Source organism: Podarcis bocagei (genome assembly GCF_964188305.1).
Source record: "Podarcis bocagei genome assembly, chromosome: W".
Taxonomy (NCBI): Eukaryota; Metazoa; Chordata; class Lepidosauria; order Squamata; family Lacertidae; genus Podarcis; species Podarcis bocagei.
Window position 1 is genome coordinate 15,462,026 of NC_138131.1, and position 144,179 is coordinate 15,606,204.

The following is a 144,179-nucleotide window of genomic DNA, read 5'->3' on the forward strand; positions in this document are numbered from 1 at the left end:
TGGTTCATTGTTGGTTTACTGCTGGTGCTGCAGTTTCGCAAAGTAGGCAGCAATGATTTTATTGGGTGGCTGAGGGGGAGAGAGAAACCGAGACAAAAGACTTATGAGTCCAGGAATGCATTGGAGGAAGCAACATAGCAAAATCAATATACATGTTATAATAATGGCATATTGAAAGAGATTACGAAGCCAATTCAGGTTTGGCAACCAGCCACTGAGCCACTGGGTGAATGAGTCCCACAGGCCAGAAAGTCCAACGTCCTGTTTAATGTGGTGTGTAAGATTTTGCAAATGAGAGATTTGCTTTTGGGTGGCTTTGGAATTATCAGTAATATTAAAACAACACATGTCGTCCACTTGTTCACAGCCGTAATGATGAAGCGTCAATAGATAATCGATAGCAGCGCGGTTCTGCAGAAGACCATGCTGGAGTTCACTCTGCTCTTTATTTAGAAGATGAAGCGCTTGAGAAGTAAAATTCAGGGCTTTTGCTGCAGAACAAGCTAAAGAGTTAATGTTCCTACTATTGCGTACAGCCAATCCAGGGACTCCTAGGAGAGAAACAGCTAAAGAGATATATTCAGACCTACTGGGAAGAGAAATTGAATCGTCACAATCGTTAGTCAATGCAATAGAGCGGCGATATCGAGAGCGGGTCAAATGATGTTTTTTGGGTAATACGATGGACAAACTGCTTAAGCAGCAGGGTGTGCCATGGCTGATGTTTGCTGGAATGTAATTAAATGTATAGCCAGGACACGTCCAGAACCACCCAGCAGGTAGTTCTTTGTATTTATATACATAAGAAATATTGACATAATTAGAGCACTGGAAATTATCCTTGCCCATTTCCACACAGTTGGATTTTGTGCAATTGTCCATACGGGCACAGGTGACATTAAAAGAAGCCACGTATGGGGTCAACAAATCAATGGCCAAAGGTGGGCGTCGGCGCACTTGGTTACCCCAGTTGTGGTAACCGGAATAACCAAGGGTGAGGAGAGAATCGTTTTGGGGCAGGGATGGGAAAAACCAGGTATCATTTTGTATGTCAAAAGGGTCATGGCAAACAGGGATAAGGCAGGAGCCAAGGATTTCACCTATTGATACCTGTTGGGTTAGGCAAAAGGAATAAATATTGAGGGTCTTTGCAAAAGATTCCCACACATTTGTTGGTGTGGAGTTACCGCTATTAAGAGCGGAAGCAGAAAGAGGCAAAAACAAAACGCTGAAAATGAGCACTAAAGCAAGTAGCTTTCCCCCCATTATGGGCCATTGTTCTATCCATACCCGGGTGGTTGATTTCCAGTGGAGGGGGAGTGCAAGCTTACTCATTTAATTGAATGGTAGCTTGTAACTGTTGTAGTAAGTCTCTGCCCCACAGATTGAGATGGATTTTTAACACACAGGGCTGGATATATGCAATGGTTTCAGAGCTATCAGGCAGAGAAACAGGCAGCCACTGTACGCTTTGGGAAGAGGTTTGAGGTCCACCTACACCCCAAACTGCAGAGGCAGACTCAAGGGGCCACGTGGGGTCCCAGCAACTACTGGAAATTACAGAAATGTCCGTGCCTGTGTCAATCAAGCCTTCCAGAACCTTGCCATTTATCTTGTACTTACGAAGAAGTTTCTGATGACCAATCCGCTGGATTACAGCTAACAGCTGTGGAGAAAAAGGAGAGAGCTCGTGCAAATTACTATCAATAATAGAAACAGTAGGGTGAGAAGGGAGCACCACCAAATGCGCCCAGGACTCACCCTTCTTTAACTGCATGGGCATGTGGCTCCAAAGTTGAACCATTATTGTGCCCACATAGTCAGGATCCAGAACTCCTGGAATAACCTGGATTCCTTCTTTTGCCGCAGAAAATTTGGGTAAAATTAAACCTGCGACTTTAGGAGGTAGTGGGCCCGCCAATTGGGTGGGCATAAGCACAATTTCACCAGGTAAAACAGTGTCTTTGGTTTCTTGATTAATTAAGTTGATGGTAAAATCAGAGCGTGTATCCTTTGAGATGGTTTTAATAGTGGAGACTAACGGCGGAGGGCTCCCTATTTGTCTGGGCCCCTAAGGAGTTTCCCGAACTCCTGCACTGATTTGCCCAATGGTAGCCTTTACCGCACTTCGGGCATTTCTTGGAAGGCTTAGCCTTATTGGCATCACCATTCCTGTTTGCACCCCCGCCAGGGGCTCTGCATTGTTTAGCAAAATGACCTGGGCGCTTGCAGTTGAAGCAGTTCCCAGTGGGCTTGTTGCCAGCCTGGATGGCACCAGCAAGCAAGGACATCGCATGACTCTGGTTTCCAACATCTGCACGGGCTTGAATCATATCGGCCAGGTCATATTTAGGGCGATGTATGATCGACTGCAAAGCCCTTTTGCAGTCAGTACTTGCATTTTCGAAAGCCATTTTTTTCATCAATTCATTTTGAGCTGTAGCGTCATCAATCTGCCTAGTGACTGATTCTTTCAATCTATCTATAAATTGATGGTAGGGCTCCGAATGTTGTTGCTTAACAAAGGAGCTAAGTGGTTGTCCTGAGACAGGGACTTTGCGAAAGGCACGTTGCACACAGGTCGCGGTGCGACTAAAATGTAAAGGTGTTAATTGCGCTTGGGCTGGTATATTACCATACGGACCAGCACCAAAGAGTTGGTTGGCTGAATGCTGTGGATCAGCCAGGGCTACTGCGCAATGCTTAAATTCACTTTCAAAAACTACATACCAAGCCAGGGATAACAGCATGCGCATCAGATCTTTCCAATCTTGAGGTAGGATTGTATAACCAGTTGCTATTCCCTCCAGCATTCCTGTCACATAAGTGGATTTTAGGCCGGAATCAGTAATGGCTTTCCTTAATTCTCTCAGAATAGAATAAGGAAGCGTCTCATACATAATTTGTTGTTGCGCAGTGCCAGGGTTAGTATAAGAAATAGGGAAAGCAGACGGCAGTTCCCCGGCCCACCCTGCCTCCTCCTCCAAGGAAAGAATTCCTTCCTGTCTAGCTTGAAAAAGTGCAGCACGCACGGCTCCTGTAGGAGCAGGCGAAGGAGGGAGGGTAGGGGGGATGTGGGGATGTGGGCTGAGGCGAAGGGGGGGGGGTTAGAGAAGAAGAGTTTGGATTTGATATCCCGCTTTATCACTACCCGAAGGAGTCTCAAAGCGGCTAACATTCTCCTTTCCCTTCCTCCCCCACAACAAACACTCTGTGAGGTGAGTGAGGCTGAGAGACTTCCGAGAAGTGTGACTAGCCCAAGGTCACCCAGCAGCTGCATGTGGAGGAGCGGAGACACGAACCCGGTTCCCCAGGTTACGAGTCCACCGCTCTTAACCACTACACCACACAGAAAGTTGCGATGGAGGCAAAAGCTTTGGGTAAGGAGGTAGATTGTCTGTTGCGGCTAAAAGGGCAGGTGGCAGGGCAGTTGGTGGGGAATTGTCTGGTGCGGGTGCCGACGGAGACGCCTGGGTACCTAATCTAGCGACGGCATCCGCACACTTCTGCCAAGTGAGCAGACAATGAATGCCAAGTCTCCATCCCCAAGGACCCTATTTCTGGGTACCAGGGGCACTCGCAAGCAATATGACATAACAATCGTTCAATTTCTTTCAAGGAAATATGCACACCTGCTACTCTCTGTCTGACTAAATGAAACAGTTCTTTAGCATGCTCTTTTTGGGACTTTGTAAGCTCCCCCCCCCCCATACTCACGGTGTAGCGTGCTGAGACTTTTCCAGTCGAGTGAAGTATGAGGCTGCGTAAAGGGATCTGGCACGTCGAGGGTCACCAGATGTTGGGTTGAAATGAACGACAGACGAGTAGGTAGGTGTCATACGGGAGGCGTCTCTCGAGCAAGGCTTGGAGACTCCCTTTTATTGGATATTATACAGCGTTTGCCACGTGTGTGCTTGTTGCTGATTGTTTAACATAAGTACAAAGCAAGGGTTCCATATAAGACATTAATTATTCATTCTTCATTTCATTTTATTGCATTAGCCGTGTGGCCATAGCATGATATACATTGAAATAACAACATAAAATGGGGGTGGGGAGGTAAAGGTAGATATCATCCTCGGCGATTACTTAAAGAAAGAAAAAAAAAACTGCTGAGGCTGGAGGAGGACCATTAAAGGGTCCTTCAGCTCCTCAGATATGTCCTAACTCGATTGTCCTTGTGCAATAAGGCTACTTGGAACTTCGTTCGGTTGTGCGGCGTATCGACTGCAGCTGTGATGTTAAGGAAGAAGTTAGTGCCGCTTTCCTCTTCATCACACTAAGCAGGAAGTTAGCTGTCATCTCGGTAATCCAACAATCAGAATCCTGCAAAAGGAGGGACACTATCCAAGGCTGGATTGGGAGATGAAGCTTATTCATGAGGGGAGTTAAAAACCGAGATCTTTCAACTGTCCAGTTGGGACAGAAGAGCATTACATGTTCCATTGTCTCCAGGGTCGTGTCATTACAGGTGCATGTTCTATTTGCGATTGGGAACTCTGGAATAATGACCCGACAGAACTGCTGTAGGAAAACAGTTGAGACGGGCACAGGTAAAGGCCCTACGCTTAGCCTCCGAGGAAATTGTGAAGCAGTATAGAGGGATCCCTTCAGGGGGTGGAATAGCTAGGGCTAGGCCTGAACACGGTCCTCTTGCATAGGAGGCTGTGTTAGAGAAGTCAAGTTGCTGTAGTTTCTTTTTGATTAGAGGTAGGGCCGCCGGGCTGATACACTCTAAGTTAAGAACAGTTTTACAATTCAAATTGAGAAGAGAGCGGAATTTGAGGTTAATTGTAGTTTTCCAAGGGGAATTATGAATGTCTCTTAGGATCAGATTGGAAAAAACCACCTCTAATTCGAGCATCCGATGCTAATAGGTGGAAGCAGTAGGAAATGGCTCAACTCCATGCTCTTTTAACAATTGAGGGCTGGGCGAACTCGAGTCGTAGGGCTGCACCTGAGACACATCTTGGGACGCCGGAAAGAGATCTCAGAAACATATGACGAGGGCGATCCAAGTTACCTGATATTGCTGTAGTCCATACTTCGCATCCATATAATAATTTAGGGACAACTTTGGCATTAAATATTTGAATTGCTGCTGGAAGATGTTTGCTGCCCTTCTGGTGGTAAAATCGGACTATGGCGTTAGAGGTCGTAGTTGCAGCGAGAAAGGCAGATTGTAGATGGGTGGTCCAGGACAGATTATAAGTGAATATTATGCCTAGATATTTAAAGGCTTTTACCTTTTCTAAGTAGCCACCTGTGATCTTAAGCGGCTCCAACTTGAGTTTGCGGGAACGAGTGAAGTGGAGGACTTTCGATTTTTTATAATTAATGTTAAGAGCTTCCGCCTTACAATAGGCGATAAATGCATTAACTGCATTTGCTAGGTCCGCAGCTGTTCTGGATAAGATGACGGCATCATCAGCATAGAAAAGGGAAGCAACGGAGTGGCCTGCTAAGTGAGGAGGATACTTAGATGCTAGCTTCAAAGTGGAAATTGCATCGTGAAGATAGAGATTAAACAATAAAGGGGCCAAGAGACAACCTTGTCGGATGCCCTTGGCCGTTGGAAATGGAGTAGTGAGGGAGCCGTTGGGACCGCTTCGGATGCGGGCTGTGGTGTTTGAATAAAGGGAAATAATTAGGGAGAGGAGGTGCGGATCACTTCCCAGATGGGCAAGTTTGGACCATAATCTCTGCCTAGGACATTAATCATAGACAGGTTAAAGGTTGGGAAAAGGAACGCGGAGTTTACACAGGCATGGTTTCGGACTGCCCGTACCAGAGTGGTACGAAAAGGAATGTACAAGGAGGGGTAAGTACAGATTGATATGGTGTGAACTCAAGGTGAACAGAACGTACCAGGGTGATGAGGGAATGTCTTAGCATCAGCACGGTTTGTGCAGCATGAGCAGAACAAAGCTTAGAAGCAAGACTTCCCATCATGCCACAGTTATGTGCAGAAGCAATGCTTCCCATCATGCCATGGTCATGTGCAAAAACAATGCTTTCCTTCAACACCCGTTTTGGGTGGCCTGGCTATCTTAATTATGGGAAAATAAAGACGCATAGGAGTTTTTCAAATCATATAATAAGAAATGCTATATATAAGGTATGGGGGAAATACAAAAGATATTTGGAACAGAAAACCCCAAGATGGAACTCTCCACTAGAAGCAATCGCTGTTAAAAAAAGCAACAACATCAAAGAGAACTGGATAACGTATAACACAATATTAAGGGGGGGAGGAGGAGGGTCAACTAATATTGATAAGTTATGAGAAAATAAAAGATCACTTTTCTACTTGGCTAGATTACTTCCAGGTGAATAAAGTGTTCAGACAGGATAAGCAGATAGGTTTTGAAAAGGAGCCTTCAAGATTTGAAAGAGAACTACTGAATAGTAAAACCAAAATAATCGCAAAAATGTATAGACTTCTTTTAGACTACGAAGTAATGGATGAGGAGGTTAAGGCTTCAATCATAAAGTGGGCCCAAGATGTGGGCCATCCAATTATGCTAAAAGATGGGGGAAACTGATGGAATGTAAATTTCAAATTTACAGCCAGCTATAATATAAGAGAGAACATGATGAAAATGGCTCATAGGTGGTACCTCACTCCTTCCAGATGATCAAGAATGGATAAAAATTTGGCGAATGCTTGTTGGAGATGTGGAGGAAATAACGGTGACATGAGCCACATGTGGTGGATGTGTGAAAAGATTAAGATGTTTGGGGGGGGGGGATATACGATGAATTTAAAAAAAATGATGGGGATAACTTTTACAAAAAAACGGAGGCATTTCTATGAAGTATTTTAGATAAAGAGATCCCAAAAAATCTAAGAGAGGTATTCTTGTATGCAACCGCAGCAGCTCGTATACTTGTGGCCAAGGGATGGAAAGATCACGAGGCTCCAAAAATAACAGATTCGCGGACTTTCGGGTTAGTGCGCTTGGCTAATGGCGGATTGCCTCCGAGCTCCGGAGGGAATCGGCTTTGTGGAAGACGGGTCATGCCGCCGGGGCGACGCGGGGACTCTCAGAATCCACAGGCGCGGAAGCCTGTGGACGTGGTGACTCGGTGGGCACCATTCGCGCCCTCCCCGACCCACGAAGAAGCCTTTTTAAAGGCTTCGGAGCGGGCGACGGAGAGTGGCGTGGTGCTGTGAGTAGACCGCTTCTTCTACAGAGTGAAGCTGCGAGCCATGGCCGGAGAGCGCTGACTTCTTCCTTTGAACAATTGGACTGCAAAAGTAACAACCCGTTGAGGAGAGATAAAGAGTTTGACAGCTGTCAAACGAGCTGTCAAAATTAGAAAAATTTGCCTTCTGTTATTTCTGCTTGTTATTTCTGATACATTTGACTTTAAGTCATTGAAAATAAAGAAAAAATAAAAACAAAGTAACTAGACAAATTGGGAAATTTGTGGAAGGGAAATTGGGTCGACCTTAGAAAAGTATGTAAAGGATGTGTATTTTGGTTTAATTGAGGTTTACAAGTCAAATTTGGTTAATTAAGAAGAATTAAGTAAAATATTAATAAGATAAAAGTTAGAGATAAGAACTTGCTGAGTTAACTATTGAAGTGGGGATGCAGGAGGGGGAGGTGTGGGGAAGTCAGGGAAAGTGGTTAAGAAATTAGGGAATTGAAATTACATGTGTTTGTCTTTGTGTTTGTATGTCTGTGTTGTGTATTGTCTGTGTTTGTGTACATTGTGAAAATACAATAATTTTTTTTAAAAAAAACAACAAACAAAAATAACAGATTGGCAAATCAAATTACAGGAATTGGTGGAGACGGCTCAATTGACTAGCAAACTCAGAGGAATCTCAAAGCAAAAATTTGCAGAAAAATGCGATGGTTATACAAGATATGTTCAAAAATACAATAATAGTTTTGACTCCGTGCTAGCATTCGAGTGATAAAGGAACTAAAAGGAGGTGGACAACAATTAAGGATTTATTATGCTTTCAGAGTGTATTGGAAAATTTATATAGAAAGGATTATTGTTTTGTGTACATTCCATTGTAAGAATGGAAACAGGGCCAGAGCCACAGCCACAGCCTGAGTCTGAAACAGTCCTTGATAGAGTGCCAGAGCCAGAGCGAGACCCTGAATCAGTGCCAGAACCAAGCCCTCATTCAGAACCAGAGCCTGATAAAGAGCCAGAACCGGAACCAGAGCAACAGCCACAGCCTGAGTCTGAAACAGCCTTTGATAGAGAGCCAGAACCAGAGAATCAGAATCAGAATCAGAGTCAGAACCAGATCTTCGGTAAAGACGTGGTCTGGTCTTAGCGCAACTGCTCCTCCCACCTGCGATAACAGAGAGTGGGTGTTCCAATACGGAGCGAAGCCGCATGTCATGGCCGGAGAGCGCTGACTTCTTTCTTTGAACATTTGGACTTTAAAAGTAACAACCCGTGAGTAGTACAGAAATTGGAACTAAAAATCGTTTTTTCTGAATTTGGCACGATCGGGGGAGGTGCTAAAAGGAAGTCCGTCTCCCCTTCCTGTAGATAAATTAAAGCAAGAATTGATAACTAAGGTTGAGAGAACATCCTTCTCTTTACGGGATAAAAGCTATTAATTCCACGACTTGGCAATATAAGTAACTTTGCTGGAGGATAAGAACTGATTTTAAGAGCTGAAGTGCAACCCCCCGGGACCCGGGAGTGATCCGCGAGAGAGCCTGCTGAGGAGACATAAAGAGTTTGACAGCTGTCAAATTAGCTGTCAAAGTTGGAAAAGGAAAAAAAAATGGTTTCTGCTATCTTTGCTGGTTATTTTTGTTACAATTTGACTTTAAACTGTTGAAAATAAAGAAGAATAGAAACAAATTAACTTGAATGTTGGATTGGAGGTGGAAGGAATATTAAGTAACTAGAATCCCTCTAGAGGGGGTTCTGAGACATTACAATGGCTGCAGGTGGAAAAATACAGGCTGAGCTGGATAGAATGTTTTTTTCTCTTGGGAAAGTTACAAGGTCAGAGTGAAGCTTTGGCTACAAATGCTACAACTTTGAATTTAAAAGTAAACAAACTTGTTGAATGTGTCAAGGACTTGACTCAAGAAACCTATGCAGCTGAACAAGAAGAGATATGTGCTGTTTCAGAGGAGTGGGAAGGAGGAGCTGAAATGCCGCAGACGACAAAGGAGAGCCAGAGGCCTGCTAAGATAGATGCTAAGAAAAACAAGATTTGGATTATGAGAGCTTGGTTTGAATTAGAGAATGAAGAATGGAGGGATCTCCCTATGGGGAGATCTGAAGACCTATGGATTACAAATCTGATCAAGGCGAAAGTTGGAGCTTTGGGGACATTTGGGACATTTGGACTTAAAAGCAACAAGAAACAAGATTTGGGCTCCACTTTTGAACATGGAGGTCTGGTTGGAAGAAACATAGACCCTATAGGGACAGAGCTTCTCCGAGACCTGATGTCTAATATAAAGGACTACCAAAAAAACCGGCAGAGAGGGACTGAGAGAGATTTGAGGGCCTCGGACGTGAGATATCCAGGCTGATAGTTCATGGACTGATGGACATTTATTGGGGATCGAAACCGGGAAAGGGGGGGTGAGAGATTTAGAATCCAAAGGGTGAATAATTATATGTTGTTTTTCTGTTATTTTGTATTGCAATTAATATAAAAAATGGGAAATTCGTGGAAGGGAATTTGGATCGACCTTAGAAAAGGGTGTAAAGAATGAGTATTGTTGTTTAAATTGAGGTCTATAAGTTAAAATTGGTTAATTAAGATGAATTAAGTATAATAATAATAAGGTAAAAGTTGGGGACAAGAACTTGCTGAGCTAATTATTGGAATTGCAATACAAGAAGGTGAGGTGTGGGGAAGTCAGGGAAAGATGTTAAGAAAATAAGGATTTGAAACTATACTTGTTATTTGTGTTGTGTTTGTTTGTGTTTTTGTGTTTGTTTAAAACTTTAATAAAAATGTATTTTTTTAAAAAAATAAGAAGTATCATGAACAACATCTTAAAAGACGGAACCATGCCGGATTCTGGGAAATACAGCCTTATTGCATGAATTCCAAAACAGGGAACGGACAATCTACTTATTAACAACTATAGGCCTATCACACTTCTAAAGAACGGTTATAAATTATATGCAAATATTTTAGCCGAAAGATCAAAAAAAGGCTTCCAGATGATGATGATACACAATGACCAAGCTGGCTTTTTGCCCGGGAGGCACATTTATAGCAACACTAGAAACATTATAAACTTATCAGTGTATTTAGACTTAAGAATAGAAAAGAAGGCAGTCTTAATGGCTATAGATGCAGAAAAAGCTTTCGACAGGGTATCCTGGAAATTTATGAAAGGTCTATTACACCATGTGGATTTTGGTATACAGTATATAAAAGGGATTGAAGCAATATAATCAAAACAAAAAGCTAAAATCATAATCAATGGAAATTTATCACAGGAGTGTGAAATCAGTAAAGGGGTCAGACAAGGTCGCCCACTATCCCCCTTAATTTTCATATTAACATTGGAAGATTTATGTAAACAAATTAGGGAAGAAAAAGAAATAAAAGGGGTTATGCTGGGAAATAGAAGTTACAAAATGAGGGCATTTGCTGACGATTTAATTATAACTACGGAGCAACCAAAACAGAGTTTAAGAAAGGCGTTGGAAATAATATATGGCTACGGTAAAGTTGCGGGGTTCAAAATGAATTTAAACAAGACAAAACTATTAGTTAAAAATATGTCGCCAGATGAAAAAGCAGAATTAGAACAAATAATACACATTAAAATCTACCCCAAAATCAAGTATTTAGGATTATGGATAACACCAAAGAATATTAACTTATATGAAGATAATTATACCCATTGTTGGAAAGATATCAAAAGACAGTTGGAGACATGGACAAGGTTAAATTTATCATTCCTGGGCCGCATTTCGGTAATTAAAATGATAGTTTTACCGAAGCTACTCTTTCTATTCCAAACGATTCCAATTACAGGAAAGACCAGCAGTATCAACAAGTGGCAAAAAGAAATGTCTAAATTTTTGTGGAAGGGTAAAAGACCAAGAGTAAAGCACAAGATATTAATAGATACTGTAGAAAGAGGTGGCTACGGGTTACCGGATTTGAAGCTATATTACGAAGCCTCATGTCTTCTCTGGTTGAAAGATTGGTATTTATTAAAAAATTGGGATATTTTAGATCTAGAAGGTCATGACACCCTGTTGGGTTGAAATGAACAACAGACGAGTAGGTAGGTGTCATACGGGAGGCGTCTCTCGAGCAAGCCTCAGAGACTCCCTTTTATTGGATATTATACAGCGTTTCCCACGTGTGTGCTTGTTGCTGATTGGTTAACATAAGTACAAAGCAAGGGTTGTATATAAGACATTAATTATTGCGTATAAGACATTAATCATAGACAGGTTAAAGGTTGGGAAAAGGAACGCAGAGTTTACACAGGTATGGTTTCGGACTGCCCGTACCAGAGTGGTACGAAAAGGAATGTACAAGGAGGGGTAAGTACAGATTGATATTGTAATGGGAATTGGGGTTGCTCGTGCGTAAAGGATGCTGAAGTTCTAGGCAACGTTGCCTGGCTAAACCTTTCCCTGGCTGGACACCTCCACCTCCCAGAACCCCCCTCACCTCCGTCCCGTTCCTTTGGCCTAAATTCCTCCCTTCCCTCTGACGGCGATGCGGGAAATCCCCTGAAGGAGCTACCCCCATCCTCTGAAGATTCAAACATAGCTCTCCACCTGCTGCTATCTCTTCGTACCGGATCACCCTCCCAGTCCGATTCCTCACCCTCAGATTCCTCTCCTTCCTCCTTGTCGGAGGCCGGAAACCCCACAAACTCTTCTTCCTCATCTGTAGTGCCAAATTGCTCCTCCCAGAACCTCGCTACCGGTTTGGGCTTCCTTGGGAACCTGCTGTGAAACTCCCCCCTGAGATCCTCATCCCTGATGATCTCCGCAGGAACCCACGTGTTTTCCGACTCAGGTTCCCCCTCCCAAGCCACCAAATACTCCACTTCCCCTCCTCTCAATCTTGAATCAAGTATTTCCGTGGCTTGACTGCTGAGTTCCCTCTCCTCTATGCGTGGGTGAGTGGGGACCTCTCTCTCTCGCCCCGGAAATTCCAGCCCCTCCCTGTACAGAGAGTGTAGGGACCTATGGAACACCGGGTGTAGTTTCATACTGGTCGGCAACTTGAGCCGAAAGGCCACTGGATTGACCTGCTGCGTTACCTCAAAAGGTCCCAGCTGCCTGGGCCGCAATTTCTTGCACCCTCCCTTGAAAGGCAACCCCTGGGTTGACAACCACACCCGGTCCCCCACCCATATGGTTTCTCCTTCCCTGCGGTGCTTGTCTGCATGCCTCTTATACACTTCCTTGGCCCTTTCCAAGTTCATTTTAAGTTGTTGGTGTAAGGCTTCCATTTCTTCCATAAACTGCTGCGCTGCTGGCACACTCCACCTCTCCTCCCCACCCCCTGGGAAAGCCCTGGGATGACACCCGTAATTGGCCATGAACGGGCTCATCCCCGTGGACACGTGTTCCGCGTTATTGTACGCAAATTCTGCCAGCCCCAGTTTATCCACCCAGTCGTTCTGCCTCTCGCTGACATAGCAGCGTAGATATTGTTGGAGTATACTGTTCGCTCTTTCCGCTTGTCCGTTGGTCTCTGGGTGTCTGGCCGTCGAGAAGCTCACCTCGACTTCCAGCAAGAACCGGGAATTTCACCTCGACTTCCTCCAGAACCGGGAAGTAAATTGCTTCCCTCGGTCGGACAAAACCCTCAAGGGGGCGCCATGCAGTCTGAAGATGTGATCCACAAACAGCCTGGCAGTTTTCTCTGCCGTCACCGCATGCGAGCAAGCGATAAAATGGCGCATTTTTGTTAACAGGTCTACAACCACCATGACAGCTGTTTTCCCTCTCGATTTGGGCAAATCTGTCATAAAATCTATGGACACCACCTCCCATGGTTTTCCCGGTGTGGGTAAAGGTTCCAGTAGTCCCGCGGGCGCCGCCCTCTTCCCCTTTGCTCGCTGGCAGCAGTCACACCCTCGTACGTACTCCCGTACATCTTCCCTCACCCTTGGCCACCAGAACTGCCTGGTGACCAGCAACATGGTCTTGTGTTGACCGAAATGCCCCGCCGTCGGGTTATCATGGAGTTGTTTGAGTACCCTTCTCCTCAAGTTATCCCCTGGTACATATAGTGCTCCCCTGTAATATAGTACCCCATCTTTCTCCTCAAACCCCCCATGGTTTTCCCCCGTGCCTCTGAGTTCCCGGATTTTCGTTTGGGCGAACTCATCGTCCCTCGTCAGTCCTACTAGTTCTCGTGTCTCAACTAACACTCCCCCCCACACTCATCGGTTCTCGGGAATCACATGTCGTGCTTCTGGAGGTCCTTCTCCTTCCAGATACTCTGGCTTCCGGGAGAGGGCGTCTGCTCTGACGTTTTCCTCTCCCGGCACGTATCGAATCTCGAAGAAAAACTTGGAGAATTCTTGAGCCCACCGCACCTGTCGTTGGTTGAGTACTCGTGCAGTCCTCCAGTACTCTAGGTTCTTATGGTCCGTGCACACCTGGATCTTATGCTGCGCCTGTTAGGATATTTCCGTTCCACCTTAAAAGGGAGCAGGCTTTGTGAATAACAGAGTCTGCGCATGTCCTGTTCACAGGATGTTTATGTTCTGCTGTTCCTTTCGTTTTCGCAGTCGGTCGAAGACACTGACTCAGAACGGTCATGCTTTTCTTTGTTCTGTTCAACGCTAAATAAAGTCTGTAAAATATGCTCTTCTGTGGTGCAAGCTTTCTGCCTGTGTTTACTGCTGATAAACAGTGTGCACGAGCCCCGGAATGCAGCCTATCTATCTCTGAGGCTTCGTGTCACTAACTGCTGGATCTGCCTGACTACGGGAGATCGATGGACGTCCGGCAGCCCACTTGGGGCTATGATGGACTATATCTCCCTGGCAGTTTCCCAACAACAAGGTTTCGGGCCCAGATTCCCAGCACCTACAGGAGAGTAAAGCTGCAACAGACTGCGTTTAAGAGGTACGGGTGGAAAGCGAAAGAAAGGGATGCTTTTCTGTTTACCTCGGCAGGAGCCTTTGAACTCCGGAAGGCTTAATTGGCCTGGGAGCTGCGCCAAAGAGGCTTCGTGATTAATGGCTGCCAAGATAAGGAATCTCTGAAGTTATAAAGGCTCACGGCTCAAGCAAAAGCTGGAAATTGAGTTTTTCCAAGCTTATGAGGCAAATGATGAGTGTCCTAAGTTACATGGGCAGAATTATGAAACCTGGGCAAAATGGTGTGAAAGTTTGCTGCGTCAGTTTGGGGTGTGGCATACCATATCTGAGCCCCCTCCGGTTCCTCTGACAGAGAAATGGAAAGGCCAAAATTTGAAGGCGATAGACGTAATAGTCTTATCCGTATATCTTGAGGAAATTAAGATGCTTGCTGGCAACACCACTGCACATGGGATGTGGAATGCTTTGAAAGCTGCTCACCAGCCAGTCATCCCAGCCCAGAGTTTGACTGCATCGGAGGTCCTAGCTGTTTCCCAGAATGCGAGTGAATGCAGGGATGCTGAGGGCACCGGTTGCAAGCTGCAGGGGGAGCTGACCGTTACGTCATCCCAGACAGCATTCCAGCCTCCAGGGGGAGCCAAGGAGTCGGCAGCTGAGAGCTCTGTTTCTCGTGAGAACCAAGGTCATCGCCTTTGCAGAGGCCGGAAAGGCAAAGGTAAACAGAGGCAGACGCAGACGTCTGCAGATGGCCCGAAGCAGAGGGAGGGTGAAGAGCCCGCGCCAGGGAAAAACAAAGCGTTGTTTGCTGGCACTGCTTCACCAAAGGCTAAAGGCACGTCTGCTGGCCAGGAGCAGGGGGGCAAGCTGCAAAAGCCCACGCCGCTGGAAAACAAGGGTTTGCTTGCTGTAAAGACTGCTCCAACAGCCAAAGGCAGGTTTATTGTCGATTCAGGTGCGAGCCGCCACATCACGAAGGATCGCCACCTGTTTATCTCCTTCAAGCCTCAAGAAGGTGAGATCCACCTGGCTGATGGAAGGACGTTGCAAATTGCAGGAGAAGGGACTGTGAAACTTGCAAGTCTGCACACTACCATCAGTAATGTACTTTTTGTTCCAGGAGCTGCAAGCAACTTGCTCAGTGTTCCACAGCTTACTGGGCGTGGTTTTCAGATTTCCTTCAAGAGGAGCGTCTGTGTCATCAGTAAAGGCAAAGAGGACTATTTGCATGCAAAGTTTATGGATGGTTTGTTCCATATAACTTATGACGACACTGCTGTTGTATCTAATGCTGATTCTTGTTGTGTTGCACAAACTAACAAAGTTCTTCATGCAGGTTGCATTCACGATGCGCATCGAAGGTTTTGTCACCTCTCTTGGAAGGCACTGGCCAAGATGCCAGAGGTGGTTGAGGGTTTGAACATCAAACCCTGTAAGTTTCACATGAAATGTGTATCTTGTGCAGAGAACAAGGTGAAGGTTGCTCCAAAAGGCAAGGAGTCTAGCAGGCAAGCTTCCAAACCCTACCAGCTAGTGCATGCGGACCCGGTTGGGCCACTTGCGCCCTCTTTAGGAGGAGCAAGGTACTTCATGGTTCTGATTGATTCTTTTTCCAGGTACATTCATGTGTTTTTTGCTCGAACAGAAATCGCAAGCGTTTCCGAAGTTTAAGGCATTCTGTGCTTGGTTGGAGAATGTGCACGGTAAACGTATTGCCTGTTTGTTTACCGATCGGGGCGGGGAGTTTACTTCTCAGCAGTTTGAAGCTTTCCTGACATGTCAACGCCCAGATCACCATAGATGAATGGGCTTGCGGAGCGGGCAAATCAGACATTGCTGCAAGGAATGAAAACCTTGTTGCATGATGCCAATCTCCCTGATAAGTTTTGGGGGGAAGCTCTGGGGGATTTGGTTTACACCTTTAATCGCAGATTGTCATCACCCATTGGCTGTACCCCCTATGAGAAGATGTTTGGCAAGAAACCCAACATCAAACACATGAAAATCTTTGGTTCTGACATGTGGGTACACTCCCCACAAACCAACAAGCTTGGGAAGCGTGGGGCACATGGTTTGTTCATGGGGTACGAAAAAGGTGCATACAGGGCATGGATGACTAACTCTAAGTCCATTAAGTTCACAAGGAGTGTTGAGTACAATCCTAAGTGGGGGGAAAATGTGGGAATTTTCCAGAGTTACCCAGAGGAGGATGAAGGTGATGTCAAGCAAGCAGCTAAAGCTGAGGAAGGTGCTGAAGATGATGATGATGAGGATGATGATGATCAGAGTTCGGATTCCAGTTCAGTGGGCGGCGCTGCTGCTGCTGGTGTCAGTGACAGTGATGACACAGCAGACTACAAGAGCGCAAAGGCCTCAGTCAGACCATCTGATGCGTCTGACAATGAACTGGAAGAACCACTGTTCACCATTGGTCATTTTTCTCCTAAGAAAGAGGAGATGAGTCCAGAAGACTTGCGTCTAGTACGTAGGTCTGAAAGGGCGACCAAGGGCAGACCTCCCAAGAGGTATGCTGATGAGTTTGCTAAGATAGCAACTGCTGTTCTTAGTAGCTCAGAGAAGGTGTGGGAACCTTCAAGCTTCAAAGAGGTTCAGGAGTTAACCTCTAAAGATGCTGAGCCTTGGCTTAATGCCATGAAGGCTGAAGTTGATTCCTTGAACAGGAACCAAACTTGGGAACTGGTACCGGTAGTCCCAGGAATGAGACTGGTTGGCAGCAAATGGGTCTTCAAGGCCAAGACAGACCAGAATGGCAAGGTAGTCAGACACAAAGCCAGATTGGTTGCCAGAGGTTTTTCACAGGTACCAGGACAGGATTACCACGAGACCTACTCACCCACAGTCAAATATGAGAGCATTCGGCTGATGCTCAAGATCGCTGCGGAGGAGAAACTGCATGTTTCCCATCATGACATTAATACAGCTTTTTTGTACGGGATTTTGAACGAAGAGCTGTTCATGCTTCCACCTGATGGGGTGCAAATACAGAAGGGAATGGTCTGTAAACTGCGGAAATCCTTATATGGTCTCAAGCAGAGTGCCAGGTGTTGGAACACAAAACTCACTGAGACATTGCTTTCTCTAGGTTTTCACCAGGGCAAAGCTGATCCATGTGTGTTTGTCAAGGAGGAGGGGCAAAACAAACTGTATTGTTTATGTTTTGTTGATGATCTTCTGATGTTTTGGAAGAATCAGGCTTTTTATCAAAGCACCCTAGCTCAGCTGAAGGAGCACTTTGACATGAAGGATCTTGGTGAGGTATCCAACTATCTTTCTCTGCAGGTGGAGAAGGACCAAGCAGGTAATTTTCTGGTACACCAAACACAGAAAATTGCTGATGTGTTAACCAGGTTGAATTTGGTTGATGCAAACCCAGCAGACACACCGATGGTGACAGGTTACCGGGTAGACAGTACTGCTGAAGCGTTTTCTGACACAACGCTGTACAGATGCATTCTAGGCAAGCTGAATTTCATTGCCAGATGTTCAAGACCTGACATAGCTGTAAGCTGTAATCTTCTTAGCAGACATGCCAACAATCCTACGGTTCAGGATTGGAAAGCTCTGAAGCGCATAGCCCGCTATTTGAAAGGGACTATGCACTACAGACTGAGGTTCACCAGTCAAAAGACTGGAGGTCTTGAAATCTTTGCAGATGCAAGTTTTGGAAGTGACACCACGGATGGGACAAGCACTTCTGGAGTATGCTACATGTACAACCACTGCCTGTTTGACTGGTTGTGCAAGAAGCAGACAACAGTGAGCCTAAGTTCCTGTGAAGCAGAACTCAATGCTCTGTCATTTTCACTCATGGATTGTGAATGGTTGATGCAACTGTTTAAGGACATCAGAGTGTCTGTGAAATGTCCTGTACAAGTGTATCAAGACAATAGATCGTGTTTGGCTTTGCTGAACTCAGAGAGTTGCAAGCAAAGAACCAAGTACTTGCAGATTAAGCTACATCGTGCAAGGGAGTGTATTCAGAAAGGACTTATTCAGGTGTCCTACATGCCAGGAAATGAAATTCCTGCTGATCTGTTGTCTAAGGTTGTTAACAGAGAACAACTTAAGGTTTATGTACAAAGGTTGCAATTGGGTTGAACCACAGGTACTACAGGTTACACGGAAAGGGGGAGGATGTTAGGATATTTCCGTTCCACCTTAAAAGGGAGCAGGCTTTGTGAATAACAGAGTCTGCGCATGTCCTGTTCACAGAATGTTTATGTTCTGCTGTTCCTTTCGTTTTCGCAGTCGGTCGAAGACACTGACTCAGAACGGTCATGCTTTTCTTTGTTCTGTTCAACGCTAAATAAAGTCTGTAAAATATGCTCTTCTGCGGTGCAAGCTTTCTGCCTGTGTTTACTGCTGATAAACAGTGTGCACGAGCCCCGGAATGCAGCCTATCTATCTCTGAGGCTTCGTGTCGCTAACTGCTGGATCTGCCTGACTACGGGAGATCGATGGACGTCCGGCAGCCGGCTTGGGGCTATGATGGACTATATCTCCCTGGCAGTTTCCCAACAGCGCCCATAATTAACAAATGTCTCCAGCGCCTAAAGGCTTCATAAATAGCCAGCAGTTCTCGACCATACACTGTGTAGTTTTGCTCAGACTTGCTCAGCTTCCTCGAGAAGAATGCGCACGGCCTCCAGCTGGACTTGTCTCCCGGCTGAAGAAGCACCGCCCCTACTGCTCTGTCTGACGCGTCTGTCTCCAACCTCATTGGCTTTTGCAGATCCACGTGCAAGAACTGCTCTTCCAAAGCAAACGCCTTTTTTAGCCTTTCGAAAGATTGCTGTGCCTCTTCTGTCCAGATGAACTTCCTTTTGCTACTGAGACAATCGGTGATGGGTGCGGTTAAGTGGGCGAAGTTCTTGATGAACTTCCGATAGAAGTTCGCAAACCCCAGGAACCTCTGCAAGTCCTTCCAGGTCTTGGGGGCCTTCCATTCCAGCACCCCCTGCACCTTGCTTGGGTCCATAGCTAGGCCCTTGTCCGACAACCTGTATCCCAGGAACTCGACCTCTCGTGCGTGGAATTGGCACTTCTCCAATTTGACCCACAACTGGTGTTCCTGTAGCCTCTTTAGCACTTCCTGAATGTCCCGAACGTGTTGCTTCTCGTTGTCCGAATGGATTAACACGTCATCTAGAAAGGCCACGCAATTCTTGTATAGCAAGGATCCCAACACATGGTGCATGAAAGATTGAAAACAGGCGGAGCCTGATTGTAATCCAAAGGGCATAACGAGGTACTCAAAGGCTCCCAGAGGGGTGAACATGGTGGTTTTCCATTCATCCCCTTCCCTCATCCTAATCAAATTGTACGCCCCCTGAAGGTCCAGCTTGGTAAAGATCTTTCCCTTCCTCACCCGGGTTAAAATATCGTCAATCCTGGGCATTGGGAAGGTCACGGGTTCCGATACAAGGTTCAAGGACCTGAAATCTACGACCAATCTGGGCTGTTTAGTGTCCTTTTTGTCCACAAAGAACACCGGACTGCCTCCCACCGCCCTTGATTCCCTTATGAAGCCTCTTTTCAGGTTCTTGTCAATAAACTCCCACAACTCCTGCATCTCCTTGTCCGACATGGCGTACAATTTACCCACTGGCAGCTGAGCTCCTGGTAGTAGGTTGATTTGACAGTCGAAGGGCCTATGGGGGGGGTAGTTTATCCGCTTCCTTCTCGCTGAAAACATCCTGCAGGTCAGCGTATGGTGGTGGTACCTTCCCCTTTTCTCCCACTGCCATTCCTGCTACCTGGGCCATGGCTACCCTCGGGACTTCCCCACCGTGACAGTGTTCCAAACAGTGAGCTGACCCAAAGGTCACTGTCCGCTGGTGCCATGCCACCACTGGATCATGTAGCGCCAACCAGCTCATTCCCAGGATGACTGATGGTCCTGCCAGTCTGGCTACATGAAAGGCAAGGGTTTCTGTGTGTCTGGAGACCCTCATTCTCATGGGGGGAGTCTGGTGCGTCACTTCCCCTCCCAGGAGTTCCCTGCCATCAATGGTCGTTACTTGTAAGGGGCACTCTAGCGGCAGGAGGTGTAACTGGTGCTCCAGCGCGAAATCCTTGCTGAAAAAATTACAGGAACTGCCTGAGTCCAGCAGTGCCTTAACCTTGATTGGGTGCCCATTAGGGAGTTCTAGCACCACCTCTATGGCTATGGCTGCTTGGGGGGGTGGTCTGGCTTGGGCACTTTTACTGGTTGCTTGCCTGGCTGCTGTGCCCGCTGATCGGCAGCCAAGCGTTGGCGTTTCCCTGCTCCTTAGCGCCCTCCTCCTCACAGTCAGCAGCCCCCACCATTCCTTGCCATGCCTTCCTTTGAGGGCAGACCCTGGCAAAATGCCCTGGCTGTAGGCAGAGGAAACACTTCTTGGCTGTTTTTTCCTCTTTCCCCTCCTTCTTTCGTCCTTCGTTGGAGTTTGAAACCCCCCGCGCTCGTGCCCCCCCAATCTCCATTGGTTCCTCAGGCTGAGAAAGTGGCTCTGGTATTTCAGGAATGCGGTTGTCATGCCAACGCTCTCCTCTCCACTCCCGTCTCTCTTGCGCACGCGCTTCTTGCCGTACTCCAATCGCAAGCACAGCCTTAGTCAGCTGATCCATCGACTGAGGGCGGGGCGCGCGGGAAAGTTCGTCTTTCACTGAGGGGGATAAGCCTTCCTCAAACAGCATTTGCACTGGTTCCGAGCTCAGTTCCCACCCCAGTTTATGGATAAGCATCGCAAAACGCGACCAGTACTCTCTAACTGTCTGGCCCCCTTGTTTGCACGCCATTAGTTCCCTGCGTGTCACACTCTGCTCCACTCCACTTGCGAACATGGCGTCCATGTTTTTCAAAGATCCTTTAGGGCAGCATTCTGCATCGCCATTAATGGCCGGATCCATTCCCTAGCAGCGTCCTGAAGATGCCCGATGACGTAAGCAACTCTCCCCTCATCATCAGCAAAGTCATCATACTGCAGTTCCAGCGCGTACTGTACCTCCGTCCTTAATGCATTATAGTCTCGTGGGTTCCCCCCAAACTTGTGCAGTAGTCCCGGTACCTTCTTTGCGATGGGGGTGGGCCTTCCCCGGGCATCCTGAGTCCTCCATTCATCTAGCCGCGCCTCTAACACAGCAAGCTGCTTTTCCAAATCTCGGTTTCTCTCCTCCAGATTTGGCGCTGCCGCTGCTCCCTCTCCGGCGCCTGCTCCTCCGGTTTGACTCATGATGCTGCCTGTCCTGTTGTGGTGCGCGAGCAACGTCAGGGACTGACTGATTGCTGTAATGGGAATTGGGGTTGCTCGTGCGTAAAGGATGCTGAAGTTCTAGGCAACGTTGCCTGGCTAAACCTTTCCCTGGCTGGACAGCCCTTCCTCCGTGGCTGTGTCAGTCGCTGGCAGAATCCGTCAGTGGCCGTTTCCTGAATTTCTTCCAACATAAAAATTCCTTGACGCCCAATCTCCGCCTAGCCTCCCTGCGCGGAAGTTTTCTGCGCAAAGTAGGCGTAGCCAGCGGAGGTCCTGGACTCTCCCCGCTGGTCTCTGTGGAAGAGTGTGGGAGCCCTCTCTCCGAAGTCCTTCCCTGGTCCCCTTCCTCCCCGGTGTCACGCTGATAACCTTCCCCAGAGGGAGTGTTCTCTCTCCCTCTGCTGGTCCCTTCTCCTGCATGGTCGGGGAGCCTTACCTCCACTCTTGGCTCCGATGGCAGTTCCCTGACAGATATGGTGTGAACTCAAGGTGAACAGAACGTACCAGGGTAATGAGGGAATGTCTTAGCATCAGCACAGTTTGAGCAGCATGAGCAGAACAAAGCTTAGAAGCTAGACTTCCCATCATGCCACTGTTATGTGCAGAAGCAATGCTTCCCATCATGCCATGGTCATGTGCAAAAGCAATGCTTTCCTTCATCTCCCCCTTTCTTTTCTTATTTGCGAGGTGTTCTGGGTGAATAAGACAAAAATACTTCGGGATACGTGGTATGCCAGCGCATGCCCGAAATAAGTTCGCCACATCTCCCCTAATGTTTACTGCTGGTGCTGCAATTTCGCAAAGTAGGCAGCAATGATTTTATTGGGTGGCTGAGGGGGAGAGAGAAACCGAGACAAAAGACTTATGAGTCCAGGAATGCATTGGAGGAAGCAACATAGCAAAATCAATATACATATTATAATAATGGCATATTGAAAGAGATTACGAAGCCAATTCAGGTTTGGCAACCAGCCAGTGAGCCACTGGGTGAATGAGTCCCACAGGCCAGAAAGTCCAACGTCCTGTTTAATGTGGTGTGTAAGATTTTGCAAATGAAGAATGTTCGTTTTTTGAGACTTCCGGTTTGGGATCGCAAGCAGCAGGGAGCGTGGAGAAGCCGCTGAGAGCTTCTCCGAGCTTTACGGGGGCTTGGGGGCATCGCAAAGGCACTGCGACCACCAAAATCTCAAGGGGGGTACCCTTGAGGGATAAGCTATCCAGCAGCGTTGGAATGGCTCCGAAGTTTTTTCGGGTTTTTTTTTTAAAGGCTCGAGAACGACGGGACTGAGAAACGTGAATGGTAAGCTCTGCGGACCCCGTGTAGCAATGCCTCTAGCTCCTACTGGAAAAGCGACAAACCTCCGTAACTTTAAGAACAGAACTCTTTGTGTTTTTGGAGTAATTCTGTGTAAAAAGTTTTGGATTAAACACTAAGGGAGCTCTGGATGAGAAAAGATTTGATTGAGGAGCCCGACCTGTTTTTCAGAGTGAAAATGGCGCAGGATAATTAGTTGTAGAAGTGAAGAAAGGAAGCGGCTATTCACCCGCTGTAGAAAACAGAAAAGTGAAAGTCCTCAGCTATTTTTTAAGCGAGGCAAAGGGAACTAAAATAATATTGAAACAACTGAACAGACCTCTAGAAACTTTGTATTCCTTTTGGGGGAAGACATTAAAAATAAGAGAACAGAGTGGTTACAAAGAAACAAATATTCTTTTTAAACGCCAATATTGAAACATTAGGGGGAAAGAGGGAGAGGGAAGAAAGGACGAAAACAGAATAATGGCTTTAAAACAAAATAAACTTGGACATTAACCCACTCCCTCCTCCTCTTAAAAAAACCTTAGATTTTTTGTCTTTCTCCTTATCCTTGAATTGTTTGGAACTCTTCATGAACTGAACATACAGGGATACAGACTAATTTTTATTTGAATACCTACTTCTGCCTTTTGCATGACTGGACTTAAATTTGAATATCTCAGACTCTTAAAGGTTTGGAAATTTGGAATGGACTATTGAAGGACACATCTCTACTCATTTCTACCTATTTGTTGGATTGGATTTGATGCTTGGTTTTTCAGACCTCTGATTCTTTTATAAGTATAGCCCAATATTGGATTAAGCCAGCAAGTGGCTGAAGAAAAAAGAAGCTAGAAGTCAAGTAAATAATTTATCTCCCCCTTTTTTCACTACCTGGGGAGACCTGACTGTGTGGAGCATATCGTACTGTACATTAGGGATTAGACTTACTTCTTATTTTCCTGTTTATTCATATTTTCTTCCTCTACGAACTGCCTCGAGGTTCCCCGCTCCTTTCCTTGACCACAAAGATTTGGTTACTGAGACCAACCCTTAAACATGGATGCATCCTCCTGGTGAAATGGTGGAGTCGGTCTAAGTTGAATAAGTGGCCGAAGGTTAAACAGAAAGAAGGAAAGGGAGCCTTTAGATAAAACAAAATTTAGAAATATGTTAAATTGAAGCTGCTGCCTTTAATGTCAGTTTGGTGCTCTGTTTGTTGTTATATTTTTTCCTCTTCCTCTTTTTTTCAATTTTTTCCTCATTACAAAGGTATCCTTGTAAAACTGATAGATTATTATGGATCTTCCTATAGGGCCCTTATCGTTACACAACTAATAAGCCTTTAATAAGTCTATTATTGCAATAATTTGGAATAACTGGCATTAGCTGTGAAGTTATGTTAGAATCTATTTAGATTTGGAATCGATAGATTGTAAGTTTATCAACTGGGTCTTTAATTTTGGAAATTAACTGTTATCTGGGAACATATTGTTTGATAATTAATTAGACTGGGATTAGATTGTGCGCCCTCTAGGGGAGAGAACAAATATTACAAGGGATTTAATTAAACAATTAGAGGAGGATAAAATGTCGGGGGGAAATGGAAAAAAGATAGGAGGAACACCATCGGAAAGGAAAACATCTCGACAAGAAGAGATTAAGGATTTAGACATTTTGTGGCTAAAAATAAAAGAGGAGTTCAAACAGAGTGAAATACATATGGAGAAAAAACTAGGAGAGATGCATGAGATGATAGATAAGAAAATAGAGGGAGCAGTAGGAGAATTGTCAAGCAAAATCAAAGACTTGACAGCCCGGTCAAAGACTTTAGAAGAAACAAATAAAAAAATTCAAAAAGAAATGAAAGAACAGAGAAGGGAGACAGATAGGATAAAGGATGAGATAGGAGAACTTAACAGAACCCAAGATCAGACTTTGGATAATTTGGCATTGATTGAAATGAAACAAAAACAGTTAAATTTGAAATTTAGAGGAGTAGGAGAAGAAATAAATGAAAACATTAAAGAAAAAATGATCAAAGAATTAGCGAAGTGGTTAGAACTGAAAGAAGAAGAGGTGGCATATACGATGGAAAACGCGTTTAGAATAAAAACAAAGAACAAACAATCAAAACCAAAAAAAGTGTTAGGAGATTGTTTAGTCATTTTAAATTCAATAGAGATGAAAAATATGATATTAAAAACAAGCTACCAAAAGAGATTAATTATTGATGGCAGACCAATCATCATCTTTAAAGAGATACCAACTAGATTTCTGCGCAGAAGGGAAGGTTACAAACAGTTGGCAAGTGTCCTAAAAAAGAATAATATACAATATAGGTGGGAGTTCCCGGAAGGGATCTCCTTTTTTTATAAAGATAAAAGATTCAGGATTGCAGAGATTCAAAAGGTGAAGAAATTTCTGCGTAGATATGAGAGAGACTTAGGAAGAGTAGAGGAGAGACAAGAAGGGAAAAGTGAAGACCTAGAGGAGAAAAGAAAGAGAAATAAATTAACAAAAAATAAAGAAGATATAGCTAGAGAAGGAGAAGTAGAGGAAGAGGAAGAGGAAGAGAAGAAGAAGAGGAAGTGAACGGAGAAAACAAAACCACTCGAATTTAAATTATTAGCTGTTGATAAACGGGAAAACAGTCAGTATAATGAACTTGAAAGTTTTGTCGTGGAATGTGAATGGTCTGAATGAAAAAACTAAAAGGAATAAAATAGTAAATGTGTTGAAAAGAAAGAACTTAGATCTAATCTGTCTACAGGAGACACACGTAACTAAAAAGCACAAACATATTTTGATACACAAAAAATTGGGGGCTGAATTTACAAATTGTATAGCGGAAAAGAAAAGAGGGGTAGTGATATATGTGAAAGAAAAATGGAAACCCCAAATGATTTGTAAAGATGATGAAGGAAGGATTTTGGGAGTACAAATCAATTTCCAGGGGGGGGGGGAAATATAATGTGATAAATATATACGCCCCAAATCTGAACAAATCAGAATTCTTTAAAAAACTAGACCAAATTTTATTAGGGTTAGAATGTAACAAGACGATACTACTAGGAGACTTTAATGGAGTACCGAATCCAGAATTAGATAGGCAATCAGAAAGGGGGAAAAATACTCAAGGGAAACTGCCAGGATCCTTTAATAATTTGAAAGAATGCCTAGATATAATAGACATTTGGAGATACAAACATGCTTTAGAGAAACAATTCACCTTTTTCTCAGACCCACATAAGAGTTGGGGTAGAATTGATCAAATTTGGGTCTCGAGGGAGCTTTAATTGAGAACCATAAAGTGTGAAATTCAACCTAGAACTCTCTCGGATCATAATTCGGTAGTTCTGGAACTAAAAGGCAAACCACAAGGCGGGTTCAGATGGAGATTAAACGAATATTTACTGGAAAATGATGAAGTGATTGAAAAAGCTAAAACTACTTTAAAAGATTATTTTGACCTGAACCTTAATACAGAAACAGGTATGGACATAGTCTGGGACGCCAGTAAGGCGGTCCTAAGAGGGTTTTTTATCCAACAAAACAGTTACAGGAGGAAGGTAAGAGAACAGAAGAAGGAGGAAATTCTAACACAGCTAAGAGAGTGTGAGAAAAAATTAACAATAAATCCAAAAGATGAACAAAACATTCAAATAATAAAAATGCTGCAATCTCAATATTCAATGTTAACAAGCCAAGAAATTGAGTGGAAAATAAAAATAATGAGACAAAAATATTTTGAGTCAGCTAATAAAACGGGTAAATTATTAGCCTGGCAACTGCGAAAAAGACAGAAACAGAACGTGATAAATAAAATAAAAGTAGATGAGCATTTGATAGAAGATCCAAAAAAAATTAAGGAGAATTTCCTCAAATTCTATGAGAGGCTGTATAAAAAAGAAAAAGAAGAAATAACCCAAATAGAAAAATATTTAGAAGACTACAGCGGGAGGACCATAACAGAGGAAGAAAGAACTCAATTAAATAACCCCATAAAAGTAGAAGAGATCCAAAATGCGATAAAGAAGATGAGAATAGGGAAAGCCCCAGGACCAGATGGACTGTCAACTAAATACTAGAAAGTACTAGAAAGCCAACTAACGCCAGTGCTATGCGACATTATGAATAACATCTTAAGAGGAGGAAGGATACCAGAGACATGGAAAGAGGCTTACATCACGATGATCCCTAAACCTGATACGGATAAGTTGAACATTAAAAATTATAGACCAATATCACTTTTAAATAACGACTACAAAATCTTTGCGGAGGTGATGGCAAGTAGACTCAAAAAATGTTTGGTAAACATAATACATAAGGATCAAGCAGGATTTCTTCCAAATAGATTTCTTAAAGATAACGTAAGGCATACCATAAACATCATTGAGTACTTGGAGTGCAAGAGTGAGATACCCGCAGCGCTAATTTTTATAGACGCTGAAAAGGCATTTGACAACGTTTCTTGGAAGTTCCTTCTGAAGAGTATGGAGAAAGCAGGGCTAAGGGGCGAGTTTATGGACGGAATAAAAGCAATATATTCGAATCAATCTGCAAAATTGATTATAAATAATAACCTAACAAATTCCTTTAAAATTGAAAAAGGAACAAGACAGGGATGTCCTTTATCCCCGCTGTTATTTATCATGGCATTAGAGATAATCACGAATAAAATAAGAGTAACATCAGAGATCCGAGGGATCAAAATAGGAACAAAAGAATTTAAACTCAAAGCGTATGCGGATGATTTAATGTTATCTCTGGAAAACCCGCAGAAAAGCGTTGGCGTAGCTTTAGAGATGTTAGAAGAATTCGGAAAACTATCTGGATTTAAACTGAACAAATTAAAGACAAAAATGTTGACCAAAAATATGAGAAAAGAGGAAAGTGAAAGATTGGAGGTGCAGCATGGCATTAAGGTGGCAAAAAAATAAGATATCTGGGAATCTGGTTAACCACAAAAAATATAAACCTAATCCAGGATAATTACTTTGCAACATGGAAGGAGATTAAGAAAGACCTAGAAATGTGGAACAGAGTGAAGCTCTCGTGGAGGGGAAGAATGGCGGCGATAAAAATGAACTTACTTCCAAAAATGCTGTTCCTGTTTCAAAACATCCCAGTGATTAGAGGTTCTAAAATATTTACGGAATGGCAAAGAACCCTTTCGAAATTTATATGGCAGGGCAAAAGACCAAGAATTAGTTTTAAAATCCTTACGGACCGGAAAGAAAGAGGGGGCTTCTCGGTACCTGATTTAAAACTATATTATGAGGCTGCTAGCCTTTGCTGGATTAAAGATTGGATTAATCTAAAAAATACCGATTTGTTGGACCTAGAGGGTTTCGACAACAGGTTCGGCTGGCATGCCTATTTATGGCAAAATAAAGGAAAGGTACATAAAGGTTTCTCAAATCATATTATAAGAGGGCCCCTTTACGAGGTGTGGGAGAGGAATAAAAAACTCCTAGAATGGAAAACACCCTGGTGGTTATCGACAATGGACATTCTATTAATAAAAAAAATAAATATGGAGGGAGAAAGGTTAACTTATGAAGACCTATTAATAAGATCAGAAAGCGGTTGGAAGTTGAGAACTTATGAGGAGTTGAAAGATAAATTAACTAGCTGGATGCAATTCCATCAAATAAATGCAGTATGGATGGAGGATAAAAAAATAGGGACGAAAAGAAATCCAAGTTCCAGATAGAGATAATTGAAGGAAAATCCAAATTATTATCCAAAATGTATAACATATTATTAGAGTGGGATACCAAAGATGAAGAAATAAAGGGGGTAATGACAAGGTGGGCAATGGATCTGGGATATAATATAGAGTATGATAAATGGCTGAAAATATGGACTTGTGGAATGAAATTTACGGCATGTGTAACACTCAGGGAAAATTTAGAAAAGATGATGTATAGGTGGTACATCACACCAGCAAAGCTAAGGAAAATGTATAAAACAGGAAATAAGAACTGCTGGAAGTGTAAAACTAAAGAGGGCAATTTTTTCCACATGTGGTGGACATGCGACAAAATGAAGAAATATTGGGAAGATATCTATAATGAGTTAAAAAAAATATTTAAATACACATTCCCTAAAAGACCAGAAGCATTCCTACTAGGAATAATCGGGGACGAAATTAAAAAAGAAGGTAAGACACTATTTCAGTACGCTACAACCGCCGCCAGATTATTAATCGCCCAAAATTGGAAAAACCGAAATACCCCTTCAATTAGAGACTGGCAAACAAAATTATTTGAATTTGTTGAACTTGCGAAATTGACACAAAAAATCAGAAACCAAAAAAATACAAAGTTTATTGACGATGGAACAAATTTATGATATATATCGAAGGGAATTATGGGAACATAAAAACTATAGCAGGTTTGATATAAATCCTACGATGTGCAAATCATTAACATTTACTAGCTGCAGGGAAAACAAACTATGTATATTAAGAAGCCTGAAAACGGGAGGGATGGAAGTCGCTAGGGCATAGAAGAATGATCTAAGCTTTTAAAGATATAATGAGATAAATGTGAAAAGATTTAACTGTAACGGTAACGGGTAACACCTTTATGTTATGTTTAGATGTTGGTTATTTTCTTTTATTTTTTGTAATTGTTGATTAGTTTTCTTTTTTTCTGGATATCTACATGAAACTTAATAAAAAGAGATTTTTTTATTAAAAAAAGATTTTGCAAATGAGAGATTTGCTTTTGGATGGCTTTGGAATTACCGTATTTTTCGCTCCATAGGACGCACTTTTTCCCCTCCAAAAATGAAGGGAAAATGTGTGTGCGTCCTATGGAGCGAATGCAGGATCCTCGGCTTCGCCGCGAGGCGCCTGACCTGGAAGCCGGAGGAGGAACAGAAGGGACTCCTTCTGTTCCTTCTCCAGCTTCGCTGAAGGGCGCCAAGCCTTCTCCCTCTCTGCGCAGCACCTCTCCTGTGAAGGAGAGGCGCTGCGCAGAGAGAGAGAGAAGGCGCAGAGCCCCTTGAGCGGCGCGCCTGCCATGCGAAGCCGGAGGAGGAACAGAAGGGACTCCTTCTGTTCCTCCTCCCGCTTCGCAGCGACGCGCCTGTCCAGCGAAGCCCGAGGAGGAACAGAAGGGTCTCCTTCTATTCCTTCTCCAGCTTCGCTGATGGGCGCTGCGCCTTCTCCCTCTCTGCACAGCGCCTCTCCTGTGAAGGAGAGGCGCTGAGCAGAGAGAGAGAGAGAGAGAAGGCGCAGCGCCCTTGAGCGGCGCGCCTGTCATGCGAAGCCGGAGGAGGAACAGAAGGGTCTCCTGTTCCTTCTCCCGCTTCGCAGCGACGCGCCTTTCCAGCGAAGCCGGAGGAGGAACAGAAGGGTCTCCTTCTATTCCTTCTCCAGCTTCGCTGAAGGGTGCTACGCCTTCTCCCTCTCTGCGCAGCACCTCTCCTGTGAAGGAGAGGTGCTGCGCAGAGAGGGAGAAGGCGCAGCGCCCCTTGAGCGGCGCGCCTGTCCAGCAAAGCCCGAGGAGGAACAGAAGGGTCTCCTTCTGTTCCTTCTCCAGCTTCGCTGATGGGCGCTGTGCCTTCTCCCTCTCTGCGCAGCGCCTCTCCTTCACAGGAGAGGTGCTGCGCAGAGAGAGAGAGAGAGAGAGAGAGAGAGAGAGAGAGAGAGAGAGCACAGCGCCCCTTCGGCGACGCGCCTGTCATGCGAAGCCGGAGGAGGAACAGAAGGGTCTCCTTCTGTTCCTTCTCCCGCTTTGCAGTGACGCGCCTTTCCAGCGAAGCCCGAGGAGGAACAGAAGGGTCTCCTTCTGTTCCTTCTCCAGCTTCGCTGATGGGCGCTGTGCCTTCTCCCTCTCTGCGCAGCGCCTCTCCTGTGAAGGAGAGGCGCTGAGCAGAGAGAGAGAGAGAGAAGGCGCAGCGCCCTTCAGCCGCGCGCCTGTCATGCGAAGCCGGAGGGGACACAGAAGGGTCTCCTGTTCCTTCTCCCGCTTCGCAGCGACACGCCTTTCCAGCGAAGCCGGAGGAGGAACAGAAGGGTCTCCTGTTCCTTCTCCCGCTTCGCAGCGACGCGCCTTTCCAGCGAAGCCGGAGGAGGAACAGAAGGGTCTCCTTCTATTCCTTCTCCAGCTTCGCTGAAGGGTGCTACGCCTTCTCCCTCTCTGCGCAGCGTCTCTCCTGTGAAGGAGAGGTGCTGCGCAGAGAGGGAGAAGGCGCAGCGCCCCTTGAGCGGCGCGCCTGTCCAGCGAAGCCCGAGGAGGAACAGAAGGGTCTCCTTCTGTTCCTCCTCCCGCTTCGCAGTGACGCGCCTTTCCAGCGAAGCCCGAGGAGGAACAGAAGGGTCTCCTTCTGTTCCATCTCCCGCTTCGCAGTGACGCGCCTTTCCAGCGAAGCCCGAGGAGGAACAGAAGGGTCTCCTTCTGTTCCTTCTCCAGCTTCGCTGATGGGCGCTGTGCCTTCTCCCTCTCTGCGCAGCGCCTCTCCTGTGAAGGAGAGGCACTGAGCAGAGAGAGAGAGAGAGAAGGCACAGCGCCCTTCAGCCGCGCGCCTGTCATGCGAAGCCAGAGGGGACACAGAAGGGTCTCCTGTTCCTTCTCCCGCTTCGCAGCGACGCGCCTTTCCAGCGAAGCCGGAGGAGGAACAGAAGGGTCTCCTTCTATTCCTTCTCCAGCTTCGCTGAAGGGTGCTACGCCTTCTCCCTCTCTGCGCAGCGCCTCTCCTGTGAAGGAGAGGTGCTGCGCAGAGAGGGAGAAGGCGCAGCGCCCCTTGAGCGGCGCGCCTGTCCAGCGAAGCCCGAGGAGGAACAGAAGGGTCTCCTTCTGTTCCTCCTCCCGCTTCGCAGTGACGCGCCTTTCCAGCGAAGCCGGAGGAGGAACAGAAGGGTCTCCTTCTGTTCCTTCTCCAGCTTCGCTGATGGGCGCTGTGCCTTCTCCCTCTCTGTGCAGCGCCTCTCCTTCACAGGAGAGGCGCTGCGCAGAGAGAGAGAGAGAGAGAGAGAGAGAGAGAGAGAGAGAGAGAGAGAAGGCACAGCGCCCCTTCGGCGACGCGCCTGTCATGCGAAGCCGGAGGAGGAACAGAAGGGTCTCCTTCTGTTCCTTCTCCCGCTTCGCAGTGACGCGCCTTTCCAGCGAAGCCCGAGGAGGAGTCTCCTTCTGTTCCTTCTCCAGCTTCGCTGATGGGCGCTGTGCCTTCTCCCTCTCTGCGCAGCGCCTCTCCTGTGAAGGAGAGGCGCTGAGCAGAGAGAGAGAGAGAGAAGGCGCAGCGCCCCTTGAGCAACGCGCCTATCAAGCGAAGCCGGAGGGGACACAGAAGGATCTCCTTCTGTTCCTTCTCCAGCTTCGCTGAAGGGCGCTGCGCCTTCTCCCTCTCTGCGCAGAGAGAGAAGGCGCAGCGCCCCTTCAGCGACGCGCCTGTCCTGGCTTCTGCTTTAGCCCTGCGCAGCCTCTTCGGGCAGGGGGAACCTTCATCCCGCTGCCCTGAAGAGGCTTGGCGCGGTTATCCCAGAAGCCAGAACAGCCACAAGGTATCCCAGAAGCCAGATCCCTCTTGCTGTTCTGGCTTCTGGGGTTCAGAATAAGTTTTTCTTGTTTTCCGCCTCCCAAAACTAGGTGCGCCCTATGGTCCGGTGCGCCCTATGGAGCGAAAAATACGGTATCAGTAATATTAAAACAACACATGTCGTCCACTTGTTCACAGCCGTAATGATGAAGCATCAATAGATAATCGATAGCAGCGAGGTTCTGCAGAAGACCATGCTGGAGTTCACTCTGAGAAGTAAAATTCAGGGCTTTTGCTGCAGAACAAGCTAAAGAGTTAATGTTCCTACTATTGCGTACAGCCAATCCAGGGACTCCTAGGAGAGAAACAGCTAAAGAGATATATTCAGACCTACTGGGAAGAGAAATTGAATCATCACAATCGTTAGTCAATGCAATAGAGCGGCGATATCGAGAGCGGGTCAAATGATGCTTTTTGGGTAATACGATGGACAAACGGCTTAAGCAGCAGGGTGTGCCATGGCTGATGTTTGCTGGAATGTAATTAAATGTATAGCCAGGACATGTCCAGAACAAGGCAGCAGGTAGTTCTTTGTATTTATATACATAAGAAATATTGACATAATTAGAGCAGTGGAAATTATCCTTGCCCATTTCCACACAGTTGGATTTTGTGCAATTGACCATACGGGCACAGGTGACATTAAAAGAAGCCACGTATGGGGTCAACAAATCAATGGCCAAAGGTGGGTATGGCTGCAATATATTCCGAACAAAAAGCTAAGCTGATTGTAAATAATGTTGTGACTGAGGAACTTAAGATAGAAAAAGGAACTCGGCAGGGGTGCCCAATTTCCCCATTACTTTTCATTTCGGTTCTGGAGGTGTTGCTGAATATGATAAGAAATGACCAGCAGGTCAAAGGTGTGCAGGTCGGAGCTAAACATTACAAGTTAAGAGCGTATGCAGATGACCTAGTATTGACTTTGCAAGAGCCAAACACTAGTACGAAAAGGGTTTTAGAAATAATTCAACAATTTGGCCAGGTGGCTGGATTTAAGTTGAATAAGCAAAAAACTAAAGTCTTAGGGAAAAACCTAACAGATATGGAAAAGGAGAAGTTTCAGGAGGAAACAGGTTTGACAGTGGTTAAGAAAGTCAAATACCTAGGGGTTTATTTAACACCTAAGAATGTCAATTTGTATAAGGACAATTATGAAAAATGTTGGTCAGAGATTAAAAAAGATCTAGAAATATGGTCAAATCTGAAACTGTCAATGTTAGGCCGAATTGCAGTAATTAAAATGAATGTATTGCCTAGAATGTTATTTTTGTTTCAGACCTTGCAGATTCTTGACAAGATGGAATGTTTTAAGAGGTGGCACAAAGACATTTCGAAATTTGTCTGGCAGGGCAAAAAGCCCCGAATTAAATTCAAAATACTGACTGACGCTAAAGAAAGAGGGGGTTTTGCCCTGCCGGACCTAAAATTGTACTATGAGGCAGCAGCTTTTTGCTGGCTGAAAGAATGGATGCTCCTCGAGAACACGGACATCTTGGATCTGGAAGGCTTCAATAATGCTTTTGGTTGGCATGCATATCTTTGGTATGACAAGGTTAACAGTACCTTTAAAAATCACATTGTTAGAAAAGCATTATTTAATGTTTGGATAAGATACAAAGACCTATTGGAAAATAAAACCCCTAGATGGGTGTCACCAGTGGAGGCTAAAGCAGTGAAGAAACTCAATATGGAGGTCGGATGGCCGAAGTATTGGGAAATTTTAGAACAGGATGGAGACAAGTTTAAACTACAAAGTCAGGAGAAATTGAAGCACAAAGTAGAAAATTGGTTTCAATACCGCCAAATAATGGAATTTTTTAAACAGGATAGGAAAATCGGTTTCCAAGTGGAGAAATCAAAACTAGAGACCGAATTGCTAGAACCCAATACTAAGAATTTATCTAGAATGTATAACTTGCTGTTGAAATGGAACACACAGGATGAAACAGTTAAATCTGCTATGATTAAGTGGGCGCAGGATGTTGGACACAACATTATGTCAGATGACTGGGAATGGTTATGGAACACCGGTATCAAATTTACGGCATGTAATGCCTTAAAGGAAAACATTATGAAAATGGTATACAGGTGGTACATGACCCCAGTCAAGCTGGCAAAAATCTACCATTTGCCCGATAATAAATGTTGGAAATGTAAAGAGACTGAAGGTACTTTTTATCACCATTGGTGGACATGCCCGAAGATAAGGGCCTTCTGGGAAATGATCTATAATGAAATGAAAAAGGTACTTAAATGTACATTTTCTAAAAAACCAGAGGCCTTTCTCTTGGGCATTGTCGGCCAATTGGTGACAAAGAAAGATAGAAATTTCTTTATGTATGCCACAACAGCAGCAAGAATACTCATCGCAAAGTATTGGAAGACACAAGATTTACCTACTCTGGAAGAATGGCAGATGAAAGTGATGGACTATATGACACTGGCTGAGATGACAGGCAGAATCCGTGACCAACGCAAAGAGATGGTGGAAGAAGAATGGAAAAAATTTAAAAGCTATCTTAAGGACTACTATAAACTCAACGAATGTTAAAATGTTGTGGTTGCTAGAAGTAACAGGGTACAGGGATACAAGGTTAGACAATAAAGGAGGACTAAGACGACAGAGATTAGAAAGTAACAACTGGGAGTTGCTAGTTCAAATATGGACACTGGGATGCAGAGAGGGGGGGTATGGGGAAGTCCAAGAAAAGAGGTTTATGAAAATATCTTTGAAATTATTTTGTATGTTTGTTTTGTTTTGTGTTTGTTTGTTTTTCTTAAAAATGTTGTAAAACCAATAAAAATTTATTAAAAAAAAAAAAAAAAAAAGAAATATTGACATAATTAGAGCAGTGGAAATTATCCTTGCCCATTTCCACACAGTTGGATTTTGTGCAATTGACCATACGGGCACAGGTGACATTAAAAGAAGCCACGTATGGGGTCAACAAATCAATGGCCAAAGGTGGGCGTCGGTGCACTTGGTTACCCCAGTTGTGGTAACCGGAATAACCAAGGGTGCGGAGAGAATCGTTTTGGGGTAGGGATGAGAAAAACCAGGTATCATTTTGTATGTCAAAAGGGTCATGGCAAACAGGGATAAGGCAGGAGCCAAGAATTTCACGTATTGATACCTGTTGGGTTAGGCAAAAGGAAGAAATATTGAGGGTCTTTGCAAAAGATTCCCACACATTTGTTGGTGTGGAGTTACCACTATTAAAAGCGGAAGCAGAAAGAGGCAAAAACAAAACGCTGAAAATGAGCACTAAAGCAAGTAGCTTTCCCCCCGTTATGGGCCATTGTTCTACCCATACCGGGGTGGTTGATTTCCAGTGGAGGGGGAGTGCAAGCTTACTCATTTAATTGAATGGTAGCTTGTAATTGTTGTAGTAAGTCTCTGCCCCACAGATTGAGGTGGATTTTTAACACACAGGGCTGGATATATGCAATGGTTTCAGAGCTATCAGGCAGAGAAACAGGCAGCCACTGTACGCTTTGAGAAGAGGTTTGAGGTCCACCTACACCCCAAACTGCAGAGGCAGACTCAAGGGGCCACGTGGGGTCCCAGCAACTACTGGAAATGACAGAAATGTCCACGCCTGTGTCAATCAAGCCTTCCAGAACCTTGCCATTTATCTTGTACTTACGAAGAAGTTTCTGGTGACCAATCCGCTGGATTACAGCTAACAGCTGTGGAGAAAAAGGAGAGAGCTCGTGCAAATTACTATCAATAATAGAAACAGTAGGGTGAGAAGGGAGCACCACCAAATGCGGCCAGGACTCACCCTTCTTTAACTGCATGGGCATGTGGCTCCAAAGTTGAACCATTATTGTGCCCACGTAGTCAGGATCCAGAACTCCTGGAATAACCTGGATTCCTTCTTTTGCCGCAGAAAATTTGGGTAAAATTAAAACTGCGACTTTAGGAGGTAGTGGGCCCGCCAATTGGGTGGGCATAAGCACAATTTCACCAGGTAAAACAGTGTCTTTGGTTTCTTGATTAATTAAGTCGATGGTAAAATCAGAGCGTGTATCCTTTGAGATGGTTTTAATAGTGGAGACTAACGGCGGAGGGCTCCCTATTTGTCCTGGCCCGGGGGTGGGGCCCCTAAGGAGTTTCCCGAACTCCTGCACTGATTTGCCCAATGATAGCCTTTACCGCACTTCAGGCATTTCTTGGAAGGCTTAGCCTTATTGGCATCACCATTCCTGTTTGCACCCCCGCCAGGGGCTCTGCATTGTTTAGCAAAATGACCTGGGCGCTTGCAGTTGAAGCAGTTCCCAGTGGGCTTGTTGCCAGCCTGGATGGCACCGGCAAGCAAGGACATTGCATGACTCTGGCTTCCAACATCTGCACGGGCTTGAATCATATCGGCCAGGTCATATTTAGGGCGATGTATGATCGACTGCAAAGCCTTTTTGCAGTCAGTACTTGCATTTTCGAAAGCCATTTTTTTCATCAATTCATTTTGAGCTGTAGCGTCATCAATCTGCCTAGTGACGGATTCTTTCAATCTATCTATAAATTGATGGTAGGGCTCCGAATGTTGTTGCTTAACAAAGGAGCTAAGTGGTTGTCCTGAGACAGGGACTTTGCGAAAGGCGCGTTGCACACGGGTCGCGGTGCGACTAAAATGTAAAGGTGTTAATTGCGCTTGGGCTGGTATATCATCATACGGACCATCACCAAAGAGTTGGTTGGCTGAATGCTGTGGATCAGCCAGGACTACTGCGCAATGCTTAAATTCACTTTCAAAAACTACATACTGAGCCGGGGATAACAGCATGTGCATCAGATCTTTCCAATCTTGAGGTAGCATTGTATAACCAGTTGCTATTCCCTCCAGCATTCCTGTCACATAAGTGGATTTTAAGCCGGAATCAGGAATGGCTTTCCTTAATTCTCTCAGAATAGAATAAGGAAGCGTCTCATACATAATTTGTTGTTGCGCAGTGCCAGGGTTAGTATAAGAAATAGGGAAAGCAGACGGCAGTTCCCCGGCCCACCCCGCCTCCTCCTCCAAGGAAAGAATTCCTTCCTGTCTAGCTTGAAAAAGTGCAGCACGCACAGCTCCTGTAGGAGCAGGAGAAGGAGGGAGGGTAGGGGGGATGTGGGGGATGTGGGCTGAGGCGAAGGGGGGGTTAGAGAAAGTTGCGATGGAGGCAAAAGCTTTGGGTAAGGAGGTAGAATGTCTGTTGCGGCTAAAAGGGCAGGTGACAGGGCAGTTGGTGGGGAATTGTCTGGTGCGGGTGCCGACGGAGACGCCTGGGGACCTAATCTAGCGACGGCATCCGCACACTTCTGCCAAGAGAGCAGACAATGAATGCCAAGTCTCCATCCCCAAGGACCCTATTTCTGGGTACCAGGGGCACTCACAAGCAATATGACATAACAATCGTTCAATTTCTTTCAAGGAAATATGCACACCTGCTACTCTCTGTCTGACTAAATGAAACAGTTCTTTAGCATGCTCTTTTTGGGACTTTGTAAGCTCCCCCCCCCCCCCACATACTCACGGTGTAGCGTGCTGAGACTTTTCCAGTCGAGTGAAGTATGAGGCTGCGTAAAGGGATCTGGCACGTCGAGGGTCACCAGATGTTGGGTTGAAATGAACGACAGACGAGTAGGTAGGTGTCATACGGGAGGCGTCTCTCGAGCAAGCCTCGGAGACTCCCTTTTATTGGATATTATACAGCGTTTGCCACGTGTGTGCTTGTTGCTGATTGGTTAACATAAGTACAAAGCAAGGGTTCCATATAAAATATTAATTTTTGCATATAAGACATTAATCATAGACAGGTTAAAGGTTGGGAAAAGGAACGCGGAGTTTACACAGGCATGGTTTCGAACTGCCCGTACCAGAGTGGTACGAAAAGGAATGTACAAGGAGGGGTAAGTACAGATTGATATGGTGTGAACTCAAGGTGAACAGAACGTACCAGGGTGATGAGGGAATGTCTTAGCATCAGCACGGTTTGTGCAGCATGAGCAGAACAAAGCTTAGAAGCAAGACTTCCCATCATGCCACAGTTATGTGCAGAAGCAATGCTTCCCATCATGCCATGGTCATGTGCTTTCCTTCAACACCCGTTTTGGGTGGCATGGCTATCTTAATTATGGGAAAATAAAGACGCATAGGAGTTTTTCAAATCATATAATAAGAAATGCTATATATAAGGTATGGGGAAAATACAAAAGATATTTGGAATAGAAAACCCCAAGATGGAACTCTCCACTAGAAGCAACCGCTGTTAAAAAAAGCAACAACATCAAAGAGAACTGGATAACGTATAACACAATATTAAGGGGGGAGGAGGAGGTTCAACTAATATTGATAAGTTATGAAAAAATAAAAGATCACTTTTCTACTTGGCTAGATTACTTCCAGGTGAATGAAGTGTTCAGACAGGATAAGCAGATCGGTTTTGAAAAGGAGCCTTCAAGATTTGAAAGAGAACTACTGAATAGTAAAACCAAAATAATCACAAAAATGTATAGACTTCTTTTAGACTACAAAGTAATGGATGAGGAGGTTAAGGCTTCAATGATAAAGTGGGCCCAAGATTTGGGCCATCCAATTATGCTAAAAGATGGGAAAAACTGATGGGATGTAAATTTGAAATTTACAGTCAGCTATAATATAAGAGAGAACATGATGAAAATGGCTCATAGGTGGTACGTCACTCCTTCCAGATGATCAAGAATGTATAAAAAATTGGCGAATGCTTGTTGGAGATGTGGAGGAAATAATGGTGACATGAGCCACATGTGGTGGACGTGTGAAAAGATTAAGATTTTTTTTTCGGGGGGAGAAAATATGATGAATTAAAAAAGATGATGGAGAACAGAGGCATAATCCCCGCCCCAACTAAACATTTGTCCCACCCCAGAAAGAAAATAACAACAACAACAACAACAACAACAACAACAACAACAACAAACCACCGTTTGAGGTGCAACAGAGACACAGCCAGAGACAGAGCAAGACCCTGAAGCAGTGCCATAACCAAGCCCTCATTCAGAACCAGAGCCTGAAAAAGAGCCACAGCCCAAACCAGAGCAACAGCCACAGCCACAGCCTAGAGCCACAGACTGAGTCTGCAACAGTACTTGATACAGTGCCGGAGCCTGAAACAGAGACACAGCCTCAAACAGAGCCTGAGCCTGAAACAGAGGCAGAGCCACAGCCACAGCCTGAGTCTGAAACAGTCCTTGATAGAGTGCCAGAGCCAGAGCCAGAGCGAAACCCTGAATCAGAGTCAGAGGGAGAACATGAATCAGAGCCAGAGCCAGAGCTGAATGAAAGCCAGAGCCAGAGCAGAGCCAGAAATAGGGCTTGATACAGGGCCGGAGCGCAAAACATAGCTGCAGCCACAGCCTAGAGCCACAGCCTGAGTCTGCAACAGTACTTGATACAGTGCCGGAGCTGGAGCCAGAGCCAGAGACACAGCCAGAGCCAGAACAAAACCCTAATTCAGAACCAGAGCCTGAAAGAGAGCCAGACCCTGAAACATAGCTGGGTCAGAGGCAGAGGAAGAGCCATCATGAGACCCTGAATCAGAGTCAGAACCGGATCTTCATTCAGAACCAGACCCTGAAAGAGAGCCAGAGCCACAGACAGAGCCACAGACGGAGCCTAGAGCCACAGCCGAGATCCACAGCCTGAGTCTGAAATAGTGCTTGATAGAGTGCTGGATCCTGAAACAGAGACACTGTCTGAAACTGAGCCTGATGCTTAAACGTAGCCAGGGGCTAAAGGGAAGTCTTCTTTCTGCACATAACTGTTAATCTCTTTCTACACAAAACTGCTCCATTTTGGGGAAGTTTTGCTCCTCTTTTCTCTTGCTTTCTGAGAAGTTCTGCTTGTAGGCTTTTCCCTGCTTTTGCACACATTGTACGAACCTGCTCTTCACGCCTAGCTGACCACATTCACAGAACTTGATTATTACATTGTCTCATGCTATGATCAATCATTAAGTAACAGACATCCCAAGCTCATGGAAAACAAACTGTACCTGCTCTCCATGCCTAGCTGACCGCATATACAGAACCCGATTGTTATATTGTTTGTGCCAATTAATCCCTAGTTACAATTCAATTAGGAGGCTTCACGCCTGTCTAGTTCTAGCTCAGATTCTCAGCCTCTCCCCATCAATGATAAATGATCACATGTAATCCCCACCTTTCAGATGTAATTCCCGCCTTAGTACTTATGTTAACCAATCACAAGTTTCTGTGTGTATGTATCAACCAATCAACCACAGGCCCACCTGTGGCAATGCTTGCAATATTCAATAAAATAGGCTCTCAGGGTCCGCCCTGACAGACGCCTAGCTACACCTGCCTCTCTCGTCTCCCATGATTTTTCATTTCTACATCTGGTGACCCCGACGTGCCAGATCCCTTGCGCAGCCGAAGCAGTCAGCCAGCCTCATACTTCACTCGACTGGAGAAGTCTTAGCCGGCTACACCGTGAGTATGGGGGGGGAGCTTACAAAGTCCCAGAAAGTGCATGCTACTGAACTGCTTCATTTAGTCAGACAGAGAGGTGCAGGTGCTCATGTTTCTTTAAAGGAAATTGAACGTTTGTTATGTGAGATTGCATTCCAATGCCCCTGGTACCCTGAGGCAGGTTCCTTGGGGGTAGAGACCTGGCAAAAGATTGGAAAGACCTTTTTTGCAGAGCCCAGGGCTCCTATCCACTGTCTGCTAACTTGGCAGAAGTGTGCAGATGCCGTGGCAAAATTTGGACCTCAGGCGTCCCAGGCGTCTCCCTCGGCCCCTGCATCTCTGTCTGTTGGAGACAACCCCCCTCCTTATCCTAAGCTTTTGCCTCCTGCACAATCCTGCCAATCCCTCCCTCCTTTGCCTGCTTCCAACCCATCCACCCCCCCTTCCACCCCTCCTGCATCTGCTCATACAGGAGCTATTCCTCAGCCCACACCCATTCCCCCTTCCCTCCCTCCTGCATCTGCTCATACAGGAGCTATGAACCAGCCCACCCCCATCCCCCCTTCCCTCCCTCCTGTGTTTCCTTTGCATGCATCCGCTTCTTCAGAAGCTGTGTCTCAGCCAACATCCACTTCCCCCCCTCTTTCTTCCCCCCCACTTTCTTCCCTCCCTCCTTCCACCCCTCCCTTGCCTGCCTCAGCTCCTGCCTGTTTCACGGGAGCTGTCCATGTAGCACTTTCTCAGGCAAGGCAGAAAGGGCTCCTATCCTTAGAGGAAGAGTCTGAATGGGCTGGGGTGTTGCCATCTGCTTTCCCTATTTCTTATGCAAACCCAGGCACAGCACAACAACAGGTGCTATATGAAACCCTTTCTTATTCTGTAATGCGAGAATTAAGAAGGGCCATTGTTGATTCTGGTCTCAAATCCACCTATGTAACAGGAATGCGTGCTGATATGATAAAAGCATGTGCGGATGTTGGAAGCCAGAGTCATGCGATGTCCTTGCTTGCCGGTGCCATCCAGGCTGGCAATAAGCCAACTGGTAACCGTTCAACTGCAATCGCCCAGGTCATTTTGCTAAACAATGCAGAGCCCCTGGCAGGGGTGCAAACAGGAATGGTGATGCCAATAAGGCTAAGCCTTCCAAGAAATGCCCAAAGTGTGGTAAAGGCTATCATTGGGCAAATCAGTGCAGGAGTTCGGGAAACTCCTTAGGGGCCCCACTCCCGGGCCAGGACAAATAGGGAGGCCCCCCCCCGCCGTTAGTCTCCACTATTAAAACCATCTCAAAGGATACACGCTCTGATTTTACCATCGACTTAATTAATCAAAAAACCAAAGACACTGTTTTACCGGGTGAAATTGTGCTTATGACCACCCAATTACCTCCTAAAGTCGCAGGCTTAATTTTACCCAAATTTTCTGCGGCCAAAGGAGGAATCCAGGTTATTCCTGGTGTTCTGGATCCTTTATCCCACTCTTGATATCGCCGCTCTGTGAAATTGACTAACGATTGTGATGCTTTTGTCTCCTTTTTCAGTAGGTCTGAATATATCTCTTTAGTTGTTTCTCTCTTAGGAGTCCCTGGATTGGCTGTACAGAATCGTATGAACATTAATTCTTTAGCGTGTTCTGCAAGAAGAAGCCCTGAATTTTACTCCACACGCTTCTCACCTTTTGAATAAAGAACAGAGTGAATTTCACTATGGACTTTTACAAATCGTTCTGCTATCACTATTTGCTGATGCTTCATCATTATGGCTGTGAAAAAGTGGACAACATGTGCTGTTTTAATATTACTGATAATTCCAAAGCCATTCAAAGCCAAATCTCTCATTTGCAAAATCTTACACACCACATTACACAAGACGTTGGTTTTTCTGGCCTAATCTCTTTCAATATGCCCTTGTCATTATATGCATCTTAATTTTGTTATGTTGCTTCCTTCAATGCGTTCCTGGCCTCATAAGCCTTTTCTCTCGGCTTCTCTCTCCCCCTCAACCACCTAATAAACTTCTCGCCGCCTACTTTGCGAAATGGCAACACCAACAGTAAACCTAAGGTGAGATGTGGATGGGCTTATTTTGGGCATGCGTTGGCAAACCACGTATCCCGAAGTATTCTTGTCCCATCGATCCTGGACGGATTTATTTTGGGCATGCGTTGGCAAACCACGTATCCCGAAATATTTTTGTCCCATCGACCCTGGCGAACTTATTTTGGGCATTTGTTGGCACACCACTAATCCTGAAATATTTTTGCCTTATTTACCCAGAATGCCTTGCAAACAAGAAAAGAAAGGGGGAGATAAAGGGAAGTCTTCTTTCTGCACATAACTGTTAATCTCTTTCTACACAAAACTGCTCCATTTTGGGGAAGTTTTGCTCCTCTTTTCTCTTGCTTTCTGAGAAGTTCTGCTTGTAGGCTTTTCCCTGCTTTTGCACACATTGTACAAACCTGCTCTTCACGCCTAGCTGACCACATTCACAGAACTTGATTATTACATTGTCTCATGCTATGATCAATCATTAAGTAACAGACATCCCAAGCTCATGGAAAACAAACTGTACCTGCTCTCCATGCCTAGCTGACCGCATATACAGAACCCGATTGTTATATTGTTTGTGCCAATTAATCCCTAGTTACAATTCAATTAGGAGGCTTCACGCCTGTCTAGTTCTAGCTCAGATTCTCAGCCTCTCCCCATCAATGATAAATGATCACATGTAATCCCCACCTTTCAGATGCAATTCCCGCCTTAGTACTTATGTTAACCAATCACAAGTTTCTGTGTGTATGTATCAACCAATCAACCACAGGCCCACCTGTGGCAATGCTTGCAATATTCAATAAAATAGGCTCTCAGGGTCCGCCCTGACAGACGCCTAGCTACACCTGCCTCTCTCGTCTCCCATGATTTTTCATTTCTACAAGGGGCAGACGGAGAGGCAGAGCCTGATACAGTGCTTGATACAGCATAGGAGCCTGAAGCAGAGACACAGCCAGATCCAGAGACACAGCCAGAGCCAGAACAAAACCCTAATTCAGAACCAGAGCCTGAAAGAGAGCCAGAGCCAGAAACAGTGTTTGATAGAGTGCCAGAGACTGAAACAGAGGCAGAGGCAGATACAGGGCTTGAAACAGCGTCGGAGCCTGAAACAGAGAAACAGCGTGAAACAGAGACAAAGGTTTAGACACAGGCCGAGCCTGAAATAGAGCTAGAATAAGTGCTAGAGCCAAAGACTGAGACAAAGCCTAATAAAGAGCAGAAGCCTGAGCCTGAGCCTGAAACAGTGCTTGATACAGTGCCAGAGCCTGAAACAGAACCAGAGCCACAGCTACAGCCATAGTGCCACAGCCTGAGCCTGAAACGGTGTTTGATACAGCGCCGGAGCCTGAAACATAGACACAGCCTGAAACAGAACCTGAGCCTGGTTATTACCATGGCAATTAAAGAAGAGAGAGGCAGAAAGGCTTATAAATAGAGTTAAGTGCAAAGGCAAAATAATAAACAACCCTAAAGAAATAGAGAAACGATTTCTCGAATTCTTTAGAGAAATCTATAAGGAAGGAAATGAAACAACAGAACAAGTTAAAGAACATTTAGAACAGAACTGTCTTCCAAAACTTACTAAAGAACAAAAAGAACTGTTGAATGCCCCTATTATATCGTACGAAATTCAAAGAGCAATTAAGGAAGCAAAGATTGGAAAGCCAGCAGGGCCAGACGGCCTACCGGCAATATATTATAAAAAAATGGAGGACTTACTGTCTGACCCATTAAGAAGTATCATGAACAGAGACTTCCGGGTTAGCGCGAAAGGCTAATGGCGGATTCCCTCTGAGCTCCGGAGGGAATCTGCTCTGTAGAAGACGGGTCTTGCAGCTGCGGCGACGCGGGGACCCTCAGAAACCACAGGCGCTGAAGCCTGTGGACTTGGGGTCTCGTCGGGCATCATTTGCGCCCCCCGACCCGCGAAGAAGCCTTTTTAAAGGCTTCGGAGCGGGGGACAGAGAGTGGTGCGTTGCTGAGAGTAGACCGCTTCTTCTATGGAACAAAGCCGCATGCCATGGCCGGAGAGCGCTGACTTCTTTCTTTGAACATTTGGACTTTAAAAGTAACAACCCGTGAGTAGTACAGAAATTGGAACTAAAAATCGTTTTTTCTGAATTTGGCACGATCGGGGGAGGTGCTAAAAGGAAGTCCGTCTCCCCTTCCTGTAGATAAATTAAAGCAAGAATTGATAACTAAGGTTGAGAGAACATCCTTCTCTTTACAGGATAAAAGCTATTAATTCCACGACTTGGCAATATAAGTAACTTTGCTGGAGGATAAGAACTGATTTTAAGAGCTGAAGTGCAACCCCCCGGGACCCGGGAGTGATCCGCGAGAGAGCCTGCTGAGGAGACATAAAGAGTTTGACAGCTGTCAAATTAGCTGTCAAAGTTGGAAAACGAAAAAAAAATTGGTTTCTGCTATCTTTGCTGGTTATTTTTGTTACAATTTGACTTTAAACTGTTGAAAATAAAGAAGAATAGAAACAAATTAACTTGAATGTTGGATTGGAGGTGGAAGGAATATTAAGTAACTAGAATCCCTCTAGAGGGGGTTCTGAGACATTACAATGACTGCAGGTGGAAAAATACAGGCTGAGCTGGATAGAATGTTTTTTCTCTTGGGAAAGTTACAAGGTCAGAGTGAAGCTTTGGCTACAAATGCTACAACTTTGAATTTAAAAGTAAACAAACTTGTTGAATGTGTCAAGGACTTGACTCAAGAAACCTATGCAGCTGAACAAGAAGAGATATGTGTTGTTTCAGAGGAGTGGGAAGGAGGAGCTGAAATGCCGCAGACGACAAAGGAGAGCCAGAGGCCTGCTAAGATAGATGCTAAGAAAAACAAGATTTGCATTATGAGAGCTTGGTTTGAATTAGAGAATGAAGAATGGAGGGATCTCCCTATGGGGAGATCTGAAGACCTATGGATTACAAATCTGATCAAGGCGAAAGTTGGAGCTTTGGGGACATTTGGGACATTTGGACTTAAAAGCAAAAAGAAACAAGATTTGGGCTCCACTTTTGAACATGGAGGTCTGGTTGGAAGAAACATAGACCCTATAGGGACAGAGCTTCTCCGAGACCTGATGTCTAATATAAAGGACTACCAAAAAAACCAGCAGAGAGGGACTGAGAGAGATTTGAGGGCCTCGGACATGAGATCTCCAGGCTGATAGTTGATGGACTGATGGACATTTTTTGGGGATCGAAACCGGGAAAGGGGGGGTGAGAGATTTAGAATCCAAAGGGTGTGTTATGTACTGAGTTGAATAGGATCCAAACTGCAGCAGTCTGATTGGTCCTAGAACAATAGGCTCCAAATTGCAGCAGTCTGATTGGTCCTAGAACAATAGGATTCAGAATGCAGCAGTCTGGACTTCCGGAGGCGACGCGAAACAGCAATGGCGGTCCTCTTCGGTCTCTGAAGAGGGGCTCCGCAGAAAAGGGTCGTCTGCTGCGGCACAGCGACGACCCACAAAGAAAAACCACGGGCAGAGTGAGCTCGTGGCCGTGGGACTCGGCGGGCACCTGGAGCGACCCCCAAAACGAAGAAGGGACCCCGTAAGGGGCTCCGGAAGCGTGGAGGGGAAGCGGTGCTGTGAGTTCATCGCTCTTCCTGCGGGAGTGAAGCCGCGCGGCTGCTGCTGATGAGCGCCGACCTTTCTTCCTGAAACATCAGGCTCCAAACTACTTACTCGTGAGTAAGGACTATTATTTTCGGGACTAAAACTCTAAATTTGGCTGAAAGCGGGGGACGAGAAACAGGAAGTCCGTCTCCCGGCAGTGCTTAAAGATCAAAGGCAAAGAAACTGACAAGCTGGAAGCAGTTTTAAAAGGATTATAAATTTGGGACTGTCGTGCGCTGGAGGAATTGGCTTACAAAAGGGTAAAGACAAGAATCTTTTCTTATATTCTATTGGATTTTAATGGGGACTTCCCTTCCCTTTATGGATTATAAAGAATTAAGACACCAAACATCGGACTGACAGGAGAAAAAGAGAACTGTCATTGCGGAAACTTTATTTATAATAGAAACAGTTACAGTTGAGTGTTATTGGAAGATACAATTAAAGAAATTGTAACTGGCACCTTTTAGGAGAGACTTTGTGGCAATTTGGGAAGTGCTCTGTAAGTTAAAAAAGTTCGAAGGACTATTGGTAAACTATTTGGGACTGCAGGGACTTTAATGGTGGATAAACTTCTTTCCTTATTACTTGAACTGTAACAACACTCCCCCTAGTGGAGTTTTGGATCTACAATTGCCTGGGAACAAACTTTATTTTGACTCTCTGCTGTTCTGTTATTTACATTTGGGAACTGTCTTTCCCATGGGATAATATACAATTTGACCTTGACTCATAGACAGGAGTGGAATGAGTGGCCAACCGAAAACAAGAGCTGCAAAAACGAAAGCAAGGCAAGCCCACCTTCTGCAAACAACTTTGACTACTCAGTCATGTAGATCATCTGTCCCAGCTGTTTTGGGAGTACAAGAAAAGGGAGCTGAACAGTCAACAACAGAGGGTATGGCTGAAGGAGAATCTAATTCCTTCTTAAAAGAAATGCTAGAACAATTTGCAATCTTGAATAAGAAGGTGGATGACCAATCAGCAAAAATTGACCTAGCCACATCCTCTATTACAAAACTGTCCGAACAAGTTGCACAACATTCACAAGCAATTGGGAACCTTAAGGAAGCAACTGAGGAGAATCGGAAACTGGCTGAGGCAGCCAATTTAAAGGCAGAGCAAGCAAATCAGAAAGTTGAGGCCATAAAAGGAGAGGTAAGGCCACTCCAGAAGCACATCAGTGACCAGCAGGCCTACCTGTCTATGGTGGAATTGAGAAATCGGGAAAATAATTTGAGACTTAGAGCTATTCCAGAGCTTGAGAAGGAAGATCTGATTGGCTTCTTCACAGCAGAATTTTCTAAGTTCTGGGATATAGAAGCAGACAAGGACTTTAAAATAACAACTGCGTTTAGATTGGGAAGAATCGCAAGGAGGGACAGGCCCAGAGACTGTTTGATTATTCTGAGATCTAAACAGGAGAGAGACAAAATATTAGACCTCCATTTTAAGAAATCACTTGATATTCAAGGCAAAAGAGCAGAAATTTACAGAGATATTCCAAAACAACATTTGGACCTTAGAACCGCATATACTGATTTAGCAAGACTATTGAGAGGCAACGCGATTCCTTACAGGTGGGAGTTTCCTCAAGGCCTATCCTTTAACTACAAAGGAAAGAAAGTTAAAATTAAAACAACAGAAGATAACAAGAAGTTCCTGCACGACTACGGAGAGGACTTGCAGAAGGGATCAGCAATTCCTTGGCCACCGTCACAGCCTGGTATAGTACCAACTCCTACACCTTCGGATCCAGACGAAAAGAAGGACACCCCATAAAGAGAAACAACAGATTGATTCAGGATGTCTCTGCAGCTGTATAGTTGGAATATTCATGGAGCAAATTCCCCGGAAAAAAGAAGAAGGATCTTTCATATTTTGAAAAAAGAACATTTGGACATTATTTGTTTGCAGGAAACACATGTGACTAGACTCCACAGGAAAGTGTTAATCAACAAAAGACTAGGCCAAGAATTCATTTCATCAGATAGAGTTAAAAAGAGAGGTGTGGTGATCTATGCAAAGGAGAACTTGTCACCGAAATTTTTGTTTAAAGACGAACAAGGAAGAATCCTGGCAATTGAAATACAAACTCAAGGAGAAAAAGTTCTGATATTAGGAATTTATGCACCAAATGAGGGGAAATCGGAATTTTACAAGAAGCTGCATGAGACATTGCTGGACTATCTGGACTATTCCAACATCATTATGATGGGAGACATGAATGGGGTGGTCTCTACTTACATGGATAAGTCACAGAATCAAAATCTAACCAAGGACGGCAGACTACCAAAAACTTTTTTTGAATTAACCAACAATATGGATTTGATTGATATCTGGAGGACAAGAAACCCCTTAGGTAAAGAAGGAACTTTCTTTTCTGAGGCCCACCTGTCATGGACAAGAATCGACCAAATTTGGACAACTAGAGGGCTGGCACCTAAGACTAGAAGAGTGGAAATCTGCCCAAAGACTTGCTCCGACCATAACACTATGAAAATGGAATTGAGACTTACTCCAGCCGGTTCTGTGATGGGATGATGAGCTGCTTGTGCGTAAAATCGTAGTCCCTCAGAGTTTGTGCAAATCCACAAACCTCTGTCTGTGACGGAGCTCCTCAGACATGTCTGCTCTAGTCACTTGCAGATTCCGACAGTGGTTGCTTTCGGAAGCGTTTCCAGCATAAAAGCTCCTTAACGGAAACACGTCTTCTGGACTCGCGGCGTGACAGCTTCCGGCGAGGAATGGGTCTCCCTATGGGAGCTTCAGACACCTCCCCACTGTTCTCGCTGGACGTGTCCCTGAGCCCTCCCTCTTGCTCGCTTTCCCTCAGAGATCCACCTCTCACCCTGCTAGTTCCTGCTTTAGCTGATGAGTCTCTCTCAGCCTCCGTGAGACTTTCCTCCAGAGACCCACCTCTCCCCCTGCTGGTCCCTGCTTCAGCTGCTGAGTCCCTCCCAGCCTCCGTGAGCCCTTTCCCCACCTGTTCCTCCGATGGCAGTTCCCTGACATCCACCTCCCCTCCAGGGCCCCCTTCACCCCCTCCTGTTCCCTCTCCTCTGGGCGGTGAGGAGGTAAAACCCCGAAAAGAATCCTCTTCATCTTCAGACGTCTCGAACATTTCCCTCCATCGGTCGCCGTTCCGGCTCGCTGAATCCTCCTCCTCCTCGGAATCTGTGAACCCCTCCAACTCCTCTTCTTCGTCGGTGGTGGCAAAGTATTCCCTCCGGAACCTCGCCACAGGCTGAGGTTTACCTGGGAACCTCTGATGAAAGGTTTCTATTAAAACCTCGTCATTGACATCCTCTGCCATGACCCAGGTGTTTTCCGACTCCGGTTCCCCTTCCCACATTACCAAATAGTCTACTTGATCTCCCTTCCACCTGGAATCGAGGATCTCCGCTACATGGTAGCTGTGTTCCCTTTCCTCCATTGCTGGTCACCGAGTGACCCTCCCTTCTCTGTCCCCTTTATACGGTGACAGCAACGACCTGTGGAAAACTGGGTGCAGCTTCATGTGGTTCGGTAACCGGAGTCTGAAAGCCACTGGGTTGACCTGTTGCGTGACTTCAAAGGGACCCAATCTTTTGGGTCTTAACTTCTTACAACCCCCTTTGAATGGTAACCCTTTGGTTGACAGCCACACCTGGTCCCCCACCCTAATGGTTTCACCTTCTCTTCTGTTTTTGTCTGCCTGCCTCTTATATTCCTCCTTGGCCCTGTCTAAGTTAAGTTGGAGCTGGCGATGGATCGCTTCCATTTCTTCTACGAACTGTTCGGCAGCTGGAACGCTCCAGTTCTCTCCTCCCCCCCCTGGGAAAGCCCGGGGATGGCACCCGTAATTAGCCAAAAAGGGGCTCATCCCCGTGGACACGTTCTCCGCATTGTTGTAGGCAAATTCTGCCAACGCCAGCTTCTCCACCCAATCATTCTCTCTGTCATTCACATAACACCTCAAATATTGCTGGAGGATGCCATTGGCTCTTTCCGCCTGCCCGTTGGTTTCAGGATGCCGGGCAGTCGAAAAATTGACCTCTACATGCAGTAAGCTCATGAGCTTCCTCCAGAACCTGGAAGTAAATTGTTTCCCTCGGTCTGAAACCACCCTCAAGGGGGCACCATGCAACCTAAACACATTTTCTACAAACAATTTAGCTGTTTCTTCTGCCGTGACAGCATGTGAGCAGGCTATAAAGTGGGCCATTTTGGTTAACAGGTCTACCACAACCATGATGGCTGTTTTCCCTCTGGATTTTGGCAAATCAGTCATGAAATCTATTGCCACTGCTTCCCATGGTCTTTCAGGTGTGGGTAGCGGTTCTAATAACCCTGCTGGTGCCCGCCTCTCCCCTTTGGCTCGCTGGCATTGGTCACACCCTCTCACATACTCCCGCACATCTTCCCTGACCTTGGGCCACCAAAATTCCCTGGTAACCAGCCACATGGTTTTGTGTTGCCCAAAATGCCCCGCTGTGGGACTATCGTGCAGCTGCTTGAGTACCTTCCCCCTCAACTCTCCTTCAGGTATATATAACGCTCCCTTGTAGTACAACGCCCCGTTTCTCTCCTCAAAACCTCCGGGTTTATCTCCCTCCCTCCTGAGACCCCTGAGTTTGTCCTGGGCGTATTCATCATTCTCCGTTCCCTCTACCAGTTCTCTTTGCCCCACCAATGCCGCCCCACACACCCAGCGGTCCTCTGGAATGACATGTCTTTCTTCGGGTGCTCCCTCCCCCTCCAAATATTCAGGTTTGCATGAGAGAGCGTCCGCCCTAACGTTCTCTGGGCCTGGCACGTAACAAATCTCAAAGTTAAATTTGGAGAACTCCTGGGCCCATCTCAACTGCCGTTGGTTGAGCACTCGTGCCGTTCTCCAATACTCTAGGTTCTTGTGGTCAGTGCACACTTGCACCTTATGTTGTGCGCCAATTAGCAGGTGCCTCCATCTCCGGAAAGCCTCATGAATGGCAAGTAGTTCTCGGTCATACACCGTGTAATTCCTCTCGGATTTGTTCAGCTTTCGCGAAAAAAAGGCACACGGTCTCCATTCTGACTCCTCCTTCCCTGGCTGCAGAAGAAGCACCGCCCCTATGGCTCTGTCTGATGCGTCTGTTTCGACTCTCAGTTTTTTTTGTAAATCCACATGTAGAAGTTGTTCTTCAGAGGCGAAGGCCCTTTTCAGCTCCTCAAATGCTCGCTCCGCCTCCTCAGTCCAAACGAATTTCTTCTTACTGCTGAGACAGTCTGTAATGGGCGCCGTCAGGTGAGCAAAGTTTTGGATGAACTTACGATAATAGTTCCCAAACCCTAGAAACCTCTGCACATCCTTCTTTGTTTTGGGTGTTTTCCATTCCAGCACTGCCTGGACCTTTCCGAGATCCATGGCCAATCCCTTGTCTGACAGGCGGTACCCCAGGAATTCCACCTCCTTGGTATGAAACTGACACTTCTCCAGTTTCACCCACAGCCGGTTGGCTTGCAGCCTGCTTAACACTTCTCTGACGTCTCTCACATGCTGCTCCTCATTCTCAGAATACACCAACACGTCATCTAGGAAGGCCACGCAATTCTTGTAAAGCAAAGACCCCAGTACATGGTTCATAAACGATTGGAAGCACGCCGAGCCTGCTTGTAGGCCGAAAGGCATTACTAAATATTCAAATGCCCCCAAAGGGGTGAACATGGTGGTTTTCCATTCATCCCCTTTCCTTATGCGTATCAGGTTGTACGCCCCCCTGAGGTCCAGCTTTGTAAAAATCTTTCCCTTCCGCACCCTGTTCAAAATGTCGTCGATCCTGGGCATAGGGAAGGCCGCTGGTTCTGACACTGCGTTTAAAGCCCTGAAGTCACACACCAGTCTCGGCTTGTCCGTGTTTTTCTTATCCACAAAAAACACTGGGCTGCCTCCCACCGCTCTGGACTCTCTGATGAAACCTCGCTTCAGGTTCTTGTCAATAAACTCTCTTAACTCCTGCATCTCTCTGTCTGACATGGCGTACAGCTTGCCTACAGGGAGCTGTGCCCCCGGGAGTAAATTGATTTGACAGTCAAAGGGTCTATGCGGGGGTAGTTGGTCAGCTTCCCTTTCGCTGAACACGTCGCTGAGATCTGCGTATTGTCGTGGTACCTTCACATGCTCCGTTACTTCCGTCCCTGCTAGGGTAGCTTGGGCCCCTGCTGAACCCTTTCCTTCCCTGCAGTGTTCTAAGCAATGTGCGGAACCAAAGGAAACCACTCTCTGATGCCAGCCCACCAGCGGATCATGTAACGCCAGCCAGCTCATCCCCAAGATAATAGGAGCCCCTCCCAAGGTGGCCACATTAAAAGCTATCAGTTCGGTGTGCCTTGCCACCTTCATGATCATTGGGACGGTCTGCAAGCTGACTTCTCCTCCCAACAGCTCCCTGCCATCGATCGTGGTCACCTGCAGGGGGTTGCTTAAAGGGATCGTCTGTATCTGGTGTTCAGCTGCAAACTCTTTGCTCATAAAATTGCAGGAGCTGCCTGAGTCCAACAGCGCCTTTATCTTTAGAGGGTAGCCGTTTTGCAGCTCTAGGGACACTTCTATCACTAAGGCAGGTTTCGGAGGTTCTGGCTTGGGCACTTTCACTGCTCTTTGGCCTGGCTGCTGTGCCCCGACGGTGGCAGCCAGGCGTTGGCTTTTACTGGCTCCGGTATTTCCTCCACTCCTCCCTCCACAGCTCCCACCATCCCTTGCCATTCCTTCCTCTGGGGGCAGACTCTGGCAAAGTGACCTGGCTGTTGGCAGAGATAGCATTTCCGGGCGCCTTTTCCCTCCTTCTTTCCCCCCTCACTGGGTTTTGAAACTGCGCGCGCGCGCGTTGTTCCGATTTCCATCGGCTCTGCCGGCGGGAAAGTTGGCTCTGGAATGTCTGGAATGCGGAACTCCTTCCACCGTTCCCCTTTCCCTTCCCGCCTCTCCAAGGCTCTCGCCTCCTGGCGCGCCCCTATGGTCAGTGCAGATTTGGTCAGCTGATCCATAGAAACCGCCCTGGGACTCCGGGAAAGTTCGTCTTTCACAGCCAAAGCAAGACCTTCTTCAAATAGCATTTGAATGGGTTCCGCCGATAAGTCCCACCCCAATCTATGAACCAGCATGGTGAACTCAGTCCAATACTCACGGACAGATCGGCTCCCCTGTTTGCAAGCCATTAGCTGTCTGCGGACCACTCCCTGCTCAATATCGCTGGAAAACATCAAATCCATCGCACGAAAGAACTTCATTGTGTCCTTTAGGACGTCATTATTCGTTGCCATCAGGGGTCTAACCCAGTCCCTCGCCCCCCTTTCAAGATGCCCAATCACGAAAGCCACTCGTGATTCCTCATCAGGGAATTCATCAAACTGCACATTGAGGGCATATTGCATCTCTGTCCTAAAGGCATGGTAGTCCTTGGGGTCTCCCCCAAACTTCTGCACCAATCCTGGTACCTTTCTGGTGAACTGGGTGGCTTTTCCCTTCTTGTCTGCATCCTGAGCCCTTCTCTCCTCAAGCCTCGCCGTCTGCAGCGCCAGTTGGATTTCCAACGCTCGGTACCTTTCTTCCAAGCTTGGACCCGCTCCAACTCCTGCTTCTCCGGTTCCGGCTGGGTCGCTCATGATGCCTTCTCCTGCACAGACAGCTTACAAAGACTGTCGGAATGCTGTGATGGGATGATGAGCTGCTTGTGCGTAAAATCGTAGTCCCTCAGAGTTTGTGCAAATCCACAAACCTCTGTCTGTGACGGAGCTCCTCAGACATGTCTGCTCTAGTCACTTGCAGATTCCGACAGTGGTTGCTTTCGGAAGCGTTTCCAGCATAAAAGCTCCTTAACGGAAACACGTCTTCTGGACTCGCGGCGTGACAGCTTCCGGCGAGGAATGGGTCTCCCTATGGGAGCTTCAGACACCTCCCCACTGTTCTCGCTGGACGTGTCCCTGAGCCCTCCCTCTTGCTCGCTTTCCCTCAGAGATCCACCTCTCACCCTGCTAGTTCCTGCTTTAGCTGATGAGTCTCTCTCAGCCTCCGTGAGACTTTCCTCCAGAGACCCACCTCTCCCCCTGCTGGTCCCTGCTTCAGCTGCTGAGTCCCTCCCAGCCTCCGTGAGCCCTTTCCCCACCTGTTCCTCCGATGGCAGTTCCCTGACAGGTTCCTTCAGATGGAAAATGAATGACAACCTACTAAGAGATCAAGAGATTGTAAAGAAGGCCCAAAAAACTTTAAAGGACTATTTTGAAATTAATTTGAACACCTCGGTGGAAAAGAGAACAATCTGGGACGCAAATAAAGCTGTAATGAGAGGGTTTCTGATACAACAGAATACGATCAAGAAAAAACTCTGGAATGGAAAAAAGGACAAGATACTAGAGAGGATAAGAGATGGAGAGAAAAAATTGAGATTAAAACCAAAATCAAAAGAGATTCTAAGAGAAATTAAATTCCACCAGACACAATATACGAAATTGATAAACCAAGAAGTGGAATGGAAAATTAAACAAATGAAACAAAGATCTTTTGAATCGGTGAATAAATGTGGAAAACTGCTAGCATGGCAGTTGAAAAAGAGACAAAAATTTAACTATGTTACCAATCTAGAGGTTGAAGGGAAAAACATTCAGAAACCAGATGAAATTAGAAAGTGCTTCCAGAAATATTTTAAAAAATTGTACACGCAAGGGCCCGAGGAAGTGTCTGAGATGGATCAATTTTTAAAAGCTAATGGCCTACCAAAATTATCTCAGGAGAAGAGATCAATCTTGAACTACAGAATAACACAACAGGAAATTGAGGATGCCATTCAGAATATGCAGTTGGGCAAATCTCCAGGCCCAGATGGACTTACCTCCAAGTACTATAAGATATTAAAAAACTATTTGACACAACCACTAATGGAGGTTTGTAATCAGATTATGGAGGGAGGGAGGGCACCGGAAACGTGGAAAGAAGCTTTCATCACATTGATACCTAAAGTGGAAACTGAAAAGACTCAGCTCAAGAACTACCGTCCCATCTCACTCCTAAATGTGGACTACAAAATATTTGCAGACATTTTGGCAAGTAGACTCAAAAAGGTATTAAATGAAGTAATTCATAAGGACCAGGCAGGCTTTCTCCCAGGCAGACATTTGTTTGACAACACTAGGAACATTATTGATATTCTGGCACTTTTGCAAACTAACATTAACACTAAAGTAGTGTTAATTTTTATTGATGCGGAGAAGGCCTTTGACAACATTTCTTGGAAGTTTATGAAGAAAAACCTGGAAGGGATGGGAGTGGGACGGGGGTTTGAAAATGGTTTAGAAGCAATTTATTCAGAACAAAAAGCTAAGTTGATAGTGAACAATGTGGTGACAGAAGAGTTCCAAATTGAAAAAGGAACACGACAGGGGTGCCCTCTCTCCCCCCTATTATTTATCTCAGTCCTGGAGGTGCTCTTGAATATGATTAGGGAGGACCAGCTGGTACAAGGAATACGGGTCGGAGTGAAACAATATAAACTGAAAGCTTTTGCAGATGACTTGGTTTTAACACTACAGGAGCCAGAATCTAGTACAAAAAGAGTTTTAGAACTGATTCAGGAGTTTGGTCGGGTGGCGGGATTCAAGTTGAACAAACAAAAAACTAAAGCTTTGGGGAAAAACTTGACACCCTTAGAAACAGAGGGGTTTCAGAGGGAAACAGAGTTAAATGTGGTCAAAAAAGTGAAATACCTGGGGGTTAACTTGTCTTCCAAAAATTTGAACTTATTTAAAGATAACTATGAAAAATGCTGGTTAGAAGTTAAAAAAGATCTAGAAACTTGGTCAAGACTGAAACTTTCCTTGTTGGGCCGAATAGCAGCTATAAAGATGAACGTATTGCCAAAGATGTTGTTTTTGTTCCAAACCTTACAGATCGTGGACAGAGTGGAATGTTTTGGAAAGTGGCAGAAGGATATTTCAAAGTTTGTTTGGCAGGGCAAAAAGCCCCGAATAAAGTTTAAAATACTAACTGATGCAAAAGAAAGAGGGGGGTTTGCCCTGCCAGACTTAAGGTTATATTATGAAGCTGCAGCCTTCTGCTGGATGAAGGATTGGTTACTTCTAGAGAACACTGATGTCCTAGATCTGGAAGGTTTTAATAATTCGTTAGGATGGCATGCGTATTTGTGGTATGACAAGGTAAAAACTCATAAAATGTTCAAAAACCATATTGTCAGAAAAGCAATATTTATGGTCTGGATAAAATACAAAGACTTATTAGAAGGCAAGACTCCGAGTTGGTTATCACCAGTGGAGGCCAAGGCTCGAAAAAAACCCAATATGGAGGCCGGCTGGCTGAAATATGGGGAAATAGTAGAAAAAGTTGGAGACAATTGGAGGTTACAGAGCTATGAAAAATTAAAGAATAAGGTGCAAGATTGGCTTCATTATGCTCAAATTCAAGAGGTTTTCAAGTTGGATAAAAAAATAGGATTCCAGGTGGAAAAATCGAAACTAGAGACAGAACTGTTAGAACCAAGGACTAAGGTATTATCGAGAATGTATAACTTGCTGCTTAAATGGAACACTCAGGATGAGACTGTTAAATCAGCCATGATAAAGTGGGCTCAAGACATTGGGCACAACATCATGTTTGAAGACTGGGAAAGGTTATGGACCACCGGTATGAAGTTTACGGCATGTAATGCCCTGAAAGAAAATATCATGAAAATGATATACAGGTGGTACATGACCCCAGTCAAGCTGGCTAAGATATATCATTTGTCTGATAATAAATGTTGGAAATGTAAGGAGGCTGAAGGGACATTCTTTCACCTTTGGTGGACCTGTCCAAAAGTGAAGGCCTTCTGGGAAATGATTTATAATGAGTTAAAAAAGGTATTTAAGTATACCTTTCCTAAGAAACCAGAGGCCTTTCTCTTGGGCATTTTTGGCCAAAAGGTGTTAAAGAAGGATAGAAAGTTATTTATGTATGCAACTACAGCAGCAAGAATACTTACTGCAAAACACTGGAAGACTCAAGATTTACCCACACTGGAAGAGTGGCAGACGCAATTGATGGACTATATGGAATTGGCCGAGATGACTGCCAGAATCCGAGATTTGGGAGAAGAGGCAATGGAGGAGGACTGGAAAAAATTTAAGGACTGTTTACAAAAATTTTATAAGTTATATGAACTATAAGATTTCGCATGATTTGGAAAGGTTAGCTTCAGCAAGGAGAATAGACGGTATATGAAATTAAGTTATATTAAGGGAAAGACTAATGTTTAAAATAACATTATATTTGTTCTTAGAGTAAAGTGATAATAAGTAATTTAAACTTAAAACGTAATTATTTAAGAGTACAAAAGAACGCATGAAACAAGGTTATAATTTGCTGATATTTTTATTGTTAAGAATGCACGGTGGGGGGGATGTGGGGAAGTCCGGTAGAAGACTGAAAGAAGCTATGATAAGATGAATTTTTCTTTTTTCTTTTCTCTTTGTTCTTATTTCTTTGTTTATCTGATTCTGTGTTTCTATCTGAAAGAAAAAATGCAATAAAAATATTAAAAACAAAACAAACCAGAATGCAGCAGTCTGATTGGTCCAAGAACAATGCAGTAGTATGATTGGTTGGCAGGAACCACCCAATCATGCTCCAGATATAAGTGAATCCACAACCTGATTGGCTTACAGTAGAATTCCAGAATTAACCAATCATGTGCAGCCCATTGTGTAAATAATGTATATAAAGCAGATACTTTGAGGGGACTTTCATTCATTCCTCCTCACCACTATGAGCCGAATAAAGAGCATGAAATCACTTTGCGACTCTGAGTATATTTCACTGGCGACGAAGGTGGGATCCCGCTGAGCTGACTGCCACACACAGCACTCTGAGCTTTACAATGTATTGGAATGCATTGACCTTATAAGGAGTTATGTTCCCCCCCCTCTGGGCAGTGTAACCCTATATCGTAACGGCGGGCTCCGACAGGCCCCATTCACCCTCCGGGACTTCCAGAAACGTAAGGTCCCCACAATGGGGGTGGGGACCTTCAGGGTGCAATACCGAGGGCGGACACGGCAACTGGACTTGCTCGTGGTCAAGGGCCCCTACATTAGCTTACTGGGATTGGCATGGTTTGGACCACTGGGGCTAGCCATCACCGGGGTGAACCACACTACCTTACAAGTGGACGTGGACGCCATCTGCAAGGAATTTCCAGGGGTTTTCAATGGGAAATTGGGACAGTATACGCCCCCCATTGCTCTACAGCTTGACCCCGCAGTACGACCGGTCAGGCTCAAGGCCCACCGGGTCCCGTTCTCCCTGAAACCCCGTATAGACGAGGAATTGGACCGGCTCGTGGAGCAAGGAGTGCTGGAGCCGGTGCCTAATGCCCCCTGGGAAACCCCAATCGTCACACCCGTCAAGCCTAATGGTTCGGTCCGCATCTGCGCAGACTACAAATGTACCATAAACAAGGCCCTCACGGCCCATGCATACCCAGTGCCAGTGGTCAGCCATGTCCTTGCCACCCTGGCTGGGTCGAAAATTTTTGGCAAGCTGGACTTGGCCCAAGCATATCAACAGCTGCCAGTAGATGAGGCCACAGCAGAGGCACAGACGATTGTGACGCACAGAGGAGCGTTCAGGGTAAAGTGGATGCAATTCGGTGTCAGTGTGGCACCAGGCATATTCCAGAATCTAATGGACTCGCTCCTTAAAGGGATTCCTGGCGTCACCCCCTTCTTCGATGATGTGTTGATTGCCAGGCCCACACCAGAGGATTTTGAGGACCGCCTCCGCACCATTCTGCACCGTTTCCAGACGGCGAGTCTCAAGGTGAAGCAGGAAAAATGTCTACTAGGAGTGCCTCAGGTGGACTCTCTGGGATTTATGGTGGACGCAGAAGGGGTCCACCCGACTGGGGACAAGGTACGGGCCATCTGTGATGCCCCAGCACCCAAGAGCAAGACTGAACTTCAGGCCTCCTTGGGACTATTGAACTTTTACCATTCCTTCCTTCCCCACAAGGCGGCGGTAGCAGAGCCCCTACACAGACTCCTGGACAAGCGGGCCCCTTGGGTGTGGGGCCAGCACCAGCAGGCTGCATTCCAGGCAGTCAAGGACTTGCTTGTCTCAAACTCGGTCTTGGCACACTTCGACGAGAGGCTGCCGGTGGTGCTAGCATGCGACGCCTCACCCTATGGCATTGGCGCTGTCCTGGGACACCAACTCCCGGATGGAAGAGAGGTACCGGTGGCATACTTTTCCCAGACACTCAACGCAACCGGGCAGAACTACTCGCAAATAGACAAGGAGGGTCTGGCAATCGTGAAGGGAGTAAAAAAATTCCATGATTTCTTGTACGGGCGGCCCTTCACCGTGGTGACTGACCACAAGCCGTTGCTTGGCTTGTTTGCCCCCGAAAAGCAGACCCCCCCCCAAGTGCTGTCTCCTCGCGTCCTCAGGTGGTCAATTTTCCTTGCCAGCTACCAGTATGCACTGATTCACCGCCCGGGGAAGGCAATGGGCCATGCGGACGCCCTCAGCAGGCTACCACTACCGGAAACAGGCCCTGACCCAGCACCTGCACAAGAGGTTATGAGCCTGGAGCTGCTTCCTGACCGCCCCATTCAGGCACAAGAAGTTGCACACCATTCCAAGAAAGATAGGGTCATCTCCCGGGTCCTGGACTGGGTGTGGAGGGGATGGCCCAGCAGCAGCCCTGGGCCAGAATTCGCTGGCTACACAACCCGCAAACATGAACTGTCGGCCCACAAGGGGTGCCTGTTATGGGGAAGCAGGGTTGTTGTTCCCCAGCCCCTCCGCAAAAGGGTCTTCACAGCCCTACACGAGACACACCCAGGGGCAGTAAGAATGAAGGCCCTTGCCAGGAGTTATGTGTGGTGGCCAGGGATCGACGGAGAGATAGAGGCCTGGGTCAAACACTGCCAGGCCTGCCAAGAATCCCGCCCAGATCCCCCAAGGGCCCCAGTCCAGTCCTGGGAGTCCGCCCGAGCACCATGGTCACGCCTGCATGTGGACTTCGCTGGCCCCTTTCAGGGGAAAACATTCTTCATAGTGGTGGACTCCTACACCAAATGGCTGGAAGTCGCACTGGTACCGTCCACTTCCACGTCCGCAGCCATCCGGGTACTACGCAGGCTGTTTGCAACCCACGGGCTCCCTGACACTCTCATCTCAGACAACGGGACTGCATTTACGTCAGGAGAGTTCAAAACCTTCACAGCGCAGAACGCCATCCGCCACATCCGTTCGGCGCCTTTCCACCCTGCCACCAATGGCCAAGCAAAACGCATGGTGTGGAACACCAAGGACACCCTTCGCCGCATGACGCAAGGGGATTGGGAGTACCGCCTTGCCACATTCCTCCTAGCACAGCACAGCACCCCCAGCTCAACGACTGGCTGGAGCCCTGCTGAACTACTAATGGGTCGGCGCCTTGCAATCAGATTGGACCGCCTTCACCCCGATAGAGCTCAGGATGAGGTAGTGGTGGGGGAAGGCAGGAACCCCCGGACCTTCGAGGCCCAGGACCCAGTGTATGCAAAGAATTTTGGGGCAGGCCCAGCATGGGTACCCGCCACAGTCACCAGGGTCACTGGCCCCGTGTCGTACGAGGTGCTAACGGATGGGGGGCAATGCTGGCGCCGCCACTGCGACCAGATACGGCGACGATTCCCAGGAGAAAACCAGGAGGAGGAAAGGTCAGAGGAGTCCCAAGGGAACAGAGGGGCAGTGAGGCCCATAGACCAGGAGGGGCCAGCAGGAGAGGCAGAATCAGTAAATACAGAGAGGACCCGCAAGGCCGAAAGGACACCGGAACCAGAACCACAACTGAGCGAGCCGGTTGCGCCAGACCAAACAGGCCCATCACAGCCAGCATCCTTGGAACACGAGCCAGAACCTGAACCCCAGACCAGGGAACACCACAGGCCGCAACGCACACGTAGGCTGCCGGCGTAACTCGAGGACTATGAATGCGACCTCCCGGGCAGGACTGGAACTTAGAGGGGAGGGGTGTTATGTACTGAGTTGAATAGGATCCAAACTGCAGCAGTCTGATTGGTCCTAGAATAATAGGATCCAAATTGCAGCAGTCTGATTGGTCCGAGAACAATAGGATTCAGAATGCAGCAGTCTGATTGGTCGAAGAACAATGCAGCAGTATGATTGGTTGGCAGGAACCACCCAATCATGCTCCAGATATAAGTGAATCCACAACCTGATTGGCTTACAGTAGAATTCGAGAATTAACCAATCATGTGCAGCCCATTGTGTAAATAATGTATATAAAGCAGATACTTTGAGGGGACTTTCATTCATTCCTCCTCACCACTATGAGCTGAATAAAGAGCATGAAATCACTTTGCGACTCTGAGTATATTTCAGGGTGTATAATTATATGTTGTTTTTCTGTTATTTTGTTTTGCAATTAATATAAAAATTGGGAAATTCGTGGAAGGGAATTTGGGTCGACCTTAGAAAAGGGTGTAAAGAATGAGTATTGTTGTTTAAATTGAGGTTTATAAGTTAAAATTGGTTAATTAAGATGAATTAAGTATAATAATAATAAGGTAAAAGTTGGGGACAAGAACTTGCTGAGCTAATTATTGGAATTGGAATATAAGAAGGGGAGGTGTGGGGAAGTCAGGGGAAGATGTTAAGAAAATAAGGATTTGAAACTATACTTGTTATTTGTGTTGTTTATGTTTGTGCTTTTGTGTTTGTTTAAAACTTTAATAAAAATGTATTTTTTATATAAAAAAAAAGAAGTATCATGAACAACATCTTAAAAGACGGAACCATGCCGGATTCTTGGAAAGACAGCCTTATTGCATTAATTCCAAAACAGGGAACGGACAATCTACTTATTAACAACTATAGGCCTATCGCACTTCTAAAGAACGATTATAAATTATATGCAAATATTTTAGCCGAAAGATCAAAAAAGGCTTCCAGATGATGATACACAATGACCAAGCTGGCTTTTTGCCCGGGAGGCACATTTATAGCAACACTAGAAACATTATAAACTTATTAGCGTATTTAGACTTAAGAATAGAAAAGAAGGCAGTCTTAATGGGTATAGATGCAGAAAAAGCTTTCGACAGGGTATCCTGGAAATTTATGAAAGGTCTATTACACCATATGGATTTTGGTGTACAGTATATAAAAGGGATTGAAGCAATATAATCAAAACAAAAAGCTAAAATCATAATCAATGGAAATTTATCACAGGAGTGTGAAATCAGCAAAGGGGTCAGACAAGGTCGCCCACTATCCCCCCTAATTTTCATATTAACATTGGAAGTTTTATGTAAACAAATTAGGGAAGAAAAAGAAATAAAAGGGATTATGCTGGGAAATAGAAGTTACAAAATGAGGGCATTTGCTGACGATTTAATTATAACTACGGAGCAACCAATACAGAGTTTAAGAAAGGCGTTGGAAATAATATATGGCTACGGTAAAGTTGCGGGGTTCAAAATGAATTTAAACAAGACAAAACTATTAGTTAAAAATATGTCACCAGATGAAAAAGCAGAATTAGAACAAATAATACAAATTAAAATCTACTCCAAAATCAAGTATTTAGGATTATGGATAACACCAAAGAATATTAACTTATATGAAGATAATTATACCCATTGTTGGAAAGATATCAAAAGACAGTTGGAGACATGGACAAGGTTAATTTTATCATTCCTGGGCTGCATTTCGGTAATTAAAATGATAGTTTTACCGAAGCTACTCTTTCTATTCCAAACGATTCCAATAATAGGAAAGACCAGCAGTATCAACAAGTGGCAAAAAGAAATTTCTAAATTTTTGTGGAAGGGTAAAAGACCAAGAGTAAAGCACAAGATATTAATAGATACTGTAGAAAGAGGTGGCTACGGGTTACCGGATTTGAAGCTATATTAGGAAGCCTCATGTCTTCTCTGGTTGAAAGATTGGTATTTATTAAAAAATTGGGATATTTTAGATCTAGAAGGTCATGACACCCGTTTTGTGTGGCATGGCTATCTTAATTATGGGAAAATAAAGGGGAAACCCACATAACCTGAAGGTGTTGCTGTGTAATGCCAGGTCAATGATGAATAAAACCACTGCCATCCACGACCTGATTGTGGATGGAGGATTTGACCTGGCATGTGTGACAGAGACCTGGTTGGAGGAAGCAGATGGGCCTGTCCTTGCTGCCGCTTGCCCACCAGGTTTCTCTTACGCACAGCAACCCAGGTCATGTGGGCGGGGAGGGGGGGTTGCAGTGATTTTTAGGAAGTCATTAGTTTGCAGCGGGCGTCCTACTGGGTTTTCTGAGTGCATGTTCTGGAAGTTGGGCAATAGGGGCAGTACAGGATTCCTTTTGGTGTACCGACCTCCCCGCTGCACCAAGGATTCCCTGTCCGAGCTGCTTCAGGTTGTGGCGGATGTTCTCCTGGAGACACCTAGTTTGGTTGTCCTAGGGGATTTTAACATCCACGCCGACACGACCTTACAAGGGGCCGCTTGGGACTTCGTGGAAAGCATGGCCTCCATGGGGCTGTCCCTGAATAAATCTGGCCCAACTCATAGCCACGGGCATGCCTTAGACCTGGTGTTCACCTCTATGGATGTTGGTGATCTGACATTAAGTAAAAGCGAAACCAAAGAAGTACCATGGTCAGATCACTTCCTGGTGCAACTGGACTTCTCCGCGACCCTTCCCCTCTGCAGGGAGGTGGGACCGATTCGGATGGTCCGCCCCCGCCACTTAATGGATCCAAATGGTTTCCAGAGAGCGGTAGGGGATGTTTTATCCCATGTTGATGGCCTTTCAGCTGATTCCCTGGTGGCCCGCTGGAATGCGGAGTTAACCAGGGCTATCGACTGTCTGGCTCCGAAGCGCCCTCTCCGATTGCATGGAGCCCGGACAGCCCCGTGGTTTTCCCTGGAGCTGAGGGCGATGAAACAATCGCTGAGACGGCTAGAGCGTCGGTGGCAGAAAACTCACTCCGAATCTGACCGGACACAGGTTAGAGCTCAACGTCGAGCCTACCAAGTGGCGATAGCGACGGCGAAGAAGACTTTCTTCACCGCCTCTATTGCATCTGCAGAAAATAGTAGCAGGAGACTCTTTCAGGTGGTCCGCAATTTAACGGAACCACCTTTACCACCGGGGCCTTGTAAAGACCCCAAGATCTCCTGCAACGATTTTGCAAAGTTTTTTGCAGATAAAATCACTCATATTCGGAAGGAGCTAGACACCACCGTGGGAACAGGGCTGGGGCGGGAGAGTGCTGGAGCTCTGTCTGATCAAGTTGCATGGAATCAATTTCAATCCGTTACCCCCGAGCATGTGGACAGGCTGCTTGGATGCGTGAAACCAACCACCTGTCTCCTTGATCCTTGCCCATCCTGGCTAATAAAAGCAAGCCGGGAAGGGCTGGGCGATGGGCTCTGCGGGGTGGTGAATGCTTCCCTCTGTGAGGGAACATTCCCAGATCTGCTGAAAGAGGCGGTCATTAAACCGTTTCTTAAAAAACCATCTTTAGACCCGGCCAGTATGGCCAACTATCGCCCAGTCTCAAATCTTCCATTCTTGGGCAAGGTGATTGAGTGTGTGGTTGCTGAACAACTCCAGGGACGCCTGGAGGATGCGGACCATTTGGATCCCTTCCAATCGGGGTTCAGGCCTCATCATGGGACTGAAACTGCCTTGGTTGCACTGGTTGATGATCTCCGGCGAGCTAGGGACAAAGGTGAGAGTTGTTTCCTAGTTCTGCTGGATCTCTCAGCGGCCTTTGATACAATCGACCATAACATACTTCTGGACCGTCTAGAGGGGTTGGGAGCTGGGGGCACTGTTATACAGTGGTTTCGCTCCTTCCTCCTGGGCCGTGTTCAGAAAGTGCTGGTGGGGGATGAGTGTTCAGACCCTTGGGCCCTCACTTGTGGGGTGCCTCAGGGTTCCGTTCTCTCCCCCATGCTTTTTAACATCTATATGAAGCCGCTGGGAGAGATCATCAGGGGGTTTGGACTGGGTGTCCATCAATATGCAGATGATACCCAGCTCTACCTCTCTTTCAAATCAGAACCAGTGAAGGCGGTGAAGGTCCTGTGTGAGTGCCTGGAGGCGGTTGGAGGATGGATGGCGGCTAATGGATTGAAGTTGAATCCTGACAAGACAGAAGTACTGTTTTGGGGGGACAGGGGGAGGGCTGGTGTGGAGGACTCCCTGGTCCTGAATGGGGTAACTGTGCCCCTGAAGGACCAGGTGCATAGCCTGGGAGTCATTTTGGACTCACAGCTGTCCATGGAGGCGCAGGTTAATTCTGTATCCAGGGCAGCTGTCTACCAACTCCACCTGGTACGCAGGCTGAGACCCTACCTGCCCGTGGACTGTCTCGCCAGAGTGGTGCATGCTCTAGTTATCTCCCGCTTCGACTACTGCAATGCGCTCTATGTGGGGCTACCTTTGAAGGTGACTCGGAAACTACAGCTAATCCAGAATGCAGCAGCTAGACTGGTGACTGGGGGCAGCCGCCGAGACCACATAACACTGGTCTTGAAAGACCTACATTGGCTCCCAGTACGTTTCCGAGCACAATTCAAAGTGCTGGTGTTGACCTTTAAAGCCCTAAACAGCCTCGGCCCAGTATACCTGAAGGAGCGTCTCCACCCCCATCATTCTGCCCGGACGCTGAGGTCCAGCGCCGAGGGCCTTCTGGCGGTTCCCTCATTGCGAGAAGCAAAGCTACAGGGAACCAGGCAGAGGGCCTTTTCGGTAGTGGCGCCCGCCCTGTGGAACGCCCTCCCATCAGATGTCAAAACGATAAACAACTACCTGACATTCAGAAGACATCTTAAGGCAGCCCTGTTAAGGGAAGTTTTTAGTGTATGATATTTTAGTGTGGTTTTTTTTTGTTTCTATGGAAGCCGCCCAGAGTGGCTGGGGAAACCCAGCCAGATGGGTGGGGTACAAATAATAAATTATTATTATTATTATTATTATTATTATTATTATTATTATTATTATTATTATTATTATTATTAATTATCGGAAAATAAAGACGCATAGGAGTTTTTCAAATCATATAATAAGAAATGCTATATATAAGGTATGGGGAAAATACAAAAGATATTTGGAACAGAAAACCCCAAGATGGAACTCTCCACTAGAAGCAATTGCTGTTAAAAAAAGCAACAACATCAAAGAGAACTGGATAACGTATAACACAATATTAAGGGGGGGAGGGTCAACTAATATTGATAAGTTATGAGAAAATAAAAGATCACTTTTCTACTTGGCTAGATTACTTCCAGGTGAATGAAGTGTTCAGACAGGATAAGCAGATAGGTTTTGAAAAGGAGCCTTCAAGATTTGAAAGAGAACTACTGAATAGTAAAACCAAAATAATCGCAAAAATGTATAGACTTCTTTTAGACTACGAAGTAATGGATGAGGAGGTTAAGGCTTCAATGATAAAGTGGGCCCAAGATGTGGGCCGTCCAATTATGCTAAAAGATGGGGGAAACTGATGGAATGTAAATTTGAAATTTACAGCCAGCTATAATATAAGAGAGAACATGATGAAAATGGCTCATAGGTGGTACCTCACTCCTTCCAGATGATCAAGAATGTATAAAAATTTGGCGAATGCTTGTTGGAGATGTGGAGGAAATAACGGTGACATGAGCCACATGTGGTGGACGTGTGAAAAGATTAAGATTTTTTTTGGGGGGGGGGGGAGAATATACGATGAATTAAAAAGATGATGGAGATAACTTTTACGAAAAAAACAGAGGCATTTCTATGAAGTATTTTAGATAAAGAGATCCCAAAAAATCTAAGAGAGGTATTCTTGTATGCAACCACAGCAGCTCGTATACTTGTGGCCAAGGGATGGAAAGATCACGAGGCTCCAAAAATAACAGATTGGCAAATCAAATTACAGGAATTGGTGGAGACGGCTCAATTGACTTGCAAACTCAGCGGAATCTCAAAGCAAACGTTTGCAGGAAAATGGGATGGTTATACAAGATATGTTCAAAAATACAATAATAGTTCTGATTCCGTGCTAGCATTCGAGTGATAAAGGAACTAAAAGGAGGTGGACAACAATTAAGGATTTATTATGTTTTCAGAATGTATTGGAAAATTTATATAGAAAGGATTATTGTTTTGTGTACATTCCATTGTAAGAATGGAAACAGAGCCAGAGCCACAGCCACAGCCTAAGTCTGAAACAGTCCTTGATAGAGTGCCAGAGCCAGAGCGAGACCCTGAATCAGTGCCAGAACCAAGCCCTCATTCAGAACCAGAGCCTGAAAAAGAGCCACAGCCACAGCCACAGCCTAGAGCCACAGCCTGAGTCTGCAACAGTACTTGATACAGTGCCGACTTCCGCTTTTACCACAGCTGCAACAGTGTGAGCTCTGACTGCAGTAAGCAGGTCGGGGCACACACCGGTACTGTGAGGGGCAACGTTTGGCTACACGACCCCTGAAAAGGCTTGGAAGGAAGCTCAAGCCAAAGGAACTTCGGCAGTGTCTTTTTGGAGTCCCGGCACCCCTCGCTGAAGGAAAAACGGCAGAGGTGGGGGGGAATCCAGGGACAGAGAAGAACATCAAACAGACCGGTGAAAAGCCTCACATCACTGAAGCAGCGACAAGATGGTAAAATCTCTATTTCTATATCAAAATAAACGTAAAGTGGTAGCAGCAGTAACAAAACCTAAAAGGAAATAAGACAAGGGGCAGATAAGGGGACCCAGGAGGGGGAATCCCTCACGGAGTGGGTAAACCCAAAACAAGATAAAGAGTAAAAATAGCGGAGGAGAAGTAATGCTACCACAAAAGTAAAGGGAAGACAGAAGAACAATATATATATATATATATATATATATATATATATATATATATATATATATATATATATATATATATATATATATATATATATATATATATATGCTTTCGTAGATTTTCACGGGTACAGGAATGCAGGTTTTGGTGTTTTCGGGTATCTTCCCGTGTAAGAGTTGGGGTGTCTAGGCGACGTTTCGACGAGGTCTCACTCGTCATCTTCAGGCTGGTGCTTTCGGCTTCTTGTTACTAGAACAGAGCAGGATCTCAGTGTTTGAGTTCCTATAAATACTGTTGAGGGGGTGTGGTGTATAGCCTCCAACGTTCTGGGCAGAGAGGGAGTTCCCAGGTTAGTGTGCCTTTTCTTCTTTTGTTCCTTAATTACTTGAGGGATATCTTGAGTGATTTCTTGAGTGATATTCTGAGTACCACTTAGGAGGGTCATTAGGTGTGGATTAGTTGCTAAAGCTTTCGTGTCTTGACCTCTTGAGCTTGTGAAAAGTTTTTCTGAGAAGATGGCTGTACTGCACTTAGTTGTGCTCTGGCTTGGCTTCGTGTATAGGGGCGAGCTGTGGTTTTGTGCCCTGTGCCAGCCAGATCTGTGTAGGGATTGCAGGGGGGTGCAGCATCCGGAGGTGCCACTATGGTTTGGCTACTGGATGGTATCTGTACTTTATCTGTGGAGAGGGTCTGGGTTTGGGTCTGGTGTGGTTGATTGGAGATGGCGTTCTGTGTGTCTCTGGTTCTGGTGTCGGTTTTTGTGGGGAGGGCTAATTTCCAGATGTCTGGCAGGCGGGACGTGTCGTCACGCTTGTTCATGTTGTGAGGGTGTTTCTCTATCTCGATGGCTTCCATGATTATTCTCTTGTGGTGATGTTCCATGTTAAAGAGCAATTTGGAATCTGCAAAATTAATTTCGTGTCCTGTTTCTTTCATGTGTTGGTAAAGAGAGGAAGTTTTTTCTTCTTTTTTGACGGCATTCTTGTGTTCTGCGATACGTGCATTTATTCGTCTGTTTGTTTGTCCAATGTACGTGGCTGGGCAGACTTTGCAGGGTATTTCATAGACCCCTTGGTTTTCTAACTGGATTTTATCGCAAATCTGTACATGGAACACTTTGAAACCAATGCTTTAGACAAGTCAGAACACAAACCCAAACTTTGGCTCAGATATGTTGACGACACCTTTGTAATTTGGCCACACGGGAAGGAAAAACTAGATAGCTTCCTCACACATCTCAACAGCCTACACCCCAAAATACAATTCACTATGGAAATAGAAGCCAACAACCAACTTCCCTTCCTTGACGTCCTAATCTACAAAAAACCTGATGGCTCCCTAGGACACACTATCTACCGGAAAAAAACACACACCAACCGCTACTTACATGCACAATCACACCACCACCCTGCACAAATAAACTCCGTAGCCAAGACTCTCATCTCCAGAACCAAACGCCTGGCTGACAAGGACCACTTGACAACTGAGTTACAGAATCTCTCAAATGTGTTAATCGCCAACGGATACCAACAAAACAGGGTTACGAAGCTAATCCAAAAAGAAACACCCCCCCAAAACCAAGACACAGAAGAAAACAATGGCATGGCCCTCCTGCCTTATATCAAGGGCACTACAGATAAAATTAGCAAAATCCTCCATAAACACAATATCAAAACAGCCTTTTGCACCAACCAAAAAATAACCAATATCCTCAGAAACCCAAAAGATAAAATCCAGTTAGAAAACCAAGGGGTCTATGAAATACCCTGCAAAGTCTGCCCAGCCACGTACATTGGACAAACAAACAGACGAATAAATGCACGTATCGCAGAACACAAGAATGCCGTCAAAAAAGAAGAAAAAACTTCCTCTCTTTACCAACACATGAAAGAAACAGGACACGAAATTAATTTTGCAGATTCCAAATTGCTCTTTAACATGGAACATCACCACAAGAGAATAATCATGGAAGCCATCGAGATAGAGAAACACCCTCACAACATGAACAAGCGTGACGACACGTCCCGCCTGCCAGACATCTGGAAATTAGCCCTCCCCACAAAAACCGACACCAGAACCAGAGACACACAGAACGCCATCTCCAATCAACCACACCAGACCCAAACCCAGACCCTCTCCACAGATAAAGTACAGATACCATCCAGTAGCCAAACCATAGTGGCACCTCCGGATGCTGCACCCCCCTGCAATCCCTACACAGATCTGGCTGGCACAGGGCACAAAACCACAGCTCGCCCCTATACACGAAGCCAAGCCAGAGCACAACTAAGTGCAGTACAGCCATCTTCTCAGAAAAACTTTTCACAAGCTCAAGAGGTCAAGACACGAAAGCTTTAGCAACTAATCCACACCTAATGACCCTCCTAAGTGGTACTCAGAATATCACTCAAGAAATCACTCAAGATATCCCTCAAGTAATTAAGGAACAAAAGAAGAAAAGGCACACTAACCTGGGAACTCCCTCTCTGCCCAGAACGTTGGAGGCTATACACCACACCCCCTCAACAGTATTTATAGGAACTCAAACACTGAGATCCTGCTCTGTTCTAGTAACAAGAAGCCGAAAGCACCAGCCTGAAGATGACGAGTGAGACCTCGTCGAAACGTCGCCTAGACACCCCAACTCTTACACGGGAAGACACCCGAAGACACCAAAACCTACATTCCTGTACCCGTGAAAATCTACGAAAGCATATATATATATATATATATATATATATATATATATATATATATATATATATATATGGAAAGAATATAAAGAAATCACTCAGATTGCAATTGAACTATTTGAAAAGCACACTATCTGAAACGGACTTACTACAAAGTGCAAAGCGGTGCAGGCTGCCTGTTGTTGGAGCTGGGTGGAGTAAAGCAGCTGCTTTGAAACTGAATGTCCTTGAAGGAAAGATAAGGACAAAGGAATAAGGAACGCTGTGGGGGAAAGGAGGGGAATTTCACAGATAAGATAAGATGGCGTCACGGGTCTGAAGACGCTGAGTAATCATCAAGAAGGAGGAAGAAGGAGGAAGTGACGAAGACAAAATAGTGAAAGAGAGGATTAAAGGAGGGCAGAAGCTGGCAAGCTGAGTTAATAAGAACACAGTGACACCCAGTGGGCAAAGTAGGAAAAGCAGTAACAAAGGAAAATTGGAACAATAGAAGGACATCTGGTGGTTGGAAAAGAGAACGCAAAATGTCTCATGCAATTAAAAAACAGACTGGAACTGGAAGTCAACAGCAACAATTAAGAAGAAACTCAGGCCTTGAAGAAATGGACTTAAGGGAACTTATTATTAGTTTGAAACTGGACTTGGGAGGATTGAGAAAAGAGTTGGAAGAAAAAATCAACACAATTGATGGGAAATTGGAAAAATTAGAAAACACAATGAAAAAAAATGAAAAAGAAAATGAAGAAATAAAGGAAAAATTAACAGAAGTCCTAGAAGGAATGAAGGAGACAGATAAGAAAGTGCAAGAAATTAAGAATAAGAATCAACAAATGGATGAGATGGTGAAGAAAATTAGCAAAGAAAAAGGGAACAAAGAAAAGAAATGGACAAATTGAAAAAGGAGATGGAGGAACAAAAAGCAATCCAGGAAGCTACTGGGGATGCGCTAGCAATGATACAGATGCAGATTAAAGAGAAGACTTTGAGATTCAGAAATGTTCCAGAAGAGGAGAAGGAGGAGATTTGGAAGAAGATGATTGAAACTTTAGCAAAGTGGCTACATCTACAGGAAAAAGACATAATAGAACAGACAGAGAAAATCTTCAGAGTGAACTCAAGAAAAGCAAAAATGAACAAATGGCCGGCAGACTGCATCATTGTATTCACATCGAATTGGATGAAAGATAAGATCCTCCAATTAAAGAGTAAGAACAAATTAACCATAGATGGAAAGGAAATAATAATTTTACGAGAAGTTCCACCTAGGCTGATAAAAAAGAGACAGCAATTCCAATTTCTAACAAAAGCACTAAAGGCCAAAGCAATATCTTTCAGATGGGAATACCCAGTGGGGATTTCCTTCAACTTCAAAGGAAAAAGAAGACGATTTGAGACATTTGAGGAAGCAGACATGTTTTGGAGGAAGTATCGAGGAGAATTAGGAGGTGGGAAAAGTGAAGTAAGAAATGAGGAAGGAAGGAAGGGAGAGCTATCGGATGAGGCGGAAGAAGAAGAAAAAGCTCAGCAAAGGGTGGAAGGATAAAGAACTACGCCAGTGGTAAATAATCAGACCAATAACTATTACAAAACCCTTCTCCTTTACCACTGCAGATAACGTAAACTCTTTCCATTAACTTTAGAATTTTTTAACTAATAAAGAATGAAATTTAAATTGTTATCATGGAACGTGAATGGTCTAAATAATAGGAGGAAGAGGCAGAAAATAGAACGTATCTTAGAGAGGCAGAAGTGGGACCTTGCTTGCTTACAAGAAACCCACATCAATACTAAGCATAAAAGACTATTGGTAAAACCAAAGTTAGGGGAAGAATTCATCGCATCTGATGTAAGAAAAAAGAGGGGGGTTGTAATGTATGTTAAAAGCAAATATGAACCGGAATTGTTATATGAAGACAAAGAGGGGAGGATTATAATAGTCAAAATATCAATAGAGGGGGAACCAATTGTAGTAGTGGGAATCTATGGATCAAATAAAAGAAAATCAGAATTCTATGTTAAAGTAAGATCATTATTAATGGAATATATAGATATGAGAATTATTGTGTTAGGGGATTTAAATGGAGTAATGGAACCAGAATTGGATAGATCACAGAAGAAGAGGGGGGGAAATGAAGGGAAGTTGCCAAAAAGCTTTATGGAAATGGTAAAGATTTTTGATTTAGTGGATATATGGAGATATAAACATCCTGTCGAAAAGGAGTTCACATATTTCTCAGAACCAAAAAATTCATATAGTTGAATCAACAGTATATGGATTACTAAGGATATGACAATTGAAGCAGAGAATGCCGATATATTGCCAAAAACACTTACAGATCACAATCCAGTATCATTAACTCTTAAAGGAAAAGAGGAGAAAGGGAAGAAAAGGTGGAGAATGAATGTTTTCTTATCAAAAAACGAAAAAGTAATGCAAGGAGCCAGAAAGTTGATGAAGGAATATTTTGAAAACAATTGGAGGAAAGGGACAGATGTTAAAACAGTGTGGGATGCTGGGAAGGCGGTTAGGATATTTCCGTTCCACCTTAAAAGGGAGCAAGCTTTGTGAGTCACAGAGTCTGCGCATGTTCTATTCACAGGATGTTTATGCTTGCTGTTCCTTCCTTTCGATGCCAGTTGGTCAGAGACACTGACAAAGAACGGTCATGTTCTTCTTTGTTCTGTTCTACGCTAAATAAAGTCTGTAAAATATGCTCTTCTGCGGTGCAAGCTTTCTGCTGTGTTTCTGCTGATAAACATTGTGCACAAGCCTGGAATGTGGGAATCTATTTCTAAGGCTTCGTGCCGCTAACTGCTGGATCTGCCTGTCTACGGGAGATCGATGGACATCCGACAGCCGGCTTGGGCCATGATGGACTATATCTCCCTGGCAGTTTCCCAACAGTTAGGGGATATTTCATACAACAAAACTCAATAGCATATAAGAATAAAGAAAAAAAGAAAAGGGGGCTTTTAGAAGAAATTAAAAGGAAGGAAAAATTGGCCTATGCAAGCAAAAATAAAGAGAGATTAAATCAAGAAATTAAATTACTGAGAGTAGAATATAATAAAATTATAGAACAGGAGGTAGAACAACAAATCAAATTTTGGAAATATAAAAATTTTGAATGGGCAAACAAGCCAGGCAAGATCCTTGCCTGGCAACTAAAGAAACAAAGAAATGAAAAATTAATAAATAAAATAAAAGTAGAAGAGAGGACAATAAGTGATATGACAGAAATCAAAAAAGAATTTGAAAAATATTACAAAAAATTATATCAAAAAGATGAAGTGTCAATAGAAGAAATAGAGGAATATATAAAGAAAAATAAATTAATAGAGATAGCAGAAGAAGACCATAAATTATTAAATGAACCAATATCAACCATAGAAATTAAGGAATCAATTCAAAAATTAAAAATAGGGAAATCCCCAGGTCCAGATGGCATACCAGCAGAATACTACAAAGAAATGTTAAATGAATTAATTGACCCACTAAAAGAAGTAATAGAGGAAGCAGTAGAGAAGGGGAATGTTCCAGACTCTTGGACTCAAGGGTATATAACGCTCCTGCCAAAACAAGGTACGGATTTGGAATTGGTCTCAAATTATAGACCCATTTCATTGTTAAATTCCGATTATAAAATTTACGCAGGATTACTGGCTAATAGGTTGAAAAAAATTATAGGAAAAATAGTACATAAAAATCAGGCTGGATTTGTGGAAGGTAGACAAATAAAGGATAATATCAGAAATATAATAGACATAATGGAATATCTACAAGTAAGAAGAGACAAACAAGCAGCCCTGATTTCAATCGATGCGGAGAAGGCTTTCGACAAAATCTCATGGGAATTTATGAAAAAACTATTAAAAGAATTGTGTCTAGGTGAAAAATTCCAAAAAGGTATAAATGCAATATATAACCAACAGAAAGCAAAAATTATTATTAATGGAGAGTTTGGAGAAGAAATCAACATCTTTAAAGGTACAAGACAAGGATGCCCCCTATCCCCAATGTTATTTATAATAGTATTAGAGGTTCTATTAAAGAAAATAAGGCAGGACAACCAAATAAGAGGAATAGCAGTTGGTGAAAAAAGATATAAGTTAAGAGCGTTTGCAGACGATGTTATGATCACAACAGAAAATCCCCTACAATGTACACCTAGAATATTGGAATGCATAAACGAATATGGCAGATTAGCAGGATTCAAATTAAACTATGGGAAAACCAAAATACTAGTGAAAAATATGGAAGAAAAAGATAAAGTGAAATTACAAGAAATTACAGGATTGGAAATTAAAAAGAAAATAAGGTATCTTGGAATAAATTTAACAACAAATACTATAGACTTAAGTAATGAGAACTATGGGAAAGCATGGAATGAAATAAAAAATGACTTGCAAGTATGGGGAAAATTAAATCTTTCCTTACTAGGGAAAATATCGGTAATAAAGATGAACATATTACCAAGGATGATGTTTTTATTTCAAAGTATCCCAATACTAGGAGGAGATAAATGTTTTAATAACTGGAAAGGAGATTTGGCTAAATTCATATGGTCAGGGAAAAAGCCAAGAATAAAACACAAAATAATGATAGATAAGAAGGAGAGAGGAGGATTTGGTCTCCCAGATATGGAGTTATATCATGAGGCGGTGGGTCTGACCTGGCTAAAGGAATGGATCAAATTAGATGACTCGGATGTATTGGATTTAGAGGGAGTAGAGACGAGATTTGGATGGCATGCCTATTTAATAGATGAAAAAGTGAGAGTACATAAAGGCTTCCTAGGGCATATAATCAGAAAATCTATATATAAAATATGGGAGAAATATAAAAGACTTTTAGAACCAAAAACTCCCTGGTGGGCATCGCCAGCAGAAATTGTCGCAGTGAAAAAATTAAATATGAAAGAAAATTGGGCTACCTGTAAAACTGTATTAAAGGAAGAAAACGGAGAATTGGAACTAAAGGACTACACAGAAATTAAAGCTCATATTAGTGATTGGTTTCAATATATTCAAATTAAGTATAGATTAGCAAAAGACAAAAAGTTAGGATTTGAAAAAGAAATATCAAAATTCGATAAATATTTAATACAAGAAAAATTGAAGGAATGGGTTTCCCAAACCCCAAAACTGACTGTGCAGGCAGTTTCTAAACTGCACCAAAATCCCCATTTCTCCTCAGCTAAAATGCATAAACTTTAGCCGTTGAACAAATGCAAAACAAGAACACAGCTCTCTCCCTTATCAGTTTGACGTCAAGACTGGCCTTGACTTTACCAGTAGAACAGACACAGACATATCTTATGTCCTGACCACAAATGACGCAGAGACCCAAGTCTGGGACTAATGCCAGAGCATGTTCTCGGAAGTAGTGACCTCTTGCTCCAAGATAGGAGTAGGAACAGGAATATCCTTTTATGGTCAGAAGTACAGGAAGGAAGATCCTTTTATGGTTGAGAGTACCAGAGCAGGAACATATGTGTACGTACGCCAACGTGGTTGGGCTCCTAGGGGAGGAGTGATAGGGTGCCTGGAGGATATATAAACTGCATGAAACCTGTCATTTCTTTGGACTTGCTGTGGACTCACCACGCAAGTGCCTTCTGCTATCCGGAGAGCAGAATAAACTCTTTCTTTGAACCAACTCGGTGTCATTTTGACTTCCTTCCTCCTGTCACGGAGCAACGCAGACCCAATCGGTGAACTCCAATAAGGCTACAAAATCAAAAAATATATCTAAATTGTATAATCTGATTTTAGAGTGGGAAACAAAGGATGAACTGGTTAAAGCATCAATGATTAAATGGGCGCAAGACATTGGGAAAAATATTATGTTTGAACAATGGGAAAAATTGTGGAAAGAAGATATGAAATTCACCATGTGTTATATACTGAAAGAAAATTACCTTAAAATGCAACATAGATGGTATTTAACACCTGAAAGAATAGCAAAAATGAATAAAAACTGTAGCGATATCTGCTGGCGATGCAACACGGGAAAAGGTACTATGATACATATATGGTGGAATTGTTTAAACATCAAACAATTTTGGGAAATAATATATAATGAAATGAAAAAAATGTTTAGATACTCATTTAGGACAACACCAGAAGGTTTTCTATTGGGAATAGTACCAGGAAGCCTAAAGGAAGAAGATAAGAACTTATATTTATACGCAACAGTAGCAGCAAGGCTATTGATTGCGAAAAACTGGAAAAGTGGTATAATACCGACAAAAACAGAGTGGCTTGCCAAATTATTGGAGTATTACAATATATCCAAAACAATGGAAGAAATTGGAAGGATTTCAAAAGAAAAGATAGATAGGGACTGGAAGGTATTTAAAAGATACTTGCAAAATCATATCGAAAAATCAGAACTCCTATTAGAATAAACAAGTTCCGTTTCAAATACTGAAATATCAAATAAGATGGAAAACAACGTGTAATAGAAAAAGAAGTATGACATTAGGGTAAAGGTGTGTGAAAGAAAGTAATAGAAGTGGAAAGATATTGTAATTGAGTAGATTGGAAGTCAACACAAAGGTGGGGTGAAGGGTCGGTGGATGGTGATGGGGAAAGGAACTATTTGTGGGATTGAGTGTAAGTATGTTTGAATATTTTTAAAGATTGTATGAAATGTATGTTTGTATGCTTGTATATGTGTATTAATGATAAAAAAATTAAAAAAAAATGTTTTTTTAAAAAAGTACTTGATACAGTGCCGGAGCCTGAAACAGAGACACAGCCTCAAACAGAGCCTGAGCCTGAAACAGAGGCAGAGCCACAGCCACAGCCTGAGTCTGAAACAGTCCTTGATAGATGCTAGAACCAGAGCCAGAGCGAGACCCTGAATCAGAGTCAGAGTGAGACTATGAATCAGAGCCAGAGCCAGAGCCAGAGCTGAAAGAAAGCCAGAGCCAGAGCCAGAGCCAGAGCCAGAGCCAGAGCCAGAGCCAGAGCCAGAGCCAGAGCGAGAGCCAGAAATAGGGCTTGATACAGGGCCGGAGCGCAAAACATAGCTGCAGCCACAACCTAGAGCCACAGCCTGAGTCTGCAACAGTACTTGATACAGTGCTGGAGCTGGAGCTGGAGCCGGAGCCAGAGACACAGCCAGAGCCAGAACAAAACCCTAATTCAGAACCCATTAAGAAGTATCATGAACAACATCTTAAAAGACGGAACCATGCCGGATTCTTGGAAAGACAGCCTTATTGCATTAATTCCAAAACAGGGAACGGACAATCTACTTATTAACAACTATAGGCCTATCGCACTTCTAAAGAACGATTATAAATTATATGCAAATATTTTAGCCGAAAGATCAAAAAAAGGCTTCCAGATGATGATGATACACAATGACCAAGCTGGCTTTTTGCCCGGGAGTCACATTTATAGCAACACTAGAAACATTATAAACTTATTAGCGTATTTAGACTTAAGAATAGAAAAGAAGGCAGTCTTAATGGCTATAGATGCAGAAAAAGCTTTCGACAGGGTATCCTGGAAATTTATGAAATTTCTATTACACCATATGGATTTTGGTATACACTATACAGAAGGGATTGAAGCAATATAATCAAAACAAAAAGCTAAAATCATAATCAATGGAAATTTATCACAGGAGTGTGAAATCAGTAAAGGGGTCAGACAAGGTCGCCCACTATCCCCCTTAATTTTCATATTAACATTGGAAGTTTTATGTAAACAAATTAGGGGAAAAATAGAAATAAAAGGGATTATGCTGGGAAATAGAAGTTACAAAATGAGGGCATTTGCTGACGATTTAATTATAACTACGGAGCAACCAAAACAGAGTTTAAGAAAGGCGTTGGAAATAATATATGGCTACGGTAAAGTTGCGGGGTTCAAAATGAATTTAAACAAGACAAAACTATTAGTTAAAAATATGTCGCCAGATGAAAAAGCAGAATTAGAACAAATAATACACATTAAAATCTACTCCAAAATCAAGTATTTAGGATTATGGATAACACCAAAGAATATTAACTTATATGAAGATAATTATACCCATTGTTGGAAAGATATCAAAAGACAGTTGGAGACATGGACAAGGTTAAATTTATCATTCCTGGGCCGCATTTCGGTAATTAAAATGATAGTTTTACCGAAGCTACTCTTTCTATTCCAAACGATTCCAATTACAGGAAAGACCAGCAGTATCAACAAGTGGCAAAAAGAAATTTCTAAATTTTTGTGGAAGGGTAAAAGACCAAGAGTAAAGCACAAGATATTAATAGATACTGTAGAAAGAGGTGGCTACGGGTTACCGGATTTGAAGCTATATTACGAAGCCTCGTGTCTTCTCTGGTTGAAAGATTGGTATTTATTAAAAAATTGGGATATTTTAGATCTACAAGGTCATGACACCCTGTTGGGTTGAAATGAACGACAGACGAGTAGGTAGGTGTCATACGGGAGGCGTCTCTTGAGCAAGCCTCGGAGACTCCCTTTTATTGGATATTATACAGCGTTTGCCACGTGTGTGCTTGTTGCTGATTGTTTAACATAAGTGCAAAGCAAGGGTTCCATATAAGACATTAATTATTGCATATAAGACATTAATCATAGACAGGTTAAAGGTTGGGAAAAGGAACGCAGAGTTTACACAGGCATGGTTTCGGACTGCCCGTACCAGAGTGGTACGAAAAGGAATGTACAAGGAGGGGTAAGTACAGATTGATATTGTAATGGGAATTGGGGTTGCTTGTGCGTAAAGGATGCTGAAGTTCTAGGCAAAGTTGCCTGGCTAAACCTTTCCCTGGCTGGACAGCCCTTCCTCCGTGGCTGTGTCAATCGCTGGCAGAATCCGTCAGTGGGCGTTTCCTGAATTTCTTCAAACATAAAAATTCCTTGACGCCCAGTCTCCGCCTAGCCTCCCTGCGCGGAAGCTTTCTGCGCAGAGTAGGCCTAGCCAGCTGAGGTCCTGGACTCTCCCCGCTGGTCTCTGTGGAAGAGTCTTGGAGCCCTCTCTCCGAAGTCCTTCCCTGGTCCCCTTCCTCCCCGGTGTCACGCTGATAACCTTCCCCAAAGGGAGTGTTCTCTCTCCCTCTGCTGGTCCCTTCTCCTGCATGGTCGGGGAGCCTTACCTCCACTCTTGGCTCCGATGGCAGTTCCCTTACATCCACCTCCCCCCAGAACCCCCCTCACCTCCGTCCCGTTCCTTTGGCCTAAATTCCTCCCTTCCGTCTGACGGCGATGCGGGAAATCCCCTGAAGGAGCTACCCCCATCCTCTCAAGATTCAAACATAGCTGTCCACCTGCTGCTATCTCTTCGTACCGGATCACCCTCCCAGTCCGATTCCTCACCCTCAGATTCCTCTCTTTCCTCCTTGTCGGAGGCCGGAAACCCCACAAACTCTTCTTCCTCATCTGTAGTGCCAAATTGCTCCTCCCAGAACCTCGCTACCGGTTTGGGCTTCCTTGGGAACCTGCTGTAAAACTCCCCCCTGAGATCCTCATCCCTGATGGTCTCCGCAGGAACCCACGTGTTTTCCGACTCAGGTTCCCCCTCCCAAGCCACCAAATACTCCACTTCCCCTCCTCTCAATCTTGAATCAAGTATTTCCGTGGCTTGACTGCTGAGTTCCCTCTCCTCTATGCGTGGGTGAGTGGGGACTTCTCTCTCTCGCCCCGGAAATTCCAGCCCCTCCCTGTACAGAGAGAGTAGGGACCTATGGAACACCGGGTGTAGTTTCCTACTGGTCGGCAACTTGAGCCGAAAGGCCACTGGATTGACCTGCTGGGTTACCTCGAAAGGTCCCAGCCGCCTGGGCCGCAATTTCTTGCACCCTCCCTTGAAAGGTAACCCCTGGGTTGACAACCACACCCGGTCCCCCACCCGTATGGTTTCAGTTCCTTGGCCCTTTCCAAGTTCATTTTAAGTTGTTGGTGTAAGGCTTCCATTTCTTCCACAAACTGCTCCGCTGCTGGCACACTCCACCTCTCCTCCCCACCCCCTGGGAAAGCCCTGGGATGACACCCGTAATTGGCCATGAACGGTGTCAGGGGCTCAGGAGCAGAGGTACAGGGGAGAGAGGAGATGGAGAGCGAAGGGGAAGGATCTGAGGGCAGCGTAGAGGAGTACGACAGTGACCCGAGAGATTCCATGAGCTTCTCCAGCGAATCAGAAGATTCCCAGAAGGAGGCGCCGATGGTCAGGGCAAGGTGGGTCCCAGGGGAGACACACCAGAAACAAGGGGCCAGCGGGGACTCCCAAAGCAGCAGCTGGACATCAGGACCAGCTTCCGCACCAGAGCGTAGTGGGGGGGAAGAGTCCCAGGTGTCAGGGGCAGCGTCTCCTCCAGCAGGGAGAGAATATGAGTCGGGACTGACCACGCCTCTGTCGGAGAGTGGGGGAACGGAGGGGAGGTCAGGTCCAGCTAGCCTCCCAGAAGGGGGAAGCAGTGACAGGAGCAGTGTAACGGTCAGGAGGAAGGTTGCCGGCTGGGCGTGCGCACCAAGTTCGAATGTACAGGCGCGCGGGACAGCAGAAAACCCGGATGGGGAACCAGGTCCTAAAGCCCGCCGGAGGCAGGGGGAAGACTCAGGGGACTCAGCATCAGAAGAGTCTAGGAAGGGCGAAACCCCAGCTGACAGGCGGACCCAGAGGAGGAAAGAGCAAAGGAAGAGGTGGAGCAAGGCTAGGGTCTTAAACTGGTGTCTGGGGGGAGGAGACTCAGACGGAGCTTCGGCGGTCTAGAGTTTCAGACGTAGAGCTGCACGCTGCTGATGTGAAAGACAAACTGAACTTCAATAAAGACTTTTGTATATAAGAACGTACTGGCGTTGGTCCTTTGTGAGCTGGGACCTCGGGCAGCTCTGACAAACGGGCTCATCCCCGTGGACACGTGTTCCGCGTTATTGTACGCAAATTCTGCCAGCCCCAGTTTATCCACCCAGTCGTTCTGCCTCTCGCTGACATAGCAGCGTAGATATTGTTGGAGTATACTGTTCGCTCTTTCCGCTTGTCCGTTGGTCTCTGGGTGTCTGGCCGTCGAGAAGCTCACCTCGACTTCCAGCAAGCTCATGAGCTTCCTGCAAAACCGGGAAGTAAATTGCTTCCCTTGGTCGGACAAAACCCTCAAGGGGGCGCCATGCAGTCTGAAGATGTGATCCACAAACAGCCTGGCAGTTTCCTCTGCCGTCACCGCATGCGAGCAAGCGATAAAATGGCACATTTTTGTTAACAGGTCAACAACCACCATGACAGCTGTTTTCCCTCTCGATTTGGGCATATCTGTCATAAAATCTATGGACATCACCTCCCATGGTTTTCCCGGTGTGGGTAAAGGTTCCAGTATTCCTGTGGGCGCTGCCCTCTCCACCTTTGCTCGCTGGCAGCAGTCACACCCTCGTACGTACTCCCGTACATCTTCCCTCACCCTTGGCCACCAGAACTGCCAGGTGACCAGCAAAATGGTCTTGTGTTGACCGAAATGCCCCGCCGTCGGGTTATCATGGAGTTGTTTGAGTACCCTTCTCCTCAAGTCATCCCCTGGTACATATAGTGCTCCCCTGTAATATAGTACCCCATCTTTCTCCTCAAACCCCCCATGGTTTTCCCCCGTGCCTCTGAGTTCCCGGATTTTCGTTTGGGCGAACTCGTCGTCCCTCGTCAGTCCTACTAGTTCTCGTGTCTCAACTAACACTCCCCCCCCACACCCATCGGTTCTCGGGAATCACATGTTGTGCTTCTGGTGGTCCTTCTCCTTCCAGATACTCCGGCTTCCGGGAGAGGGCGTCTGCTCTGACGTTTTCCTCTCCCGGCACGTATCAAATCTCAAAGAAAAACTTGGAGAATTCTTGAGCTCACCGCACCTGTCGTTGGTTGAGTACTCATGCAGTCCTCCAGTACTCTAGGTTCTTATGGTTCGTGCACACCTGGATCTTGTGCTGCGCCCCTATTAACAAATGTCTCCAGCGCCTAAAGGCTTCATAAATAGCCAGCAGTTCTCGATCATACACCGTGTAGTTTTGCTCAGACTTGCTCAGCTTCCTCGAAAAGAATGTGCACGGCCTCCAGCTGGACTTGTCTCCCGGCTGGAGAAGCACCGCCCCTACCGCTCTGTCTGACGCGTCTGTCTCCAACCTCATTAGCTTTTGCAGATCCACGTGCAAGAGCTGCTCTTCCGAAGCAAACGCCTTTTTTAGCCTTTCGAAAGATTGCTGTGCCTCTTCTGTCCAGACGAACTTCCTTTTGCTACTGAGACAATCGGTGATGGGTGCGGTTAAGTGGGTGAAGTTCTTGATGAACTTCCGATAGAAGTTCGCAAACCCCAGGAACCTCTGCACGTCCTTCCGGGTCTTGGGGGCCTTCCATTCCAGCACCGCCTGCACCTTGCTTGGCTCCATAGCTAGGCCCTTGTCCGACAACCTGTATCCCAGGAACTCGACCTCTCGTGCGTGGAATTGGCACTTCTCCAATTTGACCCACAACTGGTGTTCCTGTAGCCTCTTTAGCACTTCCCGAACGTCCCGAACGTGTTGCTCCTCGTTGTCCGAATAGATTAACACGTCATCTATAAAGGCCATGCAATTCTTGTATAGCAAGGATCCCAACACATGGTGCATGAAAGATTGAAAACAGGCGGAGCCTGATTGTAATCCAAAGGGCATAACGAGGTACTCAAAGGCTCCCAGAGGGGTGAAGAGGGTGGTTTTCCATTCAGCCCCTTCCCTCATCCTAATCAAATTGTACTCCCCCTGAAGGTCCAGCTTGGTAAAGATCTTTCCCTTCCCCACCCGGGTTAAAATATCGTCAATCCTGGGCATTGGGAAGGTCACGGGTTCCGATACAAGGTTCAAGGACCTGAATTCTACGACCAATCTGGGCTGTTTAGTGTCCTTTTTGTCCACAAAGAACACCGGACTACCTCCCACCGCCCTTGATTCCCTTATGAAGCCTCTTTTCAGGTTCTTGTCAATAAACTCCCACAACTCCTGCATCTCCTTGTCCGACATGGCATACAATTTACCCACTGGCAGCTGAGCTCCTGGTAGTAGGTTGATTTGACAGTCGAAGGGCCTATGGGGGGGGTAGTTTATCCGCTTCCTTCTCGCTGAAAACATCCTGCAGGTCAGCGTATTGTGGCGGTACCTTTCCCTTTTCTCCCACTGCCATTCCTGCTACCTGGGCCACGGCTACCCTCGGGACTTCCCCACCGTGACAGTGTTCCAAACAGTGAGCTGACCCAAAGGTCACTGTCCGCTGGTGCCATGCCACCACTGGATCATGTAGCGCCAACCAGCTCATTCCCAGGATGACTGGTGGTCCTGCCAGTCTGGCTACATGAAAGGCAAGGGTTTCTGTGTGTCTGGAGACCCTCATTCTCATGGGGGGAGTCTGGTGCGTCACTTCCCCTCCCAGGAGTTCCCTGCCATCAATGGTCGTTACTTGTAAGGGGCACTCTAGCGGCAGGAGGGGTAACTGGTGCTCCAGCGCGAAATCCTTGCTGAAAAAATTACAGGAACTGCCTGAGTCCAGCAGTGCCTTAACCTTGATTGGGTGCCCATTAGGGAGTTCTAGCACCACCTCTATGGCTATGACTGCTTGGGGGGGGGGGAGGATCTGGCTTGGGCACTTTTACTGGTTGCTTGCCTGGCTGCTGTGCCCGCTGATCGGCAGCCAAGCGTTGGCGTTTCCCTGCTCCTTAGCGCCCTCCTCCTCACAGTCAGCAGCCCCCACCATTCTTTGCCATGCCTTCTTTTGAGGGCAGACCCTGGCAAAATGCCCTGGCTGTAGGCAGAAGAAACACTTCTTGGCTGTTTTTTCCTCTTTCCCCTCCTTCTTTCGTCCTTCGTTGGAGTTTGAAACCCCGCACGCTCGTGCCCCCCAATCTCCATTGGTTCCTCGGGCTGGGAAAGTGGCTCTTGTCAGCATCGCCCTAGAGCCAGTGCGCCAACTGGACTCATGTACCTCAACCCCGACTGGGCTAGGCGAGCTGGGAAGCACCGCCAGAGACCTCCTTCTCACAGGAACAGGTCGCAGTGCTGTGGACTCACAGCTCAGAGCTGAGAGCACCGGATTCACTGTCTCAATAATACAGTCGTTGCGCAGCAGAGTTTTGCAGAGTCTTGCAGAGTATAAACCACTCGGAGAGCAGCTCTGTAGAATATCTTCCTTTTATTCTGTAACTACAACTATGATACAAAACTATATACAGAGCTGAATATTCTAATCATAAATCAATGCTACACTGAGAGTCTGCAGCTGCACTTAGCAGAAATCTTATCTCTAGAATCTCTAACACTCTCACTTTCTCCGATATACTGACTGACTGTCTCTCACTCACACACACAAATATGTTGCTGGGCAGAATAAGTAGATAGGCAGGACACGCCTCCTCCTCTCTGGAGAGTCAGCAGAGACCATCAGGAGATCATCAGGAGATTCTTGGGTAAGGGAGGGGTGAAATCTCCTCATCCTCCGGTATTTCAGGAATGCGGTTGTCATGCCAACACTCTCCTCTCCACGCCCGTCTCTCTTGCGCACGCGCTTCTTGCCGTACTCCAATCGCAAGCACAGCCTTAGTCAGCTGATCCATCGACTGAGGGTGGGGCGCGCGGGAAAGTTCGTCTTTCACTGAGGGGGATAAGCCTTCCTCAAACAGCATTTGCACTGGTTCCGAGCTCAGTTCCCACCCCAGTTTATGGATAAGCATCGCAAAACGCGACCAGTACTCTCTAAGTGTCTGGCCCCCTGTTTGCAGGCCATTAGTTCCCTGCGTGTCACACTCTGCTCCACTCCACTTGCGAACATGGCGTCCATGGCGCCAATTTTTTTCGAAGATCCTTTAGGGCAGCATTCTGCATCGCCATTAATGGCCGGATCCATTCCCTAGCAGCGTCCTGAAGATGCCCGATAACGTAAGCAACTCTCCCCTCATCATCAGCAAAGTCATCATACTGCAGTTCCAGCGCGTACTGTACCTCCGTCCTGAATGCATTATAGTCTCTTGGGTTCCCCCCAAACTTGTGCACCAGTCCCGGTACCTTCTTTGCGATGGGGGTGGGCCTTCCCCGGGCATCCTGAGTCCTCCGTTCATCTAGCCGCGCCTCTAACACAGCAAGCTGCTTTTCCAAATCTCGGTTTCTCTCCTCCAGATTTGGCGCTGCCGCTGCTCCCTCTCCGGCGCCTGCTCCTCCGGATTGACTCATGATGCTGCCTGTCCTGTCGTGGTGCGCGAGCAACGTCAGGGACTGACTGATTGCTGTAATGGGAATTGGGGTTGCTCGTGCGTAAAGGATGCTGAATTTCTAGGCAACGTTGCCTGGCTAAACCTTTCCCTGGCTGGACAGCCCTTCCTCCGTGGCTGTGTCAGTCGCTGGCAGAATCCGTCAGTGGCCGTTTCCTGAATTTCTTCCAACATAAAAATTCCTTGACGCCCAGTCTCCGCCTAGCCTCCCTGCGTGGAAGCTTTCTGCGCAGAGTAGGCGTAGCCAGCGGAGGTCCTGGACTCTCCCCACTGGTCTCTGTGGAAGAGTGTGGGAGCCCTCTCTCCGAAGTCCTTCCCTGGTCCCCTTCCTCCCCGGTGTCACGCTGATAACCTTCCCAAAAGGGAGTGTTCTCTCTCCCTCTGCTGGTCCCTTCTCCTGCATGGTCGGGGAGCCTTACCTCCACTCTTGGCTCCGATGGCAGTTCCCTGACAGATATGGTGTGAACTCAAGGTGAACAGAACGTACCAGGGTGATGAGGGAATGTCTTAGCATCAGCACGGTTTGAGCAGCATGAGCAGAACAAAGCTTAGAAGCAAGACTTCCCATCATGCCACAGTTATGTGCAGAAGCAATGCTTCCCATCATGCCATGGTCATGTGCAAAAGCAATGCTTTCCTTCATCTCCCCCTTTCTTTTCTTATTTGCGAGGTGTTCTGGGTGAATAAGACAAAAATACTTCGGGATACGTGGTATGCCAGCGCATGCCCGAAATAAGTTCGCCACATCTCCCCTAATGTTTACTGCTGGTGCTGCAATTTTGCAAAGTAGGCAGCAATGATTTTATTGGGTGGCTGAGGGGGAGAGAGAAACCGAGACAAAAGACTTATGAGTCCAGGAATGCATTGGAGGAAGCAACATAGCAAAATCAATATACATATTATAATAATGGCATATTGAAAGAGATTACGAAGCCAATTCAGGTTTGGCAACCAGCCAGTGAGCCACTGGGTGAATGAGTCCCACAGGCCAGAAAGTCCAACGTCCTGTTTAATGTGGTGTGTAAGATTTTGCAAATGAGAGATTTGCTTTTGGATGGCTTTGGAATTATCAGTAATATTAAAACAACACATGTCGTCCACTTGTTCACAGCCGTAATGATGAAGCATCAATAGATAATCGATAGCAGCGCGGCTCTGCAGAAGACCATGCTGGAGTTCACTCTGCTCTTTATTTAGAAGATGAAGCGCTTGAGAAGTAAAATTCAGGGCTTTTGCTGCAGAACAAGCTAAAGAGTTAATGTTCCTACTATTGCGTACAGCCAATCAAGGGACTCCGAGGAGAGAAACAGCTAAAGAGATATATTCAGACCTACTGGGAAGAGAAATTGAATCTTCACAATCGTTAGTCAATGCAATAGAGCGGCGATATCGAGAGCAGGTCAAATGATGCTTTTTGGGTAATACGATGGACAAACGGCTTAAGCAGCAGGGTGTGCCATGGCTGATGTTTGCTGGAATGCAATTAAATGTATAGCCAGGACACGTCCAGAACCAGCCAGCAGGTAGTTCTTTGTAATTATATACATAAGAAATATTGACATAATTAGAGCAGTGGAAATTATCCTTGCCCATTTCCACACAGTTGGATTTTGTGCAATTGACCATACGGGCACAGGTGACCCTTCTTTAACTGCATGGCCATGTGGCTCCAAAATTGAACCATTATTGTGCTCACATAGTCAGGATCCAGAACTCCTGGAATAAACTGGATTCCTTCTTTTGCCGCAGAAAATTTGGGTAAAATTAAACCTGCGACTTTAGGAGGTAGTTGGGTGGGCATAAGCACAATTTCACCAGGTAAAACAGTGTCTTTGGTTTCTTGATTAATTAAGTCGATGGTAAAATCAGAGTGTGTATCCTTTTTTGTGTACATTCCATTGTAAGAATGGAAACAGAGCCAGAGCCACAGCCACAGCCTAAGTCTGAAACAGTCCTTGATAGAGTGCCAGAGCCAGAGCGAGACCCTGAATGAGTGCCAGAACCAAGCCCTCATTCAGAACCAGAGCCTGAGAAAGAGCCAGAGCCAGAACCAGAGCAACAGCCACAGCCACAGCCTGAGTCTGAAACAGTCCTTGATAGAGTGCCAGAATCAGAGAATCAGAATCAGAGTCAGAACCAGATCTTCGGTAAAGACGTGGTCTGGTCTTAGCGCAACTGCTCCTCCCACCCGCGATAACAGAGATTGGGTGTTCCAATACACACACACCCCCGTAGGGAACTTGCCCCAGCCATTCTGTTGGCTGAGCCCCCCCCCCCCCCGGCAGCCCTGACCCGTCCCCCTTTAAAAACAAAATACAAACTATACAATAACCTAAAAAAATAGTAAAAGAAAAACAAAGCAAGAAACAATTATGCTAAACTTAAAATAATCCCCGCCCCAACTAAACATTTGTCCTACCCCAGAAAGAAAATAACAACAAAAACAAACCACCGTTTGAGGTGCAACAGAGACACAGCCAGAGACAGAGCGAGACCCTGAATCAGTGCAATAACCAAGCCCTCATTCAGAAACAGAGCCTGAAAAAGAGCCACAGCCCAAACCAGAACAACAGCCACAGCCACAGCCTAGAGCCACAGCCTGAGTCTGCAACAGTACTTGATACAGTGCCTGAGCCTGAAACAGAGATACAGCCTCAAAGAGAGCCTGAGCCTGAAACAGAGGCAGAGCCACAGCCACAGCCTGAGTCTGAAACAGTCCTTGATAGAGTGCCAGAGCCAGAGCCAGAGCGAAACCCTGAATCAGAGTCAGAGGGAGAACATGAATCAGAGCCAGAGCCAGAGCCAGAGCCAGAGCCAGAGCCAGAGCTGAATGAAAGCCAGAGCCAGAGCCAGAAATAGGGCTTGATACAGGGCCGGAGCGCAAAACATAGCTGCAGCCACAGCCTAGAGCCACAGCCTGAGTCTGCAACAGTACTTGATACAGTGCCGGAGCTGGAGCCAGAGCCAGAGAAACAGCCAGAGCCAGAACAAAACCCTAATTCAGAACCAGAGCCTGAAAGAGAGCCAGACCCTGAAACATAGCTGGGTCAGAGGCAGAGGAAGAGCCATCATGAGACCCTGAATCAGAGTCAGAACCAGATCTTCATTCAGAACCAGACCCTGAAAGAGAGCCAGAGCCACAGACAGAGCCACAGACAGAGCCTAGAGCCACAGCCGAGATCCACAGCCTGAGTCTGAAATAGTGCTTGATAGAGTGCTGGATCCTGAAACAGAGACACTGTCTGAAACTGAGCCTGACGCTTAAACGTAGCCAGGGGCAGAGGGAGAGGCAGAGCCTGATACAGTGCTTGATACAGCATAGGAGCCTGAAGCAGAGACACAGCCAGATCCAGAGACACAGCCAGAGCCAGAACAAAACCCTAATTCAGAACCAGAGCCTGAAAGAGAGCCAGAGCCAGAAACAGTGCTTGATAGAGTGCCAGAGCCTGAAACAGAGGCAGAGGCAGATACAGGGCTTGAAACAGCACCAGAGCCTGAAAAAGAGAAACAGCGTGAAACAGAGACAAAGGTTTAGACACAGGCCGAGCCTGAAATAGAGCTAGAATAAGTGCTAGAGCCAAAGACTGAGACAAAGCCTAATAAAGAGCAGAAGCCTGAGCCTGAAACAGTGCTTGATACAGTGCCAGAGCCTGAAACAGAACCAGAGCCACAGCTACAGCCATAGTGCCACAGCCTGAGTCTGCAACAGTGTTTGATACAGCGCAGGAGCCTGAAACAGAGACACAGCCTGAAACAGAACCTGAGCCTGGTTATTAGCATGGCAATTAAAGAAGAGAGAGGCAGAAAGGCTTATAAATAGAGTTAAGTGCAAAGGCAAAATAATAAACAACCCTAAAGAAATAGAGAAACGATTTCTCGAATTCTTTAGAGAAATCTATAAGGAAGGAAATGAAACAACAGAAGAAGTTAAAGAACATTTAGAACAGAACTGTCTTCCGAAACTTACTAAAGAACAAAAAGAACTGTTGAATGCCCCTATTACATCGTACGAAATTCAAAGAGCAATTAAGGAAGCAAAGATAGGAAAGCCAGCAGGGCCAGACGGCCTACCGGCAATATATTATAAAAAAATGGAGGACTTACTGTCTAACCCATTAAGAAGTATCATGAACAACATCTTAAAAGACGGAACCATGCCGGATTCTTGGAAAGACAGCCTTATTGCATTAATTCCAAAACAGGGAACGCACAATCTACTTATTAACAACTATAGGCCTATCGCACTTCTAAAGAACGATTATAAATTATATGCAAATATTTTAGCCGAAAGATCAAAAAAAGGCTTCCAGATGATGATACACAATGACCAAGCTGGCTTTTTGCCCGGGAGGCACATTTATAGCAACACTAGAAACATTATAAACTTATTAGCGTATTTAGACTTAAGAATAGAAAAGAAGGCAGTCTTAATGGCTATAGATGCAGAAAAAGCTTTCGACAGGGTATCCTGGAAATTTATGAAAGGTCTATTACACCATATGGATTTTGGTATACAGTATACAAAAGGGATTGAAGCAATATAATCAAAACAAAAAGCTAAAATCATAATCAATGGAAATTTATCACAGGAGTGTGAAATCAGGAAAGGGGTCAGACAAGGTCGCCCACTATCCCCCTTAATTTTCATATTAACATTGGAAGTTTTATGTAAACAAATTAGGGAATAATAATAATAATAATAATAATAATAATAATAATAATAATTTATTTATACCCCGCCCATCTGGCTGGGCTTCCCCAGCCACTCTGGGCGGCTTCCAAAAAAATATTAAAATAATACAATAAATAAAACATTAAAAGCTTCCCGAAACAGGGCTGCCTTCAGATGTCTTCTAAAAGCCTGGTAGTTGTTGTTCTCTTTGACATCTGGTGGGAGGGCCTTCCACAGGGCGGGCGCCACTACCGAGAAGGCCCTCTGCCTGGTTCCCTGTAACTTGGCTTCTCGCAGTGAGGGAACCGCCAGAAGGCCCTCGGTGCTGGACCTCAGTGTCCGGGTAGAACGATGGGGGTGGAGACGCTCCTTCAGATATACTGGACCAAGGCCGTTTAGGGCTTTAAAGGTCAGCACCAACACTTTGAATTGTGCTCGGAAACGTACTGGGAGCCAATGTAGGTCTTTCAAGACCGGTGTTATGTGGTCTCTGCGGCCGCTCCCAGTCACCAGTCTAGCTGCCGCGTTCTGGATTAGTTGTAGTTTCCGGGTCACCTTCAAAGGTAGCCCCACGTAGAGCGCATTGCAGTAATCCAAGCGGGAGATAACCAGAGCATGCACCACTCTGGCAAGGCAGTCCGCAGGCAGATAGGGTCTCAGCCTGCGTACCAGATGGAGCTGGTAAACAGCTGCCCTGGATACAGATTTGACCTGTGCCTCCATGGACAGTTGTGAGTCCAAAATGTCTCCCAGGCTGCACACCTGGTCCTTCAGGGGCACAGTTACCCCATTCAGGACCAGGGAATCCTCCACACCTGCCCGCCTTTTGTCCCCCCAAAACAGTACATCTGTCTTGTCAGGATTCAAACTCAATCTGTTAGCCGCCATCCAACCTCCAACCGCCTCCAGGCACTCACACAGGACCTTCACTGCCTTCACTGGTTCTGATTTGAAAGAGAGGTAGAGCTGGGTATCATCCGCATACTGATGAACACCCAGCCCAAATCCCCTGATGATCTCTCCCAGCGGCTTCATGTAGATGTTGAAAAGCATGGGGGAGAGGACAGAACCCTGAGGCACCCCACAAGTGAGGGCCCAGCGGTCTGAACACTCATCCCCCACCACCACTTTCTGAACACGGCCCAGGAGGAAGGAGCGGAACCTCTGTATAACAGTGCCCCCAGCTCCCAGCCCCTCAAGGCGGTCCAGTAGGATGTTATGGTCGATGGTATCAAACGCCGCTGAGAGATCCAGCAGAACTAGGAAACAGCTCTCACCTTTGTCCCTAGTCCGCCGGAGATCATCAACCAGTGCGACCAAGGCAGTTTCAGTCCCATGATGAGGCCTGAATCCCGACTGGAAGGGATCCAAATGGTCCGCTTCTTCCAGGCGTGCCTGGAGTTGTTCAGCAACCACTCACTCAATCACCTTGCCCAAGAATGGAAGATTTGAGACTGGGCGATAGTTGGCTATCGTGGCCGCATCTAAAGATGGTTTTTTAAGAAGCGGTTTAATAACTGCCTCTTTCAGCGAGTCTGGGAAGGCTCCCTCACGGAGGGAAGCATTCACCACCCCATGAAGCCCATCGCCCAGTCCTTCCCGGCTAGCTTTTATAAGCCAGGATGGGCAAGGATCAAGGAGACAAGTGGTTGGTTTCACTCGTCCAAGCAGCCTGTCCACATCCTCGGGGGTAACAGATTGGAATTGATCCCACACAACTTGACAAGACAGGATTCTAGCACTCTCCCGCCCCGGCCCTGCTCCCACGGTGGAGTCTACCTCTTATCGAATCTGAGCGACTTTATCTGCAAAAAACTTTGCAAAGTCATTGCAGGAGATCATGTTGGCCCTACTGGGCCCTGATGGAGCAGGTGGTTCCGCTAAATTGCGAACCACCTGAAAGAGTCTCCTGCTGCTGTTTTCCGCAGATGCAATAGAGGCGGTGAAGAAAGTCTTCTTTGCCGTCGCTATCGCCACTTGGTAGTCTCGACATTGATCTCTAACCCGTATCCGGTCAGATTCAGAATGGGTTATCCGCCACCAGCGCTCTAGCCGTCTCAACGATTGTTTCATTGCCCTCAGATCCGTGGAAAACCACGGGGCTGTCCGGGCTCCATGCAATCAGAGAGGGCGCTTTGGAGCCAAACAGTCAATAGCCCTGGTTAACTCCACATTCCAGCGGGCCACCAGGGAATCAGCTGAAAGGCCATCAACATGGGATAAAACATCCCCTACCGCTCTCTGGAAACCATTTGGATCCATTAAGTGGCGGGGGCGGACAATCCGAATCGGTCCCACCTCCCTGCAGAGGGGAAGGGTCGCGGAGAAGTCCAGTTGCACCAGGAAGTGATCTGACCATGGCACTTCTTTGGTTTCGCTTTTACTTAATGTCAGATCACCAACATCCATAGAGGTGAACACCAGGTCTAAGGCATGCCCGTGGCTATGAGTTGGGCCAGACTTATTCAGGGACAGCCCCATGGAGGCCATGCTTTCCACGAAGTCCCGAGCGGCCCCTTGTAAGGTCGTGTCGGCATGGATGTTAAAATCCCCTAGGACAACCAAACTAGGTGTCTCCACGAGGACATCTGCCACGACCTGAAGCAGCTCGGGCAGGGAATCCTTGGTGCAGCGAGGAGGTCGGTACACCAATAGGAATTCTGTACTGCCCCTATTGCCCAACTTCCAGAACATGCACTCAGAGAACTGGGTCTTTCCAATAGGACACCCGGTGCAAACTAATGACTTCCTAAAAATCACTGCAATCCCCCCTCCCCGCCCACAAGGCCTGGGTTGCTGTGCGTAAGAGAAACCTGGTGGACATGCAGCGGCAAGGACAGGCCCATCTGCTTCATCCAACCAGGTCTCTGTCACACATGCCAGGTCAAAGCCTCCATCCACAATCAGGTCGTGGATGGCAGTGGTTTTATTCATCATTGACCTGGCATTGCACAGCAACACTTTCAGGTAATGTGGGTTTCCCTTGTTGATTCCAGTATCCTTCCGGTCAGGACCAGACCTGGAGGCAGGGATAGTCCTCAGACAACGACTAAGCCTGCTTCCTCGGTAATGACATGGTCTTGTCTTAGCGTAACTCCTCCTCCTACCCATGATCACTGAGATCGGTTCTCCGAGTGCATCCCCCCCTGTGGAACCTGCCCCAGCCATTTTGCTTGCTGAGACCCACTCCCAGGCAGCCCTGACACCTCCCCTTAAAATCAAATTAAAGCCTATACAAAAAACAAACTAACAGAACAATAAAACTATAAAAACAAAAAACAAAGTTAAAAACACAACATAATTAAATTAAACAAATTCCCCCACTCAACTAAACACCCACCCCACCGCACACACCCGAGGCCTCCCTGGAGCCCCATAAGCTGCGGAGGTGAGTATGGGGCCCGCCCCCAGGCCCAAGGTGGAAAAGGGCTACCGGGGGGAGCGGTCCTCCCCACAAGCTCACGGCAAAGCGGCAGCAGCAATGTCCCGAGGCCTCCTTGGAGCCTTATATGCTGTGGTGGAGTATGGGCCCCCCCCCCAGGCCCAAGGTGGAGAATGGGCTTCCAGGGGGAGCGGTCCTCCTCACAAAGTCACGGCAGAGCGGCAGCAGCAATGTCCCGAGGCCTCCTTGGAGCCTTATATGCTGAGGTGGAGTATGGGGCCTGCCCCCAGGCCCAAGGTGGAAAAGGGCTTCAGAGGGGAGCGGTCCTCCCCAAGACTCACCAGCAAAGCAACAGCAGCAATGTCCTGGGCCTCCTTGGAGCCTTATATGCTGAGGTGGAGTATGGGGCCCTCCCCCAGGTTCAAGGTGGAAAAAGGGATTATGCTGGGAAATAGAAGTTACAAAATGAGGGCATTTGCTGACGATTTAATGATAACTACGGAGCAACCAAAACAGAGTTTAAGATAGGCGTTGGAAATAATATATGACTACGGTAAAGTTGCGGGGTTCAAAATGAATTTAAACAAGAAAAAACTATTAGTTAAAAATATGTCGCCAGATGAAAAAGCAGAATTAGAACAAATAATACACATTAAAATCTACCCCAAAATCAAGTATTTAGGATTATGGATAACACCAAAGAATGTTAACTTATATGAAGATAATTATACCCATTGTTGGAAAGATATCAAAAGACAGTTGGAGACATGGACAAGGTTAAATTTATCATTCCTGGGCCGCATTTCGGTAATTAAAATGACAGTTTTACCGAAGCTACTCTTTCTATTCCAAATGATTCTAATTACAGGAAAGACCAGCCGTATCAACAAGTGGCAAAAAGAAATTTCTAAATTTTTGTGGAAGGGTAAAAGACCAAGAGTAAAGCATAAGATATAGATACTGTAGAAAGAGGTGGTTACGGGTTACCGGATTTGAAGCTATATTACGAAGCCTCATGTCTTCTCTGGTTGAAAGATTGGTATTTATTAAAAAATTGGGATATTTTAGATCTAGAAGGTCATGACACCCGTTTTGGGTGGCATGGCTATCTTAATTATGGGAAAATAAAGACGCATAGGAGTTTTTCAAATCATATAATAAGAAATGCCATATATAAGGTATGGGGAAAATACAAAAGATATTTGGAACAGAAAACCCCAAGATGGAACTCTCCACTAGAAGCAATCACTTTTAAAAATAGCAACAACATCAAAGAGAACTGGATAACGTATAACACAATATTAAGGAGGGGAGGGTCAACTAATATTGATAAGTTATGAGAAAATAAAAGATCACTTTTCTACTTGGCTAGATTACTTCCAGGTGAATGAAGTGTTCAGACAGGATAAGCAGATAGGTTTTGAAAAGGAGCCTTCAAGATTTGAAAGAGAACTACTGAATAGTAAAACCAAAATAATCGCAAAAATGTATAGACTTCTTTTAGACTACGAAGTAATGGATGAGGAGGTTAAGGCTTCAATGATAAAGTGGGCCCAAGATGTGGGCCGTCCAATTATGCTAAAAGATGGGGGAAACTGATGGAATGTAAATTTGAAATTTACAGCCAGCTATAATATAAGAGAGAACATGATGAAAATGGCTCATAGGTGGTACCTCACTCCTTCCAGATGATCAAGAATGGATAAAAATTTGGCGAATGCTTGTTGGAGATGTGGAGGAAATAACGGTGACATGAGCCACATGTGGTGGACGTGTGAAAAGATTAAGTTTTTTGGGGGGGGGAGGGGAGAATATACGATGAATTAAAAAAGATGATGGAAATAACTTTTACGAAAAAAACAGAGGCATTTCTATGAAGTATTTTAGATAAAGAGATCCCAAAAAATCTAAGAGAGGTATTCTTGTATGCAACCGCAGCAGCTCGTATACTTGTGGCCAAGGGATGGAAAGATCACGAGGCTACAAAAATAACAGATTGGCAAATCAAATTACAGGAATTGGTGGAGACGGCTCAATTGACTAGCAAACTCAGCGGAATCTCAAAGCAAAAATTTGCAGAAAAATGGGATGGTTATACAAGATATGTTCAAAAATACAATAATAGTTTTGACTCCATGCTAGCATTCGAGTGATAAAGGAACTAAAAGGAGCTGGACAACAATTAAGGATTTATTATGTTTTCAGAATGTACTGGAAAATTTATATAGAAAGGATTATTGTTTTGTGTACATTCCATTGTAAGAATGGAAACAGAGCCAGAGCCACAGCCACAGCCTGAGTCTGAAACAGTCCTTGATAGAGTGCCAGAGCCAGAGTCAGAGCGATACCCTGAATCAGTGAAAGAACCAAGCCCTCATTCAGAGCCAGAGCCTGAGAAAGAGCCAGAGCCAGAGCCAGAACCAGAGCAACAGCCACAGCCACAGCCTGAGTCTGAAACAGCCCTTGATAGAGAGCCAGAATCAGAGAATCAGAATCAGAGTCAGACCCAGATCTTCAGTAAAGACGTGGTCTGGTCTTAGCGCAACTGCTCCTCCCACCCGCGATAACAGAGATTGGGTGTTCCAATCTCTGTTGCACCTCAAACGGTGGTTTGTTGTTGTTGTTGTTGTTGTTGTTGTTGTTGTTGTTGTTGTTGTTGTTGTTTTCTTTCTGGGGTGGGACAAATGTTTAGTTGGTGCGGGGATTATTTTAAGTTTAGCATAATTGTTTCTTGCTTTGTTTTTCTTTTACTATTTTTTTAGGTTATTGTATAGTTTGTATTTTGCTTTATAAGTGGAAAGGGTCAGGGCTGCCTGGGAGGGGGCCTCAGCCAACAGAATGGCTGGGGCAAGTTCGCTACGGGGGTGTGTGTATTGGAACACCCAATCTCTTTTATCGCGGGTGGGAGGAGCAGTTACGCTAAGACCAGACCACGTCTTTACCGAAGATCTGGTTCTGACTCTGATTCTGATTCTCTGATTCTGGCTCTCTATCAAGGGCTGTTTCAGACTCAGGCTGTGGCTGTTGCTCTGGTTCTGGCTCTGGCTCCGGCTCTTTCTCAGGCTCTGGTTCTGAATGAGGGCTTGGTTCTTTCACTGATTCACGGTCTCGCTCTGGCTCTGGCACTCTATCAAGGACTGTTTCAGACTTAGGCTGTGGCTGTGGCTCTGGCTCTGTTTCCATTTTTAAAATGGAATGTACACAAAAAAATAATCCTTTCTATATAAATTTTCCAATACATTCTGTAAACATAATAAATCCTTAATTGTTGTCCACCTCTTTTTAGTTCCTTTATCACTCGAATGCTAGCACAGAGTCAAAACTATTATTGTATTTTTGAACATATCTTGTATAACCATCCCATTTTTCTGCAAATTTTTGCTTTGAGATTCCGCTGAGTTTGCTAGTCAATTGACTAGCAAACCAATTCCACCAATTCCTGTAATTTGATTTGCCAATCTGTTATTTTTGTAGCCTCGTGATCTTTCCATCCCTTGGCCACAAGTATACGAGCTGCTGCGGTTGCATACAAGAATACCTCTCTTAGATTTTTTGGGATCTCTTTATCTAAAATACTTCATAGAAATGCCTCTGTTTTTTTCGTAAAAGTTATCTCCATCATCTTTTTTAATTCATCGTATATTCTCCCCACCCAAAAAAAAAAACCCTTAATCTTTTCACACGTCCACCACATGTGGCTCATGTCACCGTTATTTCCTCCACTTCTCCAACAACCATTCGCCAAATTTTTATCCATTCTTGATCATCTGGAAGGAGTTAGGTACCACCTATGAGCCATTTTCATCATGTTCTCTCTTATATTATAGCTGGCTGTAAATTTCAAATTTACATTCCACCAGTTTCCCCCATCTTTTAGCATAATTGGATGGCCCACATCTTGGGCCCACTTTATCATTGAAGCCTTAACCTCCTCATCCATTACTTCGTAGTCTAAAAGAAGTCTATACATTTTTGCGATTATTTTGGTTTTACTATTCAGTAGTTCTCTTTCAAATCTTGAAGGCTCCTTTTCAAAACGTATCTGCTTATCCTGTCTAAACACTTCATTCACCTGGAAGTAATCTAGCCAATTAGAAAAGTGATCTTTTATTTTCTCATAACTTATCAATATTAGTTGACCCTCCCCTCCTTAATATTGTGTTATACTTTATCCAGTTCTCTTTGATGTTGTTGCTTTTTTTTAACAGCGATTGCTTCTAGTGGAGAGTTCCATCTTGGGGTTTTCTGTTCCAAATATCTTTTGTATTTTCCCGATACCTTATATATGGCATTTCTTATTATATTATTTGAAAAACTCCTATGGGTCTTTATTTTCCCATAATTAAGATAGCCATGCCACCCAAAACGGGTGTCATGACCTTCTAGATCTAAAATATCCCAATTTTTTAATAAATACCAATCTTTCAACCAGAGAAGACATGAGGCTTCGTAATATAGCTTCAAATCCGGTAACCCGTAGCCACCTCTTTCTACAGTATCTATTAATATCTTATGCTTTACTCTTGGTCTTTTACCCTTCCACAAAAATTTAGAAATTTCTTTTTGCCACTTGATGATACTGCTGGTCTTTCCTGTAATTGGAATCATTTGGAATAGAAAGAGTAGCTTCGGTAAAACTATCATTTTAATTCCCGAAATGCGGCCCAGGAATGATAAATTTAACCTTGTCCATGTCTCCAACTGTCTTTTGATATCTTTCCAACAATGGGTATAATTATCTTCATATAAGTTAATATTCTTTGGTGTTATCCATAATCCTAAATACTTGATTTTGGGGTAGATTTTAATGTGTATTATTTGTTCTAATTCTGCTTTTTCATCTGGCGACATATTTTTAACTAATAGTTTTGTCTTGTTTAAATTCATTTTGAACCCCGCAACTTTACCGTAGCCATATGTTATTTCCAACGCCTTTCTTAAACTCTGTTTTGGTTGCTCCGTAGTTATAATTAAATCGTCAGCAAATGCCCTCATGTTGTAACTTCTATTTCCCAGCATAATCCCTTTTTCCACCTTGAGCCTGGGGGAGGGCCCCATACTCCACCTCAGCATATAAGGCTCCAAGGAGGCCCGGGACATTGCTGCTGTTGCTTTGCTGGTGAGTCTTGGGGAGGACCGCTCCCCCCTGAAGCCCTTTTTCCACCTTGGGCCTGGGGGCGGGCCCCATACTCCACCTCAGCATATAAGGCTCCAAGGAGGCCCGGGACATTGCTGTTGCCACTCTGCCGTGAGTTTGTGAGGATGACCGCTCCCCCTGGAAGCCCATTCTCCACCTTGGGCCTGGGGGCGGGCCCCATACTCCACCACAGCATATAAGGCTCCAAGGAGGCCCGGGAAATTGCTGCTGCCGCTCTGCCGTGACTTTGTGAGGAGGACCGCTCCCCCTGGAAGCCCATTCTCCACCTTGGGCCTGGGGGCGGGCCCTATACTCCACCACAGCATATAAGGCTCCAAGGAGGCCTCGGGACCTTGCTGCTGCCGCTTTGCCCTGAGCTTGTGGGGAGGACCGCTCCCCCCTGAAGCCCTTTTCCACCTTGGGCCCTGGGGGCGGGCCCCATACTCACCTCCGCAGCTTATGGGGCTCCAGGGAGGCCTCGGGTGTGTGCGGTGGGGTGGGTGTTTAGTTGAGTGGGGGAATTTGTTTAATTTAATTATGTTGTGTTTGTAACTTTGTTTTTTGTTTTTATAGTTTTATTGTTCTGTTAGTTTGTTTTTTGTATAGGCTTTAATTTGATTTTAAGGGGAGGGGTCAGGGCTGCCTGGGAGTGGGTCTCAGCAAGCAAAATGGCTGGGGCAGGTTCCACAGGGGGGGATGCACTCGGAGAACCGATCTCAGTGATCATGGGTAGGAGGAGGAGTTACGCTAAGACAAGACCATGTCATTACCGAGGAAGCGGGCTTAGTCGTTGTCTGAGGACTATCCCTGCCTCCAGGTCTGGTCCTGACCGGAAGGATACTGGAATCAACAAGGGAAACCCACATGACCTGAAAGTGTTGCTGTGCAATGCCAGGTCAATGATGAATAAAACCACTGCCATCCACGACCTGATTGTGGATGGAGGCTTTGACCTGGCATGTGTGACAGAGACCTGGTTGGATGAAGCAGATGGGCCTGTCCTTGCCGCTGCATGTCCACCAGGTTTCTCTTACGCACAGCAACCCAGGCCTTGTGGGCGGGGAGGGGGGATTGCAGTGATTTTTAGGAAGTCATTAGTTTGCACCGGGTGTCCTATTGGAAAGACCCAGTTCTCTGAGTGCATGTTCTGGAAGTTGGGCAATAGGGGCAGTACAGAATTCCTATTGGTGTACCGACCTCCTCGCTGCACCAAGGATTCCCTGCCCGAGCTGCTTCAGGTCGTGGCAGATGTCCTCGTGGAGACACCTAGTTTGGTTGTCCTAGGGGATTTTAACACCCATGCCGACACGACCTTACAAGGGGCCGCTCGGGACTTCGTGGAAAGCATGGCCTCCATGGGGCTGTCCCTGAATAAGTCTGGCCCAACTCATAGCCACGGGCATGCCTTAGACCTGGTGTTCACCTCTATGGATGTTGGTGATCTCACATTAAGTAAAAGCGAAACCAAAGAAGTGCCATGGTCAGATCACTTCCTGGTGCAACTGGACTTCTCCGCGACCCTTCCCCTCTGCAGGGAGGTGGGACCGATTCGGATGGTCCGCCCCTGCCACTTAATGGATCCAAATGGTTTCCAGAGAGCGGTAGGGGATGTTTTATCCCATGTTGATGGCCTTTCAGCTGATTCCCTGGTGGCCCGCTGGAATGTGGAGTTAACCAGGGCTATTGACTGTTTGGCTCCAAAGCGCCCTCTCCGATTGCATGGAGCCCGGACCGCCCCGTGGTTTTCCACGGATCTGAGGGCAATGAAACAATCGTTGAGACGGCTAGAGCGCCGGTGGCGGATAACCCATTCTGAATCTGACCGGACACGGGTTAGAGCTCAATGTCGAGACTACCAAGTGGCGATAGCGACGGCAAAGAAGACTTTCTTCACCGCCTCTATTGCATCTGCGGAAAACAGCAGCAGGAGACTCTTTCAGGTGGTACGCAATTTTGCGGAACCACCTGCTCCATCAGGGCCCAGTAGGGCCAACATGATCTCCTGCAATGACTTTGCAAAGTTTTTTGCAGATAAAGTCGCTCAGATTCGATAAGAGGTAGACTCCACCGTGGGAGCAGGGCCGGGGCGGGAGAGTGCTAGAATCCTGTCTAGTCAAGTTGTGTGGGATCAATTCCAATCTGTTACCCCCGAGGATGTGGACAGGCTGCTTGGACGAGTGAAACCAACCACTTGTCTCCTTGATCCTTGCCCATCCTGGCTTATAAAAGCTAGCCGGGAAGGACTGGGCGATGGGCTTCGTGGGGTGGTGAATGCTTCCCTCCGTGAGGGAGCCTTCCCAGACTCGCTGAAAGAGGCGGTTAATAAACCGCTTCTTAAAAAACCATCTTTAGATGCGGCCACGATAGCCAACTATCGCCCAGTCTCAAATCTTCCATTCTTGGGCAAGGTGATTGAGTGAGTGGTTGCTGAACAACTCCAGGCACGCCTGGAAGAAGCGGACCATTTGGATCCCTTCCAGTCGGGATTCAGGCCTCATCATGGGACTGAAACTGCCTTGGTCGCACTGGTTGATGATCTCCGGCGGACTAGGGACAAAGGTGAGAGCTGTTTCCTAGTTCCGCTGGATCTCTCAGCGGCGTTTGATACCATCGACCATAACATCCTACTGGACCGTCTTGAGGGGCTGGGAGCTGGGGGCACTGTTATACAGTGGTTCCGCTCCTTCCTCCTGGGCCGTGTTCAGAAAGTGGTGGTGGGGGATGAGTGTTCAGACCACTGGGCCCTCACTTGTGGGGTGCCTCAGGGTTCTGTCCTCTCCCCCATGCTTTTCAACATCTACATGAAGCCGCTGGGAGAGATCATCAGGGGATTTGGGCTGGGTGTTCATCAGTATGCGGATGATACCCAGCTCTACCTCTATTTCAAATCAGAACCAGTGAAGGCAGTGAAGGTCCTGTGTGAGTGCCTGGAGGCGGTTGGAGGTTGGATGGCGGCTAACAGATTGAGTTTGAATCCTGACAAGACAGATGTACTGTTTTGGGGGGACAGGAGGCGGGCAGGTGTGGAGGATTCCCTGGTCCTGAATGGGGTAACTGTGCCCCTGAAGGACCAGGTGTGCAGCCTGGGAGACATTTTGGACTCACAGCTGTCCATGGAGGCACAGGTCAAATCTGTATCCAGGGCAGCTGTTTACCAGCTCCATCTGGTACGCAGGCTGAGACCCTATCTGCCTGCGGACTGCCTTGCCAGAGTGGTGCATGCTCTGGTTATCTCCCGCTTGGATTACTGCAATGCGCTCTACGTGGGGCTACCTTTGAAGGTGACCCGGAAACAACAACTCATCCAGAACGCGGCAGCTAGACTGGTGACTGGGAGCGGCCGCAGAGACCACATAACACCGGTCTTGAAAGACCTACATTGGCTCCCAGTACGTTTCCGAGCACAATTCAAAGTGTTGGTGCTGACCTTTAAAGCCCTAAACGGCCTTGGTCCAGTATATCTGAAGGAGCGTCTCCACCCCCATCGTTCTACCCGGACACTGAGGTCCAACACCGAGGGCCTTCTGGCGGTTCCCTCACTGCGAGAAGCCAAGTTACAGGGAACCAGGCAGAGGGCCTTCTCGGTAGTGGCGCCTGCCCTGTGGAAGGCCCTCCCACCAGATGTCAAAGAGAACAACAACTACCAGGCTTTTAGAAGACATCTGAAGGCAGCCCTGTTTCGGGAAGCTTTTAATGTTTTATTTATTGTATTATTTTAATATTCTTTTGGAAGCCGCCCAGAGGGGCTGGGGAAGCCCAGCCAGATGGGCGGGGTATAGATAAATTATTATTATTATTATTATTATTATTATTATTATTATTATTATTATTATTATTATTATTATTATTATTATTATTTTATTTTATTTTATTTTATTTTATTTTATTTTATTTTATTTTATTTTATTTTATTTTATTTTATTTTTCTTCCCTAATTTGTTTACATAAAACTTCCAATGTTAATATGAAAATTAAGGGGGATAGTGGGTGACCTTGTCTGACCCCTTTACTGATTTCATTATGATTTTAGCTTTTTGTTTTGATTATATTGCTTCAATCCCTTTTATATACTGTATACCAAAATCCATATGGTGTAATAGACCTTTCATAAATTTCCAGGATACCCTGTCGAAAGCTTTTTCTGCATCTATAGCCATTAAGACTGCCTTCTTTTCTATTCTTAAGTCTAAATACGCTAATAAGTTTATAATGTTTCTAGTGTTGCTATAAATTTGCCTCCCGGGCAAAAAGCCAGCTTGGTCATTGTGTATCATCATCTGGAAGCCTTTTTTTGATCTTTCGGCTAAAATATTTGCATATAATTTATAATCGTTCTTTAGAAGTGCGATAGGCCTATAGTTGTTAATAAGTAGATTGTGCGTTCCCTGTTTTGGAATTAATGCAACAAGGCTGTCTTTCCAAGAATCCGGCATGGTTCCGTCTTTTAAGATGTTGTTCATGATACTTCTTAATGGGTCAGACAGTAAGTCCTCCATTTTTTTATAATATATTGCCGGTAGGCCGTCTGGCCCTGGTGGCTTTCCTATCTTTGCTTCCTTAATTGCTCTTTGAATTTCGTACGATGTAATAGGGGCATTCAACAGTTCTTTTTGTTCTTTAGTAAGTTTTGGAAGACAATTCTGTTCTAAATGTTCTTTAACTTCTTCTGTTGTTTCATTTCCTTCCTTATAGATTTCTCTAAAGAATTCGAGAAATCGTTTCTCTATTTCTTTAGGGTTGTTTATTATTTTGCCTTTGCACTTAACTCTATTTATAAGCCTTTCTGCCTCTCTCTTCTTTAATTGCCATGCTAATAACCAGGCTCAGGTTCTGTTTCAGGCTGTGTCTCTGTTTCAGGCTCCGGCGCTGTATCAAACACTGTTGCAGACTCAGGCTGTGGCACTATGGCTGTAGCTGTGGCTCTGGTTCTGTTTCAGGCTCTGGCACTGTATCAAGCACTGTTTCAGGCTCAGGCTCAGGCTTCTGCTCTTTATTAGGCTTTGTCTCAGTCTTTGGCTCTAGCACTTATTCTAGCTCTATTTCAGGCTCGGCCTGTGTCTCAGCCTTTGTCTCTGTTTCACGCTGTTTCTCTGTTTCAGGCTCTGGCGCTGTTTCAAGCCCTGTATCTGCCTCTGCCTCTGTTTCAGGCTCTGGCACTCTATCAAGCACTGTTTCTGGCTCTGGCTCCCTTTCAGGCTCTGGTTCTGAATTAGGGTTTTGTTCTGGCTCTGGCTGTGTCTCTGGATCTGGCTGTGTCTCTGCTTCAGGCTCCTATGCTGTATCAAGCACTGTATCAGGCTCTGCCTCTGTTTCAGGCTCTGGCACTCTATCAAGCACTGTTTCTGGCTCTGGCTCTCTTTCAGGCTCTGGTTCTGAATTAGGGTTTTGTTCTGGCTCTGGCTGTGTCTCTGGATCTGGCTGTGTCTCTGCTTCAGGCTCCTATGCTGTATCAAGCACTGTATCAGGCTCTGCCTCTCCCTCTGCCTCTGGCTACGTATCAGGCTCTGCCTCTCCCTCTGCCCCTGGCTACGTTTAAGCGTCAGGCTCAGTTTCAGACAGTGTCTCTGTTGCAGGATCCAGCACTCTATCAAGCACTATTTCAGACTCAGGCTGTGGATCTCGGCTGTGGCTCTCGGCTCCGTCTGTGGCTCTGTCTGTGGCTCTGGCTCTATTTCAGGGTCTTTTTCTGAATGAAGATCTGGTTCTGACTCTGATTCAGGGTCTCATGATGGCTCTTCCTCTGCCTCTGACCCAGCTATGTTTCAGGGTCTGGCTCTCTTTCAGGCTCTGGTTCTGAATTAGGGTTTTTTTCTGGCTCTGGCTGTGGCTCTGGCTCTGGTTCCAGCTCCGGCACTGTATCAAGTACTGTTGCAGACTCAGGCTGTGGCTCTAGGCTGTGGCTGCAGCTATGTTTTGCGCTCCGGCCCTGTATCAAGCCCTATTTCTGGCTCTGGCTCTGGCTTTCATTCAGCTCTGGCTCTGGCTCTGGCTCTGATTCATGTTCTCCCTCTGACTCTGATTCAGGGTTTCGCTCTGGCTCTGGCTCTGGCACTCAATCAAGGACTGTTTCAGACTCAGGCTGTGGCTGTGGCTCTGCCTCTGTTTCAGGCTCAGGCTCTGTTTGAGGCTGTGTCTCTGTTTCAGGCTCCGGCACTGTATCAAGTACTGTTGCAGACTCAGGCTGTGGCTCTAGGCTGTGGCTGTGGCTGTTGCTCTGGTTTGGGTTGTGGCTCTTTTTCAGGCTCTGGTTCTGAATGAGAGCTTGGTTATGGCACTGATTCAGGGTCTCGCTCTGGCTCTGGCACTCTATCAAGGACTCTTTCAGACTTAGGCTGTGGCTGTGGCTCTGGCTCTGTTTCCATTCTTACAATTCTTACATTCTGAAAACATAATAAATCCTTAATTGTTGTCCACCTCCTTTTAGTTCCTTTATCACTCGAATGCTAGCACGGAGTCAAAACTATTATTGTATTTTTGAACATATCTTGTATAACCATCCCATTTTTCTGCAAATTTTTGCTTTGAGATTCCTCTGAGTTTGCTAGTCAATTGAGCCGTCTCCACCAATTCCTGTAATTTGATTTGCCAATCTGTTATTTTTGGAGCCTCGTGATCTTTCCATCCCTTGGCCACAAGTATACGAGCTGCTGTGGTTGCATACAAGAATACCTCTTTTAGATTTTTTGGGGATCTCTTTATCTAAAATACTTCACAGAAATGCCTGCGTTTTTTCTGTAAAAGTTATCCCCATCATCTTTTTTAATTCATCGTATATTCCCCCCCCAAAAAAATCTCAATCTTTTCACACGTCCACCACATGTGGTTCATGTCACCGTTATTTCCTCCACATCTCCAACAAGCATTCGCCAATTTTTTATACATTCTTGATCATCTGGAAGGAGTGAGGTACCACCTATGAGCCATTTTCATCATGTTCTCTCTTATATTATAGCTGGCTGTAAATTTCAAATTTACATTCCATCAGTTTCCCCCATCTTTTAGCATAATTGGACGGCCCACATCTTGGGCCCACTTTATCATTGAAGCCTTAACCTCCTCATCCATTACTTCGTAGTCTAAAAGAAGTCTATACATTTTTGCGATTATTTTGGTTTTACTATTCAGTAGTTCTCTTTCAAATCTTGAAGGCTCCTTTTCAAAACCTATCTGCTTATCCTGTCTGAACACTTCATTCACCTGGAAGTAATCTAGCCAAGTAGAAAAGTGATCTTTTATTTTTTCATAACTTATCAATATTAGTTGACCCTCCTCCTCCCCCCTTAATATTGTGTTATACGTTATCCAGTTCTCTTTGATGTTGTTGCTTTTTTTTAACAGCGATTGCTTCTAGTGGAGATTTCCATCCTGGGGTTTTCTGTTCCAAATATCTTTTGTATTTTCCCCATACCTTATATATAGCATTTCTTATTATATGATTTGAAAAACTCCTATGCGTCTTTATTTTCCCATAATTAAGGTAGCCATGCCACCCAAAACGGGTGTTGAAGGAAAGCATTGCTTTTGCACATGAGCATGGCATGATGGGAAGCATTGCTTCTGCACATAACTGTGGCATGATGGGAAGTCTTGCTTCTAAGCTTTGTTCTGCTCATGCTGCACAAACCGTGCTGAGGCTAAGACATTCCCTCATCACCCTGGTACGTTCTGTTCACCTTGAGTTCACACCATATCAATCTGTACTTACCCCTCCTTGTACATTCCTTTTCGTACCACTCTGGTACGGGCAGTCCGAAACCATGCCTGTGTAAACTCCGCGTTCCTTTTCCCAACCTTTAACCTGTCTATGATTAATGTCTTATATGCAATAATTAATGTCTTATATGGAACCCTTGCTTTGTACTTATGTTAACCAATCAGCAACAAGCACACACGTGGCAAACGCTGTATAATATCCAATAAAAGGGAGTCTCCGAGGCTTGCTCGAGAGACGCCTCCCGTATGACACCTACCTACTCGTCTGTCGTTCATTTCAACCCAACATCTGGTGACCCTCGACGTGCCAGATCAATTTACGCAGCCTCATACTTCACTCGACTGGAAAAGTCTCAGCGCGCTACACTGTGAGTATGTGGGGGGGGGGAGGAGCTTACAAAGTCCCAAAAAGAGCATGCTAAAGAACTGTTTCATTTAGTCAGACAGAGAGTAGCAGGTGTGCATATTTCCTTGAAAGAAATTGAACGATTGTTATGTCATATTGCTTGTGAGTGCCCCTGGTACCCAGAAATAGGGTCCTTGGGGATGGAGACTTGGCATTCATTGTCTGCTCACTTGGCAGAAGTGTGCGGATGCCGTCGCTAGATTAGGTCCCCAGGCGTCTCCGTCGGCACCCGCACCAGACAATTCCCCACCGACTGCCCTGCCACATGCCCTTTTAGCCGCAACAGACAGTCTACCTCCTTACCCAAAGTGCCAGAGCCTGAAACAGAATTAATAGCTTTTATCCCGTAAAGAGAAGGATGTTCTGTCAACCTTAGTTATCAATTCTTGCTTTAATTTATCTACAGGAAGGGGAGACGGACTTCCTTTTAGCACCTCCCCCGATCGTGCCAAATTCAGAAAAAACTATTTTTAGTTCCAATTCCTGTACTACTCACGGGTTGTTACTTTTAAAGTCCAAATGTTCAAAGAAAGAAGTCAGCGCTCTCTGGCCATGGCATGCGGCTTCGCTCCGTAGAAGAAGCGGTCTACTCTCAGCAACGCGCCACTCTCTGTCCCCCGCTCCGAAGCCTTTAAAAAGGCTTCTTCGCGGGTCGGGGGGCGCAAATGGTGCACGACGAGTCACCAAGTCCACAGGCTTCAGCGCCTTTCCTATCTTTGCTTCCTTAATTGCTCTTTGAATTTCGTACGATGTAATAGGGGCATGAAACTGAGCCTGACGCTTAAACGTAGCCAGGGGCAGAGGGAGAGGCAGAGCCTGATACGTAGCCAGAGGCAGAGGGAGAGGCAGAGCCTGATACAGTGCTTGATACAGCATAGGAGCCTGAAGCAGAGACACAGCCAGATCCAGAGACACAGCCAGAGCCAGAACAAAACCCTAATTCAGAACCAGAGCCTGAAAGAGAGCCAGAGCCAGAAACAGTGCTTGATAGAGTGCCAGAGCCTGAAACAGAGGCAGAGCCTGATACAGTGCTTGATACAGCATAGGAGCCTGAAGCAGAGACACAGCCAGATCCAGAGACACAGCCAGAGCCAGAACAAAACCCTAATTCAGAACCAGAGCCTGAAAGGGAGCCAGAGCCAGAAACAGTGCTTGATAGAGTGCCAGAGCCTGAAACAGAATTAATAGCTTTTATCCCGTAAAGAGAAGGATGTTCTGTCAACCTTAGTTATCAATTCTTGCTTTAATTTATCTACAGGAAGGGGAGACGGACTTCCTTTTAGCACCTCCCCCGATCGTGCCAAATTCAGAAAAAACTATTTTTAGTTCCAATTCCTGTACTACTCACGGGTTGTTACTTTTAAAGTCCAAATGTTCAAAGAAAGAAGTCAGCGCTCTCTGGCCATGGCATGCGGCTTCGCTCCGTAGAAGAAGCGGTCTACTCTCAGCAACGCGCCACTCTCTGTCCCCCGCTCCGAAGCCTTTAAAAAGGCTTCTTCGCGGGTCGGGGGGCGCAAATGGTGCACGACGAGTCACCAAGTCCACAGGCTTCAGCGCCTTTCCTATCTTTGCTTCCTTAATTGCTCTTTGAATTTCGTACGATGTAATAGGGGCATTCAACAGTTCTTTTTGTTCTTTAGTAAGTTTCGGAAGACAATTCTGTTCTAAATGTTCTTTAACTTCTTCTGTTGTTTCATTTCCTTCCTTATAGATTTCTCTAAAGAATTCGAGAAATCGTTTCTCTATTTCTGTAGGGTTGTTTATTATTTTGCCTTTGCACTTAACTCTATTTATAAGCCTTTCTGCCTCTCTCTTCTTTAATTGCCATGCTAATAACCAGGCTCAGGTTCTGTTTCAGGCTGTGTCTCTGTTTCAGGCTCCTGCGCTGTATCAAACACTGTTGCAGACTCAGGCTGTGGCACTATGGCTGTAGCTGTGGCTCTGGTTCTGTTTCAGGCTCTGGCACTGTATCAAGCACTGTTTCAGGCTCAGGCTCAGGCTTCTGCTCTTTATTAGGCTTTGTCTCAGTCTTTGGCTCTAGCACTTATTCTAGCTCTATTTCAGGCTCGGCCTGTCTCTCAGCCTTTGTCTCTGTTTCACACTGTTTCTCTGTTTCAGGCTCCGGCGCTGTTTCAAGCCTTGTATCTGCCTCTGCTTCTGTTTCAGGCTCTGGCACTCTATCAAGCACTGTTTCTGGCTCTGGCTCCCTTTCAGGCTCTGGTTCTGAATTAGGGTTTTGTTCTGGCTCTGGCTGTGTCTCTGGCTCTGGCTCCAGCTCCGGCACTGTATCAAGTACTGTTGCAGACTCAGGCTGTGGCTCTAGGCTGTGGCTGCAGCTATGTTTTGCGCTCCGGCCCTGTATCAAGCCCTATTTCTGGCTCTGGCTCAGGCTCTGGCTTTCATTGAGCTCTGGCTCTGGCTCTGGCTCTGATTCATGTTCTCCCTCTGACTCTGATTCAGGTTTTTGCTCTGGCTCTGGCTCTGGCACTCTATCAAGGACTGTTTCAGACTCAGGCTGTGGCTGTGGCTCTGCCTCTGTTTCAGACTCAGGCTCTGTTTGAGGCTGTGTCTCTCTTTCAGACTCCGGCACTGTATCAAGTACTGTTGCAGACTCAGGCTGTGGCTCTAGGCTGTGGCTGTGGCTGTGGCTGTTGCTCTGGTTTGGGCTGTGGCTCTTTTTCAGGCTCTGGTCCTGAATGAGGGCTTGGTTATGGCACTGCTTCAGGGTCTCGTTCTGTCTCTGGCCGTGTCTCTGTTGCACTTCAAACGGTGGTTTGTTGTTGTTGTTGTTGTTGTTGTTGTTGTTGTTGTTGTTGTTTTCTTTCTGGGGTGGGACAAATGTTTAGTTGGGGCGGGGATTATTTTAAGTTTAGCATAATTGTTTCTTGCTTTGTTTTTCTTTTACTATTTTCTTAGGTTATTGTATAGTTTGTATTTTGCTTTTTAAGGGGAAAGGGTCAGGGCTGCCTGGGAGGGGGCCTCAGCCAACAGAATGGCTGGGGCAGGTTCCCTACGGGGGGATGTATTGGAACACACAGTCTCTGTTATCGCGGGTGGGAGGAGCAGTTGCGCTAAGACCAGACCACGTCTTTACTGAAGATCTGGTTCTGGTTCTGACTCTGATTCTGATTCTCTGGTTCTGGCTCTCTATCAAGTGCTGTTTCAGACTCAGGCTGTGGCTGTGGCTGTTGCTCTGGTTCTGGTTCTGGCTCTTTCTCAGGCTCTGGTTCTGAATGAGGGCTTGGCTCTGGCACTGATTCAGGGTCTCGCTCTGGCTCTGGCACTCTATCAAGAAATAGTTGTTGTTTTTTTTAACAGCGATTGCTTCTAGTGGAGAGTTCCATCTTGGGGTTTTCTGTTCCAAATATCTTTTGTATTTGAAAAACTCCTATGCGTCTTTATTTTCCCATAATTAAGATAGCCATGCCACCCAAAACGGGTGTTGAAGGAAAGCATTGCTTTTGCACATGACCATGGCATGATGGGAAGCATTGCTTCTGCACATAACTGTGGCATGATGGGAAGTCTTGTTTCTAAGCTTTGTTCTGCTCATGCTGCACAAACCGTGCTGATGCTAAGACATTCCCTCATCACCCTGGTACGTTCTGTTCACCTTGAGTTCACACCATATCAATCTGTACTTACCCCTCCTTGTACATTCCTTTTCGTACCACTCTGGTACGGGCAGTCTGAAACCATGCCTGTGTAAACTCCGCGTTCCTTTTCCCAACCTTTAACCTGTCTATGATTAATGTCTTATATGCAATCATTAATGTCTTATATGGAACCCTTGCTTTGTACTTATGTTAACCAATCAGCAATAAGCACACACATGGCAAACGCTGTATAATATCCAATAAAAGGGAGTCTCCGAGGCTTGCTCGATAGACGCCTCCCGTATGACACCTACCTACTCGTCTGTCGTTCATTTCAACCCAACATCTGGTGACCCTCGACGTGCCAGATCCCTTTACGCAGCCTCATACTTCACTCGACTGGAAAAGTGTGCGGATGCCGTCGCTAGATTAGGTCCCCAGGCATCTCCGTCGGCATCCGCACCAGACAATTACCCACCAATTGCCCTGCCACCTGCCCTTTTAGCCGCAACAGACAGTCTACCTCCTTACCCAAAGCTTTTGCCTCCATCGCAACTTTCTCTAAACCCCCCTTCGCCTCAGCCCACATCCCCCACATCCCCCCTACCCTCCCTCCTCCGCCTGCTCCTACAGGAGCTGTGCGTGCTGCACTTTTTCAAGCTAGACAGGAAGGAATTCTTTCCTTGGAGGAGGAGACGGGGTGGGCCGGGGAACTGCCGTCTGCTTTCCCTATTTCTTATACTAACCTTGGCACTGCGCAACAACAAATTATGTATGAGACGCTTCCTTATTCTATTCTGAGAGAATTAAGGAAAGCCATTACTGATTCCGGCCTAAAATCCACTTATGTGACAGGAATGCTGGAGGGAATAGCAACTGGTTATACAATGCTACCTCAAGATTGGAAAGATCTGATGCGCATGCTGTTATCCCCGGCTCGGTATGTAGTTTTTGAAAGTGAATTTAAGCATTGCGCAGTAGCCCTGGCTGATCCACAGCATTCAGCCAACCAACTCTTTGGTGCTGGTCCGTATGATAATATACCAGCCCAAGCGCAATTAACACCTTTACATTTTAGTCGCACCGCGACCTGTGTGCAACGCGCCTTTCGCAAAGTCCCTGTCTCAGGACAACCACTTAGCTCCTTTGTTAATATTAAGCAACAACATTCGGAGCCCTACCATCAATTTATAGATAGATTGAAAGAATCAGTCACTAGGCAGATTGATGACGCTACAGCTCAAAATGAATTGATGAAAAAATCCGCTTTCGAAAATGCAAGTACTGACTGCAAAAAGGCTTTGCAGTCGATCATACATCGCCCTAAATATGACCTGGCCCATATGATTCAAGCCCGTGCAGATGTTGGAAGCCAGAGTCATGCGATGTCCTTGCTTGCCGGTGCCATCCAGGCTGGCAACAAGCCCACTGGGAACTGCTTCAACTGCAAGCGCCCAGGTCATTTTGCTAAACAATGCAGAGCCCCTGGCGGGGGTGCAAACAGGAATGGTGATGCCAATAAGGCTCAGCCTTCCAAGAAATGCCCGAAGTGCGGTAAAGGCTATCATTGGGCAAATCAGTGCAGGAGTTTGGGAAACTCCTTAGGGGCCCCACTCCCGGACAAATAGGGAGCCCTCCGCCGTTAGTCTCCACTATTAAAACCATCTCAAAGGATACACGCTCTGATTTTACCATCGACTTAATTAATCAAGAAACCAAAGACACTGTTTTACCTGGTGAAATTGTGCTTATGCCCACCCAATTGGCGGGCCCACTACCTCCTAAAGTCGCAGGTTTAATTTTACCCAAATTTTCTGCGGCAAAAGAAGGAATCCAGGTTATTCCAGGAGTTCTGGATCCTGACTATGTGGGCACAATAATGGTTCAACTTTGGAGCCACATGCCCATGCAGTTAAAGAAGGGTGAGTCCTGGGCGCATTTGGTGGTGCTCCCTTCTCACCCTACTGTTTCTATTATTGATAGTAATTTGCACGAGCTCTCTCCTTTTTCTCCACAGCTGTTAGCTGTAATCCAGCGGATTGGTCATCAGAAACTTCTTCGTAAGTACAAGATAAATGGCAAGGTTCTGGAAGGCTTGATTGACACAGGCGCGGACATTTCTGTAATTTCCAGTAGTTGCTGGGACCCCACGTGGCCCCTTGAGTCTGCCTCTGCAGTTTGGGGTGTAGGTGGACCTCAAACCTCTTCCCAAAGCGTACAGTGGCTGCCTGTTTCTCTGCCTGATAGCTCTGAAACCATTGCATATATACAGCCCTGTGTGTTAAAAATCCATCTCAATCTGTGGGGCAGAGACTTGCTACAACAATTACAAGCTACCATTCAATTAAATGAGTAAGCTTGCACTCCCCCTCCACTGGAAATCAACCACCCCGGTATGGGTATAACAATGGCCCATAACGGGGGGAAAGCTACTTGCTTTAGTGCTCTGGCTCTGGCTCTTTAGCGTTTTGTTTTTGCCTCTTTCTGCTTCTGCTCTTAATAGCGGTAACTCCACACCAACAAATGTGTGGGAATCTTTTGCAAAGACCCTCAATATTTCTTCCTTTTGCCTAACCCAACAGGTATCAATAGGTGAAATCCTTGGCTCCTGCCTTATCCCTGTTTGCCATGACCCTTTTGACATACAAAATGATACCTGGTTTTTCCCATCCCTACCCCAAAACGATTCTCTCCGCACCCTTGGTTGTTCCGGTTACCACAACTGGGGTAACCAAGTGCACCGATGCCCACCTTTGGCCATTGATTTGTTGACCCCATACGTGGCTTCTTTTAATGTCACCTGTGCCCATATGGTCAATTGCACAAAATCCAACTGTGTGGAAATGGGCAAGGATAATTTCCACTGTTCTAATTATGTCAATATTTCTTATGTATATAAATACAAAGAACTACCTGCTGGCTGGTTCTGGACGTGTCCTGGCTATACATTTAATTACATTCCAGCAAACATCAGCCATGGCACACCCTGCTGCTTAAGCCGTTTGTCCATCGTATTACCCAAAAAGCATCATTTGACCCGCTCTCGATATTGCCGCTCTATTGCATTGACTAACGATTGTGACGATTCAATTTCTCTTCCCAGTAGGTCTGAATATATCTCTTTAGCTGTTTCTCTCCTAGGAGTCCCTGGATTGGCTGTACGCAATAGTAGGAACATTAACTCTTTAGCTTGTTCTGCAGCAAAAGCCCTGAATTTTACTTCTCAAGCGCTTCATCTTCTAAATAAAGAGCAGAGTGAACTCCAGCATGGTCTTCTGCAGAGCCGCGCTGCTATCGATTATCTATTGATGCTTCATCATTACGGCTGTGAACAAGTGGACGACATGTGTTGTTTCAATATTACTGATAATTCCAAAGCCACCCAAAAGCAAATCTCTCATTTGCAAAATCTTACACACCACATTAAACAGGACGTTGGACTTTCTGGTCTGTGGGACTCATTCACCCAGTGGCTCACTGGCTGGTTGCCAAACCTGAATTGGCTTCGTAATCTCTTTCAATATGCCATTATTATAATATGTATATTGATTTTGCTATGTTGCTTCCTCCAATGCATTCCTGGACTCATAAGTCTTTTGTCTCGGTTTCTCTCTCCCCCTCAGCCACCCAATAAAAACATTGCTGCCTACTTCGCGAAAGTGCAGCACCAGCAGTAAACATTAGGGGAGATGTGGCGAACTTATTTCGGGCATGCGCTGGCATACCATGTATCCCGAAGTATTTTTGTCTTATTCACCCAGAACACCTCGCAAATAAGAAAAGAAAGGGGGAGATGAAGGAAAGCATTGCTTTTGCACATGACCATGGCATGATGGGAAGCATTGCTTCTGCACATAACTGTGGCATGATGGGAAGTCTTGCTTCTAAGCTTTGTTCTGCTCATGCTGCTCAAACCGCGCTGATGCTAAGACATTCCCTCATCACCCTGGTACGTTCTGTTCACCTTGAGTTCACACCATATCTGTCAGGGAACTGCCATCGGAGCCAAGAGTGGAGGTAAGGCTCCCCGGCCATGCAGGAGAAGGGACCAGCAGAGGGAGAGAGAACACTCCCTTTGGGGAAGGTTATCAGCGTGACACCGGGGAGGAAGGGGACCAGGGAAGGACTTCGGAGAGAGGGCTCCAAGACTCTTCAACAGAGACCAGCGGGGAGAGTCCAGGACCTCCGCTGGTGGACGTGTGAAAAGATTAATATTTTTTTTGGGGGGGAGAATATACAGATTGGCAAATCAAATGACAGGAATTGGTGGAGACAGCTCAATTGACTAGCAAACTCAGTGGAATCTCAAAGCAAAAATTTGCAGGAAAATGGGATGGTTATATAAGATATGCTCAAAAATACAATAATAGTTTTGACTCCGTGCTAGCATTCGAGTGTTAAAGGAACTGAAAGGAGGTGGACAACAATTAAGGATTTATTATGTTTTCAAAATGTATTGGAAAATTTATATAGAAAGGATTATTGTTTTATGTACATTCCATTGTAAGAATGGAAACAGAGCCAGAGCCACAGCCACAGCCTAAGTCTGAAACAGCACTTGATAGAGAGGCAGAATCAGAGAATCAGAATCAGAGTCAGAACCAGATCTTCGGTAAAGACGTGGTCTGGTCTTAGCGCAACTGTTCCTCCCACCCGCGATAAGAGAGATTGGGCGTTCCAATACACACCCCCCCGTAGGGAACTTGCCCCAGCCATTCTGTTGGCTCAGGCCCCCTCCCAGGCAGCCCTGACCCTATACAATAACGTAAAAAAATAGTAAAAGAAAAACAAAGCAAGAAACAATTATAGTAAACTTAAAATAATCCCCGCCCCAACTAAACATTCGTCCCACCCCAGAAAGAAAATAACAACAACAACAACAACAACAACAAGAAACCACCGTTTGAGGTGCAACAGAGACACAGCCAGAGACAGAGCGAGACCCTGAATCAGTGCCGTAACCAAGCCCTCATTCAGAACCAGAGCCTGAAAAAGAGCCACAGCCCAAACCAGAGCAACAGCCACAGCCACAGCCTAGAACCACAGCCTGAGTCTGCAACAGTACTTGATACAGTGCCGGAGCCTGAAACAGAGACACAGCCTCAAACAGAGCCTGGGCCTGAAACAGAGGCAGAGCCACAGCCTGAGTCTGAAACAGTCCTTGATAGAGTGCCAGAGCCAGAGCCAGAGCGAAACCCTGAATCAGAGTCAGAGGGAGAACATGAATCAGAGCCAGAGCCAGAGCCTCATTCAGAGCCAGATGTGAAAGAAAGCCAGAGCCAGAGCCAGAAATAGGGCTTGATACAGGGCCGGAGCACAAAACATAGCTGCAGCCACAGCCTAGAGCCACAGCCTGAGTCTCCAACAGTACGTGATACAGTGCCGGAGCTGGAGCTGGAGTCAGAGCCAGAGGCAGAGGCACAGCCAGAGCCAGAACAAAACCCTAATTCAGAACCAGAGCCTGAAAGAGAGCCAGACCCTGAAACATAGCTGGGTCAGAGGCAGAGGAAGAGCCATCATGAGACCCTGAATCAGAGTCAGAACTAGATCTTCATTCAGAACCAGACCCTGAAAGAGAGCCAGAGCCACAGACAGAGCCACAGACGGAGCCTAGAGCCACAGCCGAGATCCACAGCCTGAGTCTGAAATAGTGCTTGATAGAGTGCACTATAGGACAGCATAGGAGCCTGAAGCAGAGACACAGCCAGATCCAGAGACACAGCCAGAGCCAGAACAAAACCCAAATTCAGAACCAGAGCCTGAAAGAGAGCCAGAGCCAGAAACAGTGCTTGATAGAGTGCCAGAGCCTGAAACAGAGGCAGAGGCAGATACAGGGCTTGAAACAGCGCCAGAGCCTGAAACAGAGAAACAGCGTGAAACAGAGACAAAGGCTGAGACACAGGCCGAGCCTGAAATAGAGCTAGAATAAGTGCTAGAGCCAAAGACTGAGACAAAGCCTAATAAAGAGCAGAAGCCTGAGCCTGAGCCTGAAACGGTGTTTGATACAGCGCCGGACCCTGAAACATAGACACAGCCTGAAACAGAACCTGAGCCTGGTTTTTAGCATGGCAATTAAAGAAGAGAGAGGCAGAAAGGCTTATAAATAGAGTTAAGTGGGACTTCCGGGTTGGCGCGAACAGCTAATGGCGGATTCCCTCCGAACTCCGGAGGGAATCGGCTCTGCTGAGGACAGGTCTTGCCGCGACGGCGACGCGGGGACCCTCAAAAACCTCAGGCGCGGATGCCTGAGGACCTGGTGACTCGGTGGGCACCTTAAGCGCCCTCCCCGACCCATGAAGAGCCTTTTTAAAGGCTGCGGAGAGGGTACGGAGAGTGGCGTGGAGCTGAGAGTAGACCGCTACCCCAGCGGAGCGGAGCCGTGTGCCATGGCTGAAGAGCGCTGACTTTCTTCCTCAAATTTGAACCCAAAAAAGAAGCAACCCGTGAGTAGATTGGAACCTGGACTTTAAAATATTGATCCGTAAATTTGGTACGACCGGGGGATGTGTTAAAGGGAAGTCCGCACCCCCCCTCCTGCAGACGATTTAAAGCAATAGCAGGAAAACTAAGTTGGAGAGCCTACCCTTTTGGGGTGAGTTTAAAAAGACAGTAACTTTCACGATTGGATGAAAGAAGTGTGGAGCTGGAGTGCAAGAGTGGTGTTTTAGAACTTTTTCTTTTGCCGTTTGTAATCCCCCCTCCCGGGCCCGGGAGAGTCCTGTTTCTGAGCCTGTTGAAGAGGAAAGGAGTTTGACAGCTGTCAAAAGCTGTCAAACGGGTGACTTAAAGTGAAAGAGTTTGCTACCCAAGATCTCTCTGGACTAAAATTGATATAAATTAACTAAAGTGTTTGGATACAAAGAAATAAATCAAGAGGAAAAGGATTGTTGGGAAAAGATTACTGTAACTAGATTCCCCCTAGGGGGAAGTCTGAGACATTACAATGGCTGTGGATGGAAACTTACTAGCTGAGCTAGAAAAAACATTCTATCTTGTGGGAATTCTACAAGAGCAGAGTCTTGCCATGAATAAACAACTTATGACCTTGACTGCTGGAATAAGCAGCTCTGCTGAAAGTATGGAGGACTTGAGTGAGAAAAAATCTGCAGCCGAGCGGAAAGAGATAACGCAAGAAGAAAATGAGACTAAACAAGTACAGGAGAAAGTACAGATGGAAGGTACAAATCAGAAGCCCATACAAATGGATTATAAACAAGAAGACCCTTGGATTATGTGGAGTATAAATCTGCAAAAGATCCGCAAGATGAAGGAAAAGGCCCCTGGAATACTGGGAATCCAAGAATTTAAAAGAAAGAAGAAATATGATTGGGGCCTTCATCTTTATTTTCATTCTGACTCTTATCTTTATTTCTATTCTGATTTGGAATATGAAGGATTGGTGGAAATTTTGCAGCAGTTGGTTTCAAGTGCTTTTGTGGGAAGAAAATCTGGCCTGACTGGGATACAACTCCTTCGAGATCCGAAGACCAACATGAAGGATTACCAACAAAACCGGCGGAGAGGAACTGAAAGAGATTTGAAGGCCTCGGACGTGAGGAACCCAGGCTAAGAACTGCTATTTTGGACTTGTACTTGGGAAGGGACGGAAACCGGGGATGGGAGGAGGGGAAAACAGAATTTCAAAAACACTTATGATTTTGGGTTTAGTTAATATGTTTTATGTTTTATAAAAAATGGGAAATCGATGGAAGAGACTTTCGAGTCCAACTTAGGAAAGAACTTAATTTTTTACAAAAGACGTAATATTAAAATGGTAAGAAGACAAAATAATAATTTGCTGATATAACTATGGGAAGTGGGATGCAGGAAGTGGGGTGGGGGGAAGTCAACGACCAAGGTTAAGAAAGTAAGATCTCTGAAATTGTACGTGTTCTTGTCTTTGTCTTTTATGTGTGTGTTGTGTTGTTATAAAAATTTGAAAAACCAATAAAAAATTTTTTAAAAAATATATATATAAATAGAGTTAAGTGCAAAGGCAAAATAATAAACAACCCTAAAGAAATAGAGAAACGATTTCTCGAATTCTTTAGAGAAATCTATAAGGAAGGAAATGAAACAACAGAAGAAGTTAAAGAACATTTAGAACAGAACTGTCTTCCGAAACTTACTAAAGAACAAAAAGAACTGTTGAATGCCCCTATTACATCGTACGAAATTCAAAGAGCAATTAAGGAAGCAAAGATAGGAAAGCCACCAGGGCCAGACTGCCTACCGGCAATATATTATAAAAAAATGGAGGACTTGCTGTCTGACCCATTAAGAAGTATGATGAACAACATCTTAAAAGATGGAACCATGCCGGATTCTTGGAAAGACAGCCTTATTGCATTAATTCCAAAACAGGATACGGACAATCTACTTATTAACAACGATAGGCCTATCGCACTTCTAAAGAACGATTATAAATTATATGCAAATATTTTAGCCGAAAGATCAAAAAAAGGCTTCCAGATTATGATACACAATGACCAAGCTGGCTTTTTGCCCAGGAGGCACATTTATAGCAACACTAGAAACATTATAAACTTATTAGCGTATTTAGACTTAAGAATAGAAAAGAAGGCAGTCTTAATGGCTATAGATGCAGAAAAAGCTTTCGACAGGGTATCCTGGAAATTTATGAAAGGTCTATTACACCTTAAAAGGGAGCAAGCTTTGTGAGTCACAGAGTCTGCGCATGTTCTATTCACAGGATGTTTATGCTTGCTGTTCCTTCCTTTCGATGCCAGTTGGTCAGAGACACTGACAAAGAACGGTCATGTTCTTCTTTGTTCTGTTCTACGCTAAATAAAGTCTGTAAAATATGCTCTTCTGCGGTGCAAGCTTTCTGCTGTGTTTCTGCTGATAAACATTGTGCACAAGCCTGGAATGTGGGAATCTATTTCTAAGGCTTCGTGCCGCTAACTGCTGGATCTGCCTGTCTACGGGAGATCGATGGACATCCGACAGCCGGCTTGGGCCATGATGGACTATATCTCCCTGGCAGTTTCCCAACAGTTAGGGGATATTTCATACAACAAAACTCAATAGCATATAAGAATAAAGAAAAAAAGAAAAGGGGGCTTTTAGAAGAAATTAAAAGGAAGGAAAAATTGGCCTATGCAAGCAAAAATAAAGAGAGATTAAATCAAGAAATTAAATTACTGAGAGTAGAATATAATAAAATTATAGAACAGGAGGTAGAACAACAAATCAAATTTTGGAAATATAAAAATTTTGAATGGGCAAACAAGCCAGGCAAGATCCTTGCCTGGCAACTAAAGAAACAAAGAAATGAAAAATTAATAAATAAAATAAAAGTAGAAGAGAGGACAATAAGTGATATGACAGAAATCAAAAAAGAATTTGAAAAATATTACAAAAAATTATATCAAAAAGATGAAGTGTCAATAGAAGAAATAGAGGAATATATAAAGAAAAATAAATTAATAGAGATAGCAGAAGAAGACCATAAATTATTAAATGAACCAATATCAACCATAGAAATTAAGGAATCAATTCAAAAATTAAAAATAGGGAAATCCCCAGGTCCAGATGGCATACCAGCAGAATACTACAAAGAAATGTTAAATGAATTAATTGACCCACTAAAAGAAGTAATAGAGGAAGCAGTAGAGAAGGGGAATGTTCCAGACTCTTGGACTCAAGGGTATATAACGCTCCTGCCAAAACAAGGTACGGATTTGGAATTGGTCTCAAATTATAGACCCATTTCATTGTTAAATTCCGATTATAAAATTTACGCAGGATTACTGGCTAATAGGTTGAAAAAAATTATAGGAAAAATAGTACATAAAAATCAGGCTGGATTTGTGGAAGGTAGACAAATAAAGGATAATATCAGAAATATAATAGACATAATGGAATATCTACAAGTAAGAAGAGACAAACAAGCAGCCCTGATTTCAATCGATGCGGAGAAGGCTTTCGACAAAATCTCATGGGAATTTATGAAAAAACTATTAAAAGAATTGTGTCTAGGTGAAAAATTCCAAAAAGGTATAAATGCAATATATAACCAACAGAAAGCAAAAATTATTATTAATGGAGAGTTTGGAGAAGAAATCAACATCTTTAAAGGTACAAGACAAGGATGCCCCCTATCCCCAATGTTATTTATAATAGTATTAGAGGTTCTATTAAAGAAAATAAGGCAGGACAACCAAATAAGAGGAATAGCAGTTGGTGAAAAAAGATATAAGTTAAGAGCGTTTGCAGACGATGTTATGATCACAACAGAAAATCCCCTACAATGTACACCTAGAATATTGGAATGCATAAACGAATATGGCAGATTAGCAGGATTCAAATTAAACTATGGGAAAACCAAAATACTAGTGAAAAATATGGAAGAAAAAGATAAAGTGAAATTACAAGAAATTACAGGATTGGAAATTAAAAAGAAAATAAGGTATCTTGGAATAAATTTAACAACAAATACTATAGACTTAAGTAATGAGAACTATGGGAAAACATGGAATGAAATAAAAAATGACTTGCAAGTATGGGGAAAATTAAATCTTTCTTTACTAGGGAAAATATCGGTAATAAAGATGAACATATTACCAAGGATGATGTTTTAATTTCAAAGTATCCCAATACTAGGAGGAGATAAATGTTTTAATAACTGGAAAGGAGATTTGGCTAAATTCATATGGTCAGGGAAAAAGCCAAGAATAAAACACAAAATAATGATAGATAAGAAGGAGAGAGGAGGATTTGGTCTCCCAGATATGGAGTTATATCATGAGGCGGTGGGTCTGACCTGGCTAAAGGAATGGATCAAATTAGATGACTCGGATGTATTGGATTTAGAGGGAGTAGAGACGAGATTTGGATGGCATGCCTATTTAATAGATGAAAAAGTGAGAGTACATAAAGGCTTCCTAGGGCATATAATCAGAAAATCTATATATAAAATATGGGAGAAATATAAAAGACTTTTAGAACCAAAAACTCCCTGGTGGGCATCGCCAGCAGAAATTGTCGCAGTGAAAAAATTAAATATGAAAGAAAATTGGGCTACCTGTAAAACTGTATTAAAGGAAGAAAACGGAGAATTGGAACTAAAGGACTACACAGAAATTAAAGCTCATATTAGTGATTGGTTTCAATATATTCAAATTAAGTATAGATTAGCAAAAGACAAAAAGTTAGGATTTGAAAAAGAAATATCAAAATTCGATAAATATTTAATACAAGAAAAATTGAAGGAATGGGTTTCCCAAACCCCAAAACTGACTGTGCAGGCAGTTTCTAAACTGCACCAAAATCCCCATTTCTCCTCAGCTAAAATGCATAAACTTTAGCCGTTGAACAAATGCAAAACAAGAACACAGCTCTCTCCCTTATCAGTTTGACGTCAAGACTGGCCTTGACTTTACCAGTAGAACAGACACAGACATATCTTATGTCCTGACCACAAATGACGCAGAGACCCAAGTCTGGGACTAATGCCAGAGCATGTTCTTGGAAGTAGTGACCTCTTGCTCCAAGATAGGAGTAGGAACAGGAATATCCTTTTATGGTCAGAAGTACAGGAAGGAAGATCCTTTTATGGTTGAGAGTACCAGAGCAGGAACATATGTGTACGTACGCCAACGTGGTTGGGCTCCTAGGGGAGGAGTGATAGGGTGCCTGGAGGATATATAAACTGCATGAAACCTGTCATTTCTTTGGACTTGCTGTGGACTCACCACGCAAGTGCCTTCTGCTATCCGGAGAGCAGAATAAACTCTTTCTTTGAACCAACTCGGTGTCATTTTGACTTCCTTCCTCCTGTCACGGAGCAACGCAGACCCAATCGGTGAACTCCAATAAGGCTACAAAATCAAAAAATATATCTAAATTGTATAATCTGATTTTAGAGTGGGAAACAAAGGATGAACTGGTTAAAGCATCAATGATTAAATGGGCGCAAGACATTGGGAAAAATATTATGTTTGAACAATGGGAAAAATTGTGGAAAGAAGATATGAAATTCACCATGTGTTATATACTGAAAGAAAATTACCTTAAAATGCAACATAGATGGTATTTAACACCTGAAAGAATAGCAAAAATGAATAAAAACTGTAGCGATATCTGCTGGCGATGCAACACGGGAAAAGGTACTATGATACATATATGGTGGAATTGTTTAAACATCAAACAATTTTGGGAAATAATATATAATGAAATGAAAAAAATGTTTAGATACTCATTTAGGACAACACCAGAAGGTTTTCTATTGGGAATAGTACCAGGAAGCCTAAAGGAAGAAGATAAGAACTTATATTTATACGCAACAGTAGCAGCAAGGCTATTGATTGCGAAAAACTGGAAAAGTGGTATAATACCGACAAAAACAGAGTGGCTTGCCAAATTATTGGAGTATTACAATATATCCAAAACAATGGAAGAAATTGGAAGGATTTCAAAAGAAAAGATAGATAGGGACTGGAAGGTATTTAAAAGATACTTGCAAAATCATATCGAAAAATCAGAACTCCTATTAGAATAAACAAGTTCCGTTTCAAATACTGAAATATCAAATAAGATGGAAAACAACGTGTAATAGAAAAAGAAGTATGACATTAGGGTAAAGGTGTGTGAAAGAAAGTAATAGAAGTGGAAAGATATTGTAATTGAGTAGATTGGAAGTCAACACAAAGGTGGGGTGAAGGGTCGGTGGATGGTGATGGGGAAAGGAACTATTTGTGGGATTGAGTGTAAGTATGTTTGAATATTTTTAAAGATTGTATGAAATGTATGTTTGTATGCTTGTATATGTGTATTAATGATAAAAAAATAAAAAAAAAATGTTTTTTAAAAAAAGTACTTGATACAGTGCCGGAGCCTGAAACAGAGACACAGCCTCAAACAGAGCCTGAGCCTGAAACAGAGGCAGAGCCACAGCCACAGCCTGAGTCTGAAACAGTCCTTGATAGATGCTAGAACCAGAGCCAGAGCGAGACCCTGAATCAGAGTCAGAGTGAGACTATGAATCAGAGCCAGAGCCAGAGCCAGAGCTGAAAGAAAGCCAGAGCCAGAGCCAGAGCGAGAGCCAGAGCCAGAGCCAGAGCCAGAGCCAGAGCCAGAGCCAGAGCGAGAGCCAGAAATAGGGCTTGATACAGGGCCGGAGCGCAAAACATAGCTGCAGCCACAACCTAGAGCCACAGCCTGAGTCTGCAACAGTACTTGATACAGTGCTGGAGCTGGAGCTGGAGCCGGAGCCAGAGCCAGAGACACAGCCAGAGCCAGAACAAAACCCTAATTCAGAACCCATTAAGAAGTATCATGAACAACATCTTAAAAGACGGAACCATGCCGGATTCTTGGAAAGACAGCCTTATTGCATTAATTCCAAAACAGGGAACGGACAATCTACTTATTAACAACTATAGGCCTATCGCACTTCTAAAGAACGATTATAAATTATATGCAAATATTTTAGCCGAAAGATCAAAAAAAGGCTTCCAGATGATGATGATACACAATGACCAAGCTGGCTTTTTGCCCGGGAGTCACATTTATAGCAACACTAGAAACATTATAAACTTATTAGCGTATTTAGACTTAAGAATAGAAAAGAAGGCAGTCTTAATGGCTATAGATGCAGAAAAAGCTTTCGACAGGGTATCCTGGAAATTTATGAAATTTCTATTACACCATATGGATTTTGGTATACACTATACAGAAGGGATTGAAGCAATATAATCAAAACAAAAAGCTAAAATCATAATCAATGGAAATTTATCACAGGAGTGTGAAATCAGTAAAGGGGTCAGACAAGGTCGCCCACTATCCCCCTTAATTTTCATATTAACATTGGAAGTTTTATGTAAACAAATTAGGGGAAAAATAGAAATAAAAGGGATTATGCTGGGAAATAGAAGTTACAAAATGAGGGCATTTGCTGACGATTTAATTATAACTACGGAGCAACCAAAACAGAGTTTAAGAAAGGCGTTGGAAATAATATATGGCTACGGTAAAGTTGCGGGGTTCAAAATGAATTTAAACAAGACAAAACTATTAGTTAAAAATATGTCGCCAGATGAAAAAGCAGAATTAGAACAAATAATACACATTAAAATCTACTCCAAAATCAAGTATTTAGGATTATGGATAACACCAAAGAATATTAACTTATATGAAGATAATTATACCCATTGTTGGAAAGATATCAAAAGACAGTTGGAGACATGGACAAGGTTAAATTTATCATTCCTGGGCCGCATTTCGGTAATTAAAATGATAGTTTTACCGAAGCTACTCTTTCTATTCCAAACGATTCCAATTACAGGAAAGACCAGCAGTATCAACAAGTGGCAAAAAGAAATTTCTAAATTTTTGTGGAAGGGTAAAAGACCAAGAGTAAAGCACAAGATATTAATAGATACTGTAGAAAGAGGTGGCTACGGGTTACCGGATTTGAAGCTATATTACGAAGCCTCGTGTCTTCTCTGGTTGAAAGATTGGTATTTATTAAAAAATTGGGATATTTTAGATCTACAAGGTCATGACACCCTGTTGGGTTGAAATGAACGACAGACGAGTAGGTAGGTGTCATACGGGAGGCGTCTCTTGAGCAAGCCTCGGAGACTCCCTTTTATTGGATATTATACAGCGTTTGCCACGTGTGTGCTTGTTGCTGATTGTTTAACATAAGTGCAAAGCAAGGGTTCCATATAAGACATTAATTATTGCATATAAGACATTAATCATAGACAGGTTAAAGGTTGGGAAAAGGAACGCAGAGTTTACACAGGCATGGTTTCGGACTGCCCGTACCAGAGTGGTACGAAAAGGAATGTACAAGGAGGGGTAAGTACAGATTGATATTGTAATGGGAATTGGGGTTGCTTGTGCGTAAAGGATGCTGAAGTTCTAGGCAAAGTTGCCTGGCTAAACCTTTCCCTGGCTGGACAGCCCTTCCTCCGTGGCTGTGTCAATCGCTGGCAGAATCCGTCAGTGGGCGTTTCCTGAATTTCTTCAAACATAAAAATTCCTTGACGCCCAGTCTCCGCCTAGCCTCCCTGCGCGGAAGCTTTCTGCGCAGAGTAGGCCTAGCCAGCTGAGGTCCTGGACTCTCCCCGCTGGTCTCTGTGGAAGAGTCTTGGAGCCCTCTCTCCGAAGTCCTTCCCTGGTCCCCTTCCTCCCCGGTGTCACGCTGATAACCTTCCCCAAAGGGAGTGTTCTCTCTCCCTCTGCTGGTCCCTTCTCCTGCATGGTCGGGGAGCCTTACCTCCACTCTTGGCTCCGATGGCAGTTCCCTTACATCCACCTCCCCCCAGAACCCCCCTCACCTCCGTCCCGTTCCTTTGGCCTAAATTCCTCCCTTCCGTCTGACGGCGATGCGGGAAATCCCCTGAAGGAGCTACCCCCATCCTCTCAAGATTCAAACATAGCTGTCCACCTGCTGCTATCTCTTCGTACCGGATCACCCTCCCAGTCCGATTCCTCACCCTCAGATTCCTCTCTTTCCTCCTTGTCGGAGGCCGGAAACCCCACAAACTCTTCTTCCTCATCTGTAGTGCCAAATTGCTCCTCCCAGAACCTCGCTACCGGTTTGGGCTTCCTTGGGAACCTGCTGTGAAACTCCCCCCTCAGATCCTCTTTTTTTATATATAAAATTTTTATTGGTTTTTCACAATTTTTATAAACACAAACATTACACAATACAAACAAACAAACACATAAACAAACATGTATAATTTCGAGTCCTTTTTTCTTAAACCTTACTTCACCGACTTCCCCATACCTCCCCTTTCTGCATCCCAATTTCCAAATTTGTGTCAGCAAATCCTGCCCCTTGGTTTTATCGAATTTTCCCTTATTCTTTTCTTATACTTAATCTTTTACAGCTGTAATCCCCTTTTTTCTAAAACCTCAACATTTTAGCATTCATTAATTTTGCAATGTTTCTTAAGATAAATTTTAAATTTCTTCCAGTCTTCATCCGCCGTCTCTTTCCCCTGGTCACGGATTCTGCCGGTCATTTCAGCCAGTCCCATGTAGTCTATCACCTTCATCTGCCATTCTTCCAGAGTGGGTAAATCTTGTGTCTTCCAATACTTTGCGATGAGTATTCTTGCTGCTGTTGTAGCATACATAAAAAAAGTTCTGTCTTTCTTTGGCACCAAGTGGCCGACAATGCCCAAGAGAAAGGCCTCTGGTTTCTTAGGGAAAGTACATTTAAGTACCTTTTTCATTTCATTATATAACATTTCCCAGAAAGCCTTAATCTTCGGGCACGTCCACCAAAGGTGATAAAAAGTACCTTCAGTTTCTTTACATTTCCAACACTTATTATCAGGCAAATGGTAAATTTTTGCTAGCTTGACTGGGGTCATGTACCACCTATAGATCATTTTCATAATATTTTCCTTTAAGGCATTACATGCCGTGAATTTAATACTGGTGGTCCACAACTGTTCCCAGTCAGCAAACATAATGTTATGACCAATGTCCTGTGCCCACTTAATCATAGCTGATTTAACTGTTTCATCTTGTGTATTCCATTTCAGCAACAAATTATACATTCTTGACAGATTCTTAGCATTGGGTTCTAACAGTTCTGTTTCTAGTTTTGATTTCTCCACCTGGAAGCCAATTTTCCTGTCCTGTTTATACACCTCCATTATTTGATAGTAATGGAGCCAGTCTCGTACTTTAGACTTCAATCTAAAGTATTTCACCTTCTTGACCACTGTCAACCCTGTTTCATTCTGGAACCTCTCCCTTTCCATAGCTGTTAAATTTTTCTCCAAAACTTTATTTTTTTGTTTATTCAACTTGAATCCTGCAACTTGACCAAATTCTTGAATTAGTTCTAAAACCCTTTTCGTACTAGTGTCTGGCCTCCCCCCTGAGATCCTCATCCCTGATGGTCTCCGCTGGAACCCACGTGTTTTCCGACTCAGGTTCCCCCTCCCAAGCCACCAAATTCTCCACTTCCCCTCCTCTCAATCTTGAATCAAGTATTTCCGTGGCTTGACTGCTGAGTTCCGTCTCCTCTATGCGTGGGTGAGTGGGGACCTCTCTCTCTCGCCCCGGAAATTCCAGCCCCTCCCTGTACAGAGAGAGTAGGGACCTATGGAACACCGGGTGTAGTTTCATACTGGTCGGCAACTTGAGCCGAAAGGCCACTGGACTGACCTGCTGGGTTACCTCGAAAGGTCCCAGCCGCCTGGGCAGCAATTTCTTGCACCCTCCCTTGAAAGGTAACCCCTGGGTTGACAACCACACCCGGTCCCCCACCCGTATGGTTTCTCCTTCCCTGCGGTGCTTGTCTGCATGCCTCTTATACACTTCCTTGGCCCTTTCCAAGTTCATTTTAAGTTGTTGGTGTAAGGCTTCCATTTCTTCCACAAACTGCTCCGCTGCTGGCACACTCCACTTCTCCTCCCCACCCCCTGGGAAAGCCCTGGGATGACACCCGTAATTGGCCATGAACGGGCTCATCCCCGTGGACACGTGTTCCGCGTTATTGTACGCAAATTCTGCCAGCCCCAGTTTATCCACCCAGTCGTTCTGCCTCTCGCTGACATAGCAGCGTAGATATTGTTGGAGTATACTGTTCGCTCTTTCCGCTTGTCCGTTGGTCTCTGGGTGTCTGGCCGTCGAGAAGCTCACCTCGACTTCCAGCAAGCTCATGAGGTTCCTCCAGAACCGGGAAGTAAATTGCTTCCCTTGGTCGGACAAAACCCTCAAGGGGGCGCCATGCAGTCTGAAGATGTGATCAACAAACAGCCTGGCAGTTTCCTCTGCTGTCACCGCATGCGAGCAAGCGATAAAATGGCACATTTTTGTTAACAGGTCAACAACCACCATGACAGCTGTTTTCCCTCTCGATTTGGGCAAATCTGTCATAAAATCTATGGACACCACCTCCCATGGTTTTCCCGGTGTGGGTAAAGGTTCCAGTAGTCCCGCGGGCGCCGCCCTCTCCCCCTTTGCTCGCTGGCAGCAGTCACACCCTCATACGTACTCCCGTACATCTTCCCTCACCCTTGGCCACCAGAACTGCCTGGTGACCAGCAACATGGTCTTGTGTTGACCGAAATGCCCCGCCGTCGGGTTATCATGGAGTTGTTTGAGTACCCTTTTCCTCAAGTCATCCCCTGGTACATATAGTGCTCCCCTGTAATATAGTACCCCATCTTTCTCCTCACACCCCCCATGGTTTCCCCCCGTGCCTCTGAGTTCCCAGATTTTCGTTTGGGCAAACTCGTCGTCCCTCGTCAGTCCTACTAGTTCTCGTGTCTCAACGAACACTCCCCCACACACCCATCGGTTCTTGGGAATCACATGTCGTGCTTCTGGTGGTCCTTCTCCTTCCAGATACTCCGGCTTCCGGGAGAGGGCGTCTGCTCTGACGTTTTCCTCTCCCGGCACGCATCGAATCTCGAAGAAAAACGCGGAGAATTCTTGAGCCCACCGCACCTGTCGTTGGTTGAGTACTCGTGCAGTCCTCCAGTACTCTAGGTTCTTATGGTCCGTGCACACCTGGATATTGTGCTGCGCCCCTATTAACAAATGTCTCCAGCGCCTAAAGGCTTCATAAATAGCCAGCAGTTCTCGATCATACACCGTGTAGTTTTGCTCAGACTTGCTCAGCTTCCTCGAGAAGAATGCGCACGGCCTCCAGCTGGACTTGTCTCCCGGCTGGAGAAGCACCGCCCCTACCGCTCTGTCTGACGTGTCTGTCTCCAACCTCATTGGCTTTTGCAGATCCACGTGCAAGAGCTGCTCTTCCGAAGCAAACGCCTTTTTTAGCCTTTTGAAAGATTGCTGTGCCTCTTCTGTCCAGACGAACTTCCTTTTGCTACTGAGACAATCAGTGATGGGTGCAGTTAAGTGGGCGAAGTTCTTGATGAACTTCCGATAGAAGTTCGCAAACCCCAGGAACCTCTGCACGTCCTTCCGGGTCTTGGGGGCCTTCCATTCCAGCACCGCCTGCACCTTGCTTGGCTCCATAGCTAGGCCCTTGTCCGACAACCTGTATCCCAGGAACTCGACCTCTCGTGCGTGGAATTGGCACTTCTCCAATTTGACCCACAACTGGTGTTCCTGTAGCCTCTTTAGCACTTCCCGAACATCCCGAACGTGTTGCTCCACGTTGTCCGAATAGATTAACACGTCATCTAGAAAGGCCACGCAATTCTTGTATAGCAAGGATCCCAACACATGGTGCATGAAAGATTGAAAACAGGCAGAGCCTGATTGTAATCCGAAGGGCATAACGAGGTACTCAAAGGCTCCCAGAGGGGTGAACATGGTGGTTTTCCATTCAGCCCCTTCCCTCATCCTAATCAAATTGTACGCCCCTGAAGGTCCAGCTTGGTAAAGATCTTTCCCTTCCTCACCCGGGTTAAAATATCGTCAATCCTGAGCATTGGGAAGGTCATGGGTTCCGATACAAGGTTCAAGGACCTGAAATCTACGACCAATCTGGGCTGTTTAGTGTCCTTTTTGTCCACAAAGAACACCGGACTGCCTCCCACCGCCCTTGATTCCCTTATGAAGCCTCTTTTCAGGTTCTTGTCAATAAACTCCCACAACTCCTGCATCTCCTTGTCTGACATGGCGTACAATTTACCCACTGGGAGCTGAGCTCCTGGTAGTAGGTTGATTTGACAGTCGAAGGGCCTATGGGGGGGTAGTTTATCCGCTTCCTTCTCGCTGAAAACATCCTGCAGGTCAGCGTATTGTGGTGGTACCTTCCCCTTTTCTCCCACTGCCATTCCTGCTACCTGGGCCACGGCTACCCTCGGGACTTCCCCACCGTGACAGTGTTCCAAACAGTGAGCTGACCCAAAGGTCACTGTCTGCTGGTGCCATGCCACCACTGGATCATGTAGCGCCAACCAGCTCATTCCCAGGATGACTGGTGGTCCTGCCAGTCTGGCTACATGAAAGGCAAGGGTTTCTGTGTGTCTGGAGACCCTCATTCTCATGGGGGGAGTCTGGTGCGTCACTTCCCCTCCCAGGAGTTCCCTGCCATCAATGGTCGTTACTTGTAAGGGGCACTCAATGTGGAGTTTGGAACTGACAGGGTTAAAACTCCGTGGTGTCCTGTATCTGGGAGGAGCCTGACACAGAGAAGTGTGTCACAGTGTGTGTCTGCTTTCAGTCTCGCTTTCTCTGCTGACTGCACACACAGCTAAGGCAGCAGAAGCTGCGAGTGTGCTTTTGGAAAGCACGGGGAGAAAAATGCCGGAATGTTCTGATGGAGTTATTGCTGTGTAAATAAACTTCTAGAGATAAGAACCGAACTGCCTTTGGACTTGATTTATCCCTCATCTCACACGGAAGCAGGACCGCTGCGACTCTGCTCCCTGCCCGGGTCAGCTTCAAGCTTCCGAACGGAGCTGCACAGGGGAAGCGCTGACTGGACGGCAGGATTAATTTCCCAAGAGGTTATGGAAGTTCCGTGTTTCCTGACACGTGTGAGAAGGGAGAAGGCTGCCAGCTTTGAGCTGCTTTGAGCTCCTGCCAGGAAGGGCAGTGGGAGACGCTGGTGGAATGCTGGAGATTGGAGCTGAGAGCCAAGAGAAACGGCTGCTGCTTCGGAGGTCCAGCTAGCTGGCAACGTGTGAGTACGTTGAAGCCCCGGGGGGAGGAAGATGGCTGCTCAGGCACAGCAAGGCCATGAGAGCTACCCCAGTGAAAGGCTGCATGGGGCCAATTGGGAAGCCTGGAGTACACGCATGTACTACTGGCTGGAGGAAAGGAAGCTTTGGGACTGCACCCAGGCCGATCCAGTCTTTGCCCAGCCCAGTGAGAGGTCTGCAGGAGCAGAAGCAGACGTGGCTGCTCTGGAGAGAGAGCAAAGGGTGCTAGCCATTTTAAGGGCCAGCGTTGATGCTTGGCTGTTGCCAAGGCTGCAAGTGAAAAAGCCCTGGGTCGCGTGGCAGGCACTGAAGATGGCTTGTCAAGCCACAGTGGGAGCCAGGCCAGGGGGGCTGAGAGTTGCCCAGAGAGAGCATCAAGCCCAGAGGGGGCTGGAGCTGTTTTGGGGAGCTGTTTCCATGCTTCGACACGTCTGTGTGATGGTGCTGGAGAGAGGCTGAGAGCTGGGAAGAGGAAGGCAGTAGCAGACCGTTCCTCAGGCAGTTGTGCACCCATCAGTGGGGGTGCAAGCCGATCCAAGAGCTCTGCGAAAGCCAAAGTCTCCAAGAGTTGTTTATGCTCTGTGGCGTCGTCCAACAGCGCTGGGAAGCATCCGCTAGAAGCCCAGGCTGCCAAGGACACTGGCCAGCGTGGAATGTCAACAAAGCAGGTTCCCAGAGCCAGTTCTCAGCAGAGGCGTGGGAAAGCAGCAGGCCAGGAGGAAGACAAGGCGTCTTATCATCTCACAGCTGCCATGGTGTCTCTGGGAAAAGGCGAAAGCCCTAGTCGGGGGGAGGCTGTGGCCATGGCAACCAGGAAGGACACTAGCAGAGACCCCAGTGGGGGTGCGAGCAACGCCATGGCATCTTTGGAAAACAGCCAGAGAGACATTTTATCTCTGATAATTGATTCTGGAGCTTCTCATTGCCTCGTAAACTCCAGAAATCTTCTGAGGAACCGCAAGACTGTTAAAACTGGACGCTATGTTACGTTAGCTGATGGGTCTCAAAGACCTCTGACTGAATCTGGGTCTTTGTTTTGCTCTTTCCTAGATTGTGAAGTGCAAGCTTTTGTGGTCCCAGAACTTGCCCATTCTCTTTTAAGTGTGTCAGTTCTTATGGCTGCTGGGTTCAATATTTTGTTTTCTAACAATTTGTGTTCCTTCTACAGGGATGGGAAGAAGATTTACAGTGTTGAGAGGAAAGACAGGCTCTTTCTGGTGGAGATGCCCATTGAAAATGGGACTGGTGGGAAAATGGGGCTGGTGGAAAATGGGGCTAGTGGAGAGTCCATTGAAGATGCCCAAGGGCAGTGTGCAAATGCCCCACCACACCATGATTGTATACACTTATGGCACAGGAAATTTGGACACGCTGGGTGGTCACTTGTGCGAAAAGCAGCAGAGAACACAATTGGGTGTAGGTTCAAGGCATGTGACAAATACCTAGATTGTCAAGCATGTAAGCAATCAAAGGTCACAACATGCACATACCCCAGGTCAGAGAGGAGGACCAGTAAACCCTTTGAACTTGTGCATGCAGATTTGTCAGGACCCATGCCAACACCTTCTTTAGCTGGGTCTAAATGGATTCTGATTCTGATTGATGATTTTTCGAAACACACCTGGCTGTTTACGCTTAAATGCAAGTCAGAGGCAGCTGCACTGATCAGGGATTGGATCACAGCGGTAGAGCTGTGTTTCTCTACCAGGGTGGTTTCCTTTCAATCTGATCGCGGGGGGGGGGGAGTTCACAGGTTCTGCGTTGCAATCGTTTTTCAGGCAGAAAGGTATCAGTCATCGTTTGACTGCCCCCTATTCTCCGCAACAGAACGGGGTGGCAGAGAGAAAGTTTCGGACCCTACAGGAATCAGCGAATGCTATGTTGGCAGACTCGGGTTTGCCACAGCGCTTTTGGGCTGAAAGTTATGACAGCATGCTTTGTGCAAAACAGGGTGTTCAATTCAAGTGTGGGAGACACTCCATATTTTCTGCTTCATGGGAAGAAACCGAAAGTGGACTTTCTGCACGTTTTTGGTTCTGAGGCTTGGGTTCTCATTCCGAAGGCCATGCGCAGAAAGGGTGAGCCAAGGTCTAGGAAGATGATCTTTGTAGGCTATGAGCCGAGTTCAAAGGCGTGGCGTTTCGCATACCCTACTGGCAACCAGTCAAAGCTGCTTATTAGCGGCAGTGCTGAGTTTTGCGAGCAGAGTGGGTGGAAACGTCTACACGGGAACCCGGATGTTCTGTTAGACTCAGGTGATGAGGAGGAGGAGGACGAGGCTGAACCTGTTACTGAGGTGCACGGTCCACAGCCACAGAGTCCAGAGCAGGGATCTCCAAGACAGAGGCTCCAAACCTCTCCAAAAGGGAGTCCCAAGACCCCTCCACAGGTCTCTGTCAAGTCTGAGCCGAGGAGTGAACCATCCTCGCCAGCAGAACCAGCTGTACGCCCGAAACGGCGCAGCAGGTCAGAGGGGGAGGTTTCTGACACAGGGGATGGTAGGCTTGATCCAGGTGAATCAGGCGCAGTTCCAGAATTCACGCTGAGGAGGTCAGCAAGATCAACCAAAGGGAAGCCTCCTGACAGGTATGAAGCCACTAGTGTCTGGGTTGGTGTGGCTAGATGTGAGCCTGAATCTTTTGAGGATGTTCAGAACTTGCCTCAGGAAGAAGCCAGCAAATGGCATGAGGCGATGCAGAAGGAGATGAACTCAATGGAGTCTCTTGGAGTGTTCTCACTCACTCAGCTGCCGGCTAACCAGCGAGCTGTTAGTTGCAGGTGGGTTTACCGCTTAAAACCCACAGAAGCTGGAGAACCACAGTACAAAGCGAGATTAGTGGCACGTGGATTCACACAGAAAAAGGGTGTCCACTTCACAGAGGTCTATTCGCCGACCTCAAGAGCGGAGACTTTGAGAATGCTTTTGGCGATAGCAGCACAGAGAGGTTGGAAGGTGAATCATTTTGATGTAGATGTTGCCTACCTGAACTCAGACCTCCAGGAAGAGTTGTACATGCTTCCTCCTCCAGGGTTTGAAATCAGTGAGCAAGGCATCGTGTGGCGGTTGCACAAATCCATCTATGGATTACGCCAATCTGCCAGGAATTGGAATATGTGCCTACATGAAGCCTTAGAAGGGCTAGGTTTCAGGAGAAGTGTTGCAGACAGTTGCCTGTACCTGAAGGGGTCAGGAGAGACACAGGAAGCGATTCTTGTGTTCGTTGATGATATCTTAATGATGGCACAGACTAGTGAACAGGTGAAGAAGTTTGCTAGGGAGCTTGGAAAGCGGTTCAAGATCAAGCAGCTTGGGGATGTCAAATCCTACCTAGGCGTCCAGATAGCGAGGACTGAGGATGGTAGCTTTTTGCTTTGCCAGAAAGGTAAGATTGAACAATTGCTTGAGAAGTTCAGAATGTCTGATTGTGCAGGTGCCAGGTCACCCATGGAGGCTGGATACGTGAAAGAATGTCAGCAAGCAGAACGCGTTGTGTTCGAAAATACTGAAGTGTTTCAGTCAGCCCTAGGGAGTTTGTTGTACTTGTCCCAGTGGAGCAGACCTGATATAGTGTTTGCTGTCAATCTGCTCAGCAGGGAAGCATCAATTCCTAGTGTGCAGGCCTGGAATGGCATCAAGAGAGTTCTGAGGTATTTGCAGGAAACCAAAGACTTTTGTCTTAGGTTGCCAGCGCAAGGAGTAGTGAAGCTGACTTGCTTTGTGGACTCGGATTGGGCTAACTCTGAAGACCGCAAATCAGTGTCAGGCCTAGTGGTGAAGTTTGGGGACTCAGTAGTAGGGTGGAGGTCACGGAAGCAAAGTCTCATAGCGCTTTCATCTACTGAAGCTGAGTTCAGTGCGCTATCAGAGGTTTGCAGAGAGCTGGAGTTCTATGTGTGTTTGGTCGAGGAAATCTGTGGAGAGAATTGTCTGCCTGTTGTGGTGCATGAAGACAATCAACCATGCCTCAAATTGGCCGAGACGGGGCAATTCAAGGCAAGGACCAAACATTTTGACATACGTTTCCGGAATGTATGTCAGAGCGTTCGTGAGGGGCTAGTTGCTCTGAAATACTGTCCCTCAACAAAGAACCTCGCTGATGGTTTCACAAAACCATTGACCTTCCAGAAGCATGAGGAGTTCTGTGAGGGCCTGTGTATGGGGAAAGCATTGTTGGCTGTTGTCCCCAGATGCAGGACAAGAGGGGGTGTGGAGTTTGGAACTGACAGGGTTAAAACTCTGTGGTGTCCTGTATCTGGGAGGAGCCTGACGCAGAGAAGTGCGTCACAGTGTGTGTCTGCTTTCAGTCTCGCTTTCTCTGCTGACTGCACACACAGCTAAGGTAGGAGAAGTTGCGAGTGTGCTTTTGGAAAGCACGGGGAGAAAAATGCCGGAATGTTCTGATGGAGTTGTTGCTGTGTAAATAAACTTCTAGAGATAAGAACCGAACTGCCTTTGGACTTGATTTATCCCTCATCTCACACGGAAGCAGGACCGCTGCGACTCTGCTCCCTGCCCGGGTCAGCTTCAAGCTTCCGAACGGAGCTGCACAGGGGAAGCGCTGACTGGACGGCAGGATTAATTTCCCAAGACTCTAGCGGCAGGAGGTGTAACTGGTGCTCCAGCGCAAAATCCTTGCTGAAAAAATTACAGGAACTGCCTGAGTCCAGCAGTGCCTTAACCTTGATTGGGTGCCCATTAGGGAGTTCTAGCACCACCTCTATGGCTATGGCTGCTTGGGGGGGTCTGGCTTGGGCACTTTTATTGGTTGCTTGCCTGGCTGCTGTGCCCGCTGATCGGCAGCCAAGCGTTGGCGTTTCCCTGCTCCTTAGCGCCCTCCTCCTCACAGTCAGCAGCCCCCACCATTCCTTGCCATGCCTTCCTTTGAGGGCAGACCCTGGCAAAATGCCCTGGCTGTAGGCAGCGGAAACACTTCTTGGCTGTTTTTCCCTCTTTCCCCTCCTTCTTTCATCCTTCGTTGGAGTTTGAAACCCCGCGCGCTCGTGCCCCCCCAATCTCCATTGCTTCCTCGGGCTGGGAAAGTGGCTCTGGTATTTCAGGAATGCGGTTGTCATGCCAACGCTCTCCTCTCCACTCCCGTCTCTCTTGCGCGCACGCTTCTTGCCGTACTCCAATTGCAAGCACAGCCTTAGTCAGCTGATCCATCGAATGAGGGCGAGGCGCACGGGAAAGTTCGTCTTTCACTGAGGGGGATAAGCCTTCCTCAAACAGCATTTGCACTGGTTCCGAGCTCAGTTCCCACCCCAGTTTATGGATAAGCATCGCAAAACGCGACCAGTACTCTCTAACTGTCTGGCCCCCTTGTTTGCACGCCATTAGTTCCCTGCGTGTCACACTCTGCTCCGCTCCACTTGCGAACATGGCGTCCATGGCGCTAAAATTTTTTCGAAGGTCCTTTAGGGCAGCATTCTGCGTCGCCATTAATGGCCGGATCCATTCCCTAGCAGCGTCCTGAAGATGCCCGATAACGTAAGCAACTCTCCCCTCATCATCAGCAAAGTCATCATACTGCAGTTCCAGCGCGTACTGTACCTCCGTCCTGAATGCATTATAGTCTCTTGGGTTCCCCCCAAACTTGTGCACCAGTTCCCTCTCCGGCGCCTGCTCCTCCAGTTTGACTCATGATGCTGCCTGTCCTGTCGTGGTGCGCGAGCAACATCAGGGACTGACGGATTGCTGTAATGGGAATTGGGGTTGCTCGTGCGTAAAGGATGCTGAAGTTCTAGGCAACGTTGCCTGGCTAAACCTTTCCCTGGCTGGACAGCCCTTCCTCCGTGGCTGTGTCAGTCGCTGGCAGAATCCGTCAGTGGGCGTTTCCTGAATTTCTTCCAACATAAAAATTCCTTGACGCCCAGTCTCCGCCTAGCCTCCCTGCGCGGAAGCTTTCTGCGCAGAGTAGGCGTAGCCAGCGGAGGTCCTGGACTCTCCCCGCTGGTCTCTGTGGAAGAGTCTTGGAGCCCTCTCTCCGAAGTCCTTCCCTGGTCCCCTTCCTCCCCGGTGTCACGCTGATAACCTTCCCCAAAGGGAGTGTTCTCTCTCCCTCTGCTGGTCCCTTCTCCTGCATGGTCTTACCTCCACTCTTGGCTCCGATGGCAGTTCCCTGACAGATATGGTGTGAACTCAAGGTGAACAGAACGTACCAGGGTGATGAGGGAATGTCTTAGCATCAGCGCGGTTTGAGCAGCATGAGCAGAACAAAGCTTAGAAGCAAGACTTCCCATCATGCCACAGTTATGTGCAGAAGCAATGCTTCCCATCATGCCATGGTCATGTGCAAAAGCAATGCTTTCCTTCATCTCCCCCTTTCTTTTCTTATTTGCGAGGTGTTCTGGGTGAATAAGACAAAAATACTTCGGGATACGTGGTATGCCAGCGCATGCCCGAAATAAGTTCACCACATCTCCCCTAATGTTTACTGCTGGTGCTGCAATTTCGCAAAGTAGGCAGCAATGATTTTATTGGGTGGCTGAGGGGGAGAGAGAAACCGAGACAAAAGACTTATGAGTCCAGGAATGCATTGGAGGAAGCAACATAGCAAAATCAATATACATATTATAATAATGGCATATTGAAAGAGATTACGAAGCCAATTCAGGTTTGGCAACCAGCCAGTGAGCCACTGGGTGAATGAGTCCCACAGACCAGAAAGTCCAACGTCCTGTTTAATGTGGTGTGTAAGATTTTGCAAATGAGAGATTTGCTTTTGGATGGCTTTGGAATTATCAGTAATATTAAAACAACACATGTCGTCCACTTGTTCATAGCCGTAATGATGAAGCATCAATAGATAATCGATAGCAGCGCGGTTCTGCAGAAGACCATGCTGGAGTTCACTCTGCTCTTTATTTAGAAGATGAAGCGCTTGAGAAGTAAAATTCAGGGCTTTTGCTGCAGAACAAGCTAAAGAGTTAATGTTCCTACTATTGCGTACAGCCAATCCAGGGACTCCTAGGAGAGAAACAGCTAAAGAGATATATTCAGACCTACTGGGAAGAGAAATTGAATCGTCACAATCGTTAGTCAATGCAATAGAGCGGCAATATCGAGAGCGGGTCAAATGATGCTTTTTGGGTAATACGATGGACAAACGGCTTAAGCAGCAGGGTGTGCCATGGCTGATGTTTGCTGGAATGTAATTAAATGTATAGCCAGGACACGTCCAGAACCAGCCAGCAGGTAGTTCTTTGTATTTATATACATAAGAAATATTGACATAATTAGAACAGTGGAAATTATCCTTGCCCATTTCCACACAGTTGGATTTTGTGCAATTGACCATATGGGCACAGGTGACATTAAAAGAAGCCACGTATGGGGTCAACAAATCAATGGCCAAAGGTGGGCGTCGGTGCACTTGGTTACCCCAGTTGTGGTAACCGGAACAACCAAGGGTGCGGAGAGAATCGTTTTGGGGTAGGGATGGGAAAAACCAGGTATCATTTTGTATGTCAAAAGGGTCATGGCAAACAGGGATAAGGCAGGAGCCAAGGATTTCACCTATTGATACCTGTTGGGTTAGGCAAAAGGAAGAAATATTGAGGGTCTTTGCAAAAGATTCCCACACATTTGTTGGTGTGGCGTTACCGCTATTAAGAGCAGAAGCAGAAAGAGGCAAAAACAAAACGCTGAAAATGAGCACTAAAGCAAGTAGCTTTCCCCCCGTTATGGGCCATTGTTATACCCATACCGGGGTGGTTGATTTCCAGTGGAGGGGGAGTGCAAGCTTACTCATTTAATTGAATGGTAGCTTGTAATTGTTGTAGTAAGTCTCTGCCCCACAGATTGAGATGGATTTTTAACACACAGGGCTGGATATATGCAATGGTTTCAGAGCTATCAGGCAGAGAAACAGGCAGCCACTGTACGCTTTGGGAAGAGGTTTGAGGTCCACCTACACCCCAAACTGCAGAGGCAGACTCAAGGGGCCACGTGGGGTCCCAGCAACTACTGGAAATTACAGAAATGTCCGCGCCTGTGTCAATCAAGCCTTCCAGAACCTTGCCATTTATCTTGTACTTACGAAGAAGTTTCTGATGACCAATCCGCTGGATTACAGCTAACAGCTGTGGAGAAAAAGGAGAGAGCTCGTGCAAATTACTATCAATAATAGAAACAGTAGGGTGAGAAGGGAGCACCACCAAATGCGCCCAGGACTCACCCTTCTTTAACTGCATGGGCATGTGGCTCCAAAGTTGAACCATTATTGTGCCCACATAGTCAGGATCCAGAACTCCTGGAATAACCTGGATTCCTTCTTTTGCCGCAGAAAATTTGGGTAAAATTAAACCTGCGACTTTAGGAGGTAGTGGGCCCGCCAATTGGGTGGGCATAAGCACAATTTCACCAGGTAAAACAGTGTCTTTGGTTTCTTGATTAATTAAGTCGATGGTAAAATCAGAGCGTGTATCCTTTGAGATGGTTTTAATAGTGGAGACTAACGGCGGAGGGCTCCCTATTTGTCCGGGAGTGGGGCCCCTAAGGAGTTTCCCAAACTCCTGCACTGATTTGCCCAATGATAGCCTTTACCGCACTTCGGGCATTTCTTGGAAGGCTGAGCCTTATTGGCATCACCATTCCTGTTTGCACCCCCGCCAGGGGCTCTGCATTGTTTAGCAAAATGACCTGGGCGCTTGCAGTTGAAGCAGTTCCCAGTGGGCTTGTTGCCAGCCTGGATGGCACCGGCAAGCAAGGACATCGCATGACTCTGGCTTCCAACATCTGCACGGGCTTGAATCATATGGGCCAGGTCATATTTAGGGCGATGTATGATCGACTGCAAAGCCTTTTTGCAGTCAGTACTTGCATTTTCGAAAGCGGATTTTTTCATCAATTCATTTTGAGCTGTAGCGTCATCAATCTGCCTAGTGACTGATTCTTTCAATCTATCTATAAATTGATGGTAGGGCTCCGAATGTTGTTGCTTAATATTAACAAAGGAGCTAAGTGGTTGTCCTGAGACAGGGACTTTGCGAAAGGCGCGTTGCACACAGGTCGCGGTGCGACTAAAATGTAAAGGTGTTAATTGCGCTTGGGCTGGTATATTATCATACGGACCAGCACCAAAGAGTTGGTTGGCTGAATGCTGTGGATCAGCCAGGGCTACTGCGCAATGCTTAAATTCACTTTCAAAAACTACATACCGAGCCGGGGATAACAGCATGCGCATCAGATCTTTCCAATCTTGAGGTAGCATTGTATAACCAGTTGCTATTCCCTCCAGCATTCCTGTCACATAAGTGGATTTTAGGCCGGAATCAGTAATGGCTTTCCTTAATTCTCTCAGAATAGAATAAGGAAGCGTCTCATACATAATTTGTTGTTGCGCAGTGCCAGGGTTAGTATAAGAAATAGGGAAAGCAGACGGCAGTTCCCCGGCCCACCCCGTCTCCTCCTCCAAGGAAAGAATTCCTTCCTGTCTAGCTTGAAAAAGTGCAGCACGCACAGCTCCTGTAGGAGCAGGCGGAGGAGGGAGGGTAGGGGGGATGTGGGGGATGTGGGCTGAGGCGAAGGGGGGTTTAGAGAAAGTTGCGATGGAGGCAAAAGCTTTGGGTAAGGAGGTAGACTGTCTGTTGCGGCTAAAAGGGCAGGTGGCAGGGCAATTGGTGGGTAATTGTCTGGTGCGGATGCCGACGGAGATGCCTGGGGACCTAATCTAGCGACGGCATCCGCACACTTTTCCAGTCGAGTGAAGTATGAGGCTGCGTAAAGGGATCTGGCACGTCGAGGGTCACCAGATGTTGGGTTGAAATGAACGACAGACGAGTAGGTAGGTGTCATACGGGAGGCGTCTATCGAGCAAGCCTCGGAGACTCCCTTTTATTGGATATTATACAGCGTTTGCCATGTGTGTGCTTATTGCTGATTGGTTAACATAAGTACAAAGCAAGGGTTCCATATAAGACATTAATGATTGCATATAAGACATTAATCATAGACAGGTTAAAGGTTGGGAAAAGGAACGCGGAGTTTACACAGGCATGGTTTCAGACTGCCCGTACCAGAGTGGTACGAAAAGGAATGTACAAGGAGGGGTAAGTACAGATTGATATGGTGTGAACTCAAGGTGAACAGAACGTACCAGGGTGATGAGGGAATGTCTTAGCATCAGCACGGTTTGTGCAGCATGAGCAGAACAAAGCTTAGAAACAAGACTTCCCATCATGCCACAGTTATGTGCAGAAGCAATGCTTCCCATCATGCCATGGTCATGTGCAAAAGCAATGCTTTCCTTCAACACCCGTTTTGGGTGGCATGGCTATCTTAATTATGGGAAAATAAAGACGCATAGGAGTTTTTCAAATACAAAAGATATTTGGAACAGAAAACCCCAAGATGGAACTCTCCACTAGAAGCAATCGCTGTTAAAAAAAGCAACAACATCAAAGAGAACTGGATAACGTATAACACAATATTAAGGGGGAGGAGGAGGGTCAACTAATATTGATAAGTTATGAAAAAATAAAAGATCACTTTTCTACTTGGCTAGATTACTTCCAGCTGAATAAAGTGTTCAGACAGGATAAGCAGATAGTTTTTGAAAAGGAGTCTTCAAGATTTGAAAGAGAACTACTGAATAGTAAAACCAAAATAATCGCAAAAATGTATAGACTTCTTTTAGACTACAAAGTAATGGATGAGGAGTTTAAGGCTTCAATGATAAAGTGGGCCCAAGATGTGGGCCATCCAATTATGCTAAAAGATGGGGAAAACTGATGGAATGTAAATTTGAAATTTACAGTCAGCTATAATATAAGAGAGAACATGATGAAAATGGCTCATAGGTGGTACCTCACTCCTTCCAGATGATCAAGAATGTATAAAAAATTGGCGAATGCTTGTTGGAGATGTGGAGGAAATAACGGTGACATAAGCCACATGTGGTGGACGTGTGAAAAGATTAAGATTTTGGGGGGGGGGGGAATATACGATGAATAAGATGATGGGGATAACTTTTACGAAAAAAACGGAGGCATTTCTATGAAATATTTTAGATAAAGAGATCCCAAAAAATCTAAGAGAGGTATTCTTGTATGCAACCGTAGCAGCTCGTATATAGAAAGGATTTTTGTTTTGTGTACATTCCATTGTAAGAATGGAAACAGGGCCAGAGCCACAGCCACAGCCTGAGTCTGAAACAGTCCTTGATAGAGTGCCAGAGCCAGAGCGAGACCCTGAATCAGTGCCAGAACCAAGCCCTCATTCAGAACCAGAGCCTGAGAAAGAGCCAGAACCAGAACCAGAGCAACAGCCACAGCCACAGCCTGAGTCTGAAACAGCCCTTGATAGAGAGCCAGAACCAGAGAATCAGAATCAGAGTCAGAACCAGAACCAGATCTTCAGTAAAGACGTGGTCTGGTCTTAGCGCAACTGCTCCTCCCACCCGCGATAACAGAGACTGTGTGTTCCAATACATCCCCCCGTAGGGAACCTGCCCCAGCCATTCTGTTGGCTGAGGCCCCCTCCCAGGCAGCCCTGACCCTTTCCCCTTAAAAAGCAAAATACAAACTATACAATAACCTAAGAAAATAGTAAAAGAAAAACAAAGCAAGAAACAATTATGCTAAACTTAAAATAATCCCCGCCCCAACTAAACATTTGTCCCACCCCAGAAAGAAAACAACAACAACAACAACAACAACAACAACAACAACAACAACAAACCACCGTTTGAAGTGCAACAGAGACACGGCCAGAGACAGAACGAGACCCTGAAGCAGTGCCATAACCAAGCCCTCATTCAGGACCAGAGCCTGAAAAAGAGCCACAGCCCAAACCAGAGCAACAGCCACAGCCACAGCCACAGCCTAGAGCCACAGCCTGAGTCTGCAACAGTACTTGATACAGTGCCGGAGTCTGAAAGAGAGACACAGCCTCAAACAGAGCCTGAGTCTGAAACAGAGGCAGAGCCACAGCCACAGCCTGAGTCTGAAACAGTCCTTGATAGAGTGCCAGAGCCAGAGCCAGAGCAAAAACCTGAATCAGAGTCAGAGGGAGAACATGAATCAGAGCCAGAGCCAGAGCCAGAGCTCAATGAAAGCCAGAGCCTGAGCCAGAGCCAGAAATAGGGCTTGATACAGGGCCGGAGCGCAAAACATAGCTGCAGCCACAGCCTAGAGCCACAGCCTGAGTCTGCAACAGTACTTGATACAGTGCCGGAGCTGGAGCCAGAGCCAGAGACACAGCCAGAGCCAGAACAAAACCCTAATTCAGAACCAGAGCCTGAAAGAGAGCCAGAGCCAGAAACAGTGCTTGATAGAGTGCCAGAGCCTGAAACAGAAGCAGAGGCAGATACAAGGCTTGAAACAGCGCCGGAGCCTGAAACAGAGAAACAGTGTGAAACAGAGACAAAGGCTGAGACACAGGCCGAGCCTGAAATAGAGCTAGAATAAGTGCTAGAGCCAAAGACTGAGACAAAGCCTAATAAAGAGCAGAAGCCTGAGCCTGAGCCTGAAACAGTGCTTGATACAGTGCCAGAGCCTGAAACAGAACCAGAGCCACAGCTACAGCCATAGTGCCACAGCCTGAGTCTGCAACAGTGTTTGATACAGCGCAGGAG